Genomic DNA, 143,357 nt, shown 5'->3' with positions numbered 1-143,357 from the left:
TCTCTGTTTAGTTTCTGTTTCCATGATCTGTCCATTAATGAGAGTGGGGTGTTGAAGTCTCCCACTATTATTGTGTGAAATGCAATGTGTGTTTTGAGCTTTAGTAATATTTCATTTGCAAATGTGGGTGCCCTTGCATTTAGGGCATAGATGTTCAGAATTGAGAGATCATCTTGCTGGATTTTTCCTTTGATGAATATGAAGTGTTGTTACCCATTTCATTTGATAACGTTTGGTTGAATGTCTATTTTATTGGGTATTAGAATGGCTGCTCCAGCTTGTTTCTTGGGACCATTTGCTGGGAAAATATTTTTCCAGCCTTTCACTCTGAGGTAATGTCTGTCTTTCTTGTGAGGTGTGTTTCCTGTAATCAGCAAAATTCTGGATCCTATTTATGTATTCAGTTTATTTTAGCCTATGTCTTTTATTAGGGAATTACATCTATTGATATTGAAAATATTGAAGACTAATGATTATTAGTGTTATTTTTGTTGTTAGAGGTGGCATTATGTTTTTGTGGTTCTCTTCTTTGGGTTTGATGTTGTGAGATGATTAATTTCTTGTGTTTTCATGGATGTAGTTACCCTCTTTGTGTTCGAGTTTTCCTTCTAGTATCCTCTGTAAGGCTGAATTAGTGGAAAGATATTGTTTAAATTTGGTTTTGTCATGGAATATATTGGTTTCTCCATCTATGGTGATTGAGAGTTTTGCTGGGTATTAGTAGCCTGTGTTGACATTTGTCTTCTCTTAGGGTCTACATTGCATCTGTCCAGGATCTTCTGGCTTTGTTGAGGAGTCTGGTGTAATTCTGATAGGTGTGCATTCATATGTTACTTGGCCTTTTTCAGTTACTGTTTTTAATATTCTTTCTTTGGTCTGTATATTTCTTGTTCTGATTATTATGTGGTGGGAGGATTTTCCTTTCTGGTCCAATCTCTTTGGTCGTCTGTAAGCTTCTCGTGCTTTTGTAGCCATCTCTTCCTTTAGGTTAGAGAAGCATTCTACTGTGATTTTGTCGAAGATTATTTCTGGCCCTTTGAACTGGGACTCTTTGCTCTCTTCTATTCCTATTATTCTTATGTTTGGACTTTTCATTGTGTCCTGAAATTCCTGGATATTTTGTGGAGCTTTTTACACTTTGTATTTTCTTTGACCGATGTGTCAATATCTTCTATGGTATCTTCTAGCCTGAGACTCCTCTCTCTTGTATTCTGCTCGTGATGCTTGCATATGTAGCTCCTGATTTCTTTACTAGGTTTTTCCATCTCCAGGGTTGCCTCCATTTGTGATTTCCTTATTGTTCTATTTCAGTTTTTAGGTCTTGGACTGTTTTGTTCAATTTCTTTACTGGCTTGATTGTGTTTTCCTGTTTATCTTTAAGGGATTCAGTTTTCCTCTTTAAGGGCTTTAACCTGTGTGCCTGTGTTTTCCTGTATTTCTTTAATCAATGAATCTTAAAAAAATAAATAAAACCATAGTACCTGGGCTTGAAAGCCTATGTCCAATCTGTCATTTGGGAGGCTAAGATAGGAGAACCATGAGTTTGAGGCTAGCTTGGGCTACATAGTAAGTTCTCAGACAAGCTGGACTGACATAAAAAGACTGTTTTGAACACAATAAAAACCCCAAAATACATTTCAAGAGAGGGGCAAAGTCACTTGGCAGTGATGCAAAAACCTCAACAAAGTATTAGCAAGTCAAACCAACAATCAAGAAACAATTTATTTTATAGTCATAGAAGAAGTCATAGTAGAAGTTTTCTTAGGTATACGACACAATTTTAACAGTTGAAAATGAACTGTTGTGAGGACAGAACAACCTACAGAATGGGAGAAAATATTTGCCAATTGTATTAGTCAGGGTTCACTAGAGCAACAGATGCCTCTATATATTAAGGGAATATATTGTAATACTTTACAGTCTGCAGTCCAACTAACACAACAATGACCAGCTGTGAATGTGAAGTCCAAGAATCTAGTAGTTGCTCAGTCCCACGATGATAGTTGTTTCAGCTGGTCTTCTGTGTAAGGTGGAATCCTGAAGAAGTTGGTTCCAACAGATGTGCTGGCAAGTAAGTGTACTTCCTTCTTCCAATGCCCTTATGTAGGCCTCCAACAGAAGGTGGGGCCCAGATTAAAGGTGTGTATTACCACAGCTGGATCTAGAACTTACTTTCTCCCAGGCTGACCTTGAAATCAGAGATCTGGAAGTAGAAATTAAGGGTTCTTTGGAAAGTCAGTTGTGTTAGATGGTGTTTTCCTGGATCAAACACATGAAAGGGACACAGATGAAAGGCTAAGGCAGACTTGTGAAGGAACATTTCACTGAAGCAGACACAGGAGAAAGAATGTTCTGCTAAAACAAGCATGTGAAAGGATAATGATGAAGGATTCTTTGTTAATGTCATACATGTATTGTTCTGCCTTACATTCATAGTTGTGCTCCATTTGTCAGAACTCTATAGACAAAATTTCTGGTGGCTTGGCTTCTTGCCATTTCCTCAGTCTCAGGCTGATTGGCAGAGTAATGTCAGGTGAGACAGATGCACATGCTAAGGCAAGACACATGCTGAGACAAGGCCATGGAGGACACATGATGTTTGAAGGAAGATAAATAGGGCTCAATCAACTGGTGCAGGCTGAGCTTGGCTTCTGCTAGAACTAGCTGTGCAACACTTGTGGGTCTCACACCTTTGCTGATCTTTGCTTTCCTGAAAGAGGCACAGCCAAGAACTTTTCCAGGCATTCCTGCTGGCCCTGGTTCCTCCTGCTGAATTACGCTGAGGCTGAGGCCTGGTTGTCTCTGTTAGGTAGTGCTACTGCTGCTGACTCATGTTTGCTATTCTGACTCTTCCAAACTACACTGGTTATGTATTCATGAAGTGTTTGTGAGTGGATTGAGCTGCCATTGCTGACCTGTGAACTGAACTGCTAATTTCCTGACAATGCAAATGGGATTTGCTCCAAAGAACCTTTCTAAACAGATTCACTTCCCCCATATTCTTTCTTTTCCACTACCTCTAGTGGGTGGTGGGTTAGAAGGGAGGTTAAAGCATTTAAGAAACATCATTAAAAGTAGGCTTTGAAAAAAAATTAAAGTTACAGAGGTCTGCTTAGTTCTCATGGAACTAAAGGCATGTAGTACCTTGCTTGGGCCCAAGCTTCTCATGGCCACCATGCCTCAAGATCTCCATGTCATTATCTGCTTAGTTCTCAATGGAATACTACTCAGCTATTAAAAACAGTGACTACATGAAATTGTTAGGCAAATGGATGGAACTAGAAAATATCATCCTGAGTGAGGTAACCCAATCACAAAAGAACACACATGGTATGCACTCACTGATAAGTGGATATTAGCCCAAAAGCTCTAATTATGCAAGAAACAATTCAAAGACCATATGAAGTTCAAGAAGAAGGAAGACCAAAATGTGGATGTTTCAGTCCTTCTTAGAAGGGGTACAAAATACTCACAGGAAGAAATACAGGGACAAAGAGTGGAGCAGTAATGGAAGGAAAAGTCACCCAAAAACTGCCCCACCTGGGGATCCATCCCATATACAGCCACCAAACCCAGTCACTATCGCTGATGCCAAGAAGTGCATGCTGACAGAAGCCTGATATGGGTGTCTTCTGAGAGGATCTACAAGAACCTGACAAATACAGATGAGGATGCTTGCAGCTAACCATCAGACTGAGCTCAGGGGCTGTAAAGGAGGAATTAGATGTAGTCAAGTTGAAAGCCAAGAATAGCCATCACACCAACTATACATCGGAGGTTTAAAATTATTATTTAGAGCATATAAAGAGTCCACATGAAAGGACCCATGGTTCCAGATGCATACGTATCAGAGGGTGGCATTATCTGGCATCAATAAGAGGAGAAGTCTTTGGTCCTGTGAAGGCTCATTTCCCCAGTGTAGAAGAATGCCAGGACGTTGAGGTGGAAGTGGGTGGGTGGGAGTGGGAGCATCTTCATAGAAGCTGAGGGAGGGTGGATGGGAGAGGGGAGAAAGGGGATAACATTTGAATTGTAAATACATAAAATATCCAATAAAAAATAGAAAGAAATTTAAAAAATCTAATCAGCATAACATGTGATATGACAATATAAAGAAGGGAGCATTGAGGGTAGAAGGGACCACAAGAGGGAGAAAGTGGGCAGGGGAGAGCAGTAAAAGGATAAATAAGAACAAACTGTATAAAGATGTCACAACAAATGGACACAAGGGTGGAGGTCTGCCATCTCCAAACATGGAGGTGAGGCAAGAGGGTCCGGAGATCAAGGTCATCATCATCTACATAGCAAATTTGAGATTCATCTATGACACAAAATGAAGCCAGATATGTTAACATACAACTATAACCCCAGTGGAAAGATCCACTGCGAGTATAGTTCAAAACCAGCCTAGGATACACTAACTTTTCTTTCTTCCCTTTCTCATTTTTTTCTTTTCTTTTTTTCGGAGCTGGGGACCGAACCCAGGGCCTTGCGCTTGCTAGGCAAGCACTCTACCACTGAGCTAAATCCCCAACCCCCCCTTTCTCATTTTTTAAAGAGAATGGAGCTATAGGATGACTCTAAAGGTACTTGTCTTCCAAACCTGATAGCTTGAATTCAATCCTTAGAATCCATAGAGTGGAACAAGAGAAACATTTCCCACAAGTTTGTCCTCTGATGGCCCCCCACATCACCTCTCTCATCACTCACACACAGACACACACACGCAGAGGATATATATATATATCTCACAGTTTCAGATAACAGATCATCAGCAAAAGCAGTGAAGACAGGAACTGATGTTGGACAGCGTCCTGAGGCAGGAGCTGATGTAGGGGCCATGGAAGGGTGCTGCTTACTGACTTGCTCCCCATGGAGCCTGCTTTCTTTTCTTTTCATTTTTTTAAAAACACATTTACTTATTTATTCACTTTACCACACAATATCAGCCCTTCCTCTCTTCCCAGTACTTCTTCACACAAGTCTTCCCCTCATTCCCCATGTCCGCCAGATGCTGCCATGCTTCCTGCTATGATAATGGACTAAACCAATTTTTATCCCTTTGATCTCCTTTTGTTGTCTGATTGCTCTGGCTAGGATTTCGAGAACTATGTTGAATAGGGAGGGAGAGAGTGGGCAGCCTTGTCTAGTCCCTGGTTTTAGTGGGATTGCTTCAAGTTTTTCTCCATTTAGTTTAATGTTGGCTACTGGTTTGCTGTATATTGCTTTTACTATGTTTAGATATGGGCCTTGAATTCCTGATCTTTCCAAGACTTTTAACAGGAAGGGGTGTTAAATTTCGTCAAATGCTTTCTCAGCATCTAATGAGATGATCATGTGGGGTTTTTTCTTTGAGTTTGTTTATATAGTAGATCACATTGATGGATTTCCTATTATTGAACCTTCCCTGTATCCCTGGGATGAAGCCTACTTGAACATGATGGATGATTGTTTTGATGTGGTTTTAGATTCGGTTTGTGAGAATTTTATTGAGCATCGATGTTCATAAGGGAAATTAGTCTGAAGTTTTCTTTTTTTGTTGGGTCTTTGTGTGATTTAGGTATAAGCTTAATTGTGGCTTCATAGAAGGAGTTTGGTAGGGCTCCATCTGTTTCTATTTTGTGGAATAGTTTGGACAGTATTGGTATTAGGTCTTCTATGAAGGTCTGATAGAATTCTGCACTAAACCCATCTGGTCCTGGGCTTTTTCCGTTGGGGGAATTTTAATGACTGCTTCTATTTCTTTAGGGGTTATGGGACTATTTACGTGGTTTATCTGATCTTGACGTAACTTCAGTACCTGGTATCTGTCTAGATAATTGTTCATTTCATCCAGATTTTCCAGTTTTGTTGACTATAGGCTTTTGTATAGGATCTGATGATTTTTTTTTAATTTCTTCAGTTTCTGTTGTTATGTCTCCCTCTTCATTTCTGATTTTGTTACTTTGCATACTTCTCTGTGCCCTCAGGCCTGTGTTAGTCTGGCTAAAGGTTTGTCTATCTTGATGATTTTCTCAAAGAACCAGCTCTTAGTTTTGTTAATTCTTTGTATAGTTCTCTTTGTTTCTCCTTGGTTGATTTCAGCGATGAGTTTGATTATTTCTTACCATCTACTCCTCTTGGGTGTACTTGCTTCTTTTTGTTCTAGAGCTTTTAGGTGTGCTGTCAAGCTGCTAGTGTATGCTCTCTCCTGTTTCTTTTTGGAGGCACTCAGAGCTATGAGTTTTCCTCTTAGCACTGCTTACATTGTGTCCCATAAGTTTGGGTATATTTGCCTTCATTTTCATTAAATTCTAAAATGTTTTCAGTTTCTTTTTTTCTTTCTTCCTTGACCAGGTTATCATTGAGTAGAGCATTGTTCAACTTCCATGTGTATGTGGACTTTCTGTTGTTTTTGTTATTATTGAAGACCAGCCTTAGTGCATAGTGATCTGATAGGATGGATGTGATTATTTGTATCTTTCTATATCTGTTGAGGCCTGCTTTGTGACCAATTATATGGTCAGTTTTGGAGAAGGTATCATGAGGTGTAGAGAAGAAGGTATATTCTTTTGTTTTAGGATGAAATGTTCTATAGATGTCTGTTAAATCCATTTGGTTCATAACTTCTGCTAGTTTCAGTGTGTCTCTGTTTAGTTTCTGTTTCCATGATCTGTCCATTAATGAGAGTGGGGTGTTGAAGTCTCCCACTATTATTGTGTGAAATGCAATGTGTGCTTTGAACTTTAGTAAGGTTTCTTTTATGAATGTATGTGCCCTTGCATTTGATTCATAGATATTCAGGATTGAGATTTCATCTTGTTGGATTTTCCCTTTGATGTATGTGAAATGTCCTCCCTGTCTTTTTGATAACTTTTAGTTGAAAGTCAATTTTATTTGATATTAGAATGGCTACTCCAGCTTGTTTCTTGGGACCATTTACTTGTATGATGATTTGCATATGCTTGGCCCAGGGAGAAACACTATTAGAAGGTATGTCTTTGTTGGAAGAGGTGAGTCATTGTGGGAGGGCATGGAGACTCTCCTCCTAGCTGCGTGAGGATGCTCAGTCTGTTCCTGGCTTCCTTTGTGTGAAGATGTAGAACTCACCTCCTCCTGCACCATGCCTGCCTGTATGCTGCCATGCTCCCACCTTGATGATAATGGACTAAACCTTTGAACCATAAGCCAGCCCCAATTAAATGTTGTCTTTTATAAAACTTCCATTGATCATGGTACCTGTTCACAGCAATAAAACCCTAAGACAGCTTGGAAAAAAATTTTTCCAGCCTGTTATTCTGAGGTAATGTATGTCTTTGTCATTGAAGTGTGTTTCCTGTATGCAGGAAAATGCTAGATCCTCTTTTTGTCTCCAGTCTGTTATTCTACATCTTTTAATTGGGAAATTGAGTCCATTGATGTTGAGAGATATTAAGGAATAATGATTCTTGTTTCCTGTTATTTTTGTTGTTAGATGTGGAATTGTGTTTGTGTGTCTTCTTTTGGGCTTGTTGAAAGATTACTTTCTTGCTTTTCTAGGATGTAGTTTCCCTCCTTGTGTTAGAGTTTTCCATCTATTATCCTTTGTAGGACTGGATTTGTAGAAAGATGTTTGTGTAAATTTGGTTTTGTCATGGAATATCTTCGATTCTCCATCTATGCTAATTGAGAGTTTTCCTGGATATAGTAGCCTGGGCTGGCATTTGTGTTTTCTTAGGGTTTGTATGACATCTGCCCAGGATCTTCTAGCTCTCATCGTCTCTGTTGAGAAGTCTGTTGTGATTCTGATAGGTCTGCCTTATATGTTACTTGATCTTTTTCCCTTACTCCTTTTAATAGTCTTTATTTTGTGCATTTGATATTTTGAATATTATGTGATGTGGAGGAATTTGTTTTCTAGTCCAATCTATTTGGAGTTCTGTAGGTTTCTTGTATGTTTATGGGCATCTCTTTCTTTACGTTAGAGGAGTTTTCTTCTATAATTTTGTTGAAAATATTTACTGGCCCTTTAATTTGGGAGTCTTCACTCTCTTCTAAACCTATTATCCTTAGGTTTGATCTTCTCATTGTGTCCTGGATTTCCTGGATGTTTTGGGTTAGAAGCTTTTTGTGCTTTGCATTTTCTTTGATAGTTGTGTCAATATTTTCTATGGTATCTTCTCCCCCTGTGATTCTCTCTTCTGTCTCTTGTATTCTCTTGGTGATACTTGCATCTATGACTCTTGATCTCTTTCCTATGTTTTCTATCTCCGGGGTTGTCTGCCTTAGTGATTTCTTTGTTTCTATTTCCATTTTTAGATCCTGGATGGTTAGTTGGTCTCGCTGTCTGTGACAGTGACTTGACCCTCCTGTAAACCTGTGTGTCAGCACTACTGGAAGACCAGCTCTCTCCCTATGGGATCTGGATACAGAGACCTGTAGCACAGGGTCAGCTCTGGGCACAGGCAGAAACCTGAAGGATCCTGTCCCAGAGTGCTCCTTCATTCCTGTGTCCAGAGGACTCCATGAGGGTTCTTCTTGGGCCAGGAATGTGAGCAGAAATAGTGGTCTCACCTGTGCTTTCAGGTGTGTCAGAACTTCTGAGAAACCAGCTTTCTCCCAGTGGGATCTGGGTACAAAGAGCCTTGGCACAGTCAGCTCCATTCCGGGCACAGGCAGAAACTGGAAGTCAGTTTGTGAGTATCTTATTGAGTATTTTTTTCATCAATTCTCATAAGGGAATTTGGCCTGAAATTATTTCTTTGTTGAATCTTTGTATGAGATATCAGGGTGACTGTGGCCTCTTGAATGACTTTGGCAATGTTCCTTCTGTTTCTGTTTTGTAGAATACTTTGAGGAGTATTGGCATTAGTTCCTCTTTGAAAGTCTTGTAGAATTCTGCACTAATCCCATCTGGCCCTGGGATCTTTTTGGTTGGGAGAACTTTAATGACTGCTTCTGTTTCCTTAGGGTTTATTGGACTATTAGGATAGTTTACCTAATCTTGATTTAGCTTTGGTAGTTGGTATCTGTCTCGAAAACCATCCATTTCATTTAGATTTTCCCCCTCCCCTCATTTAGATTTTTTAATGTTGTGTAGTACAGGCTTTTGTAGTAAGATCTAATGATTCTCTGAATTTCTTCAGTGCTCATTGATATATCTCCCTTTTCATTTCTGATTTTTTTTATTTGGGCACTGCTTCTCTGCCTTTTAGTTAGTTAGGCTAAGGGTTTGTCTATCACTTTGATTTTCTGGAAGAACCAGCTCTTGGTTTTGTTGATTCTTTGTGTTATTCTCTTTGTTTCTTGTTGATTTCAGCCGTGATCTTTATTATTTCCTGCCTTCTACTCCTCTTTGGTGTGCTTGCTTCTTTTTTTTTTTTTTTTTTTTTTGAGCTTTCGGGTGTATTTTTAAATTGCTGATAAGAACTTCCTAATTTCTTTATGGAGGCACTCAGTACTATAAATTTCCCCCTTAGCATTGTGTCCCATAAGTTTGCATATGTTGCCCCCTCATTTTCGTTGACTTCTAGAAAGTCTTTAATTTCTTTCTTTATTTCTTCCCTGACCCAGTGATCATTGAGTAGAGAGTTGTTCGCTTTCTATGAATATGTTTCTGTTGTTGAAGTCCAGCTTTAATCCATGATGATGTGATAAGATTCATGGGCTTATTTCAATTTTCTTGTATCTGTTGAGGTTTGCTTTGTGACTGATTATATGGTTAATTTTGCAGTAGGTTATGTAAGGTGCTGAGAAGAAGGTATTTGTGTGTGTGTGTGTGTGTGTGTGTGTGTGTGTGTGTGTGTGTGTGTGTGTTTGGGTGAAATGCTCTATAGATATTTGTTAGATCCATTTGAATCATAACCTCTGTTAGTTTCGTTATTTCTCTGTTTAGCTTCTGTCTCAGTGACCTACCCATTGATGAGAGTGGGGTGTTGTGATCTCCCACTATTAATGTGTGGAGTTCAATGTATGATTTAAGCTTAAATTTTACAAATGTGGGTACCCCTGAATTTGGGGCATAGATGTTCACAATTGAGACATCTTGGTGGATTTTTCCTTTGATGAGTATGAAATGTTCTTTTTCATTTCTTTTGATTGCGTTTGGTTGAAAGTCTCTTTTATTAGATACTAGAATGGCTACTTCAGCCTTTTTCTTGGGTTAATTTGCTTGGAACACCTTTTTCTACTGAGATAATGACTACTTTTATTGCTGAGATGTATTTCTTGTATACAGCAGAATGATGGATTCCGTTTACACATCCATTCTGTTAACCTATGTCTTTTTTTTTCTTAAGGGTCTTGGAGGGCATCAGCCCCCCCTTTTTTATTATTCATTTATTTTATGTATGTGAGTATGCTGTAGCTGTCCTCAGACACACCAGAAGAGGGCATCATATCCTGTTGCAGATGGTTGTGAGCCACCATGTGGTTGCTGGGAATTGAACTCAGGACCTCTGAAGAACAACCAGTGTTCTTAACTACTGAGCCATCTCTCCAGCCCCAACATATGTCTTTTTACTGGGGAATTGAGTCCATTTATTTTGAGAGATAGTAATGAGCAATGGTTATTACTTCTTATTATGTTGACAGTGGTAGTGATTGAATGTGTGAGTACATTTCTCTTCTATTTGTTTTAATGGTGAAGTTATTTATTTCTTGTGGGTTTTTTTTTATTATAACTAGCCTCATTGGGTTGGAGTTTTCCTTCTAGTATCCTCTGTAGGATATGGTGATGAAAAGGTTTGCTGGTCTGGGCTGACATCTGTTGTCTCTTAGGGTCTGCAAGATCACTGCCCAGGCCCTTCAAGCTTTTAGAGTCTCAGATGAGAAATCAGGTGTAATTTTGTTAGGTCTGCCTTTTCCCCTTACAGCTTTTAAAATTCTTTCTTTGTTCTGTATATTTAGTTTTCTGATTATTATATGGCAGAGGATTTTCTTGTCTGATGCAATCTGTTTTGTGTTCCGTAAGCTTCTTATACCTGTATAGGCATCACTTTCTTTAGGTTAGGAAAATTTTCTTCTACTCTTTTGTTAAAGATGTTTTCTGGGCCTTTGAAGTAAAAATAATCTCCTTTTCTTCCTCCTCCTCCTTCTCCTCTTCTTCTTCCTCCTATTATTCTTGGGTTTGGTCTTTTATAGTGTTCCAAATTTCCTGGATGTTTTGTGTCAGGAACTTTTTTAGACTTGGTATTTCTTTGTATGATATATTTATTATTTCTTCTTCTACACCTGAGATTCTTTTATTTCCTGTATTCTGTTGGTGATGCTTATATTTGTAGTTCCTGTTCTCTTTCCTAGGTTTTCCATCTCCAGGATTGCCTCAGTTTGTGTTTTCTTGATTGCTTCTATTTCCTTTTTCAGGTTTTGGACAGTTTGATTCATGTCCTTCACCTGTTTGATTGCATTTTCCCATATTTCTTTACATTTATTTTCTTCCTCATTTTAAAAAGATTTATTTATTTTATTCATATGAGTACACTGTGGCTGTCTTCAGGCACACCAGAAGAGGACATTGGATCCCATTACAGATGGTTGTGAGCCACTATGTGGTTGCTGGGAATTGAACTCCAGACTCTTAACTGCTGAGCCATCTCTCTAATCCCTTGCTTCCTCTTTTAATGATTCTTCTTGTTTGAATGTATTTTCCTGTGTTTCCTTAAGGGAGTTATTTATGTCCTCTTTAAAGGCTTGTATCATCTTTATAAAATTGGATTTGAGATCCTCTTCTTGTGCTCCAGTTTCACTAGAATATCCAGGGTTTGCTGTATCAGGGTAGTTCGGCTCTGATGGTGCCATATTGCCCCGAGTCTTGTGGATTCTGTTCTTGCACTGTCTTTTAGGCATCTGGTTTTCCCTGGTATTAGCAGGATGATCCTGATCAGGCAGCAGGACTTCACGGGAAGGTGGGGGGAGCCCTGGGCTAGAAAATAGATGTCAGGGTACCCTACTCTGTTGGCTGTGTCTCAGGCAGACTCCACTCTGCAGGCTTTGTCTTGGGTGAACCCAACTTTGCAGGGTGTGTCCCAGTCAGACCCAGCTGGGGTGTCAGGCTGATCCAACTAAGATGGGTGGTCAGGCAGGGTTCCAAGCTGATTAGTTTTGGGGACCCCAAAGGTTTCCATGGTGTGATAGTTTGTATATATTTGGCCCAGGGAGTGTCACTATTAGGTGTGGCCTTGTTGGAGTAGGTGTTTCATTGTGAGCATGGGCCTTAAGAACCTTGTCCTAGCTGCCTAGAAGCCAATATTCTGCTAGCAGCCTTCAGATGAAGATGTAGAACTCTCAGCTCCTCCTGCACTATCCTGCCTGGATGTTGCCATGTTCCCACCTTGATGATCCTGGACTGAACTTCTGAACCTGTAAGCCAGCCCCAATTAAATGTTGCCCTTTATAAGACTTGCCTTGGTCATGGTGTCTGTCACAGCAGTAAAACCCTAACTAAGACCCACAGAGAGGCAGGATACTCTTGGAGTCCCACAAGACTTCTCCAGACCAAGGATCAAGGCCAGATCTAGACAATGGTCCTCAGGGGACAGCCCTTGGGCCACATTCCACTATGCAGATGCTTGTTCATGGGCTTCATTTCCACAGAGAGAGGTGTATGAAGGCAAATGCTGTCTGGTCTGGTCTAAAAGCATAGACTTGACCTGCTTTGTTATAGAACCCAGTATCACTAGTGCAGGAATGTAACCACCCAAAATGGGCTAGGCCGTCCCACATCACTCACTAAGAGAATTCTATACACAGTTGCCCTCACCTGGTTCTTATGAAGGTATTTTCTCAATTGAAGCTCCTTCCTCTTTGATGATTCTATCTTGTGTCTTGTTGTCATACAACTAACCAACACACACACACACACACACACACACACACACACACACACACACACTTTAAAAACTGCACTGCAACAGATTCTAGATAATAAGGATGTGTCAGTGTAGACTCATTGACTATATGGAAGTCTCATTCTAGTGGGTGTTGATAATGAGGGAACTGTGCATGTGTTGGGGCAGAAGGTACGTGGGAATTTTCAGTAGCCTCTTCTCAATTTTGGTATCAACATTTTGGTATTCTAAAAATAAATCTAAAAACAAAATAAAAATAAAGCTAAGGATGACCTTGAGTTTCTAATCTTCATACTTCCACTACTGGAGACCTGGAACCACAGTTCCCTGTTTATGTGGTGCTAGGGACCAAACCCAGAGCTTTGTGCATGGTAGGCAAATAAAGACTCTAAAACCCATCCTTCACCTCTCTCATATTCTGCAGGGTGGCCCACACTAGATAGTAGATCCTGCTTAGCATAGTGGCAAGGGGGCTCATGGAAGAGCCGGAGACTAAAATTAAGCCCCCAAAATGACATTCACGAAGTTTCAAAAATAGAAAAGAAGCAATGAATGAAAAGGGGATCTACTGAAATTAGATTTAAATTTCAGTTTAAACAAAGTTTGAAAATATGTAGAACACTGGACTGTGAGAGCAGAGGAACCAAGTCAGAACACAGAGAGAGACAAGAAAATTAATACCAAATTTGGTTCTTTGAGTACTTAGAATGAAGACATAAAGAGAAAATAGCAGTCAATCTAAGCAAGCAAACAAACAAACAATAACCAGAGAAAGAAATATTTAAACCAAAGCTGGAAAACAACAGATATTGATGAAATATCTAATCTAATCTCACAAGACCTTGAAAACATGCTTGATGGCTGACTGACTTACGGCCAGACATCCTCTGTCTTCTCCAGGCTCACCCTGACCAGGAGGAGCAAAACAGTTGCAGCTTCCCAGAATGCCCCAGTCACCCTCACCTTTCATTGCCTAGAGCTAGGTCCTGGGTCACATTTCTGTGAATTAAGAAAATGAGTGGGTGAGGGAATAGAAGCAGGGCTGGCCAACCAGCTGCTGGAGCTGCTCACACTCTACTTGGCTCCCTTTAAGAATACATGTATTTCCGTTGGCTGTCTGTTTTGACAGCAAACTTGAATTTGTTTCATCTCTGTATTTCTGTAGCATTTTAAATTATCTAATTAAAGGAAGGTTTCACTTCTTGATTCAACTTGTGTTTACTGAAGAACCTTTAAATATGGGATTCTTATCTGAACTTTGTGTGTGTTTGCTTATTAAGTTCCACCACAACTCATGGGGGAGAGTGGTTATCATTTATCAGGGTCTCTCAAACCCTAATAATACTTTTGTTCTACTCTCTTCTGTTCTTTTTTGGGGGGATTATCTTTTCATATTTCTTACATATTAACCCCAACAATGTAAAATTAAAGTCTAGCTGGTACAAAACTGTCAAATGTAATATCATTATTGAAAGTTAGTGGCATAGGAAGGTAAATTGTGCTCCTTAAATTTACCAACAACTGAAAATAACCATATGAGGCTGGGCATAGTGGCTGACACCTGTAATCTCAACATTAGGGAGGCTGAGGATAAAAACATTGCTGTCAGTTTGAGACCACTGTGGGCTACAAACTGAGAGACCACATCTCAAAGAACCAAAAGGTGGAGGAGAAGGAGGAGACATGCTAGAGTTGTATTGCATTTTCATGAGTCTAATTTGATGACTTCTGGATAACTTAAAAAGACAGCACTGTCCCATTGTGGTATCTTTTCTTATGTGCCATCAATTGGAAAATTATGATAAATTTTACTTTGCTTCTAATATTGATCTTGATATGTTCTAAGACTGGGAATGACCTTGAACTTCTGATCCTCCTAACTCCACACCCTTAGTGCTGTACTACTGTGCTGTACAGGCATGTACTATCACCCCCAGTTTATGTGGCACTGGGGATAAGTTCCATGGTTTCTTGTATGTTAGGCAAGCAGTCTCCCAAACAAACCACCTAAACCCATATCCAGCTTCTTCAAACTCCTAATCACACCTTCTAATACATTGAATTCCCAAAGGTATAACTAACTAATTTGTTTTTAATTCTTGGATCTCTCTCTGTCTCTCCGTCTCTCCGTCTCTCCGTCTCTCCGTCTCTCCGTCTCTCCGTCTCTCCGTCTCTCCGTCTCTCCTCTCTCTCTCTCTCTCTCTCTCTCTCTCTCTCTCTCTCTCTCTCTCTCTCTCTCTCTCTCTCTCTCTCTCTCTCTCTCTCTCTCGGCTGATTAGCAGCCAGGACTTGTGCCCAGCTGGCATCCTTGTGAAACTGCATCTGTGGATTCCACCAATCCCTTCTTGACTTATACCTTTGTTTTGCTTCAGAACATCCTCAAGTAGTTTCTTAAGAAAATGTATTTGAGAGAAGTTTTATTAGCTCATATGTCTCTATAACTGCTTGTTTCATTGTTACACTTAATAGGTATTTTGACTTGTACGATGCTATTACTTACTGACCATCATTTTCCTTTAGAATTTTTCTGGGGTAACCAGCAAGTTTTTATTGAGAAATAAACAACCTCCTGGATCAGAAAGGTATCCCTAATAATGGATTTCCTCTCCTATAATTTTAAAAGCTTTGCCCTATTGTCTATGTTCTTGTTGCCTGATTATCTTCTGTCTGGTGCTCATGACTGTTTCTTTTCCTTGGTTTTTATTTTTTCACTTGTTTTTTATTAATAATTTTATTCATTTACATTTCAAATGCTATTTCCCTTCCCAGTTACCCCTCCACAATCCCCCATCCTCTCTCCCCTCCCCTTTTCCTCTATCAGGGTGCTCCTCCACTCACTCACCCACTCCTGCCTCACCCCTCTAGCATCCCCCTACACTGAGACATCAAGCCTCCTTCCAGTCTTATTGACGTCAGGTGAGGCCATCCTCTGCTACATATGCAGCTGGAGCCATGGGTTCCTCCATGTGTACTTTTTGGTTGGTGGTTTAATCCCTGGGAGCTCTGGGTGATCCAGTTAGTTAATACTGTTTTTCCTATGGTATTGGAAACTCCTTCAGCTCCTTCAGTCCTTTCTCTAACTCCTGCATTGGGGTCCCTGTGCTCAGTCCAATGTTAGCTGCAAGCATCCTCATCTGTATCAGTAAGGCTCTGGCAGAGCCTCTCAGGAGACAGACATACCAGGCTTCTGTCAGCAAGCACTTCTTGGCATCAGCAATAGTGTGAGGGTTTGGTGACTGCAGATGGAATGGAACCCTAGGTGAGGAAGTCTCTGGATAGCCTTTCCTTCAGTCTCTGTTCCATTTTTTTGTCTTTGTTCCATTTTTTCTGTCCTTGTCATTCCTGTGGACAGTAACATTTCTGGGTTAAAAGTTTTGAGATGCATGGGTGGCCCCATCTCTCAACTGGGGGCTGTGCCTATCTACTGGAGGTGGTCTCTACAGGTTCTATCTCCCCTTTGTTGGGTATTTTGGCTAAAGTCATCCCTGTTGAGTCCTTGAAACCTCTCTTTTCCCCGGAGTCTGAGACTTTCTAGTTTTTCCTCAGTTTTTAATTTTCAAACTCTTGTTAGGCATTGGACTTCCAGAACACTCCTCAAAGTTCTCATTTTTCTACCTCTTTTTAAAAAGTTTATTTCTCTCATAGTTTTGTCTTTGCTATTTCACTGTTTTCTGAGGAACTTCTTGAATCTTCCTACTTAAAATCCATATGGGAATTTGAACTTAAATAATCTTAACTTCTGTTGCGCTAAAAAGTGAACTGGTGACTTGTGCAATAAGTACTCTACCACTAAGTTATGTCTCCAGCTAAATAATCAAATTTTAATTTCTAAGATTTCCTTTTTGTCTCTCTTTTTTTTTTTTTTTGGTTCTTTTTTTTGGAGCTGGGGACCGAACCCATGGCCTTGCGCTTCCTAGGTAAGCGCTCTACCACTGAGCTAAATCCCCAGCTCCTTTTTGTCTCTAATTGCTCTTTTATATAATGTTTGTTCTTATTTGTGGATACAATATTTTTCTCTTAGTTCTCTGAATATCTAATTAAATTTAATCCTTTTTCTATATACCTTAAGGTTCATGAGATTCCAAATGCTTTTTTTTGTATTGGGCATTAAAGCTGGTGTTTTTGGTACAACCATTCTGGAAATCAGTCTGGAGGATCCTCAGAAAATTGGACATTGAACTGCCTGAGGATCCAGCTATACCTCTCTTGGGCATATACCCAAAAGATGCCCCAACATATAAAAAAGACACGTGCTCCACTATGTTCATTGCAGCCTTATTTATAATAGCCAGAAGCTGGAAAGAACCCAGATGCCCTTCAACAGAGGAATGGATACAGAAAATGTGGTACATCTACACAATGGAATATTACTCAGCTATCAAAAACAACGACTTTATGAAATTCGTAGGCAAATGGCTGGAACTGGAAAATATCATCCTGAGTGAGCTAACCCAAACACAGAAAGACATACATGGTATGCACTCACTGATAAGTGGCTATTAGCCCAAATGCTTGAATTACCCTAGATCCCTAGAACAAATGAAACTCAAGACGGATGATCAAAATGTGAATGGTTCACTCCTTCTTTAAAAGGGGAACAAGAATACCCTTGGCAGGGAAGAGAGAGGCAAAGATTAAAACAGAGACTGAAGGAACACCCATTCAGAGTCTGCCCCACATGTGGCCCATGCATATACAGCCATCCAATTAGACAAGATGGATGAAGCAAAGAAGTGCAGACCGACAGGAGCCGGATGTAGATCGCTCCTGAGAGACACAGCCAGAATACAGCAAATACAGAGGCGAATACCAGCAGCAAACCACTGAACTGAGAATAGGACCCCCGTTGAAGGAATCAGAGAAAGAACTGGAAGAGCTTGAAGGGGCTCGAGACCCCATATGTACAACAATGCCAAGCAACCAGAGCTTCCAGGGACTAAGCCACTACCTAAAGACTATACATGGACTGACCCTGGACTCTGACCTCATAGGTAGCAATGAATATCCTAGTAAGAGCACCAGTGGAAGGGGAAGCCCTGGGTCCTGCTAAGACTGAACCCCCAGTGAACTAGACTGTTGGGGGGAGGGGGACAATGGGGGGAGGGTGGGGAGGGGAACACCGATAAGAAAGTGGAGGGGGGAGGGGGATGTTTGCCCGGAAACTGGGAAAGGGAATAACACTCGAAATGTATATAAGAAATACTCAAGTTAATAATAAAAAAAAAAAGCTGGTGTTTTGTACATTTTAGATAAGGCCTTGAATTTTTGTGAGTATTGGAGGCTCTCTTCTAATTTCTTTTTCATGTTTAAGAAGACATGTTCTAACAATATACCTCTGGCTGACCTGAAACTTGTGATTCTCCTGCCTTACAGCCTGTCCAGTGCTAGAATTACAGGTATAAGACACCACACCGAGCTCTTTCTCTCAATGTTTTATGATACTTAGTAATTATTTATAATTAATAAAGAAGATTTCAATAGCTACTGTAGATTTAATGTTCTGTCGAGATCTGTTTTCCTGATCCATATGACCTCTGTGAAGGCAGGGGCTGGAGGAGTGGAGATCATACGCTCTACTGGCTAAAATGAGGAAGAAATTACTCAGGAGTTGTCAGCATCTATGCTGGAAGCCTTGGCTCTCTGCAGATATTGTTCAGTTTCTTCAAAGAACAGTCAGGTGTTTTCTCAGTAGGCCCGAGCCAGCTCCAGCTCAGCTGTCTGCTGGGTGGGAGAGGGATGTTCCAACTGAAACCATCATCCTGCACTGAGGCTTTCACTGAGTCCTTGTGTGTCTACCATTTTTTGTTTTTCTATAATATGCCTTCAGATTCAGACTTTTTGCTGTTAAACTTACAAACTGTCCCCCATCTATTCTGCAGCAGCCTGGTCAAATATTTTCAGCTATACTTTCCCAGCTACCTCATTTTTCAAGTAATTCTTCTCTGCATTCTCTGTCTCTGTCTCTCTGTCTCTCTGTCTCTCTGTCTCTCTGTCTCTCTGTCTCTCTGTCTCTCTCTCTCTCTCTCTCTGTGTGTGTGTGTGTGTGTGTGTGTGTGTGTGTGTGTGTGTGTGCATGTGGATATAGGTGCATGTTTACCTGTGCATGTGAAGACAGGAGACAACCTCCAGTGTTGGACCTCAGGAACCATTATAAGGGTCCCTCCAGGCTCTACTGTAGGCATGGAAATGAACTGCAAGGGACAAGAAGGAAATCCGATCCAGTATGTCTTAGTTAGCCTGTGTTGGTTCGAGCTACTAGACTCTCACCCCTGGGAAGTTTATTTTAGACATATTTAAGTACCATGCAATTGTGGGAAAGAAAAGTTCCGTAGAAAGAGTTAATCTCAGTTCCGTGTGGAGAATGACTACATGGAAGCCCAATTGGACTAATTGGAGCCTAACTACACGGAAAGCAAAGTATAGGTGACACCTACCTTGAGGATGCATTCTGCAACTTGGGGGCCTAGGATCTGGTGTGGTTTCAGTCCTACAGATAGTGTGGAGGTCACTAGGCCATAAAGCACGTTTTGACATCCCTTCCCTAAGGAAGGGAGGGTTCTGGGGGTCTGCATTCCACCTCGCAGCTGGGGTGTGTGAACACTGCTCAGGCAGACTCAAGGAGAGGCAAAGGTCTGGGAATGTAGCCTAAGATGGGGGCCCCAGCCCGGGTGAGAAAGACGGGGCGGGGGGGATGGCTGAACCTCATGAGAGAGGGATTCCCCAACTCCCAGTCTTCTAGTCCCCACTGGGAATAAATAAGGTAGAGTTTGGAAAGGGGGGGCTGCACAAGCCAGTTTTGAGCCTAGGGACAGGGACAGGGGGAGGGGCAACTCTGGCTTAGCTCAGGGGCGAGTGTTCTTGTCCAAAGGTCAGAGGGGCCTTTTGCAGAAGACTTAGAAGGCAGGGGCTGGGCATGACTAAGACTTCCCCTCACAGGGGTTGGGGATTTAGCTCAGTGGTAGGGCGCTTGCCTAGCAAGTGCAAGGCCCTGAGTTCGATCCCCAGCTCCGGGAAAAAAAAGAGAAAAAAGAAAAAAGAAAAAAAGGACTTCCCCTCACAGCGGTTCCTTGATGAGACAATCAGTTTGCTTGTCCAAACTGTTTGTTGCTTATTCATCGTGGAAAATGGGTTCAGGTGATTCACTCAGGGTGGACCAGAGATTGAATACGTTTTGCAGAAAGGAATGTTGGTGAAGGGGCCAGTCCATCTAGATACCTCATTAGCATGGAGAACTCAGGTGTTCTGTGCTATGGGACTAGTGGTCAAGATATTTGGGGGTGGGGTGGGGAGGGTCACGGTCACATGTCCCAGGACAGGAACCGGGTACGAGTAGTAGATTAAAAGCCCTCCCATTCTCCTGTACGAGAATTTACCAGGGTTTCTGTATCTGCTCAACCTTCCCAGATTTTGTCTGGTGAAACAGTGCCCCATGTCTCACAGGGTTTTACTGACTGACAAAGGAAACTAATGATGCAGCTCTGCCAGAGGGGGGAGGGGGAGGGGGAGTCTGAGATAAACTTAAAATTCAGGGTGTTCAGGTGTGACCTGATCCACCACAGGTGGCAGTGACCACCAGGCTGTTAACAACATCCACTATCCAGCGTTCTGGGTGGAAAAGAGGCATATACATTTCTTCTGTTGATGACACGAGCCTGCCTGCAGCCTTCACATCCCTGGTTTCTGTAGTCCTTGTCTGTGAGCACAGAGACTTCATGCCCTTTACATCCATCGTATTTAAAGATGATTTAAAGAGATTGGCCCTATCACTTGCATGAAACTCACCAAACAGGCTAGGCATGCTAGCCAGCTAGCCTCAGGATTCTGCTTGTTGCCTCCCCAGTACTGGAAAAAAATTACAACACATAGCTTCATGCTTAGATTTTGTTTTAATGTTCTGAAGATTGAAATCAGGTTCTCATGCTTACACCACCAAGCACTTTGCCAACAGAGTTAACTTTTACTAAAGTTTCTTTATTTCCTTTTAAATGTTGGCACTTTTCTTTCACGGCTAAATTTTATCTATCTATCTATCTATCTATCTATCTATCTATCTATCTATCTATCTATCTATCTGGATTGAGGAGAAGGAGAGAATGAGCCACAGCATACATGTGAATGAAGGTCACAGGACAATTCATGGAAGTTTTAGATACTGGGACTTGGACTTAGGTCACCAGGCTTAGCAACAGGGGCCTTTACCCACTGACTCATCTTGCCAGCCCTGACACTTTCTTTTGTTTTTTCAGGAGTTTTAAGAGTAAAGAAGGGAAGCTTTGAGAACATGTACATGCAGGCATAATTTATTGTCTCTTTCTGTTTGACCTTTAAATATGTATTTGTTTTATTTTATGAATAATGAGTGTCTTCCTGTATGAAAGGGATTAAGTTTTGTTTTGTTTATGAGACAGTGTCTCATGTAGCCTAGGGTGGCCTTGAACACATAATGTAGCCAAGGATGACTTTGAAGTTCTGATCTTCTTGCTGTTACTTCCTGGGTACTGGCTTTATAAATGTGCACCACCACAGCAGGTTTATGTGATGCTAGGGATTATCCCAGGGCTTTGTACATGCTAGGCAAGCATTTTACCACTGAGTAACACTTCCAGCTTCTGGGGCAGTTTATTGGTGTGTACAATGGATGAATGGTTTTAGGAGATTTTACATAAGTATCTACAAGCCAAATTGTGTTTATACTTGTGTATATGGGATGTACTCTTCAGTATTTTGGACTGTGTCATCTTTTTCATTTTTATTTGTCATTTTGGATTTATTCTTTTAAAATATGTTTTTCTCCATCACTCCCACAGATTTTTAGGCAGACAGAGTGGATGTGTGTGTTCTATTTTCCATATTGCTAAAATTCTACAGTTTGTTGAGGTATATACATATAGTATGTTTTCCTGGTTGTAATTGCCCCATTTTTTATGTTGGGGATTGAATCCAGGGCTTTATAAGTGGTAGGCAAGTGCTCTACCATTATGTTTTATCCTCGGACTCTATCTCCCCATTTTAAAGGGATGTTATTTTTAAATGCTACAGTCCCATTTTAAAAATGGTTCCTTTTAATTCTACTACTAAAATACTTTGGTGCTGTATGTTTTTTTTCTATTTTTCAGTGCAAACATAAATTATGTCATTTACATCTCTTTTATCTAATTTAAAGAAGTTAAAATTCTCTTCACAAAATTTGAAAAATGTCTTGTTTTCTTGTTTTGTACATTACTCTTCTCAATGCAGAATTGCCTTATTATAACCCATAAAACTTTGGGACTTTAATTTTAGTTTTTCAAGACAGGATTTCTCTGTGTAGCCCTGGATGTCCTGAAATTCAGAGATCTGCCTGCCTCAGTCTCCCAAATGCTGGGATTAAAGGTATAAGCAACCATGCTAGGTTCAAAACTCTTACATTTTGGGGCTGGGGATTTAGCTCAGTGGTAGAGCGCTTACCTAGGAAGCGCAAGGCCCTGGGTTCACTCCCCAACTCCAAAAAAAAGAACAACAACAAAAAAAAACTCTTACATTTTGATCAGGGCAATCTCCAGATTTGTTAATGAAGCACTTACATTTTTATGTTGACTCTTCCATTCCAGGAATGTGGTAGTTGACTTTTTTTCCACATCTTTTAAACTATTTCAGTAAATTTTTATATATGTTTTTACATTTCTTTAAATATTTTTATTACATGTATTTATTATTATGTATATATGTACACGAGCATTCAGATGTTACAGTGTGAGTGTGGAGGTCATAGAACAACTTTCTTGAGAGTAAGTTCTCTTCCTCCATGATGTGTATGCTACGTGTCACTCAGGTTACTAGGCTTGGCAGCAAGTGCTCTTATCTATTGAGCTGTCTCAGAGAGCCAGATTTTTATATTTCTTAATAAGTTTATCTCTAGACTTCAACCCTCCCATTATATTGACAACATTTTATTACTAGCTAGGTTTACATGCCTGCACCCTAATACTAAACATAGACTAATGACCATTTCTCCTCATAGTGAAGGGCCAATTATGAGATTATAGTAGAAAAATGACATATTTTATTTTTGAAAATTATATTGCATTGTAGATCTTGCTCTATTTCTTCCTTTGTTCTCAATTAAATATCATGTTTCATCTACAGTTTTATAAACATCTTTGATCAGATTAAGAACGTTCTAGTTATAGTTCTTTAAGTTGTTTTTAAAATCATAAGTAGGTATTGAATTTTATCAAATGCTTTTTCCTTCATGTATTGATACTCGCATGATCTGTTCTTAAAATTGTAATTGATTTCTAATTTTAAACCATCCTTGTATTTGTGGACTAAAACTCAGCCTGGAGGAGAGGAGGCTGGAGAGATGGCATGTTGCTCTTGCAGAGGACCCAAGTTCTGATCCTATCTTCTGCATCTGCAAATACCTGCATGCTCACACCCCAACACACACACACACACACACACACACACACACACACACACACACACACAATCACTCTGAGATTATATCCACTTGTTTTTTTTACATTTATCTATCTTAGTATTTTATGTGTATGAGTATATTTTATGTGTCTGTGTGTATTTGTGTGTACTACATGTGTGCTTAGTACTCACTGTGGTCGGAAGAGGGCACAAGATCCCCTGAGGCTAAAATTACAAATGGTTTTGAGTGGCCATATGGGTGCTGAGAATCCTCTAGATTTCCCCATTGTAGTAAAAAACATTCACTTAGGTGATCCTGCCCCAAACTCAGCCAAAATCCTTATTTTTTTCTTTCTTTCCATCTGATATCCAATACTTTTGGCTCAATTTAGAACATAAATCTTAAATATCACAACTTATCAGAATTCATCTGCTATTGCCCTAGTTAAAGCCATCATCATCATTATCATCATCATCCCCCTTCTTCTTCTCCCCACCCCAACTGTTGTCAGGACCTCTGGACTGGCCTGTTCTCCATTCTTCACTGGCAACATAGGTTTTATGATGCCAGCTAGTGACTCAAGTATCAAGGGCTTCTCATCTCAAAATAATCTCCCAGTTCTTTTGGTGACCTAAGTCTCTCTCCAGTCACACTGGCCTCCTTGGCAAGACATGCATAGTCCTTCCTTAGAGTGTTTAAACTTGCCTAGAATGTTTTCCCCAGTTACCCATATTGGGGGATGACATGGGCAAGTGCTAGAGGTTATCAAAATAGCACTCCTTTCGCTCTTGCCCTATTTCAAAGTCTTTATGAAAAATTTTAAATTCTACTTACTTGTATGTTTAGTATGATTCTTTCTTACCAGGATTCTAGTCTGTCTCCTTGTTCAGTACTAAAACAGTGCCTAGCAACTAAATGAATGGAGAGGGGAGCCAAATTTGAATCCAAAAGTCTCCTATTGAGCACAGGATTAGCACAAGGAGCATCGAATGCTGACTAGTATAAGGGTAAGGTTGCTTTGACAATCCTGACACCTTATTACCTAAACCTTCCCTCATACTCTGAAATCCAGATTGCTGGATCTCAGGTCTTCAAAGCAGGGCTGCTTCCTCTGGGCTCACTCTCTTTTATACTTACTTCAATCAAACCTTCTGATTCAACAATGACAGACAAATCTCTTATTAGCTTGGCATCTGACATCTGCCCACTATAAAGGTCTGCAAAGACCAGGATTTGTTTGATATGTTGATTTTACTGCCTTAAGAGTGCTAATTAGGTGGAATAATACAATTGGTAGAGCCTTTAAAACAAGTCCCTTGGCTTGGAACAACATCAGGCTCCTCAACAGGCAACTTTGCTGCTTCTACAGAAAATGATACTAAGAAAATGCTGGTGCAGTTAAATGCTTATCACAGCGTGCCCGATGCGCTTGCGGATAGAGGGCAGGGCGGTTCTAATAGGCGACAAGAGCCTAGACTTCCTTAAGCGCCAGAGTCCACAAGGGCCCCGTTAATCCTCAACATTCAAACGCTGCCCACAAAACCAGCCCCTCTGTGCCCTAGCCGCCTCTTTTCTCGAAGTGACAGTAGACCTCCACCAATCCGCAGCTGAATGGGGTCCGCCCCTTTTCCCTGCCTAAACAGACAGGAACTCCTGCCAATTGAGGGTGTCACCGCTAAGGCCCCGCCCCAGCCTGAGCTCCACAGCCAATAGAGGGTAAACTCGACAAAGCGCTGCCGTTAGGGCGCGGGCGCGCAGGTGCAGCAGCGCCCAGGCTGGCCGGGAGGGCGGGGCGCGACGTCGGCCGTGCGGGGTCCCGGCATCGGTTGCGCGCGCGCTCCCTCCTCTCGGAGAGAGGGCTGTGGTAAAAGCCGTCCGGAAAATGGCCGCCGCCGCTGCCGCCGCTGCCGCCGCCGCCGCCGCCGCTGCCGCCGCCGCCGCCGCCGCCGCCGCCGCGCCGAGCGGAGGAGGAGGAGGCGAGGAGGAGAGACTGTGAGTGGGACCGCCAAGGCTGCGGGCGGGGACCCTTGCTGGGGGGGGCGGGGGGTAGGGGCGGGACGTGGCGCGGGAGGGGCCCGCGGGGTCGGGCGACACGGCTGGCGGATGGCGTCCCTCCTCTCTACCCTCCCCCTCTCTCTGTCGCCGGTGGTGGCTTTCTCCACTTGTCTCCCGCAATTGCGAGCGACGGTCCTCAGCGCGATCTCCCTCGAGCCACCTTCGAATGACGCCCTCCCGCTGCCCGCTGCCCGCCCCATCTGTGCGCATCTTGGGCCCCAGCCTTTGCAAGCGCCCTTGTCGTCTGGGTTTCGCCAGTTGGGGCTGTGCGCGCTCCTGCCCTTCTTGGGGTTTTGGGCCGCGGCACTGCCGCGCGCCCGCGGTCCCGGCCTCTCCCTGGATCGCGCTGTCCCCTCTCCCTCGCGCGCCCCCACTCCCGTTACTCGCTCCCCCCCCCCACATACTGGCGCGCGTGCGCAGTCCATCTCCCGTTGGGAGAGTGCGCCACAAGGGCTCCTGAGCTCTTACCCCCATCTCTGGATTTTGCTCCCTCCTTCTCCTCTCCCATTCCATGACTTTTTGCCCCCACTGCAAGCGAGTCAGTCCATCAGCTCCATTCCCCACTTGGCAGGAACAAGTTGGGGGTTAGTGTCCACCCACAAAAAGGACTAGACACTATGTTCCTAGGTCCCACAACTCATCATAAAGAGATGGTTGTAGTTCTCATCAGGAACCGTGGGCTAGGGACTGTGCGTTCCTCAGCACTCGAAGCTCTTCCGTGAGACCATGCCCGCAGGGTGCTCTGGTTCTTTGGGGATGCTGTACTGTGGCTTCGGAATATGAGCGTCTTCCCACCCTCCCTCCCCTCCCTTCGCCAGCGATCATCCAGTTACATAAGTGGAATGGGACTTTGTATGTAATGGGCTCTCTTGGTCCTGGAGTGCTCAGGATCTCCAGTACCAAACATCGCTATGACTCCTCTGTCAATTATCTCTGAAAGTTCATTCTCTTTTTAGTTCGGTTATGACTGAATCACTTAAAATAAAACACAGGTGACTTTTATGTGTCAGTAGCAATGTTTCTGAGGTTTTGCACTAAAGGTTTAATCAATCGTGGTGGAGTCTAAAAAGATTCGGTTTCACAAGAAAGACCCTGGTGTGACATTGTTAAGTATGGACCCCCGCAGGGCAAAGCTTGCTAGGGAATACCTCTGTGCTAGTTCTTTGTATGTTCCGGTAAAGGTTCATCAAAACAAAAATGGGCTCCACCATAAAATTGATATTCCTGACTCATAGTCAGGGAGATATGTACTCCTGGTTAATTTTCCAGGAACACAAATGGGCTCTGTTGAGTCATTTGCATGTCGTCTTCAGTGTTTGGAATCATTACCCCAAACAGTGAGACAATAATCTCAAATATAGGGTTGTTGATGGCGATCATGAAACAGAATGAACTAATTTATAGTGCTAAGTGACTGAGATGTTGTAGGACTCTCACAAGTTCTAGATGTTTTTGATATACTACGTAAATGAAACCAATTTGGGCCTGGGTAGTAAAATTTCACTAATAGGTAAATTATTATTGTATTTTGGGTTTGTGGTTGGATTTATGTGAATCTCAGCAATTTCAATTAATAACATGATTTAAGCTGATGTCTTAGGTTCTTTGAAATATGTTGGATCTCTATAAAAAAAAGTTTGGACTGTTAGGTCCTTGGGGAATTTCCACCAAGGATTTGGAAAAATATATTTATAGGCTTTGGTTTTTTGTGTGTTTGTTTTTAACTTCAAATTCAAGTCATACTCAGAAAGCCTAGAAAACACTTGCTTTTATCTTCTTACCTGGGTATGTCAGAACCTTAAAGAATCCACACACTTTAAAAGTACAAATGATCTAAAATGAGTTAATACACATAACCCATTCATTAAACAAATTGCTGACCGACAGACAGAGTGCATTCACTTTCACAAACACACCCAAAAGATTTCAAAGTTTATACATTTGAGCCTGAGCTCAGAGTCGAAACCTTTACTTTGTTTTCATATTCTGTAACATGTTTGCTTCCTCAGGTGCCCCTCGGGTTAGCTATTTGTTTTACTCATAGCTCTTTAAACATTGTAAGCAACTTTTAAAACAGTTTCCTTTCAAAGTTCCTGTTGACATCTGAAGTTAGTGTGTCCTAAGAATTTGAAGAAACTATATGACTTTCTTGCTAGTATTGATCTATCACACATGCCTATTTCCTTTCCATGAGAATGTGTCTTGAGTGCTTTAAAGCTACAGTAACAGGTTCCTCTTTCACTGAAGAAGAAAGCATCATGTAGACGTTGTACTCCAAGGATTATTTTTTTCCTTTTTGTTGTTATTGTTATACTGGTGGTTAGACCCAGGACTTCATGCTTGCCAGGCAATCACCTCATATCCTTAGCTGCCTTCTGTTTTTTGTGCTGTTTGAATCCTGAGGTACACATGACCACAAAGACCACACGTAGACCACAAAGGTTTTGGAAGCTTATTATATGTTTTTGCAATCTGTGTTTGTATTTTCCAGATAGAGTTGTTCCCTCTGCCTGATCTGCTTCTATGAAGCTTAATCTATTGGGGACAGGGAGACAAAGCTATGGAGTTTGAAGGAAAAACCTGCTAAATTCTATGTTCTAGTGCCCCAACTCCACCCATGCACTCCTGAGAAGGTTTTTTTTAACCTAGAATAAAGAGCAGCAGTGGTAAACTTGTTAGTTTGTTTGCATGGTAAATGATGTGTCCTGGAACCTGTTGTCTTTTCTAAGGGTGAAATCTTTCTAAAGGTGAAATCAGTGAGAATCTTTTTTTATTAATTATTTTCATATATTTCATCCCAACTGCATTTTCCACTCCTCTCCTCCCAGACCCTCCTCCCTTCCCCTTCCCCATCCACTCCTTTTCCCTTCAGAAAAGGGCAGGCCTCCTAGGGATATCAACCAAACATGGCATATTAAGTTTCAATAAGACTAGACACTTCCCTCATACTAAGGTGGCCCACTAGAAGGAAAGGGATTCCAAAAGTAGCCAAAAGTGTCAGAAAGAGTTCCCCACTCCCTCTAATAGGAGTCCCACAAAAACAGGTCACTCATTGGGGAATCTTTTAATTGGCTAAGCAGTTTACCACTAGCGAACTAGACCTGGGAAACATAGAATCATGGACAATGACATTGTTAGTAGCCAGTGTTTTAAGCACAGCCTTGACTGGAGTGTGGCAGAATACATTTTAATCACCTGTTCTAGTAACATCTGTGCAGATCAAGCCATGTGACTGACAGAATCAACCTTTTTAGTTGGGTAGAGAACACTATTGTTCTTCCAAGGGAAAGACATTGTCCTCAGCACCCATCACAGCCTTTTAAAATCACTGTTGTCCAATTAGAGAACTGCACCTGCTCATTATTTTAGGGAGGACCAGTGTGAATCCAGTGGCTCCCTGTTTCTGGGGCTTTCTTAGACAGAAGGTGTGTGTGCTCTTCTGCTTCCTACAATCTCTTCTGCCTTTCTCTTCCAAGGAACATTTTCCTTTGAAAGTTTGACTTCAACCACTTTCATGGAAACTATAGTGTATAGAATGTCTGAATGGTGGCAAGACTCAAGAGAAGGCAGACATGCCCACCACCATGTTAAACGGCAAAGTATGGCCTTCTCCTGGACACTTTGCTAGCTCTGCTGGTACTGTGGATGTCTGGACTCTCGTTACTGGCCAAGTCTCAGTACAAGTGTGCTTATCTTTTCCTAAGAGCTGGGGGTATTTTAGTATGAATATTTTTGTTGGATTTTCACCTAACTGTATTTATTTTTAGCTTTTTTCTCATGAAATCTCAAACTTTTTTTTAAGAACTTAGAATAAAGATTAGTCCAGCTTCCAATGAAATAGGGGCTGAAGATATAGGGCATAGTCATTTGCTTCACATGTGCAAGGCACTGATTTCAGTTCCATCCTTACAAAAAATAAAATTGCAGGTAGGTAAAACTGTGGTCTTGAGAAGTTGTGACTTTGTAGGCCTTCTTAAACAAGGCACTGGTTTGATTTTTATTAGGTTGCTATCCAAAACTAATTAATTTTGGCATTTCAAACTGTTCCATAACTTAATTCTATGATTTAAGAAATTATGGGAGTGAAGAGGTTTTGCTGAGCCTTAAAAGATAACTGTAAGCATCATCAAGGGACTTGGTTGCTGTTGCCCTTCCTCTGGATTCGACCCCATGAGTGACTATAATAGTCTTAAGTTGTACAGTATAAGCCTTTCTTTTAGTGTAAAGATAAAAGTGTTATTACTGGCAGAGCCAAGTGTCTGAAATTACATATTTAGGCAGTTTAGGCTTTAACAAGGAAATGATGATTAGCTTGATGGCAACAGCCTTATTGAACATATGTGCAAAAACAAGAGAGACTGAAGCAGGAAGATCTGAGTTTGAGGACAGCTTGAACTACATAACAAAACTGCCTCAAAAAGCAACAATAGATATATATAGAGAGAGATGGCTCAGCAGTTAGGAGCACTGGCTTATTTTCTATTACCTTTGTAGAAGCTCACAATGGTCTAATTCTAGTCCGAGGATCCATCTTCTGGCCTCCACAGGCACTACATGTGGGTAGTGCGCAGACATACATTCATACAAATGCTCATACACATAAAAATAAATAAAATCTCAAAAAAATTAAAGAAAAACAATAACAAAAAAATCAAAAGAACCCATCAACTCAATGTGTTACAGACATTGAGATTTACTGATTTGAGAGGCTTACAGTAATTGGTTAGAGAAGGATTTATATAGTTTGGATGATGGCTTTGGATCTCCTGGTGCTTTTTGTCTTTTATCTCAAGGTGAAAACCCCTTTGTGTGATGTTAGAGCAGTTCCTTGCAGCTTTGACTGCTGGAAGCAGAAGAGAGACTTTTGCCTCTGGATTTGGTTGTGTTCTTTTTGAGGTGATGTGTGGGTGTTTTTGTTTGTTTGTTTTGGTTTTGGGTTTTTTTTTTGTTGGTTTTTGTTTTTTTCTTTTTTGTTTGTTCTGGGGGGTGTTGGGGGTTGGATTTGGGCTTTTTTGTTTGTTTTTATGTTGAATATACTCTTGAACACTCTTGAACACGTTCTATCATTGACTTTTCCTATATAATGTGGTGGAAGAAATACTTAACCAGAAATCACCACTTGTGGTATGCATTGTAGTTTCAAAGTGTTCCCCAGAGGTGTAAAGACCTCTGATAGTGTCAGTTCTGACAACCATAAATCTTGTTTTTATTTTAGCATTTTATGTTATGTGGCAGTAATTTGCAGTTTATTCTTTGCTTCTAATTAGCTTAGCTGGGAAGTAACATAGTACTTTGTCTGTATTTATCTTCAGAATGTTCCAAAAAGCCTTGGGAAAAAGGTGCAGCTCAATGGGGACTTTCAACTTACAATTTTCTTTGTTTTAGGCTCCATAAAAATACAGACTCACCAGTTCCTGCTTTGATGTGACATGTGACTCCCCAGAATACACCTTGCTTCTGTAGACCAGCTCCAACAGGATTCCATGGTAGCTGGGATGTTAGGGCTCAGGTAAGTAACCTTCCTTTTTTTTTTTTTAGTATATGTCCTGGTTTGGCCATCTGTTTTTAAAAAAAAAAAGGAAAAAAATATACTATTCTTGGACAGTATGAAAGTACCCCAAAGACAAAAAATATAACTGGGCCAAACTGTGCCATATAATAAAAAAAAGTCACTTCCCTGAGCCCTGAAAGTTCAGTTCAGTTTGGGTAGAGTTCCTTGGTAGCCACAATGTGATCTGGGGGGTGGGTGTCAGATTAGAGCTGGAACTGGTGATCTGCAGCTTCAGTTCACCTTGAAGCAGGAGAGTGCTTGTCCTGAGCTCTTCACCTGTGCTGCTGCTCTTACCTAGTGGTCTTCAGCATGATGCTTTCTTTGATTTGGTTTGGGCTAAATGACTTGCAGGTCAATGTTAGCAAACAGTGGTGTACTGCATTTTCAGATATAGGAACTGGTATGTGGTCCCCTAGAAGAGCACCCTTCTGAAAGTGTCATAGCACAATGGAGCCTGTGGTTAATGGTACTTGCTTGCTGAACTCTGATGGAGTGCACCCAGACAGATGTGCAGCTCTTGGGATTCTAGAGCAGGATAAGTGCTTTTAGAAAAGCTGGAAAGTCAAGTCATTTTTAAACCTGACAGATCTGCTGCAGTGTGAACTACTATAGTACCATTGTGTGGACTTTAGTTTTGCAAGAGTGAATTGTTCTGTTATTTCTTATCCTTTATCAGGCTCAAAGCTCTCAAGCTTTTTTTTTAATTAGTAATTATTCCACATTTGATATTTTGTCACCTGTATTTGTGTGATAAAACAGATAAATCCAATTAAATTTTCCTATTTTCTACAAGAGAAAATGTTGACTGTTCACACATGCTGCATTGTGATTCTATTTGAGATTCCCCCTATTAGAATTTTCTGTATCTCTAGATTTATTACACCTCATAAAGCTAATATGTACAGACATACACACACATATACATGCACCAAATGGCTGATTTATCTGGGAGAGTGAGTTTTGGGTGAAGGAGAATAGAAGGAAATGAAGATCATAGCACTGCCTCCAGGTTCTGGATTTGATTCTGTTCCTGATCCTGTGACCTCAGTTGTCATTCTCCTTACTATGATGAGGTATACTCTAAACCTGGCTGATGTTCTTTGTGCTTCACATATTTATGCTGGTGGGACTTATATGGCTAGTGTTTTGTCTTGGGAATCCTACCAAATGTAATAGAAGCAATGATGGGTTTCTTCTGGTAGATGTTTGGCTGGGAGTGGTTTGTGTTTTTTTTGTTTTTTTTGTTTTTCCCGGAGCTGGGGACCGAACCCAGGGCCTTGCGGTTGCTAGGCAAGCGCTCTACCACTGAGCTAAATCCCCAACCCCTGTGGTTTGTGTTTTTTAAAATCTTTTTTCTCAGTTTATGAATGCCTTTAGGAAAAAGGCAGTAATGACACTATACATGTTTCTCCAAAGAAAGGGTGGATTTTTTTTTTAGAAAAATTTCTTACTACTTACAAATGAGAAAAACAACTGAACTGAAATGTTCAAACAATAGAACTTATCTTTTCTAGAAAAGTATATATCTTTTCTTCTTTAAAAAAAATGCCAAGTATGGTAGTATACAACTTTAATACCAGCACTTGGGACACAGAGATAGGTAGATGGATCTTTGTGAGTTTGAGGCCAGCTTAGTTTACATAGTGAGTTCCAGGCTAGCCAGGGCTACATAGCAAGATCCTGTTTCAAAACAAACAAACAAACAAAAACAAACAAACAAAAATGATAAAACTTTAAAGTAGAACTTCTTCACGAGCCAATCATTTTGAAGAATCTATCTAGACTTGGAGGTAATGGTAGGTATTGGCCCATCCAAATTGCCTTTCCAAATGGCAATCAAAATTTTTTAAACCAGTGTTCTTTTTGTTATTACTGAGTTGAGCTTAAGTAATTATTGGCCATTTGTATCTGGCTGATGTGAATTATATGTTCATGTTTCGTACTCATCCTATCTGGATATTTTTTATTAATTTTTAATTCTGTGTGTGTGTCTTTCTGTGTCTGTGGGGTGCACATGGAAGGTGAAGGGGTGCATATGAGTTCAGGTAACTGCAGAGGCCAGAGGTAGATCCTCTTGGAGCTACAATTATGGACAGTTGTAAGCTACCTCACATGAGTGTTCAAAAACAAACACAGGTCCTCTACAAGAATCACAAGTGATATTAGCTTCTAAGCCATCTCTTCAGCCCTCAAGATACTTCTTTTTAAATGGATCTGTAAGAAGCCAGGACCTTGTACTTTCTAGATCCACTTAACTGAATACCTAACCTCCTTGGCTTTCTACTATATAAAATCTCAGGCAGCCCAGTGATTGGCATAGAAGGTTAAAGATACTTCCATCAAGCATAATGACCTGAATTTGATCTCCAGAAGCTACATAGTGGAAGGAGAGAATCAGCTCCTCCAAGTTATTGACTCCCACTGTCCTTAGACTGTAGCACACATGCAACATGGACACTAAAATATATGTTAGGATTTTATTAGCTCTTAGAGTTTTCTGGGGGCTGGAGATAGTGGCGTAGTAGTTAAGAACATAAGAACACTTGCTGCTCTTGCAAAGGGCCTGGATTTAGTTCCCAAAACTCAAAAGGGTTACTCTTGTTCTGGGGAATCCAGTGCCCTCTTCTGGTCTCCAGATGCATGTGGTGCATAAACTTACACTAGACAAAACACATAAAATTAATTTTTATACAAGAAAATCTTTTTCTTCTAAGAGTTAGTTGATACTCACTTTCATTTTCTTTCTGAAAAGATTGATATATTTCTGATGTATACATATTAATGCACCATAACTTCCTGTTTGTCCACATTCTTTTTAATTGATTTTTAAAATTCTGTGTGTGTGTGTGTGTGTGTGTGTGTGTGTGTGTGTGTGTGTGTGTGTGTTAGGCTAAGGGAACATTCGGCTTAGTGGCATGCCTCTTTATTTATGTCTCTCTAGTCCCTAGGTAGTTTTGAGTTAGCTTACAAAATGATGGTTTTATTATAGTATTTTCGTGTATACTCTGTTGCTCATTCTTCCCCATTCCTTTTCATGTTCTCCTGCCTTGTCTTCTGGTCCTCTCTACAGAATCACCCCTCCTTTTCTGGTTTCATGTCACATGTAGTTTATTACCTATTTTCCCTTAAGATTGCCCTGTGTTTTCTCAAATACTGGTTTTTGTATTTAACTCTGAGGTGGGGTGGTTTCTGGAGTATGCTTGGTTTTGTCTTAGCCATTTGGTGAACAAGTCATTCACTTTTCAAATTATTATTATTGCCATCCACATCCAGATCTCTTTTATAAAGCTGCAGTTCTGTGCTCATTGAACACTAATTCCCACTTTCTTCCTTTTATCCCCATCCTTTGCTAAACCACTATCCTACTGGTTTTCAATACCAGTCTAGTGCCTTACTCTGAATGTTAATGCATGTGTGTTTTATGTATTTTGTATGTTTACACATGTACAAAATTATATGGGAATATGTCTTTTACTTGAACCATAAAATATGGCACATAGTTGCAAAACTTGCCTTCTAGTTCATGTATCTTGGAGATTGTCTGGGATTAGTTTATACAGAACCATATCATTCTTTTTAACTGCTAGAATAAAATAGTCTATTTATGGGATATGCTATAATACATTTAATTGATTTTCTATTAATGGATGTTTGTGTTTCTAGTGGTTAAAATGTCATTGACTCCACCATGGTATGGTGGTATACAACTTTACTTCCAATACTTGGAAGGCAAAGGTAATAGAATCATTGCAAATTTGAGGCCAGCGTGCTCTACATAATGAGTTCCAGACCATTTAGAGCTATATAGCAAAACCTTACCTACCTCAAAATGTTGATGCTCTATGTCTTAGTCAGGGTTTTATTGCTGTTAAATAGAGTTTATTGCATGGTCACTATGACCATGACAATTGTTATATAGAAAAACATTTAATTGGGGTTGGCTTACAGTTTCAGAGATTTAGTCCATTATAATCATGGCAGAAAGCATGGCAGCCTACAGGTAGAAATGGTGCTGGAGAAGGAGCCAAGAGTTCTATATCTTGTGCAGAAGGCAAGCAGGAAGAGACTCTACATTGAGCAGAGCTTGAACATAAAAGATCTCAAAGCCTGCCTACACAGTGATATACTTTCCTCCAGCAAGGCCCTACCTCCTAATAGAGCCACTTCTTATGGCTAAGCATTGAAACACATAAATCGATGGGGCCCAAACCTATTCAAACCATCATACTATACATTCGTTCCTGTAGATTCTATTTAGCTCAGAGGCAGGTTTATCAGTAAGATAAAGTTCTAGGAGTGGTTGGTCAAAGGATATATACATTTTAAAATTTCAAAGTATTGCTAAACAAAGGGGTGTAGCCATTTAGTTGTAGACTTTTAGGGGGAAACTATGAATATATAAACACAAATTTATGACTACAGTACTATTTTTAGAGATTAGAGTATAGTTGGGTGAGGAGGAAGTTGTGTTTAGCAGTTAGGACTAGAAACCAAACTTTGGAAGCTTCCATTTCATAAAATATCTCATGTGAGCAGGGCATTTCAGTCAAGACATTTTACTTGATGAGGGGAATTTCAGCTAGTTCCTATTTACGAATCTTGAAGAAAATGGAGTGGTTTTATTTTGGACTATTCTAAGTTGTGGTAGCTTCTTTGTATTCTTGGCTGTAGAGTATCCTTCAGTTGCTGGACCTTCTGCCTACGTCCTGTTTTAATTTGCATAAAGAATATCCTGTAAGTATTTGTGACCAAGTTGCTGTTGCTTTATTTATTGCTTTATGAATGTTGTAGTGTATATAGCAGTACTTTATTCATATAACCTCTATTGATTGTCCATCTGTTATGTGGGGTAACTATACTAGCTACTGAGACTGTCCTTACCCTAGCCTGATGTAGGTGCAGATGGGCAAATGGGCTAGGATTTTCACAACTATGATTGTGAAAAGTATCTGCCACTGAGAACACATAAAATGTTAGATTTATGGGATGGAAGCAGAGAACAATTTAGTTGTCTTTAGTTGGTAGTAAGCATCTGCACAGTAAATGAAACTTTAGCTGAGTCCAGGAGAAAGCATTAGTAGGAAAAGATGATGAATTGTAAAGATAGACAAGAATGCCTGGTAGCTGAGGTAGGAGAGAATATGTGTGGCTGGCTTAGTATACACAATAGGCAGCTGTGCATAGTCAGCTGGGGCCTGAAGATGGGAGCTTTTATGTTTTGGGGCATGTAATAATGATGTTCAGGCAGCTATATACCAGGTGTACCAGGCAACTACATCATACTCTTAAGAAACTACTCTTACCCTGAGGCACCAAGCAGTTCTCTGATCATCTATCCTGTACCATTTCCATAATGAATTTAATCTGGATTTACTCTAAGGCCAACTTCTATAACCTTCCCATTCCACCTATTGGAGCTTCAGGGTTCCCATTATACACCTCCTTATAGAACCTCTTTCTCCCCCCCCCCCATACTTTTGTCCTAGGAGATTGTTAGACACTTAAGTAGGACAGGGCTTCTCCTTTTAATATATTCTCTATTAACATAATAATGCTCAATAGTGCTAGCCTATGAGATGGTCCAGAGCTTGTACAGGAGCAGAAGCTATCTTTGGTATTAAATGGTACTTAGTTCTCTTGTTTTTTTTTTTCTTATTCTATGAAAATATTTTACCACTAACTCATACCCTTAAACCCTTACTGATTTTCATCAGTTGATTTTCTTTTTAATGTCTGAATGTTTTTTGTTTTTGAGACAGTTGTTCTGTGTAGCACTGGCTGGCCTAGATTTTGCAGCAGTCTTTCTCCCTCTACTTTCCAAGTGCTGGGATTACTGGTGGGAACCACTATGCCCAGTAGTTTAGTTTTGTTTGATACTGACTGCATTATATAAGCCAGGCTAGCCTTAAAATCACTATATAACAGAGGCTAGTCTTAAATTACTAGTCATCCTACCTCTACCTCCCAAGTGCTTGGATTAGAAGTGTGTGTCACAAGTTGGGGCAGAGACTGAAGGAATGGCCATTCAGAGCCTGCCCCACCTGGGGGATCCAGCCCATATATATACAGCCACCAAACCCAGATGATATTGCTGATGCTAAGAAGTGCATGCTGACAGGAGTCTGATATAGCTGTCTCCTGAGAGGCTCTGCCAGAGCATGACAAGTGCAGTGGTGAATGCTCTCAGCCAATCATTAAACTGAGAACAGTGTCCCCATTGGAGGAGTTAGAGAAGGGATTGAATTTGCTGAAGGGACTTACAACCCCATAAGAACAACAATACCAACCAACCAGAGCTCCCAGGGACTAAACTACTACCCAAAGAGTACACATGGACAGACCATGGCTCCAGCTGCATATGTAGCAGAGCATGGCCTTGTTGGGCACCAATGGAAAGAGAAGCCCTTGGTCCTGCCAATGCTGGACTCCCCAGTGTAGGGGAATGTCAGGGCAGGAAGGGCTGGGTGGATGGGTGAGGGAATAACTTCATAGAAGGGAGAGGGGAGATAGGGGGTTTATGGATGGGAAACCAGGAAAGGGGGTAACATTTGAAATATAAATAAAAAAATATCCAGTAAAAAAGCGTGTCACCATAGTTGGCTTTATTTTTTTTGAACAATACTTTGATAGTAAACTTGTTTCTTGTCGTGGACTAGGTCCACCCTGATAAGCCAATATTAACAGCACTCCTCTAATTCTCCTAGCCTGGGCTCAGGGACTGAAACTAGAACCTTCTCCCAGATCCTCTGAGCTTTTTGCTCTTCTATCCTCCCTAGGTCATTCTGTGGTTGTTTTCCCACAGCCTTCCTGACCCCTGTACTCTACTTATGTGATAGCTACCTAAATACTTTTTGACCCAGACATAAGTGTTAGCCATCTGCATATTCGTGCCAGCCTCCTTCTATTGAACCCAGAAACAGTCCCAGCTAAACTCCGACTCATGGTAATTTCCCTGCCTCCCCAAGGTAGCCAATCTGCTAAAGTTGATCAGGACACATTACATTCCTTGCAAGGTTTGTGTTGTACATATAGCATAGTATATTCTATAGTGCTTAACAAATTTGCAGGATGCTATTGTATGTGACTCTTTTCTCTATTTTTTTAGAGTATGGTTATATTAATCTTTGCAGACCTTCATTTGTTTCCTTTTGCTATGGAAACATTTTTTAACAGAAATCTAACCAGAGTCTTCACTGAGAATGGATTAGATAGAAGCAAAGATTGACATTTGGTTTATGTTTGCATACTTTGGTCCTGTTAACCAGAAGTTGTTTTTTTTTCTATGTTTATAAAATCTTTCCACACACAAAAAGTGACATCTATATCTAGACTTACCTCCTTGTCTCCTTTGTAACCCTCTATATTTCTACTAAACTATGAATTTAATACTTTTATAGCATGATCTTAATTTTCTCCATGTAAGTCAATTTCGAAAAATCTTGAAATACTTTTTGGCTTGTTTGGGGCTTCTAATAATACCTTGGTGGTCTCCAACCTGGGACCATATCTGATGTATTTTTGTAAATGATTTGAACAGTATATGCTAGTGTTCCTTTTGTTTACTTGCCTAGTCATTGACAGTTGTTCATCTATGTCCAATTCCTGATAATCTTATATCTTCATTAGTTTGCACCTTATAAATGAACAAACAGATCCAGTATACCAAACTACTAAGGGAAAAATACATTGCTTGAGGTAGGTATTAGCATTGCTTTGATGTGTTGTATTCTAATTTTCCTACACATATTTGGTAATTTTAAAATATAAGTTTCCATGTGTTTCTAGGTTTTGTGTTTTTGTAAACAGCAGAAGGTATTAGAGCATATTAAGGACTAATTTGCTCTAATATTTTTAGCTGTTTTTGGAATTATACTTGGCAAAAAAATTAGACGAACGTCTGTAAGTTGTGACAGTTTGGCTTTTGTTCTTTTAAATTCCTAGATAAATAAATATAGTGATTTTGTTAGGCTTGTAAGACTATGGGAATGATAAAATCCAAGTAGTTAGGACAGTTGAAAGTTGTGTTTTTAATAGTTAATTTGTTTTTTGTGTATATGGGTATTTTGCCCGCCTGTGTATTTGTACACAGTATACAGGCTTAGATCCTTGAGGAAGCCAGAAGAGGGTTTCAGACTCTTGGGGCTGGAGTAACAGACAATTGTCAGTTGCCATGTGGGTGCTGGGGATTGAAGCTGGTTCTTCAAAAAAAGAAGCCAGTGATACTAGCCAGAGCCAACTCTAGCCCTAAAGGTGTGTTCAAAGTGGTACTACCTTATTAAAAATGTTAGTGTATCTATTCCTTAGATGTTCTTCCAGATTAATATAAAACAAACAGAAATATGATATGTTTAAGCTTTTTGAGCTTTGTTTTGGTTTTTTTTTTTTTAAACGCAGAGTGTCATATATTCCAGACTAATCTCAACAAAGACTAAAAGTTAAAAGGCATTCTGCTAAGCATGATGGGACATGAATCCAGAACTGGGGAGGTAGAGGCAAGATAGGTCTCTAAGTTCAAGGCTGACATGGTCTGCATAGTGAATTCCAAGGCAGCCAGGACTACAAAGGTAGCCATACTACCTTCTTTCCAAAAAAAAAAAAAATTGGACTAGAGAGAAGACTCAGTACTTAAGAGCACTGACTGCTCTTCCAGAGGTCCTGAGTTCAATTTCTAGCAACCACATGGTGGCTCACAACCATCTGTAATGGGATCTGATGCCCTCTGCTGGTGTGTCTGAAGACAGTGACAGTGTACTCACGTACATAAAATAAGTAAATCTTTAAAAAAATCAAAAACAAAAGTAAAAAATATTCTGATAATTCACCAAAGGAAACTGCTATTCATGTGCTCAGAGATAAGGTCATATTCAGTAGTGGAGTTCTAACATGGTCATATATAAACCTGACTTTAGTCCCCAGTACCACAAGGAAATATATCATTTTTAGATTTTTTTAGATTAAGGGCTTTAAGTCTTAGCTCAACAATTGAGGGGTTTGTGAACTTTGATGGGAAAAACATTTCATTTTTATTCACTGACAGTTGTGGACAATAGATCATTTATCGTACATTGCTTATCTGAAAGTGTAGCTTATTGGTAGGATTTGTGAGGTCCTGAGTTCAGTACTGAAATCTTGGAGATGGGGTAGGGAGATATATCTGTTGTGTTTATTATCCCATGCAACAATAAACTTAAAAAATCATGTTGGATTTGGTGATATATATCAATAACTCAGTACTTGGGACCCTATCATAAGTAAGTAAATAATTAAATGACCAGGGGATTTGAAAAATACCCTAAAAACCTTTAGGATCACTGGGTAAAGTGCTTCCTATATATGAATGAGAATCTGAGTTCTGATCACTAACAAACAGATATGGCAGAGATGAAAACAATAGGATTCTCTGACTAGCCAGCCTAAAGGTCCAAGTTTGGTGAGAGACACTTTCTCAAAAAATAAGGTGGGGGTGCTGAATCGAGCATTCAGTGTTTAAGAGTACTTTCTGTTCTTGCAGGGGGCTTGGTTCAGTTCCCAGCATCTATAGCAGCTCACAACCAACTGTAGTTCTAGAACCATGTCTGTCACCTTCTTCTGACCTCCTTGGCCACCTGCATATCCATGATGCATGTACATACACACATGCACATAAAATAGTAAGACCCTTAAAATAATAAAAATAAGCTGGGAAGCAATAGAGGAAGACACTACCTGCTAACCTTTCACTTCTGTGCGTGTACACATGTACCCATGATAAATAAGTAAAACTTGTAAAATAAGTTATCGGTGGACTAGAGAGATGGTTTAGCAGTTAAGAGCACCCATATCTCATTTTGGAGGACCCACGTTTGTTTCCCAGCATCCGTGTTAGGTGGCTCACAACAACCTGTAACTCTAGCTCCAGGAGATCCAACATGTCTAGTGTCCATGGGTGCTTTCACTCTATACACGCTTAAAAATAAATCTTTTTTAATTTAAGATATCTGTTGAGGTTTGGTCTGTTATTGAGTATTGTAATGCTAGGTGTAGGTTCCTAAGACCTGGTTGCCCCAGAGGTGAGAGAGTCTGAATGTAGACCCAAGTGATGCTGTGTGACCCTGTCGCCAAGTTATTTCTGATTTGTGAGTAGAGATATCTACAGCCTATAGCTGGTCAGAATTGAGATAGGCAGGGTTTGGTGTTCCTGACCTTGGGGTCAGAGCAGACCATGAGGAGAGAGACAAGAAAGTACAGAGAGGAGAAAGACACCATGAGTTAGGAGTCAAGAAAGCATACCCATGAGAACTGGCCAATTGGAGTTAAGAACAGCACAGATGAAACACAGTAAGTATAATAACTCGGGCTTATTAATAGGAAAGTAGATTCTAACAACATAGAGGGTAGACAGCTGCCCAACTCTAGTGCAGATTAAAGCTTATTGTAAATCATAAAAGTTGTGTGTCTTTTGTCTGGAAAGTGAATGATCAAAGGCAGGATAGAAGCCCTGGATTGAGATTAAATATTTCTACAATAGGTATCAGTACCCAACTAAGCAGTTATATAGGAAAAAGACAAAGGAACTGGAGAGATCACTTAACAGTTAAAAGACCACATAACTACTCTTGCAGAGTACCTGAATTTGGTTCCCAGCATCCATGTCAGATGACTCAGCAACTATCTTTAAACCAATCTCCAGGAGGCTCCAAATGCTTTCTTCTTGCCTCTATGGATAGTCACACTCACATGTGCACATCACCTCTCTCCCCTACTTCATAAATATAATTTTAAAAATAAATATTTCTAAAAGATACAAAATGAGGCTAGAGATGGCTCAGTGGTTAAGAGCACTGACAGTACTCTTCCAGAGGTCCTGGGTTCAATTCCCAGCACCCACATGATGGCTCAGAACCATCTGTAATGGGATCTGATGCCCTCTTCTGGTGTGTCTGAAGACAACCACAGTGCACTTATTAAATAAATAAATAAATAAATAAATAAATAAATAAATAAATAAATCTTTTTTTAAAAAGATACAAAATGAAATCTAAAGCTTCCTCTTTTCATCTTGAGATAGTGCCTCACTGTGTTGAAGTGGAAACTTAAGGGTTCTTTGGAAAGTCAGTTGTGTTGGATGGTGTTTTGCTGGAGCAGATATGAAGGAATGTTTTGTTAAAGTGGACACAGGAGAAAGGATGTTCTGCTAAAGCAAGCACGTGAAAGGACATGTGATGAAGGATACTTTGCTGATGACACATTACATACATTACATAGTTGAGCTGCATTTGTCTGGATTCCATAGAGAGAAACACACCAAAAAACTTCTGATGGTGTGCCATAGTTTCTTGCCACTTCCACAGACTCAGAATGATTGGCAGAGTGATACCAGCCAAGACAGATGCACGTGCTGAGGCAAGACCTATGAAGGACACATGATGTTTGGAGGATATAAATAGGACTGTAAGGACAGTGACAGGGCTGAGCTTGCTTGGCTTGCTTATAGAGCTAGCTGTGCCACACTTGTTGATCTCATGTCTTCACTGAGAGGCAAAGCTGAGAACTTCTCTTGGTGTCCCTCCAGGTCCCTCCTGTTGACTTGTGCCAAGGCTGAGGCCTAGCTGTCTCTGCTAGGTAGTGTGACTGCTATCCTGAGTTGTGTTATAAGTACATTTACTTGGTGAGCCACCTCAGCAGTCCAAAAATCTGTTTTTAGTACTTAATGCCACATCAGTGACTTAATATTTAATAGCCTAAAAGTTCATATTAATAGCCTGTGCTGTTGACATTTTAGGTGGATTTTTGTTGTTTTTCCTTTCTTTGAAACAGATCTCAATGTGCTACACAGGCTGACCTCCAACTTGCAATCTTTCTGCCTCAGACTTTTGAGTTCTGAGATTACAAGTGCTGTTGGCATTTTAAATTTTCTTCTAGTTTTCCTTTTCCTTCCTGCATACATAATGTTTTAAGGAGTGAGATCATCTAACATGTGCTATTGTAATCTGCCTTCTTTCCTTAACGTATGTTTAGGTATCTCTGCACAGCAGTAAAATAGACAGCATGAACACTTTCCCCTAAAATAAAGATAGCTCAACTGCATTTTCTTACTCTAAAAATTATAATGTATTTGAACTTGTGATCGTCCTGCCTCCAAAAATAAAAATACATATTTGATAGAAAAGATTTCATCACATATAGAAAGAGGAAAAGTAGATGTTGTCCATAAATTTGCTATGGATTGGTAGCTAACATCAGAATAAGATTTTTATAGCACTATTTTTAGTCCCCACATAACATTTCAATGTCATTTTATAACTTTTCAGGACTGTGCCTTCAGTAAGTGGCATTTCTATTGTTTCTACCTTTTCATTTCTCTCAAATGATGATGTGTCAGCAAGCCAGTGGCACCAACTCTGCCTGTATCCAAGCCTTCCTGAGTCTCAAATTTAATGGCTTCCTTAGATATACTTGAGTTGCCCATTAAATTTAAAGTCCTAAACATAATTCTTAACTTCTTCTTTAACCTTGTTCCTTCTGCTCTTTACTGCATATTAGGAAATAATACCAATATCTAACCAGTTACTCAATCCAGATTTAAAGAGTCAGTCTTGATTCTGCTCTTTCCTTCACCATCTTTTAATAGCACTTCCTATGAGACAAGCTGCTTCATCATTTTCACTGCCAAGATCTCAGTGTAAGCCACAAATCGCCTCTCAGATGGATACAGCAGTACTTTGGATGACATGTCAAATAGCATCCTCATTGACATCCTTACATGATGAAGGTTTTGCATACTCCATGTGGAAGCACATGCAGTACATTAAGTTACCACCATTCATTCATCCCACAGTGGACTGAAATGTCTAGAGTAGCCCAAACACTGATTTAGGCAATGGATAGGATGATCATAAAGCTTTAGTAGAGTGTCAGATATAGACATAAAATAATTATACAATATTTAATTATGCTTAGAACAGTGGTTCTGAACCTATGGGCTATGACCCCTAGGAGGTGTCAATTGACTTCACAGGAGTTGTGTATCAGATGTCTTGCATATCAGAGAGTTATATTATAATTCATAACTAGCAAAATTATAGTTATGGAGTAGCAAAAAATAATTTTACAGTTGGCAGTCACCACAACATGAGGAACTGTATTAAAGAGTCACAGCATTAAGAAGGTTGAGAACCACTGGCTTAGAAGGACAAATATGACTCACTATCCTTTTTATACTGTCGGGAGAGCTCAGCCTTGAGTGAGTTAAGGAAGTCTTTCCAGAGGAGGCACAATGACAAAGCTGGGAACTGGTACTTGAGTAGAAACAGGCAGGTTGTAAAGGATGGCTTTCTATGCTGAAAAAAGCATGGATAAAGGTTTAGAGTTTAGCAGGAGCTTAGCAGAGCAAAGTATGGGGGAATGTTGAGAAGTGGTCGGAGAGATGACAGCAACTGGATCATTTAGATTTTGAGTATTGACATCAGAGTGGTAGGAAACGTGAAGGTTAAGGTTTTGGGGGTTTGAGATTTAATTTACAAAATAATAGATTCAATTATGGTATTTTAATATATATAAAAATTTGGTCATATTAACTCCCTTGTTATCCACAGTTATCCGTCTTGCTGGTTGTCATCTTTTTCCCTAAAAGCCCCCTTCCCCTTCTACTTTCATGTCTTCTTCTTTTAGACTTATACTTAGGAGAGAAAATATGGTATTTGTCTTTTTTTTCCTTTGAGACAGAGTCTCATGTACTCAGGGTTGGCTTCAAATTTCCTATGTAGCCAAGGATGACCTTCAGATCTTCCTACCTCTATCTTCTCCAAAGTATGGGAGTTTCAGGTCTGTATCACCATGCCAGGTTTTGTCTTTCTGAGTTGGCTTATTTTAGTTCTCATATAAGTGACCTCCTTTTTTGTCTATTCTTCCCTAGAATTTTAGAATATTCTCTTTTTCCTCTGTGTTCTGAAATTTAAAGGGACTGTGTCTTTCATTTCATTGTTCTAGGGATTGCTCAATGAGAACACTTTTGTCTCTTGTCATCTTTTTAAACAATTTACTTCTTGAGCCAGAGAGATGGATGGCTTAGTAGTTAAAAGCACTTGTTGCTCTTGGAGGGGACCCAGGTTCTTTTCCCAGCACCCACATAGTACCTCACAACTGTCTGTAACTCCAGTTCCAGGAGGATCTAATGTCCTTCTGCTGTCCTTCATGAGCACTACATGCATGTGATGCAATTACATGAAGGCAGGACAGCCATGCATATAAAATAAAAAATATATACTATGCTTTTTTCTTTTAATTTTGGAATGGTGGATTGTTCCTTTATCAACTTTTCTGGAACTCACTTTGTAGGCTAGGCTAGCCTGGAACTCAGAGATCTGCCTACCTCTTGCTCCCGAGTGCTGGGATTTGAAGGTGTGTGACACTACCACCTGACTTCTCAATTTTTCTTTTAATTTCCATTTATTGAAATATGTATTGAAATTCACTCTCTTCATTTTCTGAGCCTCTATTAAATGCTTTATTTTATTCTAACCTTTTCTTTTCTTTGAATCTTGTATGCCCACTGCCTAGAATTGACAGTACTCCTTTGCTGATAGTTTGAAAGGAATTCACAGATACAATGGCATTTTACTCTGAAGTACATCTCCTAAAAATTATTATATTTTCCAGTCAAAGCACATGCCTGGGTCACATCTAAAACACTTAATAACTCTACATGTTATCAAGCACCTACTCCAATTTCAGATTCCCTTGAAATGTCTCTTATTCCTGTGAGTTAGGCCACAAAGCAATTACATTTTATATATTTACATTGCATTCAAGTTTTCTTCCTTTGTCTATTTTGACAGGGACATCTTCCCTGCCTCCACTTTACTTTTGACAATGAGTCTTTAAAAATTTGTTATTGTTGTTTTAGATTTCTTTGTTTTATTTTATATGTATGATTCTATTGCTTGAATGAATGTATGTGTGCCAATTATGTGCTTTGTGCCCCCAGAAGTTAGAAGAGGGTATTGGATTCCCTGGAATTGGAGTTCTGAATGTTTGTAAGCTGCCATGTCAGTGCTGGGAATTAAACCCAGGTATTCTGCAAGAGCAAGAGTTAATCTTAACTGCCAAATCACTTCTCCAGCCCCCAACACTGACTTTTTGAAGCATTCATCCCAGGCAACTCACATTTTACATTTCTCTCTTAATATAGAATTTGACTTTTATCCATTACATTAATTGTGAGAAAGTAGGTCGGCAGGCTTGTCTGGGTTAAACATTCACAGCAGAATCTCTTACAGGAAGTGTAGGGTATTCCATCTCACATCAGATCACGAAGCACTTAATGGTTTGTCTTAGGTAGTATATGAAGTTACATTTTCCTAAGTGGTTAAAGGAGATGACTAGCCACGGGTGGTCGATCCCTGTAATCTCAGCATTCAGAGACAGAGACGGACTGGATCATGACTTCAAGGCTAGCCTGAGATACTGATTCAAAATAACAAAGCATAAGAGCACACAGTGTGCATATACACACTGAAGGTAGGTGATGACTGCCAAATCTCTTCATTATTTTTTTCTTTTTTCTTTTTTTCGGAGCTGGGGACCAAACTCAGGGCCTTGTGCTTGCTAGGCAAGCGCTCTACCACTGAGCTAAATCCCCAACCCCAAATCTCTTCATTATTAATGTACAGTTTTTCTATTGTAACCAACAGTAATCTATTTGGTTTAGCACCAAACACATATCTTTGTTTCCAACAGGTATTCACTTGATGACTTTAGCATTCATTTATAATCCTTACCTGATCTATCATTTTACTATGTGCTATAAAATTATGGTTTATCTAATTCTGTCACCTTACAATTGCCATCCTTCTATAAAGAATTATCTGTGTGGAGGAACTATTTCCCCCCCAAAAGTTATAGATTCTTTTTCTTTAAATATTTATTTATTTTATGTATATGAGTACACTGTAGCTGTCTTCATAAACACCAGAAGAGGGCGTCAGATTTCATTACAGATGGTTGTGAGCCATCATGTGGTTGCTGGGAATTGAACTCCAGACCTCTGGAAGAACAGTCACTGCTCTTAACCACTGAGCCATCTCTCCAGCCCAAATTATAGATTCTTAATCTTTGTGTTTAATTACTGGATTAATTACTAAACTTTAAAACAAGGTGTTAGTGATTTTTGGTGACAACACATTTGTTGTTAATGTTTTTCGTGTTGATATGGACTCCTGAAATTATATTTATTAGAAATTTTAGAATTCAGCCAGTCTGTGGTGGTACACGTTGTTAATCCCAGCTAAAGAGGCAAAGGCAGGTGGATCTCTGAATTTGAGGACCGGCCAAAACTGTACAAAGAACTTGTCTCAAAAAATTAGAAATTTTAGAATTCAGCACAGTCATTGTTTTGTCATCAAATTATTCTAAATTTAGTCATTGAAGAACCTCTTTATATTGCTGCCTATGCTCTCTTCTCACCCTCTTATTAACTACTCTTAGAGCAATTCTTTTGTTTTCTAGCACCAAAAATTCATCCCAACATGTGCTTTTTCTGTCCCAGAATTGACTGCAAGAATCACTGGTTCATTTTAGTGGTGACCACTATTTAGACCCCCATATGTGTGTACCATATGTGATTTTTTTTTTTGCTGGGTTAGCATCATATCTAGGGGCTGGAGAGATGGCTCAGAGGTTAAGAGCACTAGCTGCTCTTCCAGAGGTCCTGATTTCAATTCCCAGCAACCACATGGTGACTCACAACCATCTATAATAGGATCCGATGCCCTCTTCTGGTGTGTTTGAAGAGAGCGACTGTGTACTCACATAAAATAAATGAATAAATCCTTAAAAAAGAAGCACACACACAACTGGGAAAAAAGCACATCTAGACCCATTGGGTGAACAACACAAGGAAAGTTATTTAATTTTTTTTTAGAAAAATCATGATTGTATAATAAAATCTTCAAAGACAGTTTTTAGCTTTCAGTGGTCTTTAACTTATGCCCATATATTTTTCTTCACTAAAAAAGTTGATTTCTAACAATGCTAATATACACACTTACTTACTTTTTATGTAATAAATATAAAGTTATTACAAGGAACAGAAGAGATGGCTCAGTGGCGAAGTGTACTTACATCTCTTACAAAAGACCTGGTTCTCTTCCCAGCATCTACATGGTGGTTAATAACCATCTGTAACTACAGTTTCAGTGGATCCAAACCCCTCTTCTGACCCCTGCCAGCATCAAGCATTCATGTGATAGATGCATAGACATGGATGCATGCATGCATGCATGCATATATACACACACATACACACACAGGCACACACGCAGAAACACACACACACAAACACACACGTATAGGTAAAACACTCATATGTATAAATTTAAAAATAAAAAATTTCAGAACTAATAGCAGAACTAACAAGTTGATGCATAAGGTTTTTTTTTTTCTGTTAGAGATTTTACTAAGGATGTAAAGTCAGGATACATATATACAGAAATTACCTGGTATATCCACCTGGGTTGTGATGATACAGGCCAGAGGTTGAAGGATCTCTGTGAGTTGTGAGACTACCTTGGTCTACATAGTCCATTCCAGGACTACATAGAAAGACCCTGTCTTAAAACAAAAATCACTTGGGAGTGTTTGCTTTTGTTAGTGGTAGAGTAGTTCTTTTTGCTCTACTTTTCTTATAAGTACTCAAACCTCTGATACACCATGTATATATAATTCATAAGAATGTCTTACAGACTGTGGTCCTGCTACTCCAGCAATGGCTGTCTACCAACAAAAGGTTCAAGAACCCATTAGTCATTCAGTCCATGAGACTTGATGTCTCTACTGGTCTTTAGTATGTGACAGAATTCCATAGAAGTAAGTTCTAATGCCGGTGAAGGAATGGACTTACCACCCAGAGGAGGAACAAGCAGTCAAAGAGAGTAAGCTTCCTTCTTCCATGTCCTTTACACAAGCTGCCAGCAGGTGTGGCCCAGTTTAAAGGTGGATCTTTCTCAAAGATATGGATTAATGGTGGCTCTTCCCACTTCAAATGATAAAATTATGAAAAAAAATCTCTCGCAGTTATGCCCAGCTGCTTAGTTAAATCACAGATGTGGTCAAGTTGACAACCAAGAAGATCGATCACGAATCCACCTCTTATCAACATGACATTCAGCAATATCCTCTTAAGTTGTGCATAATTTCCAAATGAAAACGATAACTAGGTCATAATTATATCTAGCATGATTAACTATCCCTTCTACAACCCCAAATACATTATAAATTTTAGAATAGGTGGCAGTGTCTCCTGAGAGATACTCTTTTAGTATCTAAAACTTAAGTAGAACCATTAATATTCTCTTAATTGATGTTACATTACATGATAAAGAAATAGAGGAAAGAGTGCAAATATCTACACAAAGATGTTCTTCACAAAAGTTGACAGAAACACTGAAGTCATGACTGCAACTAGTCATGTGGCATTAGCTGGTATTTATAACTTCCTTCCTCTGCTACCCATTCTGTATTTCCTGCACTGTCATTAAGCAACTCAGCTGGTCTTTTCCTGGAGGCGTGGCCCATACCTTCCTTCCTGAAGGGTCTGTACCCTTCACCATCCTGCCTGGATTAGGTGTTATACTTTGCTATTGGCTTTAATCACAGGACATGGTAGCACCAAGGGATGCCTTCAAGGATCTCTAGCACTTGAGACAATCTTTCTTAACTCCATTGTGGAGAAACAATCCAATCCCCCTTAGTAACCAGCCACCCTTTCTAACACTGTTACTCCTTTCTTAGCTATTAGTTTAAGGGCATCAGAAGCCCAAAATGGCCAGAGGGAAGTCTGAACTTCCAGTTTAATGGAATATTTGTTAAGTCCCTAGTCAGGAGCGCTCCCAACTCAGGAATCAAAACTTCTAGGTCAGCAGAACTTAATGTCACGGAAACAGGAAGCAAACATTTTTCTAGTGGGTTGCTAGGGGGAATAGTGAGTGGAACTATTTCTTTTTTCCACCCCTCGATTCTTGTAACTATGGATCCTGGGAATGGGAGAAACTGTACCATATATTGATCACTGACTCAAAACATATACTGCTTTCTGAAGAACCCTACCCCAATCTTCCAGGATGCTGCCACCTAATTGGCACTGTAACTGAACCTTCAAAGGGCTATTCCATGTTTCTATCAGATGCTTCAGGATGATGGGGAACATGGTAAAACCTGTGGATTCCATGATTGTGGGCCCATTGTCACATTTCTCTGACTGTTAAATGAGTCCCTTAGTCAGAAGCAATACTGTGTGGGATACCATGACGGTGGATAAGGCATTCTGTAAGTCCACGGATGGTGGTTTTGTCAGAAGCATTACATGCAGGAAAAGCAACTGCATAACAAGAGTAAGAGTATCTACTCCAGTGAGAACAAAACGTCGTCCTTCCCATGGAGGAAGTGGTCCAATGTAATTAACCTGCCACCAGTTTGCTGGCTGACCACCTCAAAGAATGGTGCCCTATCTGGGACTCAGTGTTGGTCTCTGCTGTTGGCACATTTGGCATGCAGCAGCAGCTTTCGCCAGGTCAGTCTTGGTTAATGGAAGTCCATGTTGTTGAGCCCAAGCATAACCCCCATCTCTGCCACCATAGCCACTTTGTCTGTGTGCCCACTGAGCAATGGGCACAGGGGATGGCTGGGGAAAGAGGCAGACTGTGCACAGAACTGGTCATCTTCTCCACTTGATTATTGAACTCTCCTCAGCTGAAGTCACCTTTTGGTGAGTATTTGCATGGGATACAATATCTTTACATCCTTCCATTTAGAGAGATGTATCCACATCTTTCTCAGATGGCTTTCTCACCAATTTTCCAATCATGTTCTTTCCAAGTTCATGACCATTGAGTCAGTCCATCAGTTCAATCCATGAACCCCCGAACAACCACACGTCTAGATATTTCTCCTTCCAAACAAAATATATAGCCATGTGTACTGCCCTGAGTTCTGCATACTGTTGAAGATTTCTCTTCACTGGTGTCTTTCAGGGCTGTCCCAGAAAAGGGCTGTAATGCTGCAGCTGTCCGCTTCTGGGTGGTGCCGGCATAATGTGCAAAACCATCAGTAAACACCTCATAGGTGCATGCTTAGCTGCAGACAGAATTGTAATGGGGGTAGAAATGATAGGCATTTGGGCAACTTCTTTATGTAACTTGCCTGTGCCTTCAGGGCCTGCTCAGGCCCATCACATATATACTTACATTTGATAATGGATTGTTGCTGTATACATTCTTCTTCATGACTTGGTAGGTCAGATAACACCCAGCTCATGTCACATGGCAACTTGGTGGCCCATTGTCAAATATTCAGCTTCCACTAAGGCCCAGTAGCATGCCAAGAGCTGTCTTTCAAAGGGAGAATAATAGTGGTAGCGCCTTCCTCCAGATTCCCAAAGGTCTCTTCTGTGATTCACCTATAGGAGCCTGCCAAGGACTCCAGACTCCATCCCTCTCTGCCTCTGATACACAAGTAGGATCACATGTTGTCTGCCAACAGAAGGTCCAAGAATCCAGTATTGTTAAGTCCATGAGACTTGATGTTTCTCCACTGGTCAATAGTATATGCAGAATTCCATAAAAGTAAATTTAATGCCAGTGAAGGAACCAACTTGTCAGCCAGAGAATGAAAGCTACCAGTAAAAAGAGTTAAGTTTCCTTCTTTCCTGTTATTTATATAGGCAGCTAACAGAAGGTGGGGCCAGATTAAAGGTGGATCTTCCCACCTCAAAAAATACAGATTACAAGTAGTGTTGGCATTTAGTCTAGGCTGTGCCCCACAGTTGTCTGGCAACATCCAGCTGTGCCTGACTCACTATAAAAGGGGCTGCTTGCCCCCTCCTCTCTCTGTCTTGCTCTTGTTCTCTCTTTCTCCTGCTCCCCTCTCTCCCCATTCCCCTCCCCCTTCTCTCAGCATGCTTGTGGTCTGACCTCTACCCCCACCCCACCCCTGGCCTTTCTCTTAACTCCCCTCCCCGTGCCCTGAATAAATTATTCTATTTACCTTGTCCCTCAGGGAAAGGGATGCCTCAACCTGGGCCTACAAGGCACCCCTTTTCCCTACACCATACCTCACCTCCACCAAACATATTCCTTCTCTTTATCTTTTTATAAAACACAGCAAGTAGGTTGTCCCTCTTCAAATGACTTATTAAGAAAAAATCCTTCACCTATGTATGGAGCCTCTTGGGTTTTAGTTAATTCTAGATGTAGTCAAGTTGACAAACAAGAACGGCTACCACACTAGGTATAGTGATACATACCTATAATCGTAGCACACAGCAGGGAGAGGCAGTAAGATCTGAAGTTCAGGGTTCTCCTTGGCTACCCAAATAAATTCAAGGGCAGCCTGAGATACATGAGATTCTATCAAAAAGAAAACAACTTGACAAAAATTTAAAATAACTACTTAGGGCACTGGAGAATGATCAGAAAAATGCAGAAACTAGTGCCAAGTGGATCATTTGAAGAAGGATACTTCATTGGAGTGAATATCCTCCTTATATTGACTGCACATGTGATAACTATCCAGTAAGTACTCACTCAGCAGACAAGCTATCTTGGATAGAAACACATAGTCTTGGATTGAGAAATTGGAATTCAGAGTAGCTACTATTCTTAGGATCTGAAGGTAGAAATCAGGCAAAAAGCAAGAGGCTCCAGTTCTTCCTTCACGTAGACTCTACCAAACTCTAGCTTAGACAGAAAAACTCAAGAGGTTTCAGCTATTGCCTGCCAAGGTTAAGACAGTTTGAAGTTTGAGTTGAACCACGTTAACTACTAAAATTTAAAAACTAGAGTGCTTGGGCTAGAGAGATAGTTTAGTATTTAAAGTGCTTTGAGTCCCCTCCCCCCAATACCCATGTAATGGCCAGGTGGTTATGACTGCTGGTTATCTCAGACTTCAATACAAACACGTACATCATACACAGACATGACAAGAAAATAAAAATCAGACCTCTTTATTAGAAGGTAACAGATTTCTGTAGAATAGGAAAGTGCATCACTGTGGTTGGGTGAGAAAAAAATGGGGAACTATAACTGTTACTCAAGCAGGAATCAACATTTTTTTCCATAAACAGTAGCTATTTTTAGCTCATCTGATTTGTTGCAACTATACAACTCACTATTGTAGATGCAAAGGCATCTAGCAAAAGCATGGATATAGCTATAGCAAAGAATATTGTTACAAAAACAATTACTGAGTCCAATTAAGCCAATAGGCTACATTCTGCTCACCTTTGTTCAAAAGAAAATACAGTCATTGGAGACCCACCCCAAGATAGCCTAGATACTGGAGTCAGCAGAGAAAGATTTCAGAGTAGTTATTATCAAGATATAAAGAAAAAAGTAAACCATGTCTGTAATGATGGAACAAATCAGTAGTCCTAAATCCATTCATATTACCAGTTGCATTAACCATAAATAGACAACATTTCTGACAAAAAAAAACAGATTATAGAGTACATTAAAAAGCAAGACCCAAGGCCAGGCACATGTACTCTTAATACCAGCACCCAGGAGGCAGAGACAGATGGCTCTCTGAATTCAAGGCCAACCTAGTCTACATATTGGGTTCCAGGGCAGTCAGGTATACATAGTGAAACCTTGTGTTAAAGGAAGAAAAGGAGATTGAAAGGGTAATACTATACACAAGTAAAGGAATGTTGGGGTGACAATAATAATAGTTTAAAAAGTGGACTTTGAGATGCAGCATGTTAACATAGATAACAAGACATTTTAAGAGCTGTGGATATGACTCCATTAGGACACTTGTTTAGCATGTGCAAAGCCTTGGTTCAATACCAGTCCTGAAAAAAAGGATGCATTTTAAAATGATAAGGGATAATTCATTGGGAAGATGTTAACATTCATAAATGTACACATGTCCAAGTACAGAGCTACAAAAATGGGAGAAAATTATGAAGATTAAAGAAATCCACAATAATTCTGTTTGGGAATTTTAATTCCCTTTTTGGTAATTGATAGAACTGGAAGAAAAATTCAGTGAGGGTATAAAAGGTCTTAGCATTACCAGTTACCCTTAACCTCATTACAATTCACAGAGTAAAATCATTGACTACAGCATACCTATTATTACCAAAGGAGAGTGATAAATCTCAGTACTTTATTCTTTACTGGACTGTAAAACAAATCTTAGTAAATTTTGAAGCTTGATTATATTCTCTGATCAGAGTGAAATTAAGTTGAGAATTGTAACTATAAGATACAGGAAAAGCCTCAAGTAATTGAAAATTAACACATTTCCTAAGTTACTCATGAGTCAGGAAAAATCCCACAAAAATTAGAAAAGATTCTAATTATGAATTACAATGAAAATAATGTAAGATTCATTGAATGTGCACAAAATATCACTTAGAAGGAAAACTAACAGCTTTAAGTAAATTTTTTTAAAACAAGAAAACATGGCCAGGTGGTGGTAGCACACACCTTCTTCCAAGGCTGGAGTTACAGATGGGCTACTGCACCTACCTGGCATTTTATGTAGGTTTCTGGGGGTCTGAACTCTGATCCTCATTGCTTACTTGCACGGCAAATGTGGCAAATGGATAAGGGAAACTTTTAATGGATAATTCATAAAAGGAATTTGAGTCATAGCATAGGAATTAGTGAAATGCAGATTACAAGTACGCTGAAATGCCACTGTACATCCACTGGGATAACCAAAGTTAAAAACTGATAGTAAGGGCTAGAGCTTTTGATTAGTGGTAAGAGTACTGGCCTGGCAGTGTGGTGCTGTAGGTTTGATTCCCAAACAAAAATTCCTGATAACACCAAATGTTGCTGATAATATAGAGTAGGGCTGGCAAGAAAGATGCCAGGGAACTTCCCATTGCTGTGTTTGTCTTGTGTCTTGGTAGGAGTGTCTGTTACACAGCTGCAAAAGTCATTAGATGGCACACTTAAGATTTATATACGTCAGTGAGTGTAAATTTTAACTTAAAAAAATGAAGTAAAATTTTCAGTTTAATGACATGATTGCCAAAGTGTTTGTGAATTGTCTTAGTGTTTCTGTCGGTGAGATGAAACACCATGACCAAAAAGCAACTTGGGGAAGAAAAGGTTTATTTGGTTTACATTCACACATCGTATAGTCTGTCATCAAAGGAAGCTAGGACAGGAACTGAAACAGGGCAGTAACCTGGAGGCAAGAGCTGATTCAGAGGCCATGAGGGTACTGCTTACTAGCTTTCTCCTCCTGGCTTTCTTATAGAACTCAGGATCACCAACCCAGGAGTAATACAGCCTACAATGGGCTGGGCCCTCCACATCAATCACTAATTAAGAAAATGCTCTACATCTGGATCTTAGGGAGGAATTTTCTTAATGAGGCTCCCTCCTCTCATGACTCTAGCTTGTTTCAAGCTGACATCAAAACTAGCCAGAACAGGGATGAAGTGATTCTTTTGTGATGCATTTAAAAGTGTATAAGACCAAAATTAAAGAAAGATAATCTGATAGATTAATAGATGGGTGAATGCTGTGCTCAGTCTTTTTGTTTTTTCAGTTTACTTTCACATACTCTTTCCACCCCCATCAGCATAGTGATCTTCTTTTCCTCAGGCTGCAAGAAGGTATATTTTATTCTTCCCATTGCTGACTGACTCCCTTGTATAGATAGATGAACAATACTTTTTCAGTCTGGCAGTTTCCTGTGAATGGACATTTGGGTCATTATAGACTTCTCTTCTAGGAAATGATGGCATATTGGAAAACACTGTACAGTACATGTGTTGTACCTAACCTATTTTTAATTTCTGAACTCTTATAATCTGTTTCCTCATTGTATATGATTCTCTTGTGGGATTTCTCTAAAATATTTTTTGCTTTCTCTAGGGACAAAATTGGAGTCTATATGATACTGATTCTCTGAACCTCCAACCCTGCCCTGAAGAGCTTCTGGGATTGGGGTATGGAGTCTACATGGTCTCTCTACAGAGGAAGTCTGGAGGCAGGAGTTCCATGGAGGGCAGGGCAGGTTGACAGGCAGACTCAACTTTAGGAGAAAGCAGTCTAGTTGACTCTAGAGGCCAGAAAAGATAGACTTCACATGGAAGAAGTTTACTAAATATACCTTTCTTGATAGTTTGTAGGTCTCTTACTGTCTTTGCTAGAGACTTCTTCTTTTTGGGGTGTCTGCACTTGTATTTCTTAGTGTGAAGAGCCAGGTCGAAAATACACTTACACAGTCAGCCTCTAGCAGAAAGGGCATGGTTGGCCATTTAAACCTGTGGCCTCCGGGCATATATCAGTGGATAGACAGCCATGCCCCTTCTGCTAGAGGCAAATCATATTAGTCATTGTTCTCTTGCTGTGAAGAGACACCATGACTCTTACACAGAAAAACATCTAATTGGGAGCTTGCTTACAGTTTCAGAGTCTTAGCCCATTATCGTGGTAGTAGAAACATGGCTGCAGGCAGGTGTGGTGCTGAAAAGGTAAAAGCTATATCTTGATCTTTGGGCCACATGAGACTAGACCTTGCCTGGGCTTTTCAAACCTAAAAGCCCACCCTCAGCTACAGACTCCCTCTAACAAGTCCAGACCTTCCAATGGTCACACCTCATAATCCCTCTTAAGTAATGTCACTTCCTGATGACTTAGCATTCAAATACATGAGCCCATGGAAACTATTATATAAACCAACACACAAGAGAAATTACTCCTTTTGGGGGGATGAGAACCTATTTCATAAATTCCTTGGGAATGCTGGATTTTATCTAATCACCAGAAATCTGTCTATAGTCCATTTTGAGCTCATTTCTAGGCATAGACTACCCAAGACCTAACATATGTATATGCACCATGTCTGTGCCTGGTGCCTGTGGAGGTCAAAAAGAAGACCTAGGATCCCCTGAAACCGGAGTTAATGGATGCTTGTGATCCACCTTGTGGGTGCTGGGAATTGAGCCTGGGTCTAGACGTAAGAGCAGCAAGTGCTCTTAACCTAAACTTTCCCTCTGTCCCTGTCAAAGACGTTTTAAAGCTACATTTGCTCTGCATTACATCTTTTTATTCTCTCTCAAGCATTCATAGTGGCTAGTACTAGTTCTAGTATCAGAAAATTTAGCCCAGTTCATGTTTTTTTTCTTTTCACTTCATTTTATTTTGTCTATGCATATGTGTATGTGTATCACACCAAGTGTTTTACCTGCTGAGTCATTGTACTGGCCTTCAAATCTTCTATCTGCAAAGGCAGAGATCCTCTTATACTTCAAGTTTACTGCAAGTAGTGCCCAACTCCAATACTTGGGGACTACCTTGGGAACACTTATAATCCGTATTTGCTTGCATCTTTAGTCTGGCCATGTCTCCCACTCATCTCCTTCCGTTCTAATGTCATGATCAGTTGTGCTTGGTCAATAAAGCACCAGCTTTGGTGAATTTCAGTCACTCCCTTGTTGCTCCACACACACTGAATATGGTTCCTCTTTAATACACTCCAGGTGAACCTCATGTTCACCTTTCTTTGGCAGGTACATTCCAGTTCCCCATGTCTCTGTTCTATCTCCTTTGCCCATGTGTTATACAGCACTATGTCAAATATATGAGGAAAACTTGAAGAAGGATCGTATTTTGGCCCAATTGCCAAGGTCTCCCTTCACAGTCAGTTGGCTCCATTGTTTCTGGACCTGTAGTGAGATGAGCATCATGACAAAAGGATGTTAGAAAAGCACTTCTTACTTCGTAGTGACCAGGAGGCAGGGGAAAGCTCAGAGTAGGGGACAAAATACATCTCTCCAAGACACACCACGCCCTCAGTGACCTATTTCTTCTAGCTAGATCATACCTGATAACATTTTTATTGCCTCCCAGTAATGCTGTCAACTTATGAATCCATCAGAGCTCTCATGGTTCAGTCACCTGTCAGGAATTGGATCTACCAGCTCTAGATCAACGCTTCAATATGTGGTCCTTTGGTGGAGAAATAAAGTTGTGGGAAAGGGATACTTCTTATCAACTATAACAGGCTGTCATACCTCCTTTCATCTGGTAACTGCTCTGTTAGTTTCCAGAGAGCAGGGGAGCGGTCCAAAGGGTATGCCCACGGACTGGCATTGCACCCTCATGATCTTACACACACACACACGCACACACACACATATTTACTCACTCCCCAGTCCCCCTTATAAAGTGAGAGACCCAGCTCTGTACCCTTGCTTCTGTTTCAGGATGTGTCTCCAGAGCTCTCTGTTATCAGGCTCTCCCCCCAGTTCCCTAGAAATCTGTTCCTACTTTTTCCACTTTAGTGGCACTGTTTCTTTCTCCTGATCCCTTCTGGCTTTACCACTTCCCTTTCCCTTTCCAGTGACACTATGTCTCTCCCCATGCTTTCCCTAAGCTCTGTGCTGCCAAAGCTAGGGCAGGATACACAGTAAGGCTTCACCAATAATGATCTTCATATTGTTCAATACAGATCCAGTTGCTTATTTGGTTCCAGGATATTTCAGCATCATTTAATCCTAATTTTTATAGAAGTCAGTCCTTCTGTGAGTATCTGCATAAATGTCTTCCCTTCTCATGGAGCCTACCATGAGTGGGCTTTTCTTCCAAACATAGCTTTTGTCCCCTTTTAACACTATGTAATCGACAGTGCTTATTTGGACTATCAACCCATTTTAGGCAGAGTTGTTCACTTGATTCTTGATGTGTTCCCAAGCATCTAGCTAGAACAGTGATTGGTGTCTAATGTAATCATTCATCCACTGCATCAGGTCGGGAAAGTAACAAGGGCTTCTTGGATCCTCCCTGACACATCCCTGTTTGATTAAAAAAGGGGGGGGGGGTCTGTTTCAGGTCCTTGGCCCTTGCTCTGTCTTCTGTTCCTGGTATCACAACTGTGGTTTTTTTCAAGTCTATTCAGGGATCACTTTTCTACTATGACCTTCTCTGGCCACATCCTTCTAGGTCAAAGTCTTCTTTCTCCACCCTTCACTGTCAATCCTAACACTTGTCACCATCTGCCACAAGCTGAATATTTTTGTTTGTACTCTCCTCCCCATACTACAGTCCAAGCCCCATGAAGGCAGAGGGTTGGAATATACAGATAACTGCTGTATCTCTAGTATTTGGACTCAGACATAACTATTGAATGGATGAATAGTTCTGTATTGGGACTTTGCCCTAAGCTTTTTGTCTTAAAATAAGCTGGACAGAATAAAACACAGCCTGCACTGCTGTTAGTTCATCAACTTCTGAGTGGCCAACAAGGACTATTCATGAGTTAATCAAACCTGTAGCTGTGAGTCAGAGGTACACAGAAAAGGGAAAATATATGAGTTTGGGGTTATTTTGGGGGAGTTGTCACCCAAAGCAGAATAAATCAATGGAAGTCTAAATAGCACCCACACATTCTTCCTCCTTTTAAATATAAGTCTATGATTTAACAGCACAGTTTCTCAGTTCAGCTTTGCAAAAAAGAGACATGAATTTTAAAGGCTATCAGGTGCCTCTGCAATCTGTGAGTTCATATTTGTATAACAACATTTGTGTTTTGCCAACAGATGTACCACTTAAAGTACCCATGAGAATAGCCTCTGTGGTTTTCTGTTTCACTAGAGGGAACGTTAGGAACTGATGGATGCAGAAACTGGCTCTACCCCCAGCTCCAGCCCTGGGGAATTTGCCACTCTGTCTGGGCCCTGGCTAACCTCTGTAGGCATTTGTCACTGCTCCTTCCTGGCACACTGTTCTGCCCTCAGGTTTAATGCATTCCTTGAGCATAGAAGTACACAGGTGACTTCCCTTTGCTTCCCCTAACAACCAGTCAATGAAAGAAAGTATTTGATAGAGACTCCCGGAATGTCTAAGGGAACAGGAAAAGCAGCAATTCAGTCTCCTTCCTTAAATCTGACCATTGCATCTAAGCAAATAGGTCACCTGTGCTTGCTGTGCAGCTTCAGTCATAAGGCTTCAGCTGCTTCCTTCACTTGTATGTGACTGCTGTAGTTTGGGAGTGTGTGTGTGTGTGTGTGTGTGTGTGTGTGTGTGTGTGTGTGTGTGTGTGTTTTTTAAGTACCTTTAAAAAAAAAGATTTATTCATTTACTTATTAGTACACTGTAGCTGTCTTCAGACAGACCAGTAGAGGGCATCTGATTACAGATGGTTGTGAGCCACCATGTGGATGCTGGTATTTGAACTCAGGACCTCTGGAAGAGCAGCTAGTGCTCTTAACCTCTGAGCCATCTTTCCAGCCCAGGAGTATGTTTTATTTTCTGTAGCTAAATGAACTTTTTGAATCTCAGCAATTTAAACACGTTTAGTTTTGTTCTGGTAAGACTGAAAAGGAGTATGGTATTAATATGTTTAAGTTTTTTAGTAAAGTACATTTTCTTTGAATAAATGATGCTGTGGGGTTACTTCCTAAGAGACATATTTTTTTATTTATTATATATAAGTACACTGTAGCTGTCAGACACACCAGAAGAGGGCATCAGATCTCATTACAGATGGTTGTGAGCTACCATGTGGTTGCTGGTATTTGAACTCAGGACCTCTGGAAGAGCAGTCAGTGCTCTTAACTGCTGAGCCATCTCTCCAGCCAGAGACATAATTTTTATGCAGTACAATCTGAATTATCTTAGTTTGTTGTGTTTCTTGCATTCACTTAGAATCAATTCAAAAGCTGATTTTTTGGAGGGATTTTTGATTATATATAGGAAGGAAAAAATCTTTAGTTTTATCATTTTTATTTGTTTTGTTTTTATGTATGTGTATGTGTTTATGTAAGTATATCTCACATGATTGTAGGTGCTCACAGGTATTAGAACAGCGCATCAGATCCCTTAGAGCTGGAGTTACAGATGGTTATGAGCTATCCAGCGTCAGTGCTGGGAACAAAACTCAGGTAGTTCAGTTCTATAAGAGCAGAAAATACTTTTAACCACTGAGCCAATCCCACTTGTCATTTTCCTAGTGGGCTGAATTGTAGTAATTGTGATATCTTAGTGGAAAAGCAGTATTGCAAATAAATCTCACATATGGTCTATCATACCCATCATTTGTTTTGTTTCTGTTCATTTGTGTTGTAAGAATGTACAGACATGCATGTAGGCAAAACAGCCATACACATACATTTTTAAAGAATTCCTTTGCTAGGCATAGTAGTAGTACATGTGTATAACTCTAGCTCTTGAGAAGCTGTGATAAAGGATCTTTGTGAATTCCCACATAGTTCTAGGTGAGATATGCTGTGTAGTGAGACCTTGTCTCAAAAAGTGGGAGGTGGGGGCTGGCTAGTAGAAATTATGTCTTACTTTTTGTTCCTGTGATAAAACACCAGGACCAAAGCAACTTATAAAAGAAAGCATGTAATTTGGAACTTAAGGTTTTAGAGTTCTAGAGTTCTCTATGCCTCTAATTTGTGGAACAAGATGTTAGCTCTCAGATGTCTTCGCCACTGTACCCTGCTCCACCATCATAGACTCTAGTCTTCTGAAACTATAAGCCAACCAAACACTATTTTATAAATTGTATTGTTCATGGTTTTTTGTCACAGCAATATAAAAACAACTAAGGCAGATGGTTCAGTCATTAAAGTACTTGGTATTCTTCTAGAGGTCCAGAATTTGATTCTAAACACTATGCTGGGTAGCTTACAACTTCCTATAACTCCAGCTAGAAAAAGGGGCAATTGATACCTCTGGCCTCCATGGGTACTTCCACTCACTTGCACATTCTGCACATAATTACCAGGCATGGTGGCTAGTATGCCTTTAATCGCAGCAAGTAGGAGGCAGAGGCAGAGGCAGATGGATCTGTGTGATTTAGAGGCCAGCCTTGTCTACATAACAAGTTCCAGGATAGCCAGAGCTATGTAGGGTCCCTGTCTCCAAAGAAAGAAAGAAGGGAGGGAAGGAAGGAAGAAAAGACAGACATATAATTAAAAATTGAAGACATTTTCCATTGTCTACTTAGCCTAAAAACAAAATTAGGAGTTGATATTGTTCTTATCTTTCATGTACCATGGTATCTAGAGGTAGGTTTCCTAGGCCACTAGTAGCTCTCTGTGTATACACAAAGTAAAGCCCCTCAGTACCCATCCCCAGGATAGTGTTCTACCTTTGCACCCATCTTTCTAGACTAGAGAAAGGGCAAAAATGCCACTATTCCCCACCCTATTAACTGTCATAGTTTTAGGAATTATAATCAAGAAAAATCTTAGTCTTAACATTGGGTAGCACAGTGCAATAAATTTCATAGCAGTAGAAACCTTAATTATGACAAGTTTATAAGGATTCCTTTCTGCCTGTATCTTTACCAACATTTAGTAGCGCAATAGCACCATGGTCAGAGAACCTAATACAGTGATATCAGTCCTTCCTATTGTTTGATAACTACTTTGTGGCCTTACATAAAACGGTCATGGACCTGGCCGCCATCTTCAACCTCTTGTCAGTTCCTGGTGAGGCTTGGGTTTCAGCTGACATCCCATTATGTGGTGATAGAGAACACTGAAATAAATTACCAAGGACTTGTTTGATTTTATGGTAGAAAGAGGCTAACGTGAAGTATGCATTTTGTCAGATTTTACCAGTATTTTTATTACTGTATATCAATTTTATAAGATAATGGGGTTTCTTTATGATATTTTCATTCAGGCACATGTTATACACCTGTTATCTCTCTCCCCCGTTTCATTCTCTCTTTTTTCCTTCCTTGTGCCCTTTCTTGGCCCAAAAATAGTACCTGATGAATTTTTGGTTTGGGTTGTTTTGTTTTGTACTCTTCCTCCTCTTCTCAACTTACTGCCCACCCTACCACCCACCAACCTTCTTCTAAACAAACTGGTAAATAAGACCACATAGCCAGATAGCATGTGCTCTGCTTTTAGTCCCCAAGGCTGGACACTCGAGAGTCGTCTGCCCTTCCCTACAGTACCAATATTCAAGCTGTGCCATACTATCCTTCTCTTTTTGCCCCTTCTTGACCCCTTCTACCACTGTCTTGAATCAAACACCCTCTTGAGGATTCCTCTGACCTTGTAAACTTTCCTACAGATACCTGTCTTTCACACACAATCTCTGTAATCACATTGATCTCTCCCCTACTTTAAACCCAAGTGCTATTTCCTGATTTTGAATGACATCATGGCCCCTAATGTGACTCTTGCCTTTCTTTCTAGACTCTTCCCTATTCAGGTTAGATTCCCCCATCTTTGTATACCCATATCTTATGCCAAATCTCCTGCCCTTCTTCCAACAGCAGCTGGTTGATTGTTTCTTAAGAAACAGAAGGGCTATGACTCTAAACATCTTTACACCCACAGCTTCTGTCTCTTTGTCTCAGCCCCTTTCATCCTGAAGTGACTACACTGCACATGTTAACAACCTTTGTGATGTCAGACTTGCCATCTCCTTCACCACCTTCATTCCATTAACCTCAGCCATACATCCCCATACTCAAGGACTGGACTTGTCATGACTAAAACCTATTCCACCCACAGACCTCTTGTTGACAAGGATTTCTTGTCTGTCCAGCTTGTGGTGTCTATTGCTGTTCCATGTCCCTGGGACTTCATTTGTCATCTCTCCTCTCATGAATCACACTCATCACCATAAAACTGTGTTTTGGAATTTCCTATTTAGCTATGCAAACCTTCTTCAGCCTCTGTCTAGTCTCTACATCCCCTGTTAACCTCTTCCAGCATTCTCTGCCCATGGACCCTTCCCTCACCTCCTGTAATTGACTGTACAAAGGTGTATAAACACCTCTGTGTTCCATGAAGTGGCCTTAGCAATCTCCAGTGGACCTTCACATTGTTATGGCCAGTAACAAGTTCTCTTCTTTTGGCATTGTGTTCTGTCCTTTAGAAAACTGTTCTTATACCTCTTCTGGGACTCCACAGTCTCCAGGTAACATTTTGTGTTTGGGGAACTTCTCAGCCTACCTTAGGAGTTTGAATAGAGGCCAAGTAACTTCTATAATCACTGAAAATGCCAGTTGCTTGTTTACTTAGCGTCTCTTCAATTAACATAGCAGCTGGTGAACCACATCCCAAGAGTTAGCTCTGGCTCACTGCCTGATTTGGTTTGGTTTATTTGTGATAGTCTTGTTGTGTAACCCATATTGGCCTCTAACCTCTGATCCTGCTGCCTCCGTTTCCAGAGTGCTGGAATTATAGTTATGTGTCACCGTACCATACCTGGCTTCCACTGCTTTTTTTAGCATATAAAATTCTAGTGGAACTTAGCTCAGCCATTCCTTCATGTATTGTGTTTTGTCTGTGTCTCTGCTACAGCTGTTAAGTTGAATGATTATAACAGAGTCTGTGTACCTATCAAAATGAAACAAAAATCCTCCTGAGTCCTGTGCAAGGATGTGGATCAGGCTCTGCCAGTGTTCCCTACCTATTCTTGTCTTAAAAATACCAAGAAGAGAATTGGGGAGATGGCTTAGCAGTTAAGAGCTTGCTGCTCTTCTAGAGAACCAGACTTCAATTTATAGCACTCACATTAGGCAGCTTTTGTCCCCTGTAACCTCAGCTCCAGAGAATCCAGTGCCAGCCACACATGCACAAACCCCAACAAGGGCATATATATAAATACATTTGTTTTTATTTATAATCTTTAATCTTTTTTTTTCCACAGTCCAGTCGTTATCACCCTCCTGGTCTAGTGCCCTCCCACAGTTCCTCATCCCATTCTCTCCCCACCCCACCCCCATCTCCAAGAGGATGTCCTCACCTACCAGGCCTCTCCACTCCCTGGGGCCTTAAGTCCTCTGCTGTATATGTGTTAAGGGCCTCATCACAGCTAATGTATACTGCCTGGTTGGTAACTCAGTGTCTGAGAGATCTTGGAAGTCCAGGTTAGTTGAGACTACTAGTCTTCCTATGGGGTCACCCTCCACCTCACCTTCTACCAGCTTTTCCTAATTCAACCACAAGGGTCCCCAACTTCAGTTCATTGGTTGGGTGTAAGTATCTGCATCTTTCTCAGTTAGCTACTTTTTGGACTTCTCAAAGGATACCATGCTAGGCTCCCATCTGTAAGCACAACATATCATTAGTAATAGTGTCAGGCCTTGGAGCCTCCCGTAGAAATGGATCCCAATTTGGGCTGGTCACTGGATCTCTTTTCCCTGTCTCTGAACTACCAGAAGAGGAAGAGAAGCCTGCTAGAACACAGAGTCAAAGGCCCAAGGGAAAGTGAGGAAAGGAAAGTTGCTTACAATATAGCTTCTCAGAGGAAAAGAATGAATGAATGAATGAATGAATGAATGGAAGGAAGGAAGGAAGGAAGGACGAAAGAAGTCTGTATAAGCAGTGACTCTGACATTTTCTCTCTTCTTCTCTCATTGATGAGGTCAGTCTATGAGAAAGACACCCTACCTGGATCTTTTGACTTTACCAAGTTTGTAACCTTGACCTGATTGTTTTTCTTCCCTGGTGAGTCCAAGAGTAGCCATTTCACCCCTGTTCTGGAGCCTTTCTGGCTACTTGATGAGTCTTCCCTAGCTCCTGACATTGATCTTTTATGTTCATCAAAGCTGCTATTTTGGAACACCATCCATACCAGAAAAAGCAGCAGCAGATGCTTCATACAAGTAGAGAGTCTTATTGATGGCCCAAGTGTGGCATGAACAAGATATGTAGATATTTAAGGGGCATTGGATAATTCATAAGAAAGTAAGTTAAGAGAGTGAGATGGCACAACACATAATGTTCCTGGAAGTCTTACACTAATGGTATGTACCACCATGCCTGGTTCTAGGATGACTTCTATTTAAACCCTGCCACTAGCTACTAATCATTCAAGAAGCATTACTGCCACCCCCCTTTACTTCTATCTAGTTCTAGAATGTTTTAAGTACCTCTAAAGAAAAGCAGTCTGGCAGCTTCTCACAAGGTTAAACATATGAGTAACCATATGCTGTAACAATCACTCATAGGTTTATATGTAGAAGAGAATCAAAATGTATGTTCACATAAAACTTGTATGTGAGTGTGCATGGAAACACTATTCCTAATAGCCAACGGATGAAAAGAACCTATGTGCCCATCAGTGTATAATCAGGGAATTTTTTAAATTGTGTGTATATGGTATATTACTCTATGTTTATGTAGGCGTGCATGTGTGTGGCCCTGAGTACATAGGTGGAAGCTAGAAGAGAATGTCAGGTGTCCTGCTCTGTCACTTTCTGCCTTTCTCCCTTGAAACATGGTTTATCAGTGAACTTCTTCGATCTGTATACCTTCACTCCCCATCACCAAAATGCAAAGGCAGACAGATGTCCAAGGCTATACAAAGAAACCCTGTGTTTAAAAAAACAGGAATAAGGGGTTGGGGATTTAGCTCAGTGGTAGAGCGCTTGCTAGAGGCCCTGGGTTTGGTCCCCAGCTCCGAAGGAAAAAAAAAACAGGAATAAAATTCTGGTCCACGATACTTTAAAGACTATATGAAAGAAAAGAGCCATGAGCCACAAAAAACCACAAAGTTTATGATGCCACTGTGAATAATGAAATGTACATAATAGGCCAGTTCAGTAACAGCTAAGTGATTGTCAGGGACTGAAAGGAATGAGAAAGTTAGCAACTACCTATGAATACAGGGTTTCCTTTGATAGTTACCAAAATATTACAGGAACTAGATAGTAATAATGATTGTTAGATGCAACTAATGGTAAGCTTTATGCCTGTGTTTATTTTACCACATTTTTGTGATACTGAACTTCCCTGAAGATATTTAGGTAATAATCTACAACCTGACCAAAACCCCTAGTTGTTAAGCTTCTTGAACTAAATTCCTTTCTGGGGGCCCTGCAATGGCAGTACATACCTATTGTATCATCTCTTGGGAGACAGAAGCAGGAGGATCATAAATTGCAGTTGACCTGTCTTTAAAGCATAGCGAGAAATCTGTCTTTTTAAAAAAGTGACTGGGAATATGGTTCAATTTGTATTTTTCCTGGCATGCATAAAGTCATGATTTTAATCTCCAGCATCATATAAATAGGACATGGTGGCATACATCTGTATCCCAGCACTCAGGAGATGGAGGCAAGAGGATCAGAAATTCAAAGTCATCATTCATACAGCATGCATACATACATACATACATACATACATACATACATACATACATACATACATACATACAAAGTATGGTTCAATCTGAGCCTAGTGGCACAGGATGGTAATCCCAGCTACTTTGAAGGCTGAGGCAGAAGAATTTCACATTCAAGGCCTGCCTGAGCTACAGATTGCATTCCAAACCGGCAAAAAACTTTTTGTGAGACCCTATCTCAGCATAATATTCTTAAAAAAGAGCTAGGGATTTAGCTATTGGTGGAGCACTTGCCTACAACAAATAAAGCCTGGGTTCAATCCCCAACATTGCAAAAAATAAATGAATATAATATAAAATTCAGTGGCATCAAGTGTATTCACAGTGTTGTGGAACCATCGTACATAGGAATTCCCAAACATTTTCATCACCCACCAACCACCCTGGGAGGGAAACCCTCATATCTATTCATAATTACTCCTTATTACCTGCAGCCCTGGCAAATGAATTTCTGTTACTGTGGATTCGCTTGTACATTTTATTTGAATAGAATCACACTGTGTGGACTTTTATGTCTGGCTTCTTTCACAGAATGTTTTCTGGAGACTCATCCATGGCATACTGTATCAGAATTCCTTTGTTTTAACATTAAATAACATTCTTTGTACTGAGAGGTTATTCTCCATTCATCTATCAGTAGACACTTGGATTGCTTCTACCTTTTGATTCTTAGGGGTCAGGCAAACATTGGCCATGTCTGTACTTCAAACTGGAGTTGCTAGGTCATAGGAACTCTATATGTAGCATTTTGGCCTCAGAGCTGTCAAGACTCTTTCACTACAGAACTTTTTATGTTGTTTTGTTTCATTTTTGTTTGTTTGAGGCAGCCCAATCTCAAACCTGCTGTGTAGTCAAGGATTGCCTAGTCATTCTGTCTCTGCCTCCCAAGTGCTAGGATTACATAGGAGTGGGGTTTTATTATTGTTGTTGTTTTTCTAACTGACATGGTGGATTTGGGTTTGCATTTTCATTTTGTATACCTCTAAAAAATGAGATGTACTATAAAGAATTGGTTTCCTTTAGTCTTTATATTTACTTGAATATTTGAAATACATTTGAATAGTCTTTAGTCACTTAAATATGTTTAAATGAAGACAAGTAGACAACTTCTTTTTACTAATGCTTTGTACTCCCGATATACTCATGATCCCTTATATATGCAAGAACTTTCATCCATTCAACTCAGTTTCATCTCAATAAATTTTACTAATGTGAAAAGATTTCAGTCTTTCATTATGTTTCTTTAAGCTAATTAAGACATAGGCCTTTTCTTGGATCTTAATCGGAGAGATGTTAAAGTGCATGCTGAATTTAGACCCAGGCAGCTGAAGTTCAGACTCTACCATTGTAGCCTTCAAGCTGCAACTCTTCCCTTCTTCCTTAGAGACCTTAAAAGAGACCGTTCCACTGCCAGTTTAATTTCAGGGATATTTAAACAGCTGAAGCTGTCATTTCAATTGGTGCTGCCTTTATACTACTTCATGTAGAAAAGCTTCTCTAACTCGGGGATTCTGCCAGCAGATACTGAAAGTGGAAAGGACTGAGTGCAACAATTGAATCACTCTGTGGGATGGAAGCAACTGGTGTAAAGAAACTAATCTTGTTCTCTGGTCCCACACCGTTGTGTGTGGAAATAGCCTCTATTTTGCTCTAAGTCCATGGAGGCATTGTGTGGTGTTTTGACTTTATGTTACTCCATGAGATAACTGGAAATGAAGGGGGCTGAGAAACATTCTCTCCTGAAATTGGCCTAGTGCATACATACATGAATGAAATTAGACCTAGAATGTTGATAAGTTGCTGAAATTTTCCTAGAGCTCATGCAAGAGAGGGCAGGAATTGTGTTGGGTTCCAATTCAAGTGAAAATGTTTCAGTTGGTGATTTCACTTGGCTTTTTAGTACTCCTCTTAGTTAGGGTTTCTATTGTTGTGATAAACCACTACGACCAAAAGCAACCTGAGAGGAAAGAGTTTATTTTATCTTACAATTTAAAGAGGGGATGGCTCTACGCTGCTGGGATGCAACTTGAAGCCTGGTTTTGTATCTGGTGATCTTGCAGACAAGTGTTACCTGGGATGAATATAAAGGAGGAAACTTAAAGCACCAGAAAGGAGAAAGGTTAACTATCTCTGTAGTTAAAGACAAAGATACCCATAGATAAAAATTACAATACGGGGGTTGGGGATTTAGCTCAGTGGTAGAGCACTTGCCTAGCAAGCACAAGGCCCTGGGTTCGGTCCCCAGCTCCGAAAAAAGGAAAAGAAAAAAAATTACAATAAACTGAAAAATATATTGTGGATTAAATCTCTACACAGTATGTGAGGAAGCCCGATGTCCAAACATTGGAGAGTGTTGGGGAGGTGGGGAATACAACCATGATCATGTTGATTGGGGGGGTTGGGAGGGTCAGATTTTGTTCTGTTAGGACCGCAAGAACCCCCCCTCCATTGGATGCTAATGAGCCCGACAATACAGCCAAAGCAATTGCAGATTGGGGGCTGGATTATGTTGTTCTGACATTGGTGAGTCGAGATGATGCACATTGCCAAGAATGTCATGCTTGAGGGAAAGGAATCCAAAAATCCTCATGGAATGCCTCACCCCAGACTTCCTAGGAGATCTGAGAGCAGTAGTAAAGGTGGCTCTGTCTGGATTAGATGTGTATGCAAATAATGTAGAGACCGTTCCAGAATTAGAGGAAAGTTTGTGATCCCTGGGCCAATTTTGACCAGTCTCTTCCTGTATTGAAACATGGCAAGGAGGTCCAGCCTGATGATGTTTCCAAAACATCAATAATGCTGGGCCTCGGTTAGATAGATGAGCAAGTCTATGCCACAATGAGAGCTCTCCATGCACCCGATGTAAACTGTTTAACTCTAGGGCAGTATATGCAGCCAACAAAGTGCCACCTTAAGGTTGAAGAATATGTTACTCCTGAGAAGTTCAAATACTAAGAAAATGTAGGAAATAACTGGATTTCACTCTACTGCAAGTGGCCTTTGGTGTGATCTTCATATAAAGCAGGTGAACTTTTTCCTGGAAAATCTAGGAAACAGAAAAACAAAATCTTCTAAAATTTAGCCAAGACCTTCAAGATCATAGGAATGTTAAGATTTTGCTTCCAGTTGGTGTGAGGGTGGTGACATCCTGTCAGCATTCCTGTGTATGCAAACCAGCACTGTTGGTCTGAAATGTCTGATGTTTGATCCAGGCATAGTGGCATATACCTGTAAGTCCACCCAGGTCATCTGAATTCCTGAGTAAGACCCAGTCTCAGAGAGAGGGGGGGTGTAGGTCTGTAAGCTACACTCATTTAGTGATAATTCATTTGACTTCTTGCCAACCTTTGTCCTTATCCTTGTCAGTGATGATGTGATCATAGAACATCTTTGACCAGTTTGCTGTTGCCATTGTAATTTAAAAGTATACTGCATTTAGAAGATCTTATAAATCAGTACCTCCCCCACCCCCAAAGTTCATTACTCAGCCAGGGCTACACAGAGAAACCGTGTCTCCAGACACAAAAACAAAACAAAACAAAACAAAAGTTCATTACTGAGGAACTGAAGCAGAGGCCATAAAAGATGCTCCTTCTTCTCATAGCTTACTCAGCTGGCTTGCTTACAGCACCCAGGACTACCCAGCCCAGTGGTGACACGACCCACGGTAGCTGAGCCCTCTCAGATTAATTGCTAACTAAGAAAATGTACTACAGATACACTTACAGACCAGCCTTCTGAAGACATTTTCTCAGTCAAGAGTTGCTCTTCTCAAGTGACTGTAGCTTGTGTCAAGTTGGCATCAAACTAACCAGCATATTGTGCTTGTTTTCTTTGAGACAGGGTCTCTCTACATAATCCAAGCCAACACTGAACTTTTCAGTCCTTCTGTCTCAGTCTCCTGACCACTGAACTTACAAGTGCCACCACCCTCAGCTCCCTGCTCCTTTTTTGTAGTACTAGAGATAGAACCTAGAACATGCAGCTGAATGTTACAAAAGCACTCTACTGAGGCATACCCAACCCACCTCCCTCATTTTTATTTCTGAAACAGGTTTCTCTGTGTAACAGCTCAGGGTGTCCTGGAACTCTCTTTGTAGACCAGGCTGTCCTCAAACTCACAGAAATCCACCTGCCTCTGCCTCCTCAGTGCTCGGGGAAAAAAGGTATGAATAACCATACACACTTCCTTCCCCACTTCCTTTTTGTTTTTTTTTTTTCTTTTTTTCCCCACTTCTTTTTTAAGTTTAAAAGTCTTAGGGTTTGTGATTATCCCTTCATCAAGTACGGTTGTTTGAGCGACTTAGGATGCCTGTGTTGGCCTGCTGAATACAGAGCATAGCCTCTTTGCTGGTATTACTTTCAGGGCTTGCTATAGATAACTGTTACTATAAAATGCAAATAATTCTTACTTCCCGACTCCTTGGGATATAATGATTTGGCCTCCAAATGCAACAAGATTTCTCCAACTCTTAATTTTTCTTTTGCTGCATCCAGTGAAGACTTTGACCTAATATTTACTTACACCATAGCTATGGAATAATGAATGTTGTTTTATTGCCCAAGATCATTACTTTGTACTTTATAGATATTTAAGATCTATGAAGGCCCTCCTGTTCCAATGTGGTATGTGCATTTTGGGGGGATAGGGAAATAGTTCTTTTTTTTTTCAGTGTTGTGTATTAAACCAGGAGCCTCACACATAAAAGGCAAGTGCTTTACCCAGCTCAGAAGTATGAGTTTTTAGGGCTGGAGAGATGGTTCAGTGGTTAAGAGCGCTGACTGCTCTTCCAAAGATCCTGAGTTCAAATCCCAGCAACCACATGGTGGCTCACAACCATCTGTGATAAGATTTGATGCCCTCTGGTGTGTCTGAAGACAGCTACAGTGTACTTATATGAAATAAATAAATTAATCTTTAAAAAAAAGTATGAGTTTTTAAAGGAAAAGTTAGGGTGGAACCACAACAAACATGTGGTGTGGTAACCAGAGCTCACTAGTGAAACCATTAAAAATGTTGCTTACAGGGGTTAGGCGATTCCTCACAATTACGAAAACCTGAGTTTGATTCCCAAGAGCCTACATACAAAGCTGGATGTGATGGCACATCCTTGAAGCCCTAGCACCGGGGAGGTAAAGAAAGGATGATCCCTGGGACTCACTCAGTGATCAGCCAGAGTAGCCTAACTGACTGTAATTCTTGAGGATGATACTCAAAATTGTCTTCTGGCTTTTACTTTCATGTGCACACACCAGCAAACACACACACACACACACACACACACACACACACACACACACACACACACACACACACACACTTGGGGGGATCAAAAGTTCCAGACTAGCCTGGACTTTGTGAGATCCTAACTTGCACACTACAGCCATCCCCTCTCACTATAACCAGCCTGTTCGCTTTCTCATGTTGCCTCAGAAGATCCTGGATGTCATTTGCTCCTGGTCAGGCAAGTTCTTGGAGCCCAGATTAGGTCACCTTTGGCAGTGCTTTTTTTCTTAAACATGAAGGCTGTAACTTTATATCCGTTTCATCCCCACATGGGAACTTCACCATATTACAGTGTAGTGTCATGGTTAAGCATTGTGGCTGTTCGAGCTACTAGAAGAAAGTGCTTCATCAAGGTTTCCAGGTGTTTCTTTTTCTCTTCCTTTTTTTTAAAAAAAAATCAATCTGCAGACATTTAATCCCAGCACTTGGGAGGCAGAGGAGGTAGATCTGTGTGAGTTCAAGACCATCCTGGTCTGCATATATTTTTCCAGGACAGTAAGAGCTACACATAATGAGACCCTGTTTTGGAAAACAAAACAAAAAATGAATAATAGAGTATAGATATGTAGTGCTCGCTAGCCTAGAACTCATCATGTATGTAATATGCAGCCTGGACTAGAACTTGCAGTGATCCTCTTGCATCTGATTTCTAAGTCCTGTAGTTTCTCTTGTTTCCTTATAACACAAAGGCACTTATTCTCTTTGTTAAGAAGTTTGCTTGTTGGGGTTGGGGATTTAGCTCAGTGGTAGAGCGCTTGCCTAGCAAGCGCAAGGCCCTGGGTTCGGTCCCCAGTTCCGAAAAAAAGAAAAGAAAAAAACAAACAAAAACAAAAAACAAGAAGTTTGCTTGTTACTACTTTGAAATACTACTCTTAGAGCTAAGGGTATGACACAGCGGTAGAGCACTGCCTAGCATAACTATAAAAAATTGCCATCAGTCTTGGCGCGTGGTGTGCATTTTATCCCGGCACTTGGAAGGCATAGGCAAGGGGATTTCTGTGTGTTAGTGGCCAGCCTGATCTACATAGTGAGTTCCAGGACCACCAGAGCTACATAATAAAGACTGTCTCAAGGGATTTCTTTAATTGCCATAGTAGAGCTTCTGATGATATTGATGTCATTTCCTCTTTTGAAGCATGTTATAACATTGCTACTATACATATACTTTCCACCCCTGAATCATGTTCCCCTTGAGAGTTGGAAGTCATCATGATGTTCAGTTATAAATACTTAGGGCTGACTTTTCTAATAGCACACAGCATAATTACAACAGTCTGGAAGTTTAGTAATAAGCTAATGTAGAGCGTTATTCACATTTCCCCAAATGTCCCTTTAATGCTGTGTGTGTGTCTTTAGAACTAGAATCCAATCCAGGGCTGTGTGTTACATTCAAATTCTCTTTAGTCTTCTTACTCTTTAGTCTGTATGTTCCTTCCTTTCTTGTAGGTGTGTTTAAGACATTCTGTAATGTCTTCTCTAAGATATTTGTTTGGTTCAGCATTTTTAGGTGTTTCAACAGGAGAGTTCTATACTATATTAACTGGAAAGTTAGCAGTCTTATTGTTGTAATTATCTTCTATATTACCATCCTGTCACTCTAGGACCCTCAAGGACCTCCTTAACCTCATCTTCTACCAATTCCAAGCCCCTAATGTCCAACATGCTATGCTATTGCTAGTTTATTCAAAGCCTATCTGAAGTACCAACTTAGCCTCTAGTCAGAGATACAAACATTAAAAAAAAGGCAGATGTAGCACATAGTCTGTGCCCTGACTTCACTTGGCATATGTTTATTGTTACTCTTTTGCTGAGCATTGAGCAGGGAGATGGGAATTGGTGTGTGCAGTGATATAGTTTATGTTTATTGAGATGAAGGATAATGTGCTCTGCTTCCAGGGCACTCGATGAAAGAGGTGAGAGTGGCAGGAGTGGGAAAGTCTTCTGAGAAGTGCCACCTTAACCTACAGGATGAAAGATCTCCAAGTGAAAAGACAGGAAAAAGCAGGCCTAAAGCTGCTGTTGATACATGGAGGATATCATGAGTCACTTTTCCTTTTGTGGAAGGACATCACAGTGATTAATAGTATAAGACACATTAACAAAAGCAGTTGATAAATGCACATATTTGTAGTGATGCTAAATCCATTATAAGTCCTCTTACCTGGCCATAAACCGGATGGACAGTGACCTCAGACAAGTTTCTTTGTGTAGTTGGTCTTACTTTTCCTTTATCTATGAACATTCCAAAGTTGGAACATGGTGGTTTTTCTGAGGATATTTCTAATTTTGAATTATATAAACATATTGAACTAGATGCTTGGTTCTTCAAAAAAAATCATAGAAAGAGGGAGGGACAGGAGTTGGGGACTAGAGAACAACAAAAGAAACACATGTATGGTTTGATGAGAGAGAGGATAAAAGGGTATTTGGTTTCTTTGGAAATGTCCTTCACTAAACATCATAGACCCTCTTGGAGGGCAACCTTAGGAAGTCATCTGGCATCACAACCTAGCCCTTCTCTGTTGAATCCTATAGTGATGACCACTCACCCTAGGGCTGAACAGGCCCTTGGACAAGTGTCAGCTCATTGGAATTACAGCAGTTATATCTTTTTTACCTTCACTCCACATCAGAAAGAATCAAGGCTGCTTTGTGGGGTTTTGTTAATTTTTTTTTAATTTATATGTCATGTGTGTTCCTGCTTGTCTGTATGTGCACCACATGCATGCAGGAGCTGACAAAGGCCAGCAACAAAGAGTGTCAGATCCCCCAGAACTGGAATTACAAGTGGTTCTGAGTGGTCATGAGGATGCTGGAAAGCTGAGAACCAAACCTGGTTCCTCTGCAAGGGCAGTAGGTGCTCTTAACCACTGAGCCATATCTCCAGCTCTGGTACTTGTTTTTAAATAGAGAACTTGTTTGTAATCCCAGCACTGAGGACAATTGAGGTCAGGGGGCTGGTCTTAGCTACAGAGTGATTCATGGATAGACCAATCTCAGTATTTCTAATTTCCTCCCTTTTCCTTCCCCCTTAACTAGCAATGAGAAAATAGAATCCCAAACATCTGTGTGCCTTTCGGTATGCAGAATTAAAAATCACAATATAGTCGTTATTTTCTACAAATGTTTTCAATTTGAAAGGATATAACTCAATAAAGTACAACTGGGGCCCCCACATTTATAGCTAGTAGCTGCAGAAATGCTATTGAGTGCCTGTTCCTCACTCAGACTTCCCTTTCTAATCCATTGGCACTACTGTCTGCCCACAGTTCTTAACTTAGTGTTCTGCCTTGTTGATTCCCCCACTGTACAGATCCCAAATTCATTACTGCCTACATCCTTGGCCATGCCTAGGCTATTGCTAAAAGTTTTTCTTGACTCCCCCACCCCCCACTGTTTTTGTACTCCCATCCCTAGCTTTACCGGCACTACAGGATGTCCCAGAATCAGAGTCACCCATTTCACCTTTGAGCTGGTTTAATGTATATACTGCCCCTGGAATATTACTGTTGGCTTTGGAATATATCCCACTACAAAAGTATTGTGGTCAAAAGTTAGTCTTTTTGTGTAGTACATTATATTTGATAATATAGTTAAACTTCTTTGTTCTTGTTTGCATGTATTATAATATTATAGCTTTGTTACTTCTTAGTTATGTAAAGACTTATGATTCATTAGAAAAATATATATTCTGAGAAGTGTTCAGCAAGAGTTCTTACCTTGTTTTCACTTACTCTAGACTTCCGTTAGTTTCTAAGCTAACCTACAATCCTATACACCTGATCCGTATGGGAAATATGTCTGCAGTTTGTTTTGTTTTCTTTACATCAAAAAAGATCATGATACTCATCTAGCTACACAACCTTCTAGTATGTAGGTGTCCCATAGTTGATTCTCCTAGTCTCCTTGGTGATGAGGCTCTGAGAGGCCTGCATTCTTAGCTAGTAAAAATAAAATTTTAGTGAAAATCATATGCCCTTTTTGTTAGATTTCTAGAAAGTGTTCCTTTGCTCATGTAGTTTGTTTTTGATGGTGGTTCACATATTTCACAATATAAGTGAAAATTCCAAAGAAGCCTGCCGGCCCTCTTAGTCTAGTAGTTTTCTCAAACTCAAGTTCATAATCAGGGAAGCAGCACTGATATTCAAAGGGGGCCTGTGAAGTTACATGCATGTGATGAGTACCTGTTGGCTTTTGTCTTGCCAGCTTTGCTGGTGAGTACCCCCCTCTTTTCTTCTGTCACTGAGAGAGTCTGAATAAGCCAGTCTGAAGATTGAACTGTAAGCTGACTGCAGGTTTCCAAGCGCACATCACAGCCCTAATTCTCTTAGTTTTAGGCCAATAGGCAGCTGCTACTTCTTTCCAAACCTTTCTTGGTTTGGCCTGTAGCTCAGAGGTGCAGTGTGGCCAGATTCTAGTCAGAGAAAGACTCGCTGTGTTTCCCTACAGTGGTCATTAAAGCATCAGAGACAGGCTTTGAACCCTAAAGTACATGAAGGGACCCCACAAAGAAGAACCAAAACCTGTAGAAGGAGGCTATTTCTGTCCACAAGTAAGAATAGGCAGGTGTCCTATACTTGAATTGGTAGTTATCATTTTCCATACACTGTTCTATTACATCTTTCTCTTTCTTCGGTTTCTGCTAAGGATAGGGTTTTGTTTTTGTTTTGTTGTTTTGGTTCCCCTTGGTTTGGTTTGGTTTGGTTTTTGGTGGTTGGTGAGTTGTTTTTTTTTTTGGGGGGGGGGCGGTATTTTGTGGTAAAGACCCGTGTGACCCAAGATTCCTTTTTTCTCATACTGGAACCCTAGGCAGCAGTTGCTAATTGACTGAGTTAGCAATAGTTATACAGTACCTTGGGGCCTTTTGTCCATGATTCTCACAAAAAGAATGCATCAGGGATGAGATTATATTATCTAATGTTGAGATGAGGAAACTGGGGCTTACACTGCTGAAATCTCTTGCTGCAGTCCTTGCTTTGAATTGGAAAGTCAGGGGGCTGAAGCAATGGTTCAGAAGTTAAGAGCTCTGGCTACTCTTCCAGCAGACCTGGATTCATTTCCCAGCAATCACAGGGTGGATCACAACCATCTGTAACTTCAGTCCCAAGAGATCCAATGCCCTTTTCTGGCTTTGCTGTATTATTTTATTTATCTTACATGTTTTGTCTTGTCATGTGGCAAGCCCAAGGGGCCATTAGGTGCAACTTACAAACTGACTTCTGACAGTGGTATGTTAAGAAGCCAGCCCTACAGTGCTTATATTCCAGAAAAAAAATTAAAAAAAAAAAAAAACATGTGCCACTTTAAGAGCATTAGAACTAGGGTTTGGAGAAGTATGATAAAAGTTGAATGTGTTTGACCAACATCACCAACTACCTAAAGCTGCTAAAGAAATCTTTGGGCCCCAGCTTGGCCCAAAGATACATTGTCCTAGGGAAGTTACCAAAATCAGAGAGAGTATGCAGCAGCCAGGGGTCTCATGTGTGGCATTCAAGCTCACCTATACTCACTACTGTGCAGACAGCTATGCTCTCTGTAATACTTACATATTTGTTTAATACTTCAGGGAGGAAAAGTCAGAAGACCAGGATCTCCAGGGCCTCAAAGAGAAACCCCTGAAGTTTAAGAAGGTGAAGAAAGACAAGAAGGAAGACAAAGAGGGCAAACATGAACCACTACAGCCTTCAGCCCACCATTCTGCAGAGCCAGCAGAGGCAGGCAAAGCAGAGACATCAGAAAGCTCAGGCTCTGCCCCAGCAGTACCAGAAGCCTCTGCTTCTCCCAAACAGCGACGTTCCATCATTCGTGACCGGGGACCTATGTATGATGACCCCACCTTGCCTGAAGGTTGGACGCGAAAGCTTAAACAGAGGAAGTCTGGTCGCTCTGCTGGAAAGTATGATGTATATTTGATCAAGTAAGTAAGAGCAAGTCTTGTGTCTACAGAACAGGGAAGGCCAGGTGGGTGGGAAGGCTAGGATGCAAAAGCTTTATTGCACTGAAATGGCTTCCCAAAGAGGCTGGACATCATGCCTTGGTTAAAATGCAGAAATGTGTTGGTGTTGGGTTAAGTCTGGGTACCAACCAACAGATTGGACCCAGCCCAATGTTCACCAAGTACCAGGCCTCACCCGTTTGGTTTCAGTATTGTGGAGAAGCAGGAAGTACAGAGAAGTGTGCTTGAAAGTGGGCAGGTCCTCTGTTTTCAGATTCAGCTGCATTGGCTTCTGAGCAAGCTGTAACATGATTTCTACTATGCATCTGACCTAGGTGTGCCCTCCAATAATTTTAGCACTTCAGTTTGTTGTTCATTTACAATGTCTTAGAAGAAAGCTTGTCAGTACTACATTTTCTAAGTCAGTCTCTACGTTATCAAAAAGCTTCTGACTATTGTTTGTCTCTCTGTTTGTCTCTACAGTCCCCAGGGAAAAGCCTTTCGCTCTAAAGTAGAATTGATTGCATATTTTGAAAAGGTGGGAGACACCTCCTTGGACCCTAATGATTTTGACTTCACTGTAACTGGGAGAGGGAGCCCTTCCAGGAGAGAACAGAAACCACCTAAGAAGCCCAAATCTCCCAAAGCTCCAGGAACTGGCAGGGGTCGGGGACGCCCGAAAGGGAGCGGCACTGGGAGACCAAAGGCAGCAGCATCAGAAGGTGTTCAAGTGAAAAGGGTCCTGGAGAAGAGCCCTGGGAAACTTCTCGTCAAGATGCCTTTCCAAGCATCACCTGGGGGTAAGGGTGAGGGAGGTGGGGCTACCACATCTGCGCAGGTCATGGTGATCAAACGCCCTGGCAGAAAGCGAAAAGCTGAAGCTGACCCCCAGGCCATTCCTAAGAAACGGGGTAGAAAGCCTGGGAGTGTGGTGGCAGCTGCTGCTGCAGAGGCCAAAAAGAAAGCTGTGAAGGAATCTTCTATACGGTCTGTGCAGGAGACTGTGCTCCCCATCAAGAAGCGCAAGACCCGGGAAACCGTCAGCATTGAGGTCAAGGAGGTGGTGAAGCCCCTGCTGGTGTCTACACTTGGTGAGAAGAGTGGAAAGGGACTGAAGACATGCAAGAGCCCTGGGCGTAAAAGCAAGGAGAGCAGCCCCAAGGGGCGCAGCAGCAGTGCCTCCTCACCACCTAAGAAGGAGCACCATCATCACCACCATCACGCAGAGTCCCCAAAGGCCCCCATGCCATTGCTTCCACCTCCACCCCCACCTGAGCCTCAGAGCTCTGAGGACCCCATCAGCCCCCCTGAGCCTCAGGACTTGAGCAGCAGCATCTGCAAAGAGGAGAAGATGCCCCGAGCAGGCTCACTGGAAAGCGATGGCTGCCCCAAGGAGCCAGCTAAGACTCAGCCCATGGTTGCTGCCGCCGCCACCACCACCACCACCACCACCACCACAGTTGCAGAAAAGTACAAACACCGAGGGGAGGGAGAGCGCAAAGACATTGTTTCATCCTCCATGCCGAGGCCAAACAGAGAGGAGCCTGTGGACAGCCGGACGCCCGTGACCGAGAGAGTTAGCTGACTTTACATAGAGCGGATTGCAAAGCAAACCAACAAGAATAAAGGCAGCTGTTGTCTCTTCTCCTTATGGGTAGGGCTCTGACAAAGCTTCCCGATTAACTGAAATAAAAAATATTTTTTTTTCTTTCAGTAAACTTAGAGTTTCGTGGCTTCGGGGTGGGAGTAGTTGGAGCATTGGGATGTTTTTCTTACCGACAAGCACAGTCAGGTTGAAGACCTAACCAGGGCCAGAAGTAGCTTTGCACTTTTCTAAACTAGGCTCCTTCAACAAGGCTTGCTGCAGATACTACTGACCAGACAAGCTGTTGACCAGGCACTCCCCACAACAACAACCCCCTCCCTCCTCACCCCACCCCTATCCCCTGTGTGCTCATTAGAGAGGGCAATTGAGAGGACACTCCCATTTTTGGTGCCACTGATGCCCTGTCCATAGCTTCCCTGACTTTTACACCACCCCAACTCCCAATCTGAGGGACTGGGAGGTGTGACGCAGGAGAAACTATATAGGACTCTTGGGAGAAGACTATAGAGTTGGCAAGTGATTGCGCCCCAGTAATTCCAACTGTGGTAGCACAAGTCTGGCTCCACACCAACCCAATCCAAAACTGACAAGGACATTTTGCAAAAAATGAAAGTGGCATTTGTCTGATCCAGCTCTGGCATGGCTAGAGATGAGTCTTAAACTGTTGGCTTATAAACTGGCCTGAGCAACAGAAGAGGATGGCCCAGAGTAAAGTGTCATCATCTGTTCACAAGGCATGCTCCCCTAGAAGTTCATGCTAAAGAAGTGCCATGGAGGCAGCAGGACAAAGTACAGGCTAGGTGGAGTCAAGCCAGGCCTAGTGCCACAGAGCAAGAGAGCAGTCTCTGACTAGTAGTTAAGGGGGAAGAAAGAAAAATATTCTTCCAATTGCTTTCCAGTTCTCCTTTAGGGACAGCTTAGAATTATTTGCACTATTGAGTCTTCATGTTCCCACTTCAAAACAAATAGATGCTCTGAAAGCAAACTGGCTTGAAATGGTGACACTGTCCCACAAGCCACCAGACAATGGCAGTGTTCAGAACTACCTGTATATGTATATACCTGGGCTTGTTTTAAAGTGGGCTCAGCACATAGGGTTCCCACGAAGCTCCGAAACTCTAAGTGTTTGCTGCAATTTTATAAGGACTTCCTGATTGCTTTCTCTTTTGTCCTTCCATTTCTTCCTTCCATTTCATGTTTTCATTTCTTCCCCTAGCTTCTAGTTGTTTCTGTTCCAGGCAGCTGCAGTGCCCAACCACATGCTTACCTGACAGCAGTCAGCTGCAGTCCTAGGATTCTCTCTGCCCTTTAACTTCCCAGTGCCAGTGCCAGGTATCATGTTTAACCTTGAGCAAGCGATGGGCTCTTCTGAGCCCTCCCTAGCCTCTGTGAAGAACAAGAAGGTAGGAAGCTCTTGCTCTTGCTAAGAAAAAAGTCAAAAGGCTTTCAGACCCTAAACAATAAGTCTTTTTACCTTCTACTTTAGAAAAGTGGACTAGAGCATCTGGGTCACATGTGGTAGCTCAAGGAGATACAGAGGCCCATATGGCCTGCCAGAATCATTGCATGGCCCAACAGGGGCTCCAGGCCCATTACCCTCAACCCTACTCAGAAGTCTAATGCCAAGCTTAGTGTGGGCAGGGTACCTGTCAGGACAGATGGAGACCTGAGCATGGAATGACACCAGGGCCCCTGGCCCTTCTTCTGACGTGCGCGCGTGCGCGCACACACACACAGACACACACACACACACACACAAGTTTTTTTCTAGTGGGATTCTTAACCTCTTGCTCACTGGGGACTGGGCAGTGTCAGCACATCCCATATTTCAACCTCTGCTCCATAAGTATAGTGGTGAATTTTATAAACTTGACTTTGCTGTGGGATTTTAATTGGTCAGTTTTCATTTGGGATTTAACCTCTGTTCAGGAAGTCCTTATCTAGCTGCATATCTTCATCATATTGGTATATCCTTTTCTGTGTTTACAGAGATGTCTCATATCTATCGAAATCTGTCTGACTGAGAAGTACCTTATCAAAGTAGCAAATGAGACAGCAGTCTTACGCTTCCAGAAACACCCACAGGCACGTCCCATGTGAGCTGCTGCCATGAACTGTCAAGTGTGTGTTGTCTTGTGTATTTTCACTAACGTTCCCCAGCTTCCTTCCTGCGGTGTAATCATGGAAGAGTGAAACATCATAGAATTCGTCTAGCACTTCCTGGCCAGTCTTTAGTGATCAGGAACCGTAGTTGACAGTTCGAATTGATAGCTTAAGATACAACCATGTTTGTCTCTTATGGAATGGTTTTAGAACTAAGTGAGAGATCTTGCCCCATTCTGTTTGCCGAATCATAGCTGGACTTTCTAGTGTATTTGTATCCATTTCCTTGTGCTATAAAAGCAAACCCTGCAACCAGCTTTCTGTCAGGCAATCCTTTTGCCTGCTCTGCTTTTGATCCTCTTAGTCTTGCTTCTGATTCCTCCCTGGAGAGGGAGGAGGGGTTGGAAGAGGAACTCTGGAGGGTCCAGGATATGTCCTTCTGAACTCCTGCTTCTTCCAATGACAAAAGGCCCCTGCAACCCCACCCCAACCTGCCCCATGCACTCTTCAAGGACACTTTTCCATACCCTTATAGCACCTAGCCAGGTTGACACCAAGTTGTCTATTGTGGTTTGCTTGGGATTTTGCCTGTTATGCTTACTTAGTCCAATAAAATGGACTCCTAAGTTGGGGATCCCTCATCCTTGGAAGACAACCTAGATTGATTAGACATTTACAGTTGGGATCGAAGCACTTTGGGTGCCATTTTCTTTTATTTGGGCTTTATCTACAGCCCCCTCACTCCCCCACTTTCCTGTATGTAGAACTGATTTCAAAACTGCAGGTGGTGGTACCTGCAGCTCCTTAGGGATTTCTTCACTTCCTCCTTCTTTCCCCATTCCCTCATCCACAAACTAGTCAGTCTCCTTTAAGCAGGCAGCTTTGGTGGGGTTTTTCCCCTGGAAGCCAGGGACCCTGTATAGCTAGCTCTCAGGCTGCCTCTGCCTTGCAGTCAGGTTGACGGAAGGTTGGAGGGAAAAGCCTTATTAAGTCATGGGATTCTTAACCAGCTATGTCTGGCTCAAACCTGGAGTGTGACCTTTATTTTGTTGTATTTGAACATTGTAAAGTATGGGTGGTATCTTTCGCTGAATATGTGAAGAATACAGAAACTGACCAACAGCTTTCAGATACCTGGGGCTAGGTCACTAAGGTCACATCCAGTCTTCCCTACCCTCTTCTAGTTGTTAGTTACTACCTCTCCCAGATAGATTGCTGTATATCCTCCAACTATGATCATCCTGGCCCAAGCTTGCCCATTCTTGAGTCTGTCTTAACCAGTGGAACTGCTGCCCTTGATGTGCAGTGAGTTGAGGACTCTTGGTCACAGCCAGGATGTAGTAGTACAGCTCCTTTCTGCTGGTGCTGTATTTCCATATCAAAAGGCACAGGGGAGATCTAGAAATACCATCTCCGTCAGTCCATCAGTGCCAAACAAGCCCATGATCCCAGCATGGGTACAGACAATTCTGTTCAGTGCTATCACAACAGACTAGAGGCCATGAACATTGGATGTGGGAACCAGAGCAACCGAAATTGCTGCTGCTTTACTCAGCTTTCTGTTGCTCTGGCAGTGATGAAACAAAGCAGTAACCAGAAACAGACTGCCAGGTTTGGCAGGGAAAGGAATTTCCTTAGCTGACAGGACCTCTGGATTTTAAATAAGTTGTAATAAGTGGATTAAACCCATCCAGGAAAAAAGCAAAAGAGTTGGAACTGACCAGATAAGACCAGCCAGATTTCATGCAGCCCAAGTGGAGTCCAGCTGTCTGAACTCTGCAGAACTTCTCTAACTACAGTCTCCTTCCAGAGCATTCCAGCTAGGCTCTTAAGGCTGAGGAGGCATCACAGGTGCCAGTTCTTCAAGAAGACCTTGTACATCAGTTGGTAGCCTATAACTTTACCCTGGATTGTTTGTTGATTCAGGTTAACACTACAGATTCTAGGGCGGATGACTGAGACTCAGAAAAAAGCAGTTTCTAAAGTTCCTGTGGAGTGTGGGGACTAGGGCAGATGCAGCATGCCCCATGCCTGAGCCAAGCCCTCTCCTCCATCCACATCCTTTTCTGGCTCTTTCTTCCCGCTCTCTGCTTCAGCAAACCAGCCCCACTCTGAAGAGATTTGTTGATTCTCTCCATTTTTATGTCTTTCTCTTTTAGGTACTATATAGAAAAGGCTTAGTCTAATTGTTATAAATTGCTAGAATACTGCCTCCCCCAGGGTCTAAAATTATATGCTAAAGGGGAAAACTTGAATACCGAAACCAGTTCTGAACAATTTAGAAGGAAAACCTTGAAAGAAAATTAACAAAAACTACATTTTGATGTTTATGAATAAGAGGAGACTTTTGAAAAAATGTTGATCTATAAATACTTAATTTTGACCTGAGGTGTCTAATGAGTGATTTGAGCAAAGGGAGCATCAGAGGAGATAGAACCAGGAGCCTCTTGAAATTTGAAGTGTTTTAGCATTGGAAAGCCAATCGCTCTTTGGGTAGCTGACCCCAGAATACCACTTCTGACCTTGTCATTTGGTATGGAGGTTAATGGTCTGCCAGATGCCAAAGTTACATGAGACTAGCTCTTGGTGCATCAGTTCGAACACTCAGTGACCTAGAAGGCCCAGCACAAAGCGTCTGCTCTCTTCTTAACTGAGCCTGCCCCAGCACCAGTGCACAAATTAGGGGAGGTCTGCTTCCTATAGAGCATCCCTCCCTGGGGCCTCCTGTCCCTTGTACTCTACCTACCCGACCTTTAGGATCTTGGTACATATGAAATGGCTGTGTGGCAAGCACTTTGGCATGCCCCCCTAAACTTACCCTAGAGTCTCTCCCTGCCTACTTAAGCCTGTCTCTCTGCTTTCTGAGGAGGTATTAGAGTCCGTAGAGTGGAGAGGAAAAAGAAGACAGGAAGTGCCAGGCTAGTAGTGAAAATGCTCTGGGAGGAAAACAGGCCCCTAGGCTTTGCACAAGCAGGACTCAGCCCCTCATGGGAACTAAGTGCCATCTTTGAGTTTAAGAACATTTGGACAATTTGCAAATGACCTTTGCTCCTTGCTCCTCTCACCTTTTATCAGGCCCTACTTAGCACTGAGAGCAAATGCGGTGAAAAGGTAAAGAAGTTTGGCTCCTGCCCACTGATAGTCCTTCTCCCTGCAGTGTTTGTGTGTCAAGTGGCAAAGCTGTTCTTCCTGGTGACTCTGATTATATCTAGTAACTTAGAGATTGTATGCATTGGTCTGCTTTGACTCTTCTATTCTGGGCTTTTGATTTGTTTTTCAGTTTTGCTTTTAGTTTTCCTGTTTTTATTTTATGCACCAACTAGACACACAAAGCAGTTGAATTTATATATATATATATATATATATATCTGTATATTGCACAATTATAAACTCATTTTGCTTGTGGCGCCACACACACAAAAAAACCTTTAAAATTATACCTGTTGCTTAATTACGATATTTCTGATAACCATAGAGTAGGACAAGGGAAAAATTTTAAAAAGAAAAAAAAAGAAAAAAAACATCTGTCTGCTGGTCATTTCTTCAGTCCAAGCAGATCTGTGATCTTTCCTTGCTTCTTTCAAAGGCTTCCCTGTGCTAAGTGAAGGAAGCTCCAAGCTGCACCCAGGTTTTGTGCTTTGTTTCTACTCTGTTGTGAAAGGGGCCCCAAAATTCTGGGTATAGGACAGCTCATTTCAGCATGGGTTTGGGAGACAAGAACACTCCCTTTACATGCTGAAGTCCAGAATTTAGTAGGCATAGCCTAATCCCCACCTCTAGGGATGGGGAGCTAGCATGCATGGAGGTGGCCCAACTCCCTCCCCCTTTCCCTGGCCAGGGAGAGCCTGTGTACAGTAAGTGTGGCAGGCTTTCCCTAGTTAGCAGGACTCAGAGCATTTCAAAACCTTCAAGACTTTGCTGAATCCAGGAACTAGAGAGGAGATAGGAGACTTGATCTGTCTCCAAACCCTGTAAGCTGTGCCAGGTAGAATGCCAGGGGACTCTAGCATCACATCTAACAGCTCAATGGGTCTCCTCCAGGAAGTAGTAAAGACTCCAGAAACAACCCTTTCTCTTCTCCCTGCTCCCATGAGTAACTGCATTTGCTTTTGTAATTCTTAATGAGCAATATCTGCTAGAAAGTTTAGCTGTAACAGTTCTTTTTGCAAAAGAATCATTCTTAAATAATTAAAAGCACCCCCCCCCAAAAAAAGTCCAGAACCTTCCAAAGCAGAGAGCATTATAATCACCAGAGCCAAAATCTGTCCCACACCTCTACCACGTCCCCTCATTATTGCTTCTTCTGAGGCCAGAACACAGCAGAGATATTTGTAGGCCCTTTGGGTGGCTGAGCTACCCTTGGAGCTCTTGAAAGATGAGCTGGGGAAGCCTCTGAGACCCTATCCTAGGGTCTTGTTCTAGAGAGTAATCAGTATTAGTAGAGCATCACAACATTATTCCCCAGCCTGCATGGGATGGGAGCAGAAGAGGCCAAAGGGTTGTCGTCAACGGCTACTTGGCCACTGACAGGTAGGTGACCATGTATGTCCAAGCATGCTTTATGGATTATGTGTGATCAGCACCCAAGTTAGCTTCATCTGGTGACCTCTAACCCTGCCTGGATGGAGCAGGCTACCTGGTTCAAGGTTTCTGGGCAGCTGGACAATGGAGTGCAAAAGGCTTGCAGAACTTGAAGCCTTTTCCTTACCTTGCTAGCACGTTTCCATTTGATTTGTCACTGCTTCAATCAATAACAGACGCTCCAGAGTCAGTAGTTGATGAATATATGACCAAATATCACCAGGACTGTTACTCAATGTGTGCCGAGCCCTTGTGCTGGGCTCCCTGTGTACCTGGACACTGTAATGTGTGCTGTGTTTGCTCTCCTTCCTCTTCTTTCCTTGCCCTTTCCTTGTCTTTCTGGGGTTTTTCTGTTTGGGTTTGGTTTGGTTTTATTCTTCCTTTTGTGTTCCAAACATGAGGTTCTCTCTACTGGTCCTCTTTAACTGTGGTGTTGAGGCTTCTATTTGTGTAATTTTTGGTGGGTGAAAGGAACTTTGCTAAGTAAATCTCTTCTGTGTTTGAAATGAAGTCTGTATTGTAACTATGTTTAAAGTAATTGTTCCAGAGACAAATGCTTCTAGGTACATTTTTATTACAAACGAAGCATTGGAAGGGAGGGGGTGGTGAATAAGACAAGAGGGGCAATCTGAAGAGATGACCCCTGCCCAGATCAGCCAGAAGCTATCATAAGTTAAGCACTGGATTTCCATTCCAAGTCAAGAGACTGAAGCTGATGTGTTGCCATTTTCAAAGTCAAAGCAAAACCAGCTAGCTTTTCAACCCAGTGGATTCTTTGCTTCCCCTTCCCAGATTATTACTACTATTGTAATAATCTAGGAGTGCCAGGAGAGAAAGGGATATGAGAGCAGAGCTGAGCTCACTGAGTATGGAAAGTCTTGGCCTGAGTTTTCAGGAGGATGCTCCACTGTGGACACAGGGAGACGACAGAAGATGAATTAGCCTCTCCCTGTCTGAAATACCTCTTAATAGATAAGCCAAGGCCATGAACATTATTGTCTCCAAGGCATAACCAGTCAGGACACTTGTGTCAAACACTATGATGTCCCCTAGTGCATAGTAATAATCTGATATCTCTGCTCCCACCATGCCTGGGGGATAAAATGATAGCAGAGACTTCTCTCCTTTGATGCTATCTGATTCCCAACAAAATCTTGACATGAGATACCACCTTCTCTTCCTATGGCAAACATCTTCAGTAAAGTGTTATCCTCATTACAGATTGTTCCAGGCTCTTGTAGAGGAACAGATCTGTGCTCCCTTGTACCCTCATGTGAGGACAGTGCTACCTGTAGTGACCAGTTGGCTATGGTAGTTATTAGCTGGAAGATCCAGACAGGGTACATCCCCCTCCTAAATCCATGTTGTACTTCTGTCTGCCAGCCTGGGGGGTTGGGGGGAAGCGAGATCTATAGGATAATGCGGCCAGTGACAAGCCACCCTGTATTTGGCACCAGCTCAAAAACCCATCTAAGGTTGGGACAGACAAGGCAGAGAGAAAGATTCAGGACAGATATAGCTGGAGGGGTCTTGAAAAGCCCTCTGTGGTATTCACCTTCAGTTTTTGTGCTTTGGGACAATTACTTTAAAAAATAAGTAGGTCGTTTTAAATACAAAATATTGATTGCTTTTTTGTAGTGTTCAAAACAAAAGGTTCTTTGTGTATAGCCAAATGACTGAAAGCACTGATATATTTAAAAACAAAAGGCAATTTATTAAGGAAATTTGTACCATTTCAGTAAACCTGTCTGAATGTACCTGTATACGTTTCAAAAACACACCCCACTGAACCCCTGTAACCTATTTATTATATAAAGAGTTTGCCTTATAAATTTACATAAAAATGTCCGTTTGTGTCTTTTGTTGTAAAATCAAGTGGTTTTTCATAAGGTTCTTTTACTATTTGAAAAGATGGGCAGCACGCAGTTTCATTTTATTTTTGTAAGTTTTTTAATACATGTGAAAGCAAAGAATACTCAGCATGCCTTTCTAAGTGATGCGTTTGCACCTTTTGTTGGGAAGTACTGTATCCTGTGCTGTTAGCATTCTCGATAAATCTCTCTGTGAAAGTGACTCAAGGTCTGGGCTTTCATTATAAGTCACCAGTCCCCTCCAGCTCACGTGACAGCATGGTATGGTCAATTCAGCTATCCCCAAATCCTAGTAGCCTCTCTCAGGACTGGTGTGGGAGGGAAGGAAAGCCTATATCCATCTATTGGCCTCCCTGGCATCCTCTTTAGTTTGCTCTGTGTCAATGCTTTCCAGGCATACTATACAAGCATGTGACAGGAAGGCCTGACACAAGTGTGCCTAGAGCATAGCTTCCCTCTCCTGTCCAGTGTGGCAGGGGCAACTGCTAGGTCCTGGTATGCCATAGTGTTAACACTTTTCTTTCCAACTATGAGGAACTGCCCAAAGGGAGCTTCGTATCACTGGCTTCCTGTAAGAATATGAGCCTTCTGCAGCCTTACGTTGATATGACCTTGAGGAGAAGATAATGGCATGTCATGTGTAATTGTGGGCATACCTACTAGAAGCTACCTTGAAGTTCTGGCCTCAAATGTTACATGGTAATGAAAGGGTTGAAGAGTCAACCTGTAGACATGGAGCATCTACTGTGTTCCAGGTCTGTACCAGACACTGAGAGTCCCTAGTACATAAAAAGGACCAAATCTCTGCCCATAGAGTTTAACACATATACACATGGTAATTTTGAATACTGGAGTTGTTGGCACATCTTAATACAGACTGACCCATGAGAAACCACTGGAAGCTCAGCATATAGTTGACCTCTTGGGTTGTTTTGTTTTGTTTTTAGTCAGGGTCTGACTTCTACTCCAGCCTGGCCTGGAACTGAGTATGTAGGGTAATCTGCCTCAGCGTCCCAAGTGCTGGAATTACAGGTATGAGCCACCATACCAAGCTTTGTTTTATTATAAGGTCTCAGTGTGTAGCTCTGGCTGGCCTAGAACTACCCATTGTAAACCAAGCTGGACTTGAACTTTTAGTGATCTTCCTATCTCTGCCTCTGGAGTGCTGGGATTACAGGTATGCACCACCCATCTAATTTGACCTCATCTTGAGAGTGTCCACAATAACTGGCTTCAGAGAAGAGGCCCCAGTGGGAGCCAGCCATGGATCTTGTGTAGACCTTTCTGGAAACCTACTATTAGTTCCTTAAAGGACAGGCTAGTGACAGGGAAGTATTTGCAGTTAAGTTAGGATTGATATGACAAAAAGTGTCTGTTGGGGAAACTGTAATCAGGAGAAGAAAGCTGCTGCTTTACAAGCATGCTTTCAGCTGGAGAAACAAGGATTGCCAAGTTGCTACCTGTCGATCTTCCTGGGCAGTGGGAAGTGAGAAAAGTTCAGAGATACAGAACTCCATTGCAAGCTCAAGATGTGTCTAAGAGAGAGTTGGGTTTAGGAAGCTTTCCCCACAGCTATTTATGTTCAGTCTAGTCAGGAAGGACTACAGCAGGGGTGTATATGTAAACTCAATTTCAGAGTAGAATGAGAAGTGCTTTTCAGGACACCACTAAAAAGGGCTTTTTTTTAATTTAGTTTTGGTCTTTCTGAGGTATGGTCTCACTTTGTATCCCTGGATGCCCTCAAATTCGCAGAGGTCCATTTGCCTTTGTTTTCTGGTTGCAAGGATTGAAAGGGGTGTATCACCAAGCCCAACTAAATCTAAAGAGTTCTTATTGGCTTAAGGCTGTTGGTGTATACAAGTTCAGGTGGGTAGACAAGAGACTGGCTATGCCATCTTCCTAACAGCCATAAAAGAACTGGGATTCTAAGGGCTTTAGTGATTTGAACCTGAGGACAACGACATGAGCTGTGAGCTCCACCCAAGCCATACAATCCATGCAGGTGAGTGGCGATGGCTAAGAGTAGTGCACTCATGCAAAGGGGACTTAAAGAGAGCATAATGAGAAAGTACTATGTGCTGAGATGTGTGCCATAGAGTGATCAAAAAGGCCAAAGAAATCCCTGAATGGATAACAGTAGAGGAGTGGGCAAGAGACACTCACATGGCTAAAAGTTACATCAGGTGGTGTCACCAACAACTGCTCTAGAAGGGGGTAGGAGAAGCTGCTAGATCCTAGGGTCCTTATGGGGAGAAGTGCAAACTAAAATAAAAGTGCAACAGAAAAAGAAAAGCTGACAACCGTGTATATGTTAAGAGACACAAATGTGTTAGTTGGCAAGTTAGGATCCTGCACAGGCAGATTCTGTGATCTAACACTTTGCTGGCCCAGCTGCTGGAAGGTTCCTGGAGGCAGAGGTGGGGGCACAGGGATCTAGCACACAAGCAGCAGCACTCTTGGTATACACTCTTCCAGATCATTCTCAGGACATCCATCCTTACCACCAAATGATTAGAGTCTGCCAGAGGGCTATTTTGTGACCCACATTTGACCCTGACTGAACAATTCGGCTGAGTCTCCACTGCTCCCCAAGTAAAGCCAAGGGGAGCCTCTCTGTGGCTTTCACCGGGCTTGGCATAAATTGCCTTTGTAGAACATCGTGTAAAACATCATGCCCTTTGTCTCCAGAACTGGAAATCTTTCTTCATCCTGTTCAGCCTTATTCAGATGGTTCCCACTGCTGGAAGCCCGCCGTCCCTGTAGAACCACAGCCTTCTGTTCTCCCACTAGGGACGCCCTCCTCCCTAGCAGAGCTCCTTCCCGGAGTTAAGGGCCTCACGAGACGCCCCCGTGTGGCGGAAGGCCGCGGAGGGCAAGATGGCGGCGGGCCGAGCGCCGCCTCTTCCGCCTGCCGGGTGTCGCACGAGGCCGGCTTGAAGGGGAAGTGAGTCAGTGTTTGTGGACCGGGCTGGCTAAGGCCCGCGCCCGCCGAGGCCCGGAGAGGCCTCGGCCCGGCGGCGGGGGCGGCGGCAACGGTCATGGCCGGGGGCCCGGGCCCCGGGGAGCCTGTGGTTCCCGGCGCCCAGCATTTCTTGTACGAGGTGCCTCCCTGGGTTATGTGCCGTTTCTACAAAGTGATGGACGCCCTGGAGCCCGCCGACTGGTGCCAGTTCGGTGGGTGACGGCAGGCCGACGTGGGGCGGTGGACCCAGGCTTCTGGAGCTGAAGCCTGATGTTCCCCGTCCCGCAGCGGCCTTGATCGTGCGCGACCAGACAGAGCTGCGGCTGTGTGAGCGCTCCGAGCAGCGCACGGCCAGTGTCCTGTGGCCCTGGATCAACCGCAACGCGCGTGTGGCTGACCTCGTTCACATCCTCACGCACCTGCAGCTGCTGCGTGCGCGGGACATCATTACAGCCTGTGAGCGAGCATAGCCCCAGGGACCCTAGGGATGGGAACCCAAGAGGGGTGACGGGTACAGAGCTTCCTGAGACAGGGGACCATATGGGAGCTCCCACACCCTACATATAAGGATAGAGAGACCTGAGACACCACCCTCCTTTCCTTCCTTGTTATCCCAGGGCACCCTCCTGCCTCTGTTCTGCCCCCAAGCACCGGTGCCCCAAGGCCCAGCAGCATCTCTGCAGGCTCTGAGACTGAGGACTGGAGCCCCCGGAAATTGCAGTCCTCTGCCTCCACCTTCCTCTCCCCAGGTAAAAAGAACCCGGGTGTTGGGCTTGATATGCGTGAGGAAAAGGCCACCATGAGTACTGACATGGCTGTTGACTGCTGCTGGTCTCTGCCTCTCACTGCCATCTTTATGAAGCTTTTCCAGGCTCCCAGACCCATTCTGAGTCAGAGCTCCTCCAGGTTCCACTCTCTGATTCCCTCGGGCCACCACTACAATCTTCAGCCCCCTCCTCCATCAAGGTAGGTGTCCCTTAACCCCCAGGGAAATTTCCAAAGAGGAAGAAACTTATCTTTGGTGTACCACAGAGCCCGAATCAGCACAGCCAGGTCATCTAAGAGACAACTAGTGTTGAAGGGAGCTTTCAACCTGGACCAAGGGGAATAGACAGTGTCCTCGCCTAATCCATGTCTCTTCCAGCAGCCAAGCCCAGAGAGCCCAGTGTCTGGCCTCCAAAGAGCTCGTCCCTCCCCATTTTGCTGGCCCTTCTGTGAGATTTCCCAAGGCACTTGCAACTTCTCTGAAGAACTCAGGATTGGAGAGGGTGGTTTTGGGTGTGTGTACCGAGCAGTAATGAGAAATACTACATATGCTGTGAAGAGACTGAAGGAGGTAGGTATAACAGTGGGGTAGCCACCTTGTTCGTCCAGTTCCTCCCTCCATCAGCACTTCACTTCTACAGTTCCCTGCCTCCAGCCTCCCCCAGCAATTCCTTCAGCCCTGATTCCAGTTCAAGGACCCCAAGCCTTCCATTGTTGTGGGCCTGGAAACAGCTGGCAAGCTTGGCTTATGCTGCCTACTTTCCCTACCTCTTCCCCCACCATGCCTGGGGCTACAGGAGGCTGACCTAGAGTGGACTGTGGTGAAACAGAGCTTCCTAACAGAGGTGGAACAGCTATCAAGGTGAGCCTCGGGGGGTCCCTCCAGTCTAGGGGCACAAGGAGAGCCACACCAGGGCCTCATCAGTCTTTAGGGCTGCACAACACAAGCTCTGGCTCCCTTGGGCCCTCAAGGCCTTGCCAGGCCCAGGTGAGGGAACATCAAGGGCTGCCCACCCAAGCCTGGTCTGATGAAAAGTAATGGAACCCAGAAAACTAAAGAACTCAGACTCTACTCTTTGGTAACAGGTTTCGTCACCCAAATATCGTGGACTTTGCTGGCTACTGTGCAGAGAGTGGCTTCTACTGCCTTGTTTATGGCTTCCTGCCCAATGGCTCCTTAGAGGATCAGCTTCACCTTCAGGTAGTCCTAGCTGATCTGGCACCATTACTAGCATAGCCCCTTAGCCTGTGACAGGCAGGACTTGGGCTTCTGGCTCCCCTTCAAACTCAAGGTTTTGCCCAATGTTTTCTTTCTTCCATTTTATTTGCTTTGAGACAATGCCTCACTACCCAACCCAGGCCAGCCTCAAACTGGCAATTCTCCTAACTCAGTCGACTCTATGCTAGAATTATAGGCATGTACCATTACACTCAGCTTGATCCAAGATTTTCCACACAATTCTTTCCTCTGGCCTCTCCTTACTGTTCCTCTATTGGGAGTTATTGGCTTTATAAGCAGAGTAGCTAAAGGATTTAGTTCATGTAGCTCTTGGGGAATGGGGACCAATGGAGACAGGCTGTCAGACTGAATCCAAGCTTGAGCCATGCCTGAGTATCAAACTCACAAGCCACCACATATACAGGATAAGAACTTCCTTCTCAAACTGTTTGGGAGAGGAGAGGGAGAAGGGCATCAGCATTTTCTGTGCAGTCAGGTGAACCTGAACCCATTGCATTTTGTCTTAAGTCCTGAGAAATGTTCCCTAGCTGTTATCCCAGCTGTACAGTGTTTGCCAAAACCTTCGGAATAGCTTTAGCCTCCACTTGCTTGTGAATTAGGTCATAAATAGTCTTGTTCCTCATTCTCCACAAAGGGAAACTAAGGCTCAGAATAAAGTGGATAGCTTGTTCCAAGCCAGAGTGACAGATGAGGGGAGGTTGTGGGGATGGGAAGGGTCAAAGAACAGCTGCCCCGAGATGCCCCTGTGCCTCCATCTTTGCCACTCCAGACCCAAGCCTGCTCCCCACTTTCCTGGCCTCAACGACTGGACATTCTTCTGGGCACAGCCCGGGCTATTCAGTTTTTACATCAGGACAGCCCCAGCCTTATCCATGGAGACATCAAGAGGTGAGGAGGGGCTCAGAAGAGCTATAGTCTTATGGCCAGGGAAACAGTGACCCCTGCTCAATGAACAGCTATGTTCTGAGTGTCCCTGTGATATTCTTCCAGCCCTGTCCTGTGGATATAGGGACAGGTGTTGCCTGGGACCTCAGAGATGAGAATACTTAGGACTATAAGCAACCCTGCATGGTGCAGGTATAGAAATATACCCCAGTGGTGAACAGAAGCCAAAACATGTGAAGGGGCTCAGGGACAGCAGGCCCTCAAACAGCTGGGATGCAATGCCAACTCTTTCCATAAGCAGTATGTCAGTTTGAGCCTCTAATCCAGTTTATCAGGACCATTTAGGTGTGGGGGACAGAAAAAAAAGGTAGTAGGACCTGAACTGGTGCCATTCTTCCCTTTGCAAGTTCTAATGTGCTTCTGGATGAGAGACTGATGCCCAAGCTGGGAGACTTTGGTCTGGCTCGTTTCAGCCGCTTTGCAGGGGCCAACCCAAGCCAGAGCAGTACTGTGGCCCGGACTTGCACAGTTCGAGGTACCCTCGCCTACCTGCCTGAGGAGTACATCAAGACAGGCCGGCTGGCTGTGGACACCGATACCTTCAGCTTTGGGGTGGTAAGCCACCAGCCCTTCTGTTGGCCTGGGGAGGGAAAACCACCAGTAAGTAAAGGCAGGAAAGCCTAGAGAATTCTAGGCCTAGGACAGAGGCAAACCTAGTGAAAAGTTAACATAACTTTGACCTTGGGGTTCACCCTGCCTCATACACCTCCATCTTCCCTTGAGCTAAGTTATGTTCATAGTTTGCATCAATTTGCTTCATATAGCCACTCTGAATTGTTTAAGCTTCAGTCCCATAACAATGCTGTCTTACCCTCCTGTTTCCCTTTCCCATCGGATCTTGACACTGATCTTGGTGGTCCTTAACGAGGAAGAGTACACTGAAGCTGGCCTCACAGCGATGCAGCTTGGTGTAGAGCATCAGGCCAGATTCGAACATGCCTAGGAAAAAAAGGAGAAAAAAAAACCAATGCTGGGGTTGGGGATTTAGCTCAGTGGTAGAGCGCTTGCCTAGGAAGCGCAAGGCCCTGGGTTCGGTCCCCAGCTCCGAAAAAAAGAACCAAAAAAAAAAAAAAAAAAAAAAAAAACCAATGCAATGCTGTCTTTGCTGGAAGGTGGTCTTTACCTGCCTGTCCCAGGACTGCTTTCCCATCAGCCCTGATCCATGCCCATGCTACAAGCCTCTTTTCTGTATACAATTTCTCCTGCTAAGGTGATGCTGTCCATCCCATCCCCTCTAGGTAATACTGGAGACCCTTGCTGGTCAGAGGGCTGTGAGGACACAAGGTGCAAAAACCAAATATCTGGTAAGCCTCCTAAGGTGGGACATGGGGGGGGGGTGGAGGGGCAGATGCAACCAGTGGGTACAGCCCCAGCCAGAGGGGGTGAATAATATAGATAGATCCTTTACAGGGCCTCACAGTAGCCTGTTACTGTTGCTGCTGACTCACCTTTAGAAGTGGATGAATCCCCAAGCAGTTTCTTTTACCTTGCAAGGAAGAACCTGTCTTTATTCTGTACATAGGCCTTGAGTATGGGATATAACCTCAGTGGTAGAGTGATTGCTTTATTGTATGCAAGGCCCTGGGTTCTATCCCCATCAAAGGGGGAAAAACTGCCTTGGGCTGAGGACAGAGGGGGTTATTCCTGATACCCTGGGACCAAACCTGCAATGGAACTTAGAGAAAGCAGGTCTGAGTAAAGGTGGGAGATAGGCAGGCTGTTAAAGCAACAGCTCCAAGCTATCCTGACCTATACTCCTACATTCCTGTCTGTCATGCTGTACACTGAAATAGGGCTAAGGAATAAGAGACCGAAAGCTTAGTATCTGAGCACATGATTTTGGTCCCAACATTCAAGAATCTGAGGCAGGAAGGTTGCTGGGAGCTAGAGGCCAACTGGGGCTATATACCCTCTGTCAACAACAACAACAAAATTAGTTGATTATGGTGGCATATGTCTGTAATCCTAGCATTTGGAAGGTAGAAAGGGGGTAGGGTTCAGAAATTCAAAGTTATCTTCAGTTACATAGTAAATTCAAGGGCAGAGTAAGTTAACATGGTGCCCTGTCTCAAACAAACATACAAAGAAGAGACAAGAGACCTGAGTTTTAGTCCCATCTATACAGTGGCCATGGATCAAACTCCTGCTCTTCATTGAGCCTCAGTTTCCCATATAGAAAACAGACTTTAACACATGAACACTATTCCAGCAATTTCTGGGCCCAGAACATGCTTGGCTAATGCTAGGTTGTCACCTTTTACAGAGTTGTACATCTCCTGTTGCTTCTCCAAGATGGAGCCTATTTTTGTCTACTGTTGGGCTCAGTGGGGGAATTAACTCACCAAACAAACTGAACCAGATTCTACCCATCCCTCTTTCCTTTAACCTTTTACATCCATTAGCACATCCCAACTCAAATACTATTTGCTCAGGCCCCATGGACCTTGCTAGTAAGTTTATCAGCATCTATTTCCCCCGCTGCAATGGAATATCAGGACTGTAAAACAAGGCCCAGAGTGTTTGGTTTGTGGCTCTTATCAGTAGAGCCCCAGACAGTACCAGGCACACAGTGGGTGTTTAATGAACCCAGGGAAAGGAGACGATAGGACTGAGTGGCAGTGGCCTGGAAGATTTGGCAGAGCCATGCTGACAGTATTTGTTCTACAGAAAGACCTGATTGAAGATGAGGCTGAAGAGGTGGGAGTGACCTTAAAAAGCACCCAGCCTACTTTGTGGATGGGTGTAGCCACGGATGCTTGGACTGCTCCAATTGCTGCCCAGATCTATAAGAAGCACCTGGACTCCAGACCTGGGCCCTGCCCACCCCAGTTGGGCCTGGCCCTGGCTCAACTAGCTTGCTGCTGCATGCACCGTCGGGCCAAGAAGAGGCCACCCATGACCCAGGTAGTCCTGGGGAGGCCAACTACCAATGGGGACATAGCGGCCAGCAAGAAAACTTGGGTACTTGCCCTCCTTGGTAGCAATAGCTACAAAGTGTCTACCTGATCTCTTTATAGAGGCAAAACTCCCAATGTCCTTGCTTCCCCTTTGGCTCTGTTTGGGGAGGCGCTCTTTGGAACTAAGTGGTAAAGGGCTGCTACTTTGCTGGGTAGGGCTCAGATCCCAGGAACAGGTAGAAGGATATGGCTCTGTGTGGGGCACTGTGCCACTCACTACCTTTGTCTTTTTCACTTACCTGCCACCTCTTCCGGTGATGGTTGAGAATAGAGTTCTGGGATTTGGTGGTCATGTATCTCAACAGTCCTTGAGATGAGACAAAAGAACAAAGGGCAGTATTTTCCCAGCTGCAGAAGGTACCAGCTTTGTGTTATCTGTCATTCCTATGGCTAAACACAGCCAAGTCTAAGCCAACCTGGAGCAGCAGAATCGCTGTATGGTTTGACCACAGAGTGTCAGGTCTGGGCTGTCCTGTCCAGCCAGAAACCCATGTTCTGCCCATACTGAAAGGCTTTCTCTCCACACAGGTATACAAGAGACTAGAAGGGCTTCAGGCAGTACCTCCCTGGAAGCTAGAGGTTGCCGGCCATGGCTCTCCTTCCCCACAGGAGAACTCCTACATGTCCACCACTGGCAGTGCCCAGAGTGGGGATGAACCATGGCAGCCTCTGGTAGTGACCACAAGAGCTCCAGCCCAGGCTGCCCAGCAACTCCAGAGAAGTCCCAACCAGCCAGTGGAGAGTGATGAGAGTGTTCCTGGCCTCTCTGCTACCCTGCATTCCTGGCACTTGACTCCAGATTCCCACCCAAGCCCTGTGTCCTTCAGAGAGGCTAGCTGTACACAAGGAGGCACTACCAGAGAATCAAGTTTGAGGAGTGGCCCAGGCTTCCAGCCTACGACCATGGAAGGTAACTCTGGGGCTAGGATCTCCCTTCTTAGCCCTTCTTAAATACTATGCCTAAAGTCAAAAGTGTAGAATTCTAAGCTCTGTCTACAGCCTGGGAGCCTAGTTTGGGATCTGATCCCTCCCAGTCTGGGCCCCAGAATTTACTGGAGAATACTACCCTGCAACCAGCATCACAGGCAGTGGGGGCTGGGAAGACTCTGGAGGCTATAGTGTCACTCAGGGTTGCCAGGGACAGCTAAGAAGTTACTATCTCGGGGTTGGGGATTTAGCTCAGTGGTAGAGCGCTTGCCTAGCAAGCGCAAGGCCCTGGGTTCGGTCCCCAGCTCCGAAAAAAAAAAGAAAAAAGAAAAAAAGAAGTTACTGTCTCTGCCCAGGCTCATCGATGGGCAGTTCATCCCTGCTGTCATCAGAGCCACCACAGATCATCATCAACCCAGCCCGACAGAAGATGGTACAAAAGCTGGCCCTGTATGAAGAGGGGGTCTTGGATAGCCTGCAACTGCTGTCATCAGGCTTTTTCCCAGGTACCTGCAGATGGCTCTAGCTCAGCTTCCCCAAAAGAGCCTCCCACCACTGTCTTACATACATACAAACATGCATACATGCTCATACTCTGCAACTTCAGGGCACACAAGTACAATTCCTTATGCCAACCCTAAACAACAGAGCATTTGTTCTGGCTGCACAATTAAACGCCCCACTCATTAAGAATAGAGCTCCGAGCTTTTGCTCATTTGTAGGGAGATGCCTGGCTCAATCCCTTACTTCCCACTAATATCACAGTCCCTTCATCTGTGGGTACCAGTCTCCTTCCACGTGCTCCCAGAAAATGTGAAGTCCTGTCAGGAATTTTCTACTCCAGGTACTATATGAAAAGCTGCTATTTAGAAAAAGAATGCATTGGCTGGAGATAAGAGTGTGCCTGTAAAGGTCATCCAAACTAGGAGGTTGAGGAGACTGCTCAGTAGATAAGGCCATGAACTGCTTTTGCAGATGTCTTAGCTTTAGTTTCCAGACCCCACATTAGGTAGTTCACAAATCTTTGTAACTCTAGTCCCAGAGGATCTGAGTTCCTCCTTTGGCCTCCACAAATACCTTTATATATACATATGGTACATATAAAACTCATTCAGGCACACATATATACACACATATAAAAGTAAAAATCTTTTTTTTCAAAAAGCAAACTAACCAAAAAGGAAAACCTTGGCTCCAAAGACTGCCTGGAGCTGGGCAGTGGTGCCACACGCCTTTAATCCTAGCACTTGGGAGGCAGAGGCAAGAAGATCTCTAACTTTGGGGTCAGCTTCATCTACAGAGCAAGTTCCAGGGCAACCAGATAGAAACTCACCCCACTCCACCCCGTCCCAAAAAAAGTTAGGGTGGAGTAGGTTGTGGACTTAGCTCAGTGGTAGAGCACTTGGTTAGCAAGTGAAAGGCCTGGGTTCCAGTCTCCTCCCACATGCTCAGTTGGGGGTGGGAGGGTGCCTTATAAGTTCTATGGTCATGGTTCAGGTCAGGGCATTTGGAAGACAAGAAATTGTCCCCAACTTACTAAGTGGTATTTCTTCTTCCATAGGCTTGGATTTAGAACCTGAAAAGAGAAAGAGACCTGAAGAAAGTGATGAATTCCAGAGCTGATTTATTCACTCAGACTCAGATGTCAAAGTTCTCATTGTTGGAAGTTCTCATGGTGTACAAACTCCTCAGTACCCCAAAGGCATCAGGTGTGGTGGCCCACCCTGGCAAAGGAGAGAGGGTGGTGGACCCTGTTATTCTCATAATGTAAGCACAGACAAGGCCAGCCAAAGAACCTGATAGAAGCTGATAAGGCTGGCAGTGTTGGGCCAGCATTTGTGAGCAAGGCAAGCAGAGCACCTAAGGGATTGGGTAGTATATAACAGAAGACTGCTAGCTACACAGGCCCAGAGGACGCAAGTGGGTCTGTTTCTATGGTGGAGCTGGCTCCCCTGAGAGCTAGACAGAATATCTGCAGCCTAACTATGAATCCATTCCTATGAACTTCCCTAGAACCCCAAGAGAAAGAAGCTATTGTGCTTTTAAAATGCAAATAATAATAATAATAGTAATAATAATAATGAGTGTCTTACAGTTCAGTCCACTAGCTAAAAATGAGCACTCTGAGATTCTCCCAAGAGTCCGAGTCCAGTAAAACCCCCATCACCATCTTGGGTGGGTATGTGCAAACCTTGGCACATACCAGTGAACTAGTTTCATGTGCCTACTGCCTGCTAGGCAGGCTGTTTCTAGACCCTGCAATTGACTGGATGCTCAGATTGAGCTGTAGACCAAGGTTCTGCTTATGGCAGAAAGGTCCAGCAAAGCCCAGCCCAGACAGTGAGAAGCCCCAAGAAATCAGAAACTGAGAGCAAAGCTAAGTATTTGAGGAGGGAGGAATGTTACATTGTAAGAAACAAGTTTTTGTGTAACCAAGTGTCTTCACAAGTCACCCAGGGTTATAGCCCAGGCTTACAGTGATTCTGTGTTCGAGTCACACTACATGCTCCTGTGAAATTGGTGACATCCAATTTGTCCTTGAGTAATAAAAGCATACATTTCACTGTCTGATTAAACTTGTGGAATTTGTTGTACTAAAAGCTTTATGCTTTCCTAATGCTTTATATCTCTGGGTTCTTAAGTTTCCTCCTGAAACTCAGGCCCCTGGAATTTGTTCTTTTCTCTTGCCAAGCCCAGACTGGTGATAGATCCCCAATGCTGCTCCCCTTGCTTTCGTGTCTTGCAGATTTCATGGATATTGATGCTATTGGAAATGATGTCTGAATTACTCATCAATCATATATAGAAATTTAATTAAGTTTTGACTCTGATCTTTATTCTGTGACCTTACTTAAATGCACTTACTAGTCCCAATTGTTTTGGGGATGATTACTCTGGGATAGTTTGTATACAATCATCCCATCTGAAAATAAAGACAATTTTACTTCATTGTCAACCTATATGCCTTTTAATTTTCTTTTTAGAACTAACTATATAGCCCCGACTGTCCTTGATCTTGATATGTAGACCAGCCTGGCCTCAAACTCCTGAGGTCTGCCTGCCTCTGCAAAGTCATCCCCCACCATGCCCAACTTGACTTTTTTTTTCCTTTTTCTTTTTTTTTTTTTTTTTTTTTTGGAGCTGGGGACTGAACCCAGGGCCTTGCACTTGCTAGGCAAGCGCTCTACCACTGAGCTAAATCCCCAACCCCACCCAACTTGACTTTTTATTCTTCTCATTTTTTGCGTTGGCTAGGACCTGTAAATTTTGAATACAAGTGGGGAACTCTACCCACTCTCAGGAGTTCACTTTTCTTAACAAATCTGTTTGCTCTATTAAGAAAAAGAAAATAAATATCCTTGTTCTTTTTCTTGTAAAGGTTGAATTGGAAGAGGAGTTACAGAATGTTTCAAATGATGCTTCTGAGACTATTGAGATAAACATGGAATTTCTCTTCATACAGTGGTCACATTGGTTTTGAAATGTTAAACTAGATGCATAACCTGGCTTGGTCACCACATGTTGTTTTTATTTTACTGAATTCTGTAAATACAATTTTAAAAGTGGTAAATTTTCTCTATCCCAGCTGTTCTCCCAAATAAACGAGACTATAAGATTTATTTGATAAGCTTTATAGCACATTAGCTGAGCAGTTATTAATCTATTGGATTCCTCTAAGATAATCTGGCTGCCTCTCACCAAAATCCCCATGATACTTGAAATTTTAGTGTTGATCTGCCTCTCTCTGCTAAAGATGTTTTACCATAGTGTCATGACCCCTCTCCTCATGGCTCAATCCTCCTTTCCTCCCCCACTCTCTACTCTCCCTCTGTCTGGCAGAGTCCTACCCTATTTCCTCTCCTTGGCTGCTTAGTTTTTATTGACAAATAAGAAAATAAATGGGGAGCAATATCTACACAAACTTGAAGTGGAAATTTAATGACTCTTTGGAAAGTCTGTTGGATGATTTTTTTTGCTGGGACAAACACATAAAGGACTGTTTACTTAAAGTGGACACAGGTGAAAGACTGAGGCAGACTAATGAAGGAACATTTTGCTGAACCAGACACAGGAGAGAGGATGTTCTGCTAAAGCAAGCACATGAAAGGACACATGATGAAGGATACTTTGCTAATAACACACATGTATTGGTCTGCCTTACATTGTAGAGTTGAGCTGCATTTGTCACGACTCCATAGAGAGAAAAGCACCAAAAAACTTTTAGATTAGAAGTATGCTATTGTTCTTGCCACTTCTGCTGACTCAGCCTGATTAGTGCTGAGGCAAGACCTATGGAGGACACATAATGTTTGGAAGTTATATATAGGAGGACTCAACAGTGGCAGAGGCTGAGCTTGCTTATAGAGCTAGCTGTGCCACATTTCTGGGTCTTGAGTCTTCACTGATCTTCACTTTCCTGAGAGAGGCACAGCCAAAAACTTCTAGTGTTCTTCCAGTTCTGTACTGCCGAGGCTGAGGTCTGGCTGTTTCTGCTAGGTCATGTTACCACTGTTGCTAACCCGACTCTACCAAATGGACTGCTGGTGTATCTGTGAATTGTTTTCGAGTGAATGGAGTTGCCACTGCTGACCTGTGAACTGAACAGCTGATTTCCAGACAACACTGATGGGAGATGCTCCAAAGAACCTTTCTAAACATGTCCACTTCCCCGGTATCCTTTCTTTCCCACTACAAGGGAGGATAAAGCATTTAAGAACCATCATTAAAAATAAGACATTGAAAAACTTAAAGTTACACAAACATGAGATAAGAGATTCTGAGAATAAGCATTACAGTGCCATGAGCAGATTACAACTTGATATAGGGGCAGAGAAATCAGCATTTGAATAACATCAGTATAATCTTTACATAGTACACAATAACATTTTGCCTACAGAATTTCATCTATTAACATTTTCAGGGGTTTGGGGTTTTGATTTGTTGATGCTTTGTTTTGTTTCTCTCTCTCTCTCTCTCTCTCTCTCTCTCTCTCTCTCTCTCTCTCTCTCTCTCTCTCTCTCTCTCTCTCTCTCTCTGTGGTAGGGTCTCACTATGTAGCCCTGTTTACATAGTTACATTAGACCATTACATTACATAGACCAGGCTAGGCTAGAACTCAGATTCACCTTCCTCTGCCTCCTGTATGCTGGGGTAAAATTGATGTGTGCCTCTTTGTACAAGTTGTATGTGTGTGTGTGTGTAAGGACAACATTGGGAATCAGTTTTCCCCTTCCACATTTACATGGATCATTTTGCAGCTTAGACTTTTACCGGCTGAACCATCTCACCAACACCTATCTATGTTCAATTTTTGTACCTATATTTGTGACAGATGATTGTACTACAGTTTCCTAGTAATATATTTTCTAGTTTTAGTAACTGAGCCTCAGAAAAGTAAGTTGGAAAATATTCTGTCCCTTCATTTTGTTAAAAAGTTTGGGCATACTCATATTGTTTTTTATGAATTCCATAGGTTCAATTAGGGAAGCCATTTGGACCTAGAATCACCTTTCATTTTGGTTCAGTTTGGGTGCTGTTATTATTGTTGTGTGTTGTTGTTGTTTTGAGACAGGGATTCTCTGTGTGAGCTGTTGGTTGTTTGATGATTTTGTTTATTTTGGGATTGTGATTCTGGATTTTTCATATGCTAGGTATTAAGCAAAGGACTTCATGAGCTATACTAGAAAGTTCTTAACACCTACCTCAGAAAGCTTGAGTTAGAAGTTTAGTGCAGTGGGAGTGATGGGGTTCACCTTTACTTTTGGCATTCAAGAGGAAGAGGCAGGTAGATCTGTTAGCCTTAAGTGTGTGTACTTAACCTCTCAGTGATTTGTCCATCTCATTTAATAAAAGGAATATCAACTCATCCTTTTAGCATCTATGGGATCTATTGTGATAGCTGCCATTCCAAGTACTGGTAATGTTTATTATTCTTTCTTTCTGTTTTTTTTTTCTTGTCTGGGCATAAGCAGTCCTCCTAACCCAGTCTCCCCAGTAACTGAGACTACAGGTGTACCTATCTTCCTTATTTTCTCAGTCATCCTAAGATAAAGACTTTTCAATTTTAATGATAATTTTATTTTTTTAAAGATTTATTTAATGTATTTGAGTACACTGTAGCTGTCTTCAGACACACCAGAAGAGGGCATCAGATCTCATTACAGATGGCTGTGAGCTACCATGTGGTTGCTGGGAATTGAACTCAGGACCTCTGGAAGGGCAGTCAGTGCTCTTAGCTGCTGAACCATCTCTCCAGCCCATGATAATTTTAAAAAACTAATTTGGGGGATTTCAATAATTTTTCTGAATTATTTTTTATTTGTCCATCTTCTGTTTTGTCAATTTCTACTCTTGTTAATTTTATTTATTTTTTCTTTTAGTATAATTTGGTCATTTTGTTCCAGTTAGTTTGGGTATAGCCTCAACAATTTTAAAAATGCTTGTGTTTTGAGATTTTACTTTTACTATTATTTTTCCCAAAAAAAATCTTTATTTTATGAGTATGAGTGCCTGAATGCATGTATGTATACCATGTGTTTGCCTAATGCTACAAGAGCCCAAAATGTGGCATTGGATCCCATGGAACTGGAGTTACAGTGAGTTATGAGCCACCATCTTAGGGTTTTATTGCTGTGAAGAGAAACTATGACCAAGGCCACTCTTATAAAGGACAACATTTAATTAGGGCTGGCTTATAGTTTTAGAGGTTCAGTCCATTATCATCATGATGGGAGCATGGCGGCATCCAGGCAGGCATGGTGTTAGGGAACTGAGAATACTACTTGATCCACAGGCAGCAGTGGGAGACTGTCACTGGTCATAGCTTGAGCATTTGAGAACTAAAAGCCCTTCTCCACCTAACAGATTTCTTCTGACAAGGTCACACTTCCAAATAGTGCCACTTCCTGTGGCCAAGCATTCAAACACATGAGTCTATAGGAACCATTTCTATTCAATCTACCACAGCCACCATGTAGGACTTGCAACAAGTGCTCTTAATCACTAAGCATTTTTAATTATGTATTCTTGTGTCTATGAGCTGGTGTATGCATGTGAACACAGGTGTCTTCAGAGGCCAGAAGCAGATCCTTCTGGAGCTGAAGTTAGAGGCAGTTTGAGCCACCTGACATAGGTTCTAGGAACTGAACTTGGGTCATCTATAACCACAGTATGCACTCTTAACCAATGATCCTTCTCTATAGTTCCCTGCTTGGGTTTTTTGGTTGTGGTAGTGGTAATGTATGTATGCGTGTGAACCATAGCACAGTTGTGGAAATCAGAGGACAATTTGTGGGAGTCAGTTCTCTCATTCCACAGGACACTCTGTGGATAGGAAAACATATTATATAGGGATGGAGTTCAGTTGGTAGAGTGTTTTCCTGGCATACACAAAGTCCTAGGTACTTCCTCAGCACTTCATAAATGGGGCCTGGTGGTATACATCTGTAATTCCAGTACTTGACACGTGGAAGCAGGAAGATCAGAAGTTCAGGGTCATCCTCAGCTAGGTAGTTGAATTTGAAGGGAGGCTGGGAAACATGATGTCCTGTCTTTTTTTTTTTTTTTTTTTCGGAGCTGGGGACCGAACCCAGGGCCTTGTGCTTGCTAGGCAAGCGCTCTACCACTGAGCTAAATCCCCAACTCCCATGATATCCTGTCTTAAAAAAATACCCTTGAGGGGTTGGGGATTTAGCTCAGTGGTAGAGCGCTTGCCTAGCAAGCACAAGGCCCTGGGTTCGGTCCCCAGCTCCGAAAAAAAAAATGCTCTTGTATAAAATGCTATAAATAGACATATAACATATATACATCATTCTTTACAATATTCTAACCATGGGGACTTGACTTTATTATTATTTTAATTAACAATCCATTTTTCTTTTTGTTTTATTCTTTGACAGTTTTATACATGTTTATTTTTACTGGAATACTGGAATTCTAAAAGTGATAATCCTTTCTCTATCCCAGCTAGCTCCCAAGTAAATGAGACAGAGACTATAAGATTTATTTAATAAACTTTACAGCACAGTAGCTGAGTAGTTGTTAATCTATTCTATTCCTCTAAACTAATCTCCCAGCCAAAATCTTCTCCTCCTCCCCTCCTTCGTCTCCCCTCCCTTCCCCTAGCTAGGATCAGAAGTCCACCAATATAACCCTATTTTTGACTCTGCACAACCATTGGCTGATCAGCTTTTATTTACACAACATTCAGACAGGAGATATTTAGAATAAGCATTACAATGCCACGTCAGGATCTGCAACCAGACATGCGGGCAGAGAAATCAGCATCTGAATAATACAAGGATAATCTTTATAGCATTATAGCATTATGCCTACAGCTTGTAATGCAATGTTGTCATTTCACCCCCATTTTCCTCTCTTCTCTCTCCTACTCCTGCTGAACCCCTTCTTATCAAGTTCCTTGGTGACTTCCTTTTAAAAAGGCAGGAATGACCAGGTAGTGGTGGTATACACCTTTAATCTCAGCACTCCAGAGACAGAGGCAGACAGATCTCTGAGTTCAAGGCCAACCTGATCTACAGAATTCCAGGACAGCCTGGGCTACACAGGGAGATCCTGTCTCATTAAAAACAAAACAAAGCAAAGCAAGGAAGGTTTGCAAAGCCAAATTTTATTCAAAGTGAAAGTAAATTGATAGTCTTGACAAAGGAGAGACTACAGAAATGGAATTTTACCCTGGTACTTGACTTGTTTTGTTGGCATTTTATACTCTACTGGGTTTAATGAAGGTTATCTTCATGAACACTGGTGAGGGTTGTTCTCTGGAGTATGAGTAACATAGCAATGCTCATTTACAGTTGAAAGCATCTTTAAATTGCTTATGATACCTATTACAATGTAAGTGCTATGAAAATACTATTTACATTGTGTTGTTTAGAGAATTACAATGAGGAAAAATATAGTATAAATGAGATTAAAAAATATTGTCTGATGGGGTTGGGGATTTAGCTCAGTGGTAGAGCACTTGCCTAGCAAGCGCAAGGCCTGGGTTCGGTCCCCAGCTCCAAAAAAAAGAAAAGAAAAAAAAATATTGTTTGAGCAAAGTCCTTAAGCCTGCGACATAATGCTGTTGGCTTTGCCCAGCTTTCTGTCCAAACCATAAGTTCTCCTTTTCTGTCTCTTTCTTTTGGATACTGGACTTACATATGCTTTTTCTGATACTTCGGGCTTCGTTACTTTTTCTCTAAAGTTCCCCTGTTGGCTATGTGCCTATCTGTCCACCATGTACTTGATTTCCAAGCTAGCTTAACTGAACTAAAATACCTGTTTTTCCTCTTCTTTTCCATTCTCTGGGTAGCTGCTGGAATTTATATCTTATCTGTTCTGAAATTTTTCTTTTTTCTTTTTCCTTTTCTTTTTTGTTTCCCGAGCTGGGGACCAAACCCAGGGCCTTGCGCTTGCTAGGCAAGCGCTCTACCGCTGAGCTAAATACCCAACGAAATTTTTCTTTTAAACTCTATTACAAGTTATTTTAAAATTATCATCAAGCTTCAAAAGAAATGTTGATTGGTTGGATCCATAGATATGAAACTATAAATATAGAAGGACAGCTGTAAGGTTTTTCAAATTATCTTTTTGCTAGTGTGTGTGTGTGTGTGTGTGTGTGTGTGTGTGTGTGTGTTTCCATTGTAGTCACAGTTTATTAATTTAATTGACACTTGGTTTAAGGTATAGCATATGGGTCAGCTTTGCAAGGTGCCCTGTGTGTTTGATGAGTCCCTATTCTATAGTTGAGTAGCATGTTCTGCATTGAGTATGTCAAAGTACTTAGAGTAATACAAGTCTTTTTTTTCTTTCTTTCTTTCTTTTTTTCGGAGCTGGGGACCAAACCCAGGGCCTTGCGGTTGCTAGGCAAGCGCTCTACCACTGAGCCAAATCCCCAACCCCGAGTAATACAAGTCTTAATATCCTCAATAGGTTTCCATCTCCCGATTCGGTCTTACAGACTGAGGAAGTTATTGCAATGTTCACCTGTCACTATGGGTTCAGATTTCTTTCTTCCCACTCTGCTAGATTTGTGTTGCAGGTATTTCAAAGCTCTCTCATTGAATACACTTATTCTTAATGTATCTTTTTATTGTTATAAAGTACCCTCCTGTCTCTGGTCATGTCCCTTCAAATGTTGGCTTTATCTGGCATTAATATAGCCACTCTTGCCTTCTTTTCTTTTGGGGGAGAGGGGTGAGACAGGATTTCGCTGTAGCCTTGGATATCTTCAAACTCACTCTAGAGACTAGACTCAGATATCCTCTGCTTCTGCCTCCTGAGTGTTGCTATTAAAGGTGTATGCCATCACCACTTGGCTGCTCTACCTTTCTTAAAGGTTTTTTTTTTCATGGTATAACTTGTCCCGTTTTTGATGTATTTGTGGTCTTAGAACTATTTATGACCAAGCACAGTGGCTCACACCTGCAGTCCTAGTACTTGAGAGGTTGAAGGATGATTACCATGAGTTCAAGGCCATGCTAGGCTACTGTCATAGTTAGGGTTTTACTGCTGTGAACAGACACCATGACCAAGGCAACTCTTATAAGGACAACATTTAATTGGGGCTGGCTTACAGGTTCAGAGGTTCAGTATTACATCAAGGTGGGAACAGGGCAGCATCCAGGCAGGCATGGTGCAGGAGGAGCTGAGAGTTCTACATCTTCATCTGAAGGCTGTTAGTGGGACTTCCAGGCTCCTCAGGTAAAGGTTTTAAGCCCACACCCACAGTGACACACCTACTCCAACAAGGCCACACCTACTCCAACATAGCCACACCTCCTAACAGTGCCACTCCCTGGGCCAAGCATATACAAAACATCACATTCCACTACCTGGCCCCATAGACTCATGTGTTTGAACAAGCCTATGGGGGTCATTTCTAGCCATAGTATAATAAATAGTACATTTAGTCCAACTTCCAAAGCCTTCATAGTCTATAGTAGTCAGATCCATCCAATCACTTAACTGTAATCCCCAAATCAAGACAGGCAACCAACTGGGCAAGCTCTAAACTCTTCATCTCCACGTCTGATGTCAAAGCCAGGTCTTCAGATCTCCAACTCCTTTTTTCATCTTTGTTGACTGCAACAGACTTCTTTTTCCGGGCTGGTTCCACTCCCTGTCAGCAGCTTTCCTCAGCAGATAGCCCACGGCTCTGAAATCTTGAACATCTGGGGTCTCCAAGGCAACCTCAATGTTACAGCCTCTCGTTCCAATGTCTGGGATCCACACATGATCTTCTGGGCTCCTCCAAAGGGCTGATGTCACTTCTCCAGCTCTGCCCTCTGTGGCGCTCTAAGCTCAGGTTGATCCACTCCACTGCCGCTGCTGTTCTTGGTGATCACCCCATGGTACTGGCATCTCCAATGCACTGGGGTCTTTGCTGCAACTAGGCTTCACCAATAGCCTCTCATAGGCTCTCTTTATGGTGCCAAGCCTCAACTCCCTTGCGTGACCCCTTCAGTCCTGGGTCATCAACTGCAACTGAGGCTGCACCTTCACCAGTGGCTCTCCATGGCCTCTCACAGTGCCAAGCCTCAGCTGTTCTTCATGACCCCTTCATGCCTTCAGAACCAGTACCACCTGGGTGGCTCTTACACATTACCAAGTACAGCTATAGCATGAGGTACAACCTTGGCTATCTCTGGAACGCAGCTTCTTTGTGCCCTCGGCAAACACTTTCCAGAAGATTTCACCTCAGTGATGCTGGTCTCTTCTTAATCACCAATAATCTCTTAGCTCCAGCTGACCAACATCAATTGTCCCAGTAGTCCCTTTTATTCTGGACTATAAAGCCAGAGCCACATGGCCAAAGCTGCAGAGTTCTGCTGTTTGCTGGGGCTGGAACATGGCCCCTCTTGTTCTATTACATTATTACCAGCTTCCTCTTTTCCAACTCCTTCACTGCCTAAGCTTGGCTGTCCTGGAATTTGCTCCATTGACTGACTTTGAACTCAAAGATATGCATGCCTGTCTACTAAACACTGGGATTAAAGGTATGTACCACCAAGCCTGGATTTAAGTTTTTCTTCACCTAGCTAGAACTTGCTCTTTTCTAGGCTGGCTTTGAACTCAGAGATCTGTTTGTCTTTGCTCCTGGGATTAAAGGTTTGTACTAAATTGCCTGGAGCTAACTTAAATCGATGGGATCTTGCCCCAAGGTCATTACTCCCTTAATTCAATGTAATATCCTTGAACACAGAATTCAGCTCCATTTCACTTCCTGGTGTTCCTTTAATACTTCAACCATATATTTTGTATTTTTCCTTCCTCAACTTGCTCCTTTTCCTTAAAATGCTTTTCCTAACAGTGAACTTTAGTAACCACACAACAGAATTTATACCAGGCTGTTTTGAGACATCCTTTTCAAAGCAATTAATCTAAATCTCTTCACCTTAGCCTCAGGCACAGTCTTTGGAAAATGGCAAAAAGCAGCCACATTATTCACCAAAATACCACAAAAACAGTCACTTGAGGCTGGAGAGATGGCTCAGCGGTTAAGAGCACTGACTGCTCTTCCCGAGGTCCTGAGTTCTAAATCCCAGCAACCACATGGTGGCTCACAACCATCTGTAATGGGATCTGATGCCCTCTTCTGATATGTCTAAAGAAAGTGACAGTGTATTCATATAAATAAATAAATCTTTAAAAAAAAAGTCGCTTGGCCACATATTAAAATTCTTCTCCTCTGAAACCTCTAGAACCAGGCTTCCATAGTTCAAATTACCCTCAACAACAAAGTCTTCCATATTCCTACTAGGATGGTCCATCAAATCCCACTTAAAGCACTCCATGGCTTTCCAAATCCACAAAATCCACAAATCACAGCTACAATTTGAGACTTGTCTCTGAAAAAGTAAAAATCAGAGCTGAAGACATGACTTGGTAGTCAAGAGCTTTAGCTATTCTTTCAGAGGACCAGGGTTCAATTCTAAGCAATTACCTGGTGGCTCACAATCATCTTTAACTCCAGTCCCAGGAGATCAAATGCCTTCTTCTGCCATCTGAAGTCACAGTGGGATATATAAACAAACATGTAGGCAAAACACTCACATATATAAAAATAAGATTAAATTTAAAAAATTAAGCCAAGTATGATATCATATACCTGTAATCCCAATATTTGAGAGGTGGAGCCAGAAGGATCAGTGTTGCTGCTCTAGAGGAAATAGCCAACTTTATGCAGAGCCTCAGACATTTTATACTCAGAGTTAAGGTCACCCGAGTAAAGTTCTCAAGAATACAAGTTATATGCAATCACAAGAATAAGCCGCACATGACAAAAACTTGTTTTTCCATAGAGGCATATAAAGGATAATTTAAGAATTTAATTGAATAATGTCAGCAAGCAACAATAGTAATCTGAAGTAAATGCTACACCATGTTTTGAAGAACAAGATAAGAAACCTTGGAATTATGTTAGAAAGCACTCACAATTTTCCTCAAAGGACCCAACCCTGGGAAGGGTGTGTACCTGAGGGATGGGTGTGGGAGGCAGAAGCATCCTCTAAGGCACTGGTTCTCAACCTTCCTAGTGCTGTGACCCTGTGGTGACCCCTAACCATAAGATTATTTTTGTTGCTACTTCATATCTGCAATTTTGCTATTGTTATGAATTAATGTAAATGTCTGTGTTTTCTGATGGTTTTAGGTGACCCCTGTAATAGGGTCCTTCACTACTGTCCAAAAGGGTCTAGAAGTACAGATTGAGAACCACTCTACACTCCTAAGGCATAGCTGAGTTCCAGAAGGAGAGAGAAGGAAAGAAGGAACACATAAGGACAATGAAGAAAAGGAAAAGTCAAAAGGAGGGACTCATTCAACAAAATTCCCTTGTCCTGCTACAACCCTTTCCTCATTATTTTTTTTGTCAGCTTGACACAAACTAGAGTTAACTGGGAAGAGGAATCCTAATTGAGAAAAATGTATCCATCAGATTGACCTACGGCAATGCTGTGGAACATTTTCTTAACTAATAATAATGTGGAAAGGTTCAGTCCACTGTGGACAATGCCACCTCTGGGCAAGTAGGTAGTCCTGGATTGTGTAAGAAAGCAAGTTGAGAGCTGGGTGTGGTGGCTCCCACCTTTTCCCAGCATTCAAGAAGCAGAAGCAGGTGGATCTCTGTGAGTTTGAGACCAGCCTAGTCTACAAACAAGTTAAAGAAAGCAAGTTGAGAATGCTATAGAGAGCTAGCCAGTAAGCAAAACTTTTCTGCTTCAACTCCTGCTGCTCTCAGGTTCCTTTTTTGAGTTCTTACTTGGCTTCTCTTCTTGGTGGACTATATAAGCTGTAAGATGAAATGAACTCTTTCTTCCCCAAGTTGTTTTTCGGTTGTAGTGTTTATCACAACAATACAAAGCAAACTAGGACAGAAATTGATACTAGGTTTGTGGGATACTGATGTGGCAGCCCTGACCATGATGTCTGGGGGCAGATAGTGAAAGTGTTTGGAACTTTGGGCTAGAAACTCATTGAGTGCTCAAAGCTTAATGGGTTGTTCTGTGAGACACAAAAGCTAAGAATGTAGACAGCAAAGCAGACTATGGAGGCCTAGCATTGTACTTGCAAAGGAAAGCAAAGACTCTATCAGGGTTGTTAGTGTGATGTTGTGAATTAAAAATCAAGCCAGGAGTGGTGGTGCATGCCTTTAACCCTAGCACTGGTAGAGGTACAGGCAGGGATATCTCTGTGAGTTTGAGGTCAGGCTGATCTACAGAGTGAGTTCCAGGACAGCCAGGGCTACACAAAGAGAAACCCTGTCTCAAACAAACAAACACACTGTGTGGTCAAAATGTATGATTTAAAGAATCAGCTGTGATTAAAAAGAAACCAACGTCAGTGAGTTTAAATCTTCTGGGAAGTATTTCCTTGAGGTCAGTACACAGAAACTGTGGTTCAAATGGAGCAAAAGCTGCATCTCAAGCTGGTAGCACAGCTTGCTAATGTGTAAGGAACTCACTGTGTGACAGGCTTAGAGTCTCTGAAGAGAATCTAGGAGAGGCTATTGATGAAAGTACCACCTCAGGAGCAGTGGAGACACCAGTATATTGGAGATGCTAGAACCATAGGATGAACACCAAAGTCAATGACAGGTATGGAATTGAGTAGGCTTGAGCTTTCTGAGACAAGCTGTGTGTATTGTGGAGGGCAGAACCAGAGAAGTGAAACTGCCTAAGCCCTTTGGTACCTAGATTCTTAATCCTGAACATCAAACATTAACTAGTTTATACTGTTGTAGTTTAGTTTTGCTTTGAATTGATGACTGTGCCTTGGTTCTTTCCTCTTGGAGTAAGAAAGTATATGAGTTTTTTTTTTACAGGAGCCCACAATTGAGTGAGAAACTTTAGATTCTTTAAAAAGACTAAACTTTTAAAGTGTTTTAATTTTTTATTTTCCTTTTTTTGTTTTTTTTTGTTTTGTTTTTTTTTTTTCCAAGACAGGGGTTCTTATATTTTTGGTTGTGAACCTAGCCTTTATGGGCTGAGCCTCTCTCCAGTTCCAAGACAGGGTTTCTTTATGTAGCCCTGGTTGTTCTGGAACTAGCTATATAGACCAAGCTGGCCTGGAACTCACAGAGAACCACCAGTCTCCCAAGCTGAGATTAAAGGCATATGCCACCACCATCTAGCTGTGTTTTGAGATTTTAAACATTTGAAACAGTTTATATTTTTATTGATAAGAAGGGATCTTGGAGATAAATAAGAAAAGAAAGATCATTGCTTATTGGTGTATCAATTTGACAATTGTGTTAATTAGTTTTTGTCAACTTTTGTTACCTGAGAAGAGGGAACCTAAATTGAGAAATTGTCTCAATTAGATTAACCTGTCAGCATGTCTTGGAATATATTCTTTTTTTTCATCTTTATTAACTTATTTACATTTCGATTGTTATTCCCTTTCCTGGTTTTGTTGGGATATATTCTTGATTAAGATTGACATGAGAAGTGCTAGTCCCAGGTAGGTGGTCTTGGGTTGAGAAAGCAAACTGAAAAGCCCAGGAAGAGCAAGCTAGTAAAACAGTGTTATTTCATGGCCTCTGCTTCAGTTCCTGCCTCCGGGTTCCTGCCTTGAGTTTAATCTAACTTTTCTCAGGGACAGACTGTAATCTGAACTAAATTGAACTAAATTCTTTCATTCACAAGTTGCTTTTGGTCCTGTATGTATCACAGCAATAGAAAGCAGACTAGGTCAAATCGCTCTTCCTCTTTATTTTTTTTTAATTGTCATTTTTTTTTATTGGAAAACAAACTCTTACTCTTTATAGTCTGTTTTCTTCTTCCTATTTTCTCTTCAACCCCTTCAAGCTTGATCCTACTTCAAATAATATTTCTGTACACTTCCCACCATCTTTACCTTGACAAATTAAACTGACTCTATATTATGCTATTGGGCCTCTTGGTAACATTTGGGACCTGGACCCACACTTCTTCTGAATGATCCCTACTGCTGTGCCTGTGACATTGAGATTTCCCACAATTTCTCCTCTTCCTACCTCGATAAGGTTCAAACCCCTCACATGCACTATTGCCTTTACTCAGTCATCTTGTTCTCTCTCAGGCTCTAAAGACTGTGTGATATCTGCAGTGACTTCTTTTTGAGCTCCAATTGCCTGCTGGCTTTGTCCTTTTTGATGCCTTACAGACACTATAAAACTTAAATGACAAATGAAATTTGAAGTCAGGCAGTGGTGGCTCAAGCACATTTAGTCTCAGTACTTGGGAGGCAAAGGCAGGAAGATCGCTGAGTTTAAGGTCAGCCTGGTCTACAGAATGAGTTCCAGGACAGCCAGGGTTACACAGAGAAACTCTGTCTCAAAAAAAAAAGAGAGAGATTTGAGATTCCTATTCATTCTTAGTATGTTGCACTATCAACAACAGTCATTGGCCCAGCCAGACCCTATTAAACTTTTTTGAGAAAATTACTTATTTTTTTAAAAGGTTTATTTATTTAATTTATATACATGAGTATATAGTAGCTGTCTTCAGACACACTAGAAGAGGGCATTGGATCTCATTACTGACAGTCGTGAGTGTAGTTGCTGGGAATTGAACTCAGGACCTCTGGAAGAGCGGTCAGTGCTCTTAACCACTGAGCCATCTCTCCAGCCAAGAAAATTACTTCTTAAGTACATAGAATGTTTTGTTTTGGAACAGGCCTCTAGGCTGTCCTTGAAGTCCATATGTAGCTAAATATGACCTTGTAATTCTAATCCTTCTGCCTCCATTCCCAAGTGTTAGGATTACAGGTGTGAAACATCATACTTACCTAATAAGATAATATTTGAAGACAAAAAAGTATATAGCTCAGCGGCCTTGTGTACTTGGTGTTACAGGTGCATGCGTATATGTAGCATGCATCCATGTGTGTATGGGATTATTAGAGGTTGACCTCAACTCTTCAGGTTCTGTCCACAACTGCCTAGTGAAATAGGGTCTTAAGTAGCCCAATCTGCTTTGAACTACCTATATAGTAGAGTGTTGTGAGAATTCTGGAATTTTGGTTTCTTTAAAAAAAAAACAGAAGGGGTTGGGGATTTAGCTCAGTGGTAGAGCACTTGCCTAGGAAGCGCAAGGCCCTGGGTTCGGTCCCCAGCTCTGAAAAAAAGAACCAAAAAAAAAAAAAAAACAGAAATATTATAAGAATATGCTTTTGTTTTAATCCCAGCTGTAGGGACCTGGGGCTACTTCAGACTGTCTCAGTAGCTGACTATGATTTGCCTCATGCTCTAGCAGGGCATGGTTTTGCCAGCTGCAAGATAGTTTCTGCAATTGTGTCACATTTGGCATTCTGGGAACTTTTCAGAGGGCATATAAATGCTAGAGGACCATAGGCAGGGTTGGGGGTTGGTGGTCATTTGGTGGGGGTTGGTTGCAGTTTGTTAATGGTCGTTCTCAAAGTAAAAACAAAATGAAAGAAATTAGACTCAGATCTCTCTCTCTCTCTCTCTCTCTCTCTCTCTCTCTCTCTCTCTCTCTCTCTCTCTCTCTCTCTCTCTCTCCCCTATTCTTTTTCTCCTATTTGGTGATTAGGGGTGAAATAGGGGAAGGTAATGGGTGGGAAAAAGAAGAACTCACAAAGTAACAAAGGCCAGCTACAGTGGAGGTTGACCTTGAACTCCTGATCTTTCTGCCTTGGCCTCTGGAGTGCCAGGATTGTGAGCATGCACCACCACGTGTTTGCTTTCATTTTTTTTTTTTTTTGGTTCTTTTTTTCGGAGCTGGGGACCGAACCCAGGGCCTTGCGCTTCCTAGGCAAGCGCTCTACCACTGAGCTAAATCCCCAGCCCCTGCTTTCATTTTTAAAGAGTATTTTCTAGAAATCTAGATTGGTAGTTTTTCAGCATATTTAAAGACATCTATTACCTTCCATTATTTCTCTTAAAACATTAGATCCTTTCCTTCAAGCTACTTTAAATAGTTCCTTATCTTTGATTTTTAGTAGTTAAACTGTGATGTGACTAAGTGTGGTTCTCATACTTAGTGGTTGGAATCTGTGGTTTTGATATGTTTGGGGAAAGTCTCAACTAGTGCCTCTACAAATACTGTTTCCAACTTTTCCTTTTGCCTTTGGAGAAATAAGCACTTTACACCTTATTAATATTTGTTATCCAGTGCCCGCAGTTCAAGAGATAATATCCTGGCCAGGCTTGGTGACACTCACTTGTAATCCAAGCTCTTGAGAGGTAGAGGATCAGGAAGGAGTTCAAGGTCATCCTTGGCTACAAAACAAGTTTGAGGGCATCTGAACTTCATGAGACCCTGTTTGGAAACAAAACAACAAAAAGCCCAGTGCCATGCTAGAAAGGGCACTTCCTAGCTCATGCCCAGGAAGTTGAGTCAGAATTGTTGGAGTTTAAGGTCAGCCTGAGGTATACAGCAGACTCCTATGTCAACACCCCCTTTATACACACAAAGGAAAGAAAAACAATATCCTATAGCTTTTTCAGTGTTAAACTAGTGTAAAGTACTCTACTGTGTCCAGAATCAGAAGTCTGTGGGTATAGCAATGGTGAAGCTTGTGTATGGCCGTGGTTTGATCTCCTGAAGAAAAAAAAGTCTGTAGAAGTTACTAAGGTTCCTCTTATTCCAATACCAAATAACAAGGAAATTCCTTGTGATGGTTGATGTTTATTGCCAGTTTGATAGGATTCAAGATCATATAGGAGACACACTTCTAGAAGTGACTGTGAGGATGTTACCACAGAGGTTCAACTAAGGAGAGAAGACATGTAGATGGAGGTGATACCATTCCAAGAAATGGCATCCTACACTGAATAAAAAGGGGAGGGGAAAGAGAAGAAGGTAGAGGGAGGTAGGGAGAGAGAGAGAGAGAGAGAGAGAGAGAGAGAGAGAGAGAGAGAGAGAGAGAGAGCAACCTTAAACCATGAGCCACAAAAATGCTGCTTCATTAAGTTAATTTTTTTGTCTGGTATTTTGTGATAAAAACAGAAGTAACTAATAAACATTTTTATTTTCCTCCAAATTCTGCATTTCTCCCTTTAAACTCTCAAATCTCTTAGGCCTGCACTATAACCTAGGCCACTGTGATCACCCTGATAGAAGGTAGCAGTGGTTCATGTCATACTTGAGTTGATATTTATGTGAAGCAAGGATTATAGTCGATCTTTAGTACTTTGTTGGTTCTTTTGCCCATCTTGTATCAACCCCCCACCTCCACCCCACCTCCGGTTTCACCCCCATCACTAGATGGGACATAAAGGATAGAGAGAGGAAAGAAAGAGATAGAAATCTCTGAATCTAAGTTCTTTCATTTCGTCTTTGCTTGTAGCTGGCCTTTGCTGCTTTGTGGGCTCTTTTCCCCATCCTTTATCTTCCCCTATTTCACCCCCTATCACCAGGTAGGAGAGAAAGAAGGGGGGAGAGAGAGAGAGAGAGAGAGAGAGAGAGAGAGAGAGAGAGAGAGAGAGAGATCTGAGTCTAATTTCTTTCCTTTTTTTTTTTCTTTTCGGAGCTGGGGACCGAACCCAGGGCCTTGCACTTGTTAGGCAAGCACTCTACCACTGAGCTAAATCCCCAACCCTTTCCTTTTGTTTTTACTTTGAGAACGACTACTAACAAACTGCAACCAACCCCCACCAAATGACCACCAACCCCCAACCCTGCCTATGGTCCTCTAGCATTTATATGCCCTCTGAAAAGTTCCCAGAATGCCAAATGTGACACAATTGCAGAAACTATCTTGCAGCTGGCAAAACCATGCCCTGCTAGAGCATGAGATAAATCATAGTCAGACACTGAGGATAGTTCCAAGCACCCCCCAGATCCCTACGCTGGGATTAAAACAAAAGCATATTCTTATAATATTTCTGTTTTTTTTTTTTTTTAAGAAACCAAAATTCCAGAATTCTCACTACAAAGGATCACTTCCCAAAACTAATCTTTGTCCTTCCCATCTCAGATGTTAAACTCCCTTTGGTTTACCCTCCTCCAAGACAGGTCTGGCCCCAGTCAAAGCAGAACAACATTGAATCAAACCTGTGTCCCATAGTTTTTCAGTTGAATTGTTTATTCCTAGGGTTTAGGTTTGGTTTTTTGTTTGAGACAGAGTTGGTCAAAGCTGGCCTTAAAACACTCCCAGTTCTCCTGCACCAACTCATCTGGCTTCCTGAGTTAAAATATGACTGATAACTTAGCTAATTAGTAATGTTTTATTTCTTCTTCTTCTTCTTCTTCTTCTTCTTCTTCTTCTTCTTCTTCTTCTTCTTCTTCTTCTTCTTCTTCTTCTTCTTCTTCTTCTTCCTCTTCCTCCTCCTCTTCCTCCTCCTCCTCCCCCTCCTCCTCCCCTCCCTCCTCTTCCTCTTTCTCATCTTGCTCATCGTTGTCCTCCTCTTCCTCCTCTTTTCTAAAAAGAGTCTTGCTCTGGTTTATAGGACACCAGTTGTTGGAACTGTCTTTAAAAAAAAAAAAGCTTGTTTTACACTGTCAACAGCAAGGTTTAGAATGAAGCTGTAGTCAGTAGAGGTTGCACATTAAGTAGAGATAAGGACAGTCTGGCCCTGGAAGGGGCTGTTAATCTATGGGGACAGGGGAGAGAAGCTACTCTGCTCACTTAGAAAACAGAAGGGAAGGATTGCATCTTTGTACCACATTTATTCATTTTTAAAAATAAACGCCTTAGGGAGAAAAACAATATCAACCAACCAGACCCCCGCCCAGAGCTCCCAGGGACTAAACCACCAACCAAAGAGTACACATAGGGGGACCCATGGCTCCAGCCGCATATGTAGCAGAGGATGGCATTGTCTGGCATCAATGTGCGATGAAACCCTTGGTCCTGCCAAGGGTGGACTCCCCCCTCCTCCCAATGTAGGGGAATGTCAGGGCGGGGGAGCTGGGAGGGAGTGGGTGGGTGGGGGAGCACCCTCATGGAGGCAGAAGAAGCGGGTGGAATGGAGGGTTTTCGGAGAGGAAGGGGGATATTTGAATTGTAAGTAAACAAAATAACCAATAAACAGTTTTAAAATATCATATCGTTAAGACTGCAGCTGTGGCACTGGAAATATGCCCTCACTGTTTTTTTTTTTTTTTCTCAGAGAGAATTAAAGTCAGGCAAAAACAGTGACTGGAAGTCTCCCTTTTGGATTGGGTTTTCTGCTGAGTCACTGCTTTAATGGCTGCGGGAGATAACTGACTCCCCCCTCTCCTCAGCTTGTTTCTAAGGCAACCATTGAGCAAGACAGCAAGACTGCAGCAGTGAAGCCAGCCTGGGTCAGAAGCAACTCACATGCTGCCACCATGTTGCCTGCTTTCTTTTACTGTCTAGAACAAGTATATGTTTAGGAAAGAGAATGCTGGCTCATAGTACATGTAGCCATAGTGACCTCTAAAGCTTAGACATTAGCAAAAGGGTCACCTTTGCAAATCTAGAACGTTAAAAAGCACATTGTTGTTACTTTTTTTTTTATTAACTTGAGTATTTCTTATGTACATTTCGAGTGTTATTCCCTTTCCCGGTTTCCGGGCAAACATCCCCCTCCCCCCTCCCCTTCCTTATGGGTGTTCCCCTCCCAACCCTCCCCCCATTGCCGCCCTCCCCCCCATAGTCTAGTTCACTGGGGGTTCAGTCTTAGCAGGACCTAGGGCTTCCCCTTCCACTGGTGCTCTTACTAGGATATTCATTGCTACATATGAGGTCAGAGTCCAGGGTCAGTCCATGTATAGTCTTTAGGTAGTGGCTTAGTCCCTGGAAGCTCTGGCACATTGTTGTTACTTATTTGCATGTTGTCAGAGGTTTGAGCTTTCCCTCTCCCTCCCCTTTCCCCTTCCCATTTCTCCCTCCCTACCTCTCCTCTCTCTTTCCTTCCCTTCATCCCTACCTAGGTTTCCTTCTTCCACTCCTTTAATTAGCTTACAAAATAGGAGATGTAAGTGGGCATAGTAACTTTCCTTTAATCCCAACACTCTCAAGGCAGAGGCAGGTAGATCCCTGTAAGTTCAAGGCCAGCCTGGTGGTCTACAGAGGGAGTTCCAGGACTGTCAGGGCTGCACAGAGAAATCTTGTCTCAAATATAAATAAGTGAATAGATAAATAAATAAATAAATAAATAAATAAACAATCAGCAGGTTTCCTTGTGGCATTTTCATATATCCTTGCCTTTTTGGTTGTTGTTTTGAGAAACAGTTTCCTTATTACCCAGGTTGGCCTCTAGCTTCCTATGAAGCTGAGGGTGATTTTGAAGTTCTAATTTTCCTGCATTTTGAGAGTGCTTTTCGTTGCCACACCTGGTTTGTTCAGGCTGAGGTTCAAACCCAGGGCCTTGTGCAGCTGTCAGGAAGCACTTTCTGAATTGAGCTACTTTCCCAGGTGAAATAGAAACCTAAGGGTTCCTTGGAGTGTTTTCCTGAAGCAGACACAGGCTAAGGCAGACTGCGGGGAGGATGTCCTGCTAAAGCAAACAGGTGAAAAGACATGTGATGAAGGAAGGATTCTTTGCTAAGAGCATGCAAGTATTGGTCTGCCTTACATTGTGTAGTTGAGCTGCATTTGTTGGGACTCTATAGAGAGAAATGCACCAAAAAAATTCTAATGTTCTTGCTGCTTCTTCGGACTTGGGATGATTAGCAGAGTGAGAGAGTCACACAAAGTGAGAGCATCCAAGGACTCAGGATGATTGGCAGAGTGAGAGAGGTGTCCTTCTGGGTTCCTCATACTGACTCCTGCTGAAGCTGAGGCCTGGCTGTCTCTGCTAGGTAGTGCCACTGCTGTTGATTCCTGTCTGCTATTCAGACTCTACTGAACTAGACTGCTGGTGTATCCATGAAGTATTTGCGAGTGAATTGAGCTGCTGCTGCTGACCTATGAACTGAACAGCTGATTTCCTGACAACACAGATGGGAGTTGCTGCAAAGAACCTTCCTAAACATGTTCACTTCCCCCATACCCTTTCTTTTCCACTACCTCTGGTGGCTACAAGGGAGGTTAAAGAGTTTAAGGACCATCATTAAAAATAAGGTTTAAAATAATTAAAGTTACACCCGGGTCCCTTTCATTGTCTTCACTGGCCTTTTATTACACACTTAACCCTTAGTCTAATTTTCCTTAGTATACACTTTCTTCTTATTGATGGGTCTAATTCTTTCCATATTTTCTGGTCCATAATCCTGGTCTATGCATATATGTTAAAATATTCTCTTCTGATTGGTAACATGTCATTGATACTTTCTACATAAAAACTAATGTTTAACAACTCTGGCCTGGGGTTGCGGATTTGGCTCAGTTGTAGAGCGCTTGCCTAGCAAGTGCAAGGCCCTGGGTTCGGTCCCCAGCTCCGAAAACAAAAACAAAAACAAAAACAAAAACAAAAAAAAAACCCTCCAGCCTGGCCTGCATATCTGGCTTTAAAACACTTTGCTGTACTTCATAATTATTTATTTCTTTATTTTTGATTAATTTATTTTTGTTTTATGTGTATGTATATGTACCACATTCATGCCTAGTGTCTGCAGAGATTCACTTACAAGGGAGATGTTTCCATTTTCAGTAGGAGGTTTTCCAAAGAGGGATTATTTATTATCTTTTCTTCATATTTTGGTCAGGAATGCTATCAAATTTCCACTTCTTACAATTTATTGGCCTTTTCTTTATGGTCTACCACATGATATTTTCCTATTCATGTGTGTTTGAAAAGAATGTGTAGCCTCTGTTAGATATAGTTCTCTATGTGTATCTGTCAGCCCGATACTCTTCTGCAGAAAATATGTTTAAAGTTTTGGTGCTGGGCTGGAGAGATGGCTCAGCGGTTAGGAGCACTGACTGCTCTTCCAGAGGTCCTGAGTTCAAATCCCAGCAACCACATGGTGGCTCACAACCATCTGTAATAGAATCTGATGCCCTCTCCTGGTGTGTCTGAAGACAGCTACATATGAGTATATGAATAAAATAAGTCTTTAAAAAAAGTTTTGGTGCTGGAGATTGAACCCTGTATTCTATACATGTTAAGCATACACTCTGACACTAAGTGACACTCCTGTCCCTTAGAAAACATGAGTGGCTTTTTTAAAGTATCATAAGAGGATTTACCTTGGTTCAGTTCTCAACACCCACATGGTGGCTCACAACAATTTTTAAATGAAAATATTAAACCATAGCCATCTATGTCAGTGAATGCCTATAATCCCAACATTTGGAATGTAGAAGGAGTTCAAGACTAGCCTCAACTATATTAGACATGCCTCACCAAAAAGAAAACAAAAGAAATGTAAATACATTGTAACTTTATACCAATACATCCAAAAGCCTGCATTAACTAAACAGTTTTCTATGAAAAATAGGAAACTTCAAAGTCATGAGAATCTATACAAGCCTGGCATAGAGGTACCTGCCTGTAGTAGCAGCAACCTAGGAGGCTGAAGCAGGCAGATGAATTGAGTCAGAATTTAGACACCAGCCTAGGAAACACAGCCAGACTCAGTGTGGAGAAGGGCCAGGGAGAAGCAGAGGAAAAACAGAATACAGCAAAAGCCATAACCAAACATGTACCTGTTAAGGGCTTCTCCAGGGTCCAAGGAACAGGAACCTTTTTTAGTATATTTGCTTTTTCTGTTTTTTTGTTTTTTTTTTTTTTTTTTTTTTGCTTCCTTAAAAAAGGGTCTCATTCTGTATCCCAGGTAGGCTGGTCTCCAAGTCTTTTTTTTTTCTTTTTTCTTTTTTTTCGGAGCTGGGGACCGAACCCAGGGCCTTGCGCTTTCTAGGCAAGCGCTCTGCCACTGAGCTAAATCCCCAACCCCGGTCTCCAAGTCTTAACAATTGTCCCTAAACCTTTTTAATTTTGGGATTTCAGGCCTGAGCTTGAAGAACATATTGTTTTTACATTGCTTTCGCTTAAGCAAGAGATGTGTCTCTCCCATTTCTGAGAGGCCCTGTGCTGCATCTGCGCGGACTGTGTCATCAGGTAGCTTTGGACCCTCTTCTGTACTTGGCTAAATTTTGATTCTATTATTAATAGCTAGCAGAGCCACTAAGAGATGCTGAAGAGGATCTGCCCAACCCCCTATTCCCAACTGAGGCCTTGACTGTAGACCCTCCAAAATGAAAAAGCCTACAGGGGATGAAGAGTTAGCTTAGTGGTTAAGAGCACTGACTGTTCTTCTAGGGGACCCAGGTTCAATTACCACCAGCTACATGACAACTCACAACTGTTTATAACTCTGGGATCTGACATCCCCTCACACAGAAATACAAACAGACAAAATACCAATGCACATAAAATAAGAATAAATATTAAAAAAAGGAAGATCTACAGATGAAGCCAAATGGTTGAGCTTATTGGACTCACATCCATTGAAGAGAACACAATTTATAGCTGAGGAAATCATGCTAGGAACTGCCAAAAGTTTTTGAGAAGTAGGTGGGATTTTGAGATGGGTGAGACCTGAGAGAGGTGGCACTTCTAACAGAAGAGTTTTAGATTGGTCCACCTAAGCCTTACTTTTCTCCAGAAGAATTTCCTGACCCCTGAAACTAATTTGCTATTTCCCAGTATTGTTTTATTAATCCCACCAAAAGAAAGTAAAGGCCATTACCTAAAGCCTTAGGTCAAATTATGCAAGTTTCAGTTTCTGTCAAAGCTATCTCCCTAAAGAGGGGTTTGAAAAAATAGCATTGAACACAGAAAAAGTTGGGGTTTGTATTAATCTCCAAACCACAAGGCTAGGGAGTTTGCAAGGGCTTTGGGTTCCATAGGAACTTGACTGAACATTTCAAAATTATTTGGTAAAACATCTCAATTTATTAGGATGGAGGTCAGGGTATAGCATATGGAACATGTTAAATTCCAGCAGATGAGTCAAGACCTGATCAAATGAGCTTATTTTGACCTTATCATATATATATACATATTTATATATGCATAATCTTAAAATGGAGTCAAGCTAGTCTATCAGTTTGACATCAGGAAAGGGAAAGAAAGATTACGAGGTCCCAGGATTGTTGGTTGTGGAGGCAAGATGTGTTTGATCCCAGTATTGTTGAACCCAGGACTAGGAAATAATGTTCATTTCAGATTACAAAATTAAGAAACTTGGTTGGGTGTTGTGGTACACCATTTAATCTTAGCAATAAGGAAGCAGAGGCAGGTGGATCTTTCTGAGTTGGAGGCCAGCCTAATTTATATAGTGAGTTCCAGGAGATCCAGAAGTACATAGTGAGACCCTGTGAAGAAAAACAACAGCAAAACAAAATCAAACATCAATAACAAAACCTAAATGGAGGTGTGTTGACATTTGAAATCTCAGCACCGGAGAAGTAGAGACAGTAGGAAAGTTCAAAGTTGTCTTCAGATAAATATTGAATTCAAGATGAAGCATGACTATATAACCCTGAATATATTTTCAGGTAGCAGTATATAACCAACTCTCACAAGTTGTACTCTGACTGTGTTCACTCATACATGCACACAAAAATAAATAAAAATATAATTTAAAAATCTAAAAACAAAGCATTAAGATCTCCCAATTATAACAGTAGGCCACCTTTAACTCCTACTACCTAATAAGCCACCAAGTCTACCCGAATTCTCAAAGTGTCACTACAGGTTTATAGTTTTGTTTTCTTTTGTAATATTGAGGCTTTAACTGAGGATCTTAAGCATGCTAGGAAAGTACTCTGCCTCTAACTTACATCCCCAGCCCTCTTTTTACTTTGTAAAAGGTGTATTTTTTTATTAATTTTTATTTATATGAGTACACTGTCGCTGTCTTCAGACACACCAGAAGAAGGCATTGGATCCCATTACAGATGGTTGTGAGTCACCATGTGGATGCTGGGATTTGAACTCAGGACCTCTGGAAGAGCAGCCAGTGCTCTTAACCTCTGAGCTGTCTCTCCAGCCCAAAAGGTGTATTTTTTTATTTTTTAAATTATTTATGTTATGTATATGATTTTTTTTGTCTGATGTGTGTATTGCAGATAGGCAGTGCTCAAAAAGATCAGAAGAGGTTGGCAGATCCCCTGGAACAGGAATTACTAGAACTGATTTTGAGCTGCCTTGTAGGTGGCTGGGAACAGAGCTCAGGTCCTCTGCATGAGCAGCCAGTGCCCTTAACTGCTAAGCCATCTTTGCAGCCCTTATTTTACACACACACACACACACACACACACACACACACACACACACACACACACGTACACATATATCTTTTCTAAGCATAACAGGTTTAGGGTAGGACTTTCATTTAGGGGATATGGGATAAAGCAAGGTGACCACTTTGAAGATGACCTTGAAAAGTCACATTGAGCAATCTGTTCAAGGCAGGATGTTGTTACCCAGGTAAATATGAATAATGTAATGTTTGGATGAATGGATGGATTTTAGTAAGTTTGCAACTTTTTCTTCCTAGACAAGAATTTCCTGAAACAGTAGTCATGTTCATGCAGAAAATCAAATAGGAAAAGTCAGCTTTTTCTTAAATACAGTAGTAGCTCATATTCTGAAGTAAACTACCATATTGGGCAGGGGAGAGGTCTTAGGAATTAAGAGCATTTGCTGTTTTTGTCAATGGCCTAGGTTTAATTCCAAACACATAGTGGCTTACAACTACCTTGAACTCCAGTTCCAGGGGATCTGATACACTCTTCCAACCTCTGTGAGCACTGAGCATCAAGCACAAATGTGGTGCATATACATACACACAGGCAAAACATTTGTATATGAAAAATGTTAAGTCTCGAACCCTGGGACAAATGCCTGAAGTGCCTATATAACATATCAAAATGGATCTGGCCACCAGGTTCTCCCAGCATCCTTCAGTCCCTACCGATTACAGGGTGTGGCTGGCATACCCTGTCCTCTACCCCAACAGATCTGTGAGTTTGAGGCCAACCTGGTCTACAGAGCAAGTTTCAGGACAGCCAGGGCTACACAGAGAAACTCTTTCTTGAAACAAATAAATATAGGGTGGGGAAGGTCCTAGCTTCAGTTGTTGCTTGCTGACTCCAGCTCAATGCTGGAGTCTCACTGGTCTGGGCTGTGAGTCTCTCATAAGAGGACATGGAAAGAGCTGCAGGAAACTACCTACCCAAGAATGAGGGAACAAGGAGAGTTACAGCCCAGTGCAGAAGAATGGCTAGACAGAAAGTTGTTGTGTTTTATTAAAAAAAAAAGAAAAAGAAAAAGAAGCCAGGGATATGTTTGGTGGAGATGCAGTATGGTGTGGGGGAAGGGGTGCCTCTGTGGGCCCATGCTGAAGACTTTCTTTCCCCTGAGGTACCAGCCACAGGTATAGAATAGAGTATAGTGGCATGGGGAGGGGAGTTGAGGGGGCTAGAGAAAGGCAGAGAGGGGGCTGGAGAGATGGCTCAGTGGTTAAGAGCACCGACTGCTCTTCCCGAGGTCCTGAGTTCAAATCCCAGCAACCACATGGTGGCTCACAACCATCTGTAATGAGATCTGATGCCCTTGTCTGGTGTGTCTAAAGGCAGCTACAGTGTACTCATATATAATAAATAAATAAATAAAATATTTAAAAAAAAAGAAAAGAAATGCAGAGAGGGGAGTGAATGGGGGAGAGAAGAAACAGAGAGGGAAGAAGGTAAGAGAGCAAGAAAGAGGACGGGGCAAGCAGCCCCCTCCCTTTTTAAAATATTATTTATTATATATAAGTACACTGTAGCTGTCTTCAGACACACCAGAAGAGGGCATCAGATCCCATTACAGATGGCTGTGAGCCACCATGTGGTTGCTAGGAATTGAACTCAGAATCTCTGGAAGAACGGTCAGTGCTCTTAATCTCTGAGCCATCTCTCCGGCCCAAAGCAGCTCCTTTTACAGTGAGTCAGGCATACCTTGCTGTTGCCAGGTAACTATGGGGAAAAAAAATGCTAACAGGAGTACTTCGCGCTGATTCTAAAGTAAATGGTTAAAAATGAGCCTCATTGGGCTTGGAAACCAAACTAAGACAGTAAATATGAGTGGCCTTCAAAGTAATAGTTTTAGGCCTGGTAACATAAGGGAAACCAGGTACAAGTTAGTTCAAAGGGCAGTTACTGGAAAACAAAAACTGTGCTCAGACTTCTAAAGAGTTGTGACTGCTAGATGTGGCAGATTGTGTCTTTAATACAGTGCTCAGGAGGCAGAGGCCTACATAGTTGAGACCTTGTTGAAGAAGAGGAGGAGAAAGAAATAATAACAAGCCAGAGTTGAGGCTAGTACAAAAACTAGTTACAGGAGAGATCCCTATGACTGAACCCAAGGTCAAGAGCCAGGAAAAAAAACATGGTGACACACACCTATAATACCAGTACTTAAGTAGAAGCAGAATCAGGAGTTCAAGGTCATCCTGGGTTATAATGAGATATGTGTGTGTGTGTGTGTGTGTGTGTGTGTGTGTGAGAGAGAGAGAGAGAGAGAGAGAGAGAGAGAGAGAGAGAGAGAGAGAACAAGAACATCATGTTAAGTCCTAAATAAGTCCCAGTGATAGAAACTGCAACATCCTGACACAAAGCCTGCCCAGGGACTAGGACCAGAGAACATTTATTGCCTCCCTAATAGGAGACTCCCCAGGACTCCCACAGCCTTAGCCAATGACCTTGCCACCCACTGGTTCCAGTCTGCTGTGCTGGCAAAAATCAAGGCAGGTGGGCAGGAACTCACAACATGACTCCACAGCCCAGACAAGCACAGACTCTGCCAATCTGACCAATTATTTGAGATAAGGAGGACATCAGCTTTTCTTTTCTTCTTGTTATTTTTGTTGGCAAGATTGCTTTTAGAAATTTGAATCAAATAGTACTCTCTTGTACATTTTTCTAAATTTACTTTAATTAAATTTTTATTTATTGCTTTATTTCATATGTATGGGTGTTTTGCCTGCATGTATGTCTATACTCCATGTACATGCTTTGTCCTCAGAAAAGGGTGTTGAATCTCCTGGAATTAAAGCTATAGGATAGTTGTGACCTAGCTTGTAGGTGCTAGGGACCAAACCCAGGCCCTTCAAAAGAATAAATGTTCTTAACTTCTTGATTTGGAATTACCATCTTAATTCTGGAATAGAGCCTTCTTGATGTCATATTACAGCTCAGTCCTTTACTCTAGTTCCAGGGCACAATGAAGTGGAAACTTGAAGGTTCTTTGGAAAGTAGTTGTGTTGGATGGTGTTTTGCTGGGGCAAACACGTGAAGAAATGTTTTCCTGAAGCAGACACGGGTGAGAGAATGTTTTGCTAATCCAAGCACATGAAAAGACATGAGATAAATGATTTTTGGCTAACAACATACATGTATTGGTTCACCTTACTTGCATTGTTGAGCTCCACTTGTCATGACTCCATAGAAAGAAATGCACCAAAAATCTTCTCGAGAGTTTCCTGAAGCAGTGGTTTAGCAGAGTGATGTCAGCTGTTAGACTCACATAGAGTTTTGCTAAGAAAACACACATGTTCAGGCAAGACATGTGGTAAGCAAGACCCGTAGAGGACACATGATGTTTGGAGAGTATAAATAGGACTCAACAGAGAGTGACAGGGGTTTGGCTTGCTTGCATATCTATCTTTGCAACCTTTTTTGATCTCTGCTTCACTAAGAGAGGCACAGCTGAGAATTTCTGATGGCATCCCTGGTGGTCCTAGTCACTCCTGCCAATTAGGCTGAGGCCTGGATGTCTCTGCTAGGTAGTGCCACCACAGCAGATTCAAGTTTGCTATCCAGAAACTGGACTGCTGGTATACTAATAACCATTTCCACTACCTCTGGTGGGTGGTTGAACATTTGTTAAAATAGGTGCAAAAAGTTTATGCCTGCAGCTCTCTGCTCCCAAACCCCGTGGGAGAGAGACCTCACCGCCTGGTCAGGTGGGCACTCCTGAGGCTGCAGAGCGGAGGAGACCACCAACACTGCCCACCCCTGCCCACATCCCTGGCCCAAGAGGCAACTGTATAAGGCCTCTGGGTTCCCGTAGGGGAGGGCCCAGGAGCGGCAGGACCCCTGCGCCTGAGACACCGCCGGAACCTGAAGGAAACAGACCGGATAAACAGTTCTCTGCACCCAAATCCCATGGGAGGGAGAGCTAAACCTTCAGAGAGGCAGACACGCCTGGGAAACCAGAAGAGACTGCACTCTGCGCACATCCAGACGCCAGAGGAAAACACCAAACGCCATCTGGAACCCTGGTGCACGGAGGCTCCCGGAAAGAGTGGCGCAGATCTTCCCGGTTGCTGCCGCCTCGAAGAGGACTTAGGCAGTACCCCACGAGCAAACTTGAGCCTTGGAACCACAGGTAGGACCAACTTTTCCCCTGCAAGAAACCTGCCTGGTGAACTCAAGACACAGGCCCACAGGAACAGCTGAAGACCTGTAGAGAGGAAAAACTACACGCCCGAAAGCAGAACACTCTGTCCCCATAACTGGCTGAAAGAAAACAGGAAAACAGGTCTACAGCACTCCTGACACACAGGCTTATAGGACAGTCTAGCCACTGTCAGAAATAGCAGAACAAAGTAACACTAGAGATAATCTGATGGCGAGAGGCAAGCACAGGAACCCAAGCAACAGAAACCAAGACTACATGGCATCATCGGAGCCCAATTCTCCCACCAAAATAAACATGGAATATCCAAACACACCAGAAAAGCAAGATCTAGTTTCAAAATTATATTTGATCATGATGCTGGAGGACTTCAAGAAAGACGTGGAGAACTCCCTTAGAGAACAAGTAGAAGCCTACAGAGAGGAATCGCAAAAATGCCTGAAAGAATTCCAGGAAAACATAAATAAACAAGTAGAAACCCATAGAGAGGAGACACAAAAATCCCTGAAAGAATTCCAGGAAAACACAATCAAACAGTTGAAGGAATTAAAAATGGAAATAGAAGCAATCAAGAAAGAACACATGGAAACAACCCTGGACATAGAAAATCAAAAGAAAAGACAAGGAGCTGTAGATACAAGCTTCACCAACAGAATACAAGAGATGGAAGAGAGAATCTCGGGAGCAGAAGATTCCATAGAAATCATTGACTCAACTGTCAAAGATAATGTAAAGCAGAAAAAGCTACTGGTCCAAAACATACAGGAAATCCAGGACTCAATGAGAAGATCAAACCTAAGGATAATAGGTATAGAAGAGAGTGAAGACTCCCAGCTCAAAGGACCAGTAAATATCTTCAACAAAATCATAGAAGAAAACTTCCCTAACCTAAAAAAAGAGATATCCATTAGGCATACAAGAAGCCTACAGAACTCCAAATAGATTGGACCAGAAAAGAAACACCTCCCGTCACATAATAGTCAAAACACCAAACGCACAAAATAAAGAAAGAATATTAAAAGCAGTAAGGGAAAAAGGTCAAGTAACATATAAAGGCAGACCTATCAGAATCACACCAGACTTGTCGCCAGAAACTATGAAGGCCAGAAGATCCTGGACAGATGTCATACAGACCCTAAGAGAACACAAATGCCAGCCCAGGTTACTGTATCCTGCAAAACTCTCAATTAACATAGATGGAGAAACCAAGATATTCCATGACAAAACCAAATTTACACAATATCTTTCTACAAATCCAGCACTACAAAGGATAATAAAGGGTAAAGCCCAACATAAGGAGGCAAGCTATACCCTAGAAGAAGCAAGAAACTAATCGTCTTGGCAACAAAACAAAGAGAAGAAAAGCACACAAACATAACCTCACATCCAAATATGAATATAACAGGAAGCAATAATCACTATTACTTAATATCTCTCAACATCAATGGCCTCAACTCCCCAATAAAAAGACATAGATTAACAAACTGGATACGCAATGAGGACCCTGCATTCTGCTGCCTACAGGAAACACACCTCAGAGACAAAGACAGACACTACCTCAGAGTGAAAGGCTGGAAGACAACTTTCCAAGCAAATGGTCGGAAGAAGCAAGCTGGAGTAGCCATTCTAATATCAAATAAAATCAATTTTCAATTAAAAGTCATCAAAAAAGATAAGGAAGGACACTTCATATTCATCAAAGGAAAAATCCACCAAGATGAACTCTCAATCCTCATCTTCGGTTGGTTTATATACAAGTGTGCAATTTCTAGGCTTGAAAGTAAAATGATGCTATCTGGTGCTGGATAGAGGAGCCCTATTTTTTATTATGGCAGCTTGCTATTTTTGTAACATGGTGATTTGGTTGAACACAATAAAGTACAGTAGTAACTGAAAAAAAAAAGAAATTCATAGACAAATGGTTGGAACTGGAAAATATCATCCTGAGTGAGGTAACCCAATCACAGAAAAACACACATGGTATGCACTCATTGATAAGTGGCTATTAGCCCAAATGCTTGAATTACCCTAGATGCATAGAACACATGAAACCCAAAATGGATGATCAAAATGTGAATGCTTCACTCCTTCTTTAAAAGGGGGAACAAGAATACCCTTGGCAGGGAATAGAGAGGCAAAGATTAAAACAGAGACAGAAGGAACACTCATTCAGAGCCTGCCCCACATGTGGCCCATACATATAAAGCCACCCAATTAGACAAGATGGATGAAGCAATGAAGTGCAGGCTGACAGGAGCCGGATGTAGATCTCTCCTGAGAGACACAGCCAGAATACAGCAAATACAGAGGCGAATGCCAGCAGCAAACCACTGAACTGAGAATAGGACCCCCGTTGAAGGAATCAGAGAAAGGACTGGAAGAGCTTGAAGGGGCTTGATACCCCTTATGAACAACAATGCCAAACAACTAGAGCTTCCAGGGACTAAGCCACTACCTAAGGACTATACATGGACTGACTCTGGACTCTGACCTCATAGGTAGCAATGAATATTCTAGTAAGATCACCAGTGGAAGGGGAAGCCCTTGGTCCTGCTAAGACTGAACCCCCAGTGAATGTGATTGTTGGGGGGAGGGTGCCAATGGGGGAAGTGTGGGGAGGGGAACATAAAGAAGGGGAGGGGGAGCGATTAGGGGGATGTTTGCCCAGAAACCAATAAAGGGAATAACATTCGAAATGTAAATAAGAAATACTCAAGTTAATAAAAAAAATGGTACAACAACAACAACAACAAAAAGTTTATGCCTACAGTACAGGATCCCTGAATGGTTGTGAGCTGTCAAGTGGGTGCTGAGAGCTGACCTTGGATCTACTGGAAGAGCAGCAAATACTTTTAACCACTGATCCATCTCTGCAGCCCCCTCTTTATGTTTACATAGAAAGCCACTGTTATGTGGTGTAATCCTGTAATTGTTCTATTTGCAATTTATTAGTTGTTCTTGCAGAGGACCTGAGTTCAGTCCCTAGCCTCATTCATAAATAGCCCTTTACCACAAAGCAATCGTCAGCTCTAGAGATTTTGCTTGTTTGTTTGTTTTTAGGTAGGAACTCAAGATCCTCCTGCCAGCTTCTCAAAAGTTGAGATTATAAACTTTCACCTTCTGAGTGCCAGGATTACAGGTATGATGGTACATGCCTTGGGATGAAACCCATTATTTTGTGCATTAGGCGAACACTGAGCTACATCTCCAGCCCAAATATTAACTATTAGCCATCTTCTATTGATCAGAAACTAGCAATTAACACATATTTGACTATGATGGTCTATTGTGGAAGATAAACAATAACGGTGAAAGTGTTTTACTGTGCTGTGTGGTTGACTGGAAAGAGAAATTTCCCATGTAGAACTGAGCTGTATCTCAGGGAATGTAAGCAGACATCCACAGTATGTGACTGTGCCAATAGTGTCAAAAGGTAGCTATGAAATTTATTCTGAACTAATGAGGTTTATTTTTCCATTACTATGACAAGAAATGTCTTTAAAACAAAACATGGGAAATAGAGCTGGCAAGATGGCTTAATGAGTAAAGGCACCTGGTGCCAAGCCTAATGATAACTTGGTTTTCATTTCTTGGACCTACAATGGAAACAGAAGAAGAAAACAATTTTTAAAAGTTGTCTTCTGCCCAGGAATGGTGGCACCCACTTTTAATCCTAGGACTTGCACCCAGGAGGCAGAAGTAGGCATATCTTTATGAATTCAAGACCAGCCTGATCTATATAGAAAGTTCCAGATCAGCCAGGCTACATACACAGTAAGACCCAATCTCAAAACCAACCAACCAACCAAAGGAACAAACAGAAAGAAGTTCTTCTGGGCAAAGTCAGTGGGAAAAGAACATGTTTAGGTCTAGAGGACAGACTGAGATTCCCCAACCTCATGAAGCAGAAGAGAAAACAAGCAAATCAGGTGCAGAAATCTCGATAAAGACTCAGAAAGAGAAAGGAATCTCTGGAGATTCAGATGTTAGGTATTTGAGATCCAGAAAAACTAGAGTCACTTTGGACAATGAATGTAAGCTCTAGGGGCCAAGAAAGATGCAAAAACTCTGAAGAAGGATGAAGACATTGTATACACCAAGAAGTTAAGAACAAGAAGTCACCAGAAAAGTGAAACTGTGTAGCAAAGACATTTAAGAAGGAAAAGTAAATTTGGTTTAGTGATAAATTCCAGTATGATTTTCACCTCCAGTGTGAAGGCGAACTGTAAATAATATTGCCTATGCTTAAGGAAGGAAGCTTTGAGCTTTCCTGGTCATACTCTCTTCAAGCTCCAATGGAGAACATGAAGATCACCAGGGATCTCAGAGCATTAACAGTTTAAATGTTTGGTGGCTAAACAGGTAGAAATGTGGCCTTCTGTCCTACCCAATAAAGCTCTGTGAAATTCAAAAAAAAAAAAAGAAAAGAAAAGAAAAGAAAAGAAAGAAGTTCTTCTCTGACCTCCACATATTCATATGTGACCCTGCAGAAATAAATGTGATTTTTAAGACTTATTTTAGTTTTAATTATGTATTTCTCTGTGTGTGTGTGTGTGTGTGTGTGTGTGTGTGTGTGTGTGTGTATGGATATATGTACATGCCCTAAATAAGATATTTATAATATTTATTATTTTATGAATATGTGTTTTGCTAGAGTGTATATCTTTCTTTACACCACATGTATGCAGGATCCTGAGGTCAGAAGAAGGTTTAGGATCCTCTACAACTAGAGTTACAGACAGTTGATAGATGCCATATAGGTACAGGAAATCAAGTCTGGGTCCTTTGGAAGAATAGCCAGTGCTCTTAAGTACTGAGCTATGTCTGCAGTCCCAAAATATGTTATTTTTTAAATGGGAAAAAAGATTTGTCTTGGCTCACTATTTCATAGTTTTCAGTCCATGTTAAGCTGTGGGCCTGAGCCAGGAGGGTAACAACATTATGGCAGTAGGCATGGTGGAGAAGGTCACTTACTTCATGGTGCCAGAAAGCCTGGAGAAGGAGAAAGGAAGGGTCCAGGAATAAGATATCTCTTTCAAAGGCACACTTCCAGTGATCAACTTTGTCTTTAGTTAGGGTTTCAGTGCTGTGAATGCAGTGTCTACCATGACCAAGGCATCTTCTGTAAGGACAACATTTAACTGGGGCTGGCTTACACATTCAGAAGTTCAGCCCATCATCATTAAGGTGGGAGCAGGGTAGCATCCAGGCAGGCATGGTGCAGGGGGAGCTGAGAGTTCTACATCTTCATCTGAAGGCTGCTAGGAGACTGTCTTCCAGGCAGCTAGGATGATGGTTTTAAAGTCCAAACCCACAGTGGCACATCTGCTCCAACAAGGTCATATCTCCTACTAGTATCACTCCCTGGGCTAGGCATATAAAAACCATCACACACTTCATCCCTACTTCCTAACAGTACAAATGATATCATCCATGCATTAATCTTTTCATGAAGTTCCATCTTGATATGCTTTCAATAACTGAGTGCTTTAGAGTTAGAATTGAAACCATATCAGATTGTGATATAGTTCACTTGAGCACTTCTGACTGAAAACCACCACCTTGTTGCTTGGTAATATTTTTCTTGAATTTCACTAGTGCCATGGGCAGTGTGATGGTGAGATGAGTTGATCTAACAGAAGAGAATAGCATGGTACGTGGTATTTACCAGGGAAAGAGAACCCAAAATGTCAGTGGATGGAGTAAATACTAGAGTACAGCATGGCTACTGCACTTAGTAACAATGTCCTGTTGTTAGATTAGCACCTATGAAAGGTGCAAAAATCTGGATTTTGAATGTTTTACTATTAAAAACTGTAAATATGTTAGCTGGTTCCTCCTATCTAAATTTAACCATTGCATACTCTATACCTATGTCAAAACATCATGTTGCTTGGGAGTAGTGGACCATGCCTGTAATTTCTGCACTTAGGATGTAGTAGAAGGAAGATCAGGAGTTCAAAGTCATCCTCAGCTATACAGTGCTTTGGGGACCATTTAGCTATACAGTGCTTTGGGGACCATTTTGGTATATATGAAACCCTGTCTCAAAGTAAAAATCATGTTGTATTACATAAATATTTTTCTGTTTTGTTGTTGTTTTATTTTGATTGAGACACGATGTAGCTCTAGCTATCCTGGAACTCACTATTTAGATCAGGCTAGCCTCACAGAGATCTGAATGCCTTTGTATCTTAGGGTTTTAGGGCTGTGAACAAACACTATGACCAAGGCAACTCTTTTTTTTTTTTTGAATTTTATTTTTTATTTATTTTTTTTTATTAACTTGAGTATTTCTTATATACATTTCGAGTGTTATTCCCTTTCCCGGTTTCCAGGCAAACATCCCCCTCCCCCCTCCCCTTCCTTATGGGTGTTCCCCTCCCAACCCTCCCCCCATTGCCGCCCTCCCCCCATAGACTAGTTCACTGTGGGTTCAGTCTTAGCAGGACCCAGGGCTTCCCCTTCCACTGGTGCTCTTACTAGGATATTCATTGCTACCTATGGGGTCAGAGTCCAGGGTCAGTCCATGTATAGTCTTTAGGTAGTGGCTTAGTCCCTGGAAGCTCTGGTTGCTTGGCATTGTTGTACTTTTGGGGTCTCGAGCCCCTTCAAGCTCTTCCAGTTCTTTCTCTGATTCCTTCAATAGGGGACCTATTCTCAGTTCAGTGGTTTGCTGCTGGCATTCGCCTCTGTATTTGCTGTATTCTGGCTGTGTCTCTCAGGAGCGATCTACATCCGGCTCCTGTCGGTCTGCACTTCTTTGCTTCATCCATCTTGTCTAATTGGGTGGCTGTATATGTATGGGCCAAATGTGGGGCAGGCTCTGAATGGGTGTTCCTTCAGTCTCTGTTTTAATCTTTGCCTCTCCCTTCCCTGCCAAGGGTATTCTTTTTCCTCATTTAAAGAAGGAGTGAAGCATTCACATTTTGATCATCTGTCTTGAGTTTCGTTTGTTCTAGGGATCTAGGGTAATTCAAGCATTTGGGCTAATAGCCACTTATCAATGAGTGCATACCATGTATGTCTTTCTGTGATTGGGTTAGCTCACTCAGGATGATATTTTCCAGTTCCAACCATTTGCCTACGAATTTCATAAACTCGTTGTTTTTGATAGCTGAGTAATATTCCATTGTGTAGATGTACCACATTTTCTGTATCCATTCCTCTGTTGAAGGGCATCTGGGTTCTTTCCATTTTCTGGCTATTATAAATAAGGCTGCGATGAACATAGTGGAGCACGTGTCTCTTTTATATGTTGAGGCATCTTTTGGGTATATGCCCAAGAGAGGTATAGCTGGATCCTCAGGCAGTTCAATGTCCAATTTTCTGAGGAACCTCCAGACTGATTTCCAGAATGGTTTTACCAGTCTGCAATCCCACCAACAATGGAGGAGTGTTCCTCTTTCTCCACATCCTCGCCAGCATCTGCTGTCACCTGAGTTTTTGATCTTAGCCAATCGCACTGGTGTGAGGTGAAATCTCAGGGTTGTTTTGATTTGCATTTCCCTTATGACTAAAGATGTTGAACATTTCTTTAGGTGTTTCTCAGCCATTCGGCATTCCTCAGCTGTGAATTCTTTGTTTAGCTCTGAACCCCATTTTTTAATAGGGTTATTTGTTTCCCTGCGGTCTAACTTCTTGAGTTCTTTGTATATTTTGGATATAAGGCCTCTATCTGTTGTAGGATTGGTAAAGATCTTTTCCCAATCTGTTGGTTGACCAAGGCAACTCTTTTTTTTTTTTTTTTTTTTTGGAGCTGGGGACCGAACCCAGGGCCTTGCGCTTCCTAGGCAAGCGCTCTACCACTGAGCTAAATCCCCAACCCCGACCAAGGCAACTCTTATAAGGACAACATTTAATTGGGGCTGGCTTACAGGTTCAGTTCATTACCATCAAGAGCATCCAGGCAGGATGGTGCAGGGGGAGCTAAGAGTTCTACATCTTCATCTGAAGGCTGCTAGCAGAATAGCAGAATACTCATTTCCAGACAGCTAGTATTAAAGCCCACACCCACAGTGGCACACCTACTCCAACAAGGCCACACCTCCAAATAGCGACACTCCCTGGGCAAAGCGTATTCAAACCATGACACTCTGCCTCCAAAGTGCTGGGATTAAAAGTGTACAGCACAGGGGTTGGGGATTTAGCTCAGTGGTAGAGCGCTTGCCTAGGAAGCGCAAGGCCCTGGGTTCGGTCCCCAGCTCCGAAAAAAAAAGAAAAAGAAAAAAAAAAGAAAAAAAAAGTGTACAGCACCATGCCTGGCTTCATAGAAAATTTTAATTGTTGTCAGTTTCAAAAATTCCCATATAGCCAGTAGTGGTGGTGAATACCTTTTTTTTTTTTCTTTTTTTCGGAGCTGGGGACTGAACCCAGGGCCTTGCACTTGGGAGGCAAGTGCTCTACCAATGAGCTAAATCCCAAACCCCAGTGAACACCTTTTATTCCGGCACTTGGGAGGCAGAGGGAGGTGGATCTCTCTGAGTTCAAGCCCAGTTTGGTGTACAGAATGAGTTCCAAGATAGCCAAAGCTACACAGAAAAACCCTGTCTCAAAGAAAAACTAACAAAACAAAACAAAACAAAACAAAACAAAACAAAACAAAACAAAACAAAAATTCCCATGTGAGCAAAGCGGTGGTGGTCAATGCCCTTAATCCCAGCACTTGGGAAGCAGAGGCAGGTGGATCTCTGAATTCAAGACCAGCCTGGTCTACAGATTAAGTTCTAGAACAGTCAGGGCTATACAAAGAAACCCTGTGTAGCAGTGTTTTTTGGTTTTTGGTTTTTTTTCTTTTTTCTTTTTTCTTTTGTTTGTTTTTTTTTTGTTTTGTTTTGTTTTGTTTTTGGCTGTCCTGCTTTGTGCTCCTGACTCTCGCTTATCTCAGATCCCCAGATGAAAGACACATGCATGTTAATTCATTTTTAACCTGCCTAACTGGCTCAATGACTGGGTTCTTCTCAGCTTCCTACAGCTAGTGTGCCCTTACATTTACTCCTAGTTGAACATCTCTAAATCTTCCCGCAGCTTACTTGCCCTATTACCGTCTGTGAAACCCATTGGTCTTGCTGTCCAAGACAGTTTCGGGCTACCCTTCCATGGGCCATTTTCCCTTTCTGCTGACATTTCTGAGAAGTTCTGAGTCTGTCCCATCTCTCTCCTCCAAGTACCTCGAGTCTCCTCCTCCTCTCTCCTAGCCTTCAGGAACTTGGAAGTCCTACCTCTTTCTTTCTGCCCATCCATTGGCCACTGGTATCTTCATTGATTGATCAAGAACCAATTGGGGACAAAGACCTTCAATGTCAGTACTCACAGATTCCCTATTAAATCAAAGCATCAGAACCACTCCTCTACAACCCTGTCTCACCAAACCAAAACAAAAAAAGTTCCTATTTACCTGGCATGTAGGTCCATGCCACTTAGAAATCCTGGCACTTGGGAGTCTTGAGGTAGGAAGACTGTGGGTTCCAGGCCAGTCTAGACTGCATAATGAAACCCTGTCTCAAAACAACAAAGACAACTATTATGCTATTTGTAATATTGTATAGTTCAGGAACATTATTTTCTGAGACAAGGTCTTACTATGTAGCCCTGGCTGTCTTGGAATTTGCTCTGTAGAGCAGGCTGGCCTCAAACTCAACAGAGATCTGCCTGCCTCTGCCTCCCAAGGCCTCAGATTAAAGTTGTGTGCCATCACCACTGGGCTTAAACAAAAACTTGGGAGAAAAGTGGTTATTTGGCTTACTTGTCTTCCATTATAATCCATCATTGAGGGAAGTCAAAACTGACAGTCAAGCAGGGCAGGAACCTGAGGCAGGAACTGAAACACACCATAGGGGTGCTACTTACTGGATTTACTTAGTTAGTTTGTAGTATTGGGTTGAACCTAGGGTCCTGGGCATGTCAGGCAAGACTTCTTTTTTTTTTTCTTTTCTTTTTTTTTTGGAGCTGGGGATCGAACCCAGGGCCTTGTGCTTGCTAGGCAAGCGCTCTACCGCTGAGCTAAATCCCCAACCCCCAGGCAAGACTTCTATCAGTGAGCCCCAGCCCCAGAACCTGAGAGTATTTTAATTCTTATTTTATTTTCATTTGTGATATATGGAGAATGCTTTGCAGACTATAGCTGAGTGACACTGGACTCTGACCATGTGCTATCTATTACCACATTCAGAAGGGAAGAGATCCTCCTGCCTTAACCTCCCACGTACTGGGGTCACAGGCATATTCTCCCATATCCAACAGTTGCCAGGGCTGGGGAGTGGGGTATCTCTTCTCACACTGCTGCTGCCAGTGTATAGGTACAACCCATTGATGTGAAATGTCACCTCTGGACCTCCCTGGCAGACACCTGTAATCAGAACAGTTGTCTGCTTTACTAGAGAGTTATCTTCAAAAGAGGCTTGTAAGTAATACTGGGCCAGACTTGTGTGTTTTTCCCCGGCAGCCCATCAGATTTTGCTTGAGTCATTTTGAGCTTATTTTAACATTATCCCTAAGCTGTCTTTGTTTTAACTTAGTATCCATTCTATCTGCTGTTAGTACAGACAGCTGAACCAGGTTTCTTTCTTTAGTAAGCTGTTACCTAGCATGTCTTTTTTTCTCCTTTTTTTCAGACAGCATCTCATGTGTCCCAAGCTGTTCACAAAGTCAAAAACCAAGGATGATATTGTACTTCTGATCCTCCTGTCTTTACCTCTCAAAAATGGGGATTATAGGCATGAACCACCATGTCCAGATTCTTCTCTTAAATTATTTCCTGAGGCATTTTGTTGCAGTGATGAAGTTTTATGTGTATATTATTTGAAAATTTATTGTCTAGTTCTAGGGATATAACAATTACCTAATGTTCATGAGACACTAGGTCCAATTCCCAGCACTGAAAAAATACATTCTCAAAATGAAATTTAGACCCTAGGATATTGCATCAAGGATTCTTTGGGATATAGTGTCAAACGAATGTGACAGAAGTCCAAAGCCTCATCCTGGCCACTTCCTACTTCCTCAAACTTGAAGGTCATTCAGTTTCTGTAAACTTACTTTCTTTGATAGTAAGTCCACAATCATTGTAAGCTGCTAACAGTGTGACTTGGGTTCCCTCATCTATCATATAGCCTCAGAAATGGAGTGGTCCTCCTCACAAGAAGCAGAAGTAGACTAGAAGGCCTGCTTAGTGTGTAGTTTGTTTGTTTGTTTGTTTGTTTGTTTTATACAGGGTTTCTCTGTGTAGCTCTTGCTGTCCTGGAGCTCACTCTGTAGACCAGGCTGGCCTCAAGCTCTGTCTCTTCAGTGCTGGGATTAAAGGCATGTGCCACCAATGTCTGGCTTAGTGTACACTTTTATTAAACTGTCTGTAACTTTAATTTTTTAAATCTATTTTTAATAATGGTTCTTAAACACTTTAACCTCCATTGTTGCCCACCATCCACCAGAGGTTGTGGGAAAGAAAGGATATGGGGAAGTGGATCTGTTTAGAAAGGTTCTTTGGACAAAATCCCATCTGTGTTGTCAGGAAATCAGCAATTTAGTCCACAGGTCAGCAGCAGCAGCTTGATTCACTCACAAACACTTCTTGAACACATCAGCAGACCAGTTCAGTAGAGTCAGGGTAGCAAACACAAATCAGCAGCAGTGGCATTACCTAGCAGAGACAACCAGGCCTCAGCCTTGAGATGATTCAGCAGAGGGAACCAGGGCCAGCAGGAATGCCAGGAAAAGTTCTTGGCTATGCCTCTTTGAGGAAAGCAAAGATCTGCAAAGGTGTGAGACCCACAAGCATTGCACAGCTAGCTCTATAAGCAAGCCAACCTCAACCTCCTTCACTGTCTGGTGAGTCCTATTCATACCCTCCAAACATCACGTGTCCTCCATGGATCTTGCTTCAGCACATGCATCTGTCTTGGCTGACATCACTCTGCCAATCATCCTAAGTCTGTGGAAGTGATTTAAAACAAAACAAAAAAAAAAACCCTACAACACACCACCAGAAGATGTTTGGTGCAGTTTCTCTCTATGGAGTCCTGACAAAAGCATCTCAACTATGCAATGTAAGGCAGACCAATACATGTGTGTTGTTAGTAAAGAATCCTTCATCACGTGTCCTTTCACATGCTTGCTTTTCAGTGCATCCTCTCTCCTGTGTCTGCTTCAGCTAAATGTTCCTTCACATGTTTGTTTGCCCCAGCAAAAAGCCATCCACCGACTTTCCAAAGAATCCTTAAGTTTCCATTTCAATTGTTTTCACCTCCAGCTAGTACCTCACAAAAGAGGAAAATGAAGCTGAGTTCTTAGTAAGCTCACCTAACACCTATTACTAAAAAGTAGAGATAATTCTCAATTGTTTCATTACCTTTATTGAAGGGACACTTACATTCTATGATGCATGTATAGAGGTTAGAAAACCAAGTTTGTGGCAATTCTCTCCTTAGAAAATGAATCCCAGGGATTAAAGTCAGGTTGTCAGGGTTAGCACCAGGTAATTTTTACCGACCAGGTCATCTCACTAACCCTAATCTCAACTTTTTTTTTAAAAGATAGCTAATAAGACTAGGAATGTAGCTCCCATCCCTAGTAGAATTCACAAGGCCCTGGGTTCAACATCTAGTGCTGTAGCTAAATACACATAACATGAACTTGCCATCCCTTGGAAGTGTGCATATAGTTTGGTGGCCTAAGTTATATTCACAGTGCCATGTAGCCATGACCATCATCTAGAGTTTTTTCATCTTTTCTTTTTTAGGTTATTGAGACAAGGCTTTACTCTGTAGCCCAGTTTGATCTCAAACTTACCATGAAGTCCAGGTTGGTCTTAAATTCATGACAATCCTCCTACCTCTACCTCCTGAACACTGTGAGTCTAGGTGTTATTCAGTACTCCCAACTTGATCTCCTCCACCTTGCAAAACTGAAACTTTGCCCATTAACCACTAATTCTCTCCCTCACTTCTTCCATTTCCTGCTACCTACCACTCTGTGTCTTGATTTGAGTACTCTAGTGATCTCCAGAAGTATCATCAGAACAGTATTTGTTCTTTTGTGCTTGACTTATTTCACACAGCATGGTGTCCTTAAAGGTCATCCCTGTTGTGAGAAGCCCCAGCCTTAAAAGGATGGAAAAGGACTCTTTTAGGAAACTTCTCAGAAGTGGAATTGCTATATCATATGGCACACCTATTTAATTTTTTGAGACAACCTTGATTTAAAGCTGAGAAATTCAAAGAAGAAAAAAAGGAAACGAGGTCACCCCACCAGCTCAGTTACATGGTAAATCCTGTAGACATACCAGGCCCAGAAACTTGGGAGCAGTCATTTCAGTAAGCCTTTTGGGAAGGAGTTTGGTCTCTTCTGCCCAAATCTAAGTGCTCTAACCCATAAGCACAGCGGAAGCAAGGGAATTCATGTCTTTCTTTTTTGTTGTTGTTTTTTTTTTCTATCAATTTATTTTGAGACAGAGCCTCATGGTTCATAGGCTGGCCTCAAACTAATTGGGTAT

The 143,357-nt window shown here is 41.9% G+C and overlaps 2 protein-coding genes, 2 non-coding genes and 1 pseudogene across 9 annotated transcripts; all 5 read left to right on the top strand.

Moving 5' to 3' along the window:
- Positions 1-25,002: 25,002 nt before the first annotated feature.
- Positions 25,003-88,503, top strand: Mecp2 (methyl CpG binding protein 2). Of its 4 annotated transcripts, none has more exons than NM_022673.2 (4): positions 25,082-25,200; positions 30,649-30,772; positions 77,772-78,122; positions 78,624-79,740. In NM_022673.2, the coding sequence occupies exons 2-4, from the start codon at positions 30,747-30,749 to the stop codon at positions 79,723-79,725; spliced, it is 1,479 nt and encodes a 492-aa protein (NP_073164.2). In that variant the 5' UTR covers positions 25,082-25,200; positions 30,649-30,746; the 3' UTR covers positions 79,726-79,740. The 4 variants fall into 4 exon arrangements, with proteins under 4 accessions (XP_038955462.1, NP_073164.2, XP_063135908.1 ...); XM_063279838.1 differs by lacking the exon at positions 25,082-25,200 and adding an exon at positions 25,279-30,159 and having other exon boundaries at positions 78,624-88,503; XM_017601935.3 differs by lacking the exon at positions 25,082-25,200 and adding an exon at positions 55,687-55,760 and having other exon boundaries at positions 30,661-30,772; positions 78,624-88,503.
- Lias-ps1 (lipoic acid synthetase, pseudogene 1) lies at positions 55,767-72,254 on the top strand (annotated as a pseudogene).
- A 2,655-nt stretch (positions 88,504-91,158) lies between the features above and the next one.
- Positions 91,159-101,057, top strand: Irak1 (interleukin-1 receptor-associated kinase 1). 3 transcript variants are annotated; one of them, NM_001127555.1, is made up of 14 exons: positions 91,159-91,475; positions 91,552-91,719; positions 91,881-92,012; positions 92,126-92,229; positions 92,411-92,599; positions 92,826-92,890; positions 93,115-93,229; positions 94,038-94,156; positions 94,561-94,768; positions 95,452-95,517; positions 96,881-97,117; positions 97,699-98,080; positions 98,454-98,603; positions 99,659-100,155. In NM_001127555.1, exons 1-14 carry the CDS (start codon positions 91,340-91,342, stop codon positions 99,718-99,720), a joined length of 2,133 nt encoding a protein of 710 aa, NP_001121027.1. In that variant the 5' UTR covers positions 91,159-91,339; the 3' UTR covers positions 99,721-100,155. The 3 variants fall into 3 exon arrangements, with proteins under 3 accessions (NP_001121027.1, XP_006229660.1, XP_038955845.1); XM_006229598.4 differs by having other exon boundaries at positions 91,179-91,475; positions 92,408-92,599; positions 99,659-101,057; XM_039099917.2 differs by lacking the exons at positions 91,159-91,475; positions 91,552-91,719; positions 91,881-92,012; ... (2 more) ...; positions 92,826-92,890; positions 94,038-94,156 and having other exon boundaries at positions 93,205-93,229; positions 99,659-101,057.
- On the top strand, positions 91,487-91,557 carry Mir5132 (microRNA 5132). The gene has a single exon (NR_128680.1). It is a non-coding gene; the product is annotated as a microRNA 5132 (primary transcript).
- LOC120099462 (small nucleolar RNA SNORA61) lies at positions 95,023-95,152 on the top strand. The gene has a single exon (XR_005498636.1). It is a non-coding gene; the product is annotated as a small nucleolar RNA SNORA61 (small nucleolar RNA).
- Positions 101,058-143,357: the final 42,300 nt, after the last annotated feature.

The sequence above is a fragment of the Rattus norvegicus genome, chromosome X (assembly GCF_036323735.1).
Source record: "Rattus norvegicus strain BN/NHsdMcwi chromosome X, GRCr8, whole genome shotgun sequence".
Taxonomy (NCBI): Eukaryota; Metazoa; Chordata; class Mammalia; order Rodentia; family Muridae; genus Rattus; species Rattus norvegicus.
The sequence above is the reverse complement of the archived record's forward strand: the minus strand, read 5'-3'. Positions and strand labels throughout refer to the sequence as shown.

Excerpts from the sequence above, each read along its gene's own strand:
- Mecp2 (XM_039099534.2), top strand. The coding sequence starts at position 25,091 with ATGGCCGCCGCCGCTGCCGCCGCTGCCGCCGCCGCCGCCGCCGCTGCC. Across the intron at positions 25,201-77,771 it reads GGAGGCGAGGAGGAGAGACT|GGAGGAAAAGTCAGAAGACC; the intron begins GTGAGTGGGACC and ends TTAATACTTCAG. Across the intron at positions 78,123-78,623 it reads TATGATGTATATTTGATCAA|TCCCCAGGGAAAAGCCTTTC; the intron begins GTAAGTAAGAGC and ends TTGTCTCTACAG.
- Irak1 (XM_006229598.4), top strand. The coding sequence starts at position 91,340 with ATGGCCGGGGGCCCGGGCCCCGGGGAGCCTGTGGTTCCCGGCGCCCAG. Across the intron at positions 94,769-95,451 it reads ATACCTTCAGCTTTGGGGTG|GTAATACTGGAGACCCTTGC; the intron begins GTAAGCCACCAG and ends CATCCCCTCTAG. Across the intron at positions 95,518-96,880 it reads GTGCAAAAACCAAATATCTG|AAAGACCTGATTGAAGATGA; the intron begins GTAAGCCTCCTA and ends TTTGTTCTACAG.